Consider the following 142021-nt stretch of genomic DNA (forward strand, 5'->3'; position numbering starts at 1 on the left):
ATTTTAATTTGAAAGTAATATTTAGTGTTTTGATTCCATTAAAAACCTTTTGTTAAAGCAAAACTTACTGGTTGTATTAATAAAATTTTATCAAATAAAGAGGGATATCATTCGAAACAGATAGACGATCATACCTAATAGATTCTCTAGTCAAATTATAAGCAGTCAGAGTGGCAGAAATATCAGTTCTAGAGTCTAACAAAAATTTACAATAATTCAAAATCAAACTCAGTTCAGAAATATTTAAATGTGTAGACTAAAAAGCTTGAACCACTTGCAAATAGTCAATAAGAATGCAGCAATTAAAAAGCAAAAATTTTGTCACAAAGAGTAAACAGTGATGGAGAGTTAAAGTTTCAACAATTACTGGCGTACCATTACCTTCCGAGAAACCAGAAACACCACGTTAAAATATATACTCAGAGTTTTCCACAATAAAATCGTAGTTAATAAAATTTTGAGTTTGAAACAAAACTTCATCAACTTGACAAAATCAACTGAAATTGTCCAAACTTGAAGATGACGCACGAATTTGGAGATTCCATTAAAATCTTTAAAGATTGTTTATTATGCAAATAGATATAGAATTCTATTTGCTAAATGTAAAGCAAGTTTTAAGATTACTTTTATCGGTGTGGTTGGAAGATCATCGTCTCTCAAGGCAGAGATGAAATCCACTCTTAGATTCATTTCTCTTGCCAACTCCCTAAACTTGGAAAAGGCCAACTCCATCATACCGTGATAATATTGTTCAATAAATTCAATAAGAGGTTACGAAGAATTGGACATTTCAGATCACCTATGTTTATCGAAAAACTAATAGAGCAGTATTAAAAGTCTTATTTGGTTCAGAATGTCTATTCTGAAATTTTTATCGTGGAATATTATCTTAGAACTCTCAAAATTCGTATAACTTGTTTTTTCTTCACTTGAGATTTTGCACATCCTTTCTTACCAAAAAATATATAGAAAGATATAAAAGTTTAAGAAACAACTAAAATTATATATATATATATATTCGATTCGAAAAGAGATATTTATGGTAAGAAAAAAAAAGATTACTTTTATTATATATCATAAATAAATTTTAATGAATTAAAAATATTATTAAGTATCAATAATTTTTTTTAATATAAAAATGAAAAGACGATATACACGTTAAAATTTAAATCTCAATAAATAATTAATGAGAAACTTAAAAATTATCAAAATTATAAAAAAATATATATTTTTTGTGACTTAATTTACAAATTATTACTCAATATATTAGATCTAATTCAAATTATATAGAATATATGAGAAAATTATGCAAACAATTGTTGGAAACATATAAATACATATTTTAATTAATAAAAAAAAACACGTGACGTGTAGAGTATTTACACGATAAATTTTTGATTAGATAAAATTCATCCCAATTGACACACAAAGCGAATAGAGCTGCCCCAAATTTCGCAATGTCCCCCAATTTTCGCAATGTTCCAATTTCCAATATATATGCAATTGTTCGAAATGGCTCAAATGTTGATGCTTTTAATTAGTTCATCTTAAAATTTGCCTAACCAAGCATCAATCCTCCATACCTGATAATTGTTTTCTTAATTATGAACAATCGATTGCAAAATTAAAAGGAAAAAATGTAGAAAGAAGAATTTGCTAACAATTAAGTACTCTATTGAAATTGGGAAGTAGAAGCAATCACTAAACAATTCAAAAAAAAAAATGAAAATTTAAGGAAACAAAGAGAAAGCGAAAGGGAAAGTAAGAAGAAGTAAAATAGAAATTATAGGGAAAAAAAATCACCTGGTGATCCATTTCTTTAGAGAAAGATGAGCTCGCCATGTTGAGGCTTTTTGTTTGAAGAAGAGATAGTGAAATTTTATGCGTTTTTACCATATCGATAAAAGCTAAGTGCCAAAGCCAATAGAATTTAATTGGGAGGGTGGTGGGATGAACTTCCCTTTTCCCTTGATGACATTCGTCAAAAATTGCAGTAGAGTTTGTTCACTTTGACCACAAAAATACAAAATTTTTTTTAGAAAAATGTTATTTAATTGGTATTAGTTGTTGCCATTACTATCTTCCCATCACTCAAGATATCCTTCAATCTCTTGGGTTATATCTCATTTTCTTGTCTTTTTATTTTTATGTTTCAAATATGGTAAGTAGAAAATAATACAAGGTAATCAAATATAATTTAAGTTTTTTTTTACTCTCAACAAAACTAATTTTGACCATAATTAAAATTACCAACTGTGTTATATTTTATTTTATTAATTTTTTTAAAAAATATTAATATATAATATTTTTTTCGTCTCAAAATTTTTATACCTTTGTAATTATTTTAAAATTATTGTTCAGTAACATTGATACGAGAAAGTATATTATCTTGAATTATTTTTATTTCATGACTCAGAATAATGTTAGAGGAGACAATGGATATACTTGAGCAATCATCAAAATTCATAGATCTCATAAATCTTTACATGAAATAATGAAGTATATATGTACAATTCAATGAATTGAACTAATTTTCCTAATTTATCAGAAAAAATAAAAATCAGTAGGATTTCTTGAGATATCTGAAATCCATTGAGGAACCAATACAGTCTAACTTAGCTCTGCAAAGATTCAACATTTTCAACAACTCAGTAACCTTTTCTTTTGTGCTCTCATCACAACCAACCTGTAAGAGTATCAGTAGCTTCTGAAATGCACCCACTTTAAGTTGAAGTGCTTCAGCTACAACACCTTCTTCCTCTCTCTTCTCATTCTTGCAAAGCTTCCAGAGAATTGACACTGAAAATTTTGATGCCAATTCTGATGCTAAAATCTTTTGAAACAACACAGGAACAATTAGAGCATTCTCATACGCCTTCTCTCTCCCTTCTCTGGAGTCACAAACATGGTCCAAAACGCCCAAAGCCTTTTCACTTATGCTTTTATTTCCATCAATAAGAATCTCTATGATCAAAGAGACCAAACCCATTTCCACAAGTGTTGATGCAATCTTGTAGCTGATTGCTGAAGGAGATATCATGTAAAATATAACCATTAACGATGCTTTTGTGGAAGCAGGGCAAATTGGCTCCTTGATCAAATCCATTAGTGCTTCAGTAACTCCTTCTATCTCCACCAAGGCATTGACATGCTTTTGATCTAAAGAAAGAAGCTCTTTAAGTACCAAAACTGCGCTTTGTCGAGCTGAAAGGTCTCCGTTGCTCTTCAAAAGCCATAACATGCACCGTAAAGAACTCACTGATCCTAGCTTGGCTCGACTTTCTTCGCCAAGTGGAAACATCCATACCAAAACTGATAAGATCTCCACAAGCAAATCTGCATAGTTCTCCACTGTAGAAGAGCTTCCAAATGACTCAAAAGCAGCTGCTAATACACAACCAACTCCATTATCCACAATACACCGTTTATTTCGTTCGCTTTCCTTTCCCCAGTACTTGATCTTCAACACCAATTCTTTACACTTTTTGTGATCCCCTCGTTGGCTTGACGCTGCAATTCTCTTACAAATATCTGAAACCTCGTACGGCGTGACAGGAATACGAGGAGTAGGAATCCTTTCAATCCCATAAGATCGATTCTCAACACACCAATCTTGAATCATCTTGCGTATGAAATGGTTTGGTATTTGATCAAAGCTCAACAACACCTGATTAGTAACAGGACAAGTCTGGTTACCATCTGCTATCCACTTATCAATGCTCTCTCGATCATAAGTGATCCCTGTCGATAAAATAACCGGATCTTTCATCAAGTCAAGAGTAATCGGACACCGGAAATGACTTGGAACCAAGATTTCCATCTCCAAGTTATCACCGGAATCATCATTGTTAAGCTTGTTCTTCCTTGCAAGACGAGCCTCAGCTCTTCTTCTCCTCCAAGCTAACATCATGAACGATCAAAAGAAGGTATATTAGAGAAAAAAATAAAAGACTCTTTTTGTTTTCCTTTCTGGATTCTGAGGGGAGAATGAAAGAAAAGGGGTATTGCATATATACATATAGACGAGGACGAGGAGGGTGATGGGTATGTGTTTGGTCAAAAGCAAGGCAGGATAAACCGACGAGATAAGAGTTTAAAAATTGAATTTGGTTTGAAATGTTGACCGTTGAAAGTTTGACGGTTGACTTAGTCTATCTGAGTCGTATTCGGCTGGTGAACCGTGTGATCAGCGTCAAACTGTTCGCCACTGACTTTATTTGTTCACAGTTGGACTTTGATCGGAAATTAAAACTCGCTTTTGCTTATACAATCGGCGCCGCGTCTGGCCGGCAACATAGTTGAAGGAATAATATATCATTTAGCCATAACGCTTAACACGCTATCCTTGTGACAAGTAATATTATTTTTATTCACATTTTAATTAAAAAAAATAGAACTAAAGTTCTTTTCTTGGTATATAATCTATTCAGGTTGTTTTATTAAAAATTAAATAATTCATTTTATTTAATTATTTTTTAAAATAATAAATTTTATTTTATTATATTAAATAAGATGTATGAATAAAATAATAAACAAACCACATTCTTAAAAAGAAAAGTGATATATGTTTTGTAACGGATAAAAAATTAAATATTTTATCTTTATTGGTAGAGCGAGTATTTAATATATATAAGCAAAATATTTTTAAAATCATTATTTTATTAAGTAAAGATTTATATTATTCAAATGATTTTTAAAAATATTAAAACTATTACAATTTTACAATTAGAACACTAAATTTAATATCCTTTTTAGTTATTTGACAAATTAAAATACTTTTAAGAATTTTTTAGTCAAATTAGTTATAAAAAATATATTTTAAAATAAAAATTAAAAACAAGTAGACAAATAAATTAAATATCTCTAATTAAATCCAGAGGTAAACTTCTAATCACTAATCAGTGGCATGAGTTAAGCTCAAAATTGACTATAATTTAAGGGTATGAAGTAAAATCTAGATATTGTTGAAATAGGCATTATATTCCTAAATTGAACTGAATTAGAACACGTAGCTCAGCCGTGTGATCTAGTTAGTTCGATTCAAACCTTTTTTTTTTCTTAAAAAAAAAATTGAAGTATTAAGTCTATTTATTTTACTAGAAAACTCAAGAAAGTTGGTCAAACTAAAAACAAACCAAAATCATAACTTGCATGAACTGACGCCATACTGTTGGGTTCAGACACTTTAGAGCGGCGGCCCGAAATCACCAGCTCCAAAATAGCCCAAAATCAAACTGCTGCTGAGTTAGTTGGGTTGAATGATTAATTAGGGGGAGATTTAACATTTAATTTTTAAATATTATTATTATTAACACGTAAGTTTTTATATTTTAAAAAATTTATTAAAATATTTTTATTTTTTTAATCATAAAATATAAAAATTTTTAAAATTAAATTTTACCTTTAAATAAAATTTCGTACTTAATTTTTGAATATTACTATTATTAATAAATCAATTTTATATTTTTAAAAATCTATTAAAATATTTTTATCCTTTTTCATATCTATTAAAATATTTTTATTTTTTTTATATCTATTAAAATATTTTTATCGTTTCTTTTCGTCAATAAAATAATATTTTTTTTCTCTCTTGAAAAAAAAGAAAAAAAAATAAAACGATCCTTCTTAAAGAAAAAAATTAAATTAAAAAAAAATAAAAAAGAAAAGGAATAAAAAAAAAATAAAGAAGAAGAATAAAAAAAAGAAAGAATCAATAAAAAAAAAGAGGAGGAAGAGGAAAATAATGTGATAATTTAGTTTTTTATTATATTTTTAAGAAAGATTTATAATTTAGTCCTTGGGTATTGTTATTATTAATAAGTTAGTCCCTGTATATTTAGAAACCTATTAAAACGTCCTTATGTTTTATTTCCGTCAACGAAATAGTCATTCCGTCCTCTTTTCCGTTAAAATTAGATAAAGGAGGAGAGAGAAAATTTTTAAAATCCAATTTTATCCTCAAATAAAATCTTTTATTTAATCATTGGATATTGATATTATTAACAAATTAGTCCTTACATTTTCAAAAATCTATTAAAACGTTTTTATCTTTTTTCATATCTATTAAAACGTTTTTATCGTTTCTTTCCGTCAATAAAATAGTCCCTATCTTTTCTCATATATATCAAAACGTCCTTATCATTTATTTCCGTCAACGAAATAGTCATTTCTCATCGTTTATTTCCTTCAACGAAATCGTCCCTCCCTATATTTTTAGAAATCTATTAAAACGTCCTTATCGTTTCTTTCCGTCAACGAAATAGTCCTTGCTCATCGTTTCTTTCCTTCAACGAAATCGTCTCTCCCCTCCCTATATTTTTAAAAATCTATTAAAACGTCCTTATCATTTCTTTTTGTCAATAAAATAGTCCCTATCTTTTCTTACATCTATTAAAACGTCCTTATCGTTTTTTTTTAACGAAATAGTCCCTATTTTTTCTTTCCTCCTCCTCCTCCTCCTCCTCCTCCGAAAAAGAAGAAAAAGAAGAAGAAGAAGAAGAAGCAGAAGAAAAAGAAGGAGAAGAAGAAGAAGAAGAAGAAGAAGAAGAAGAAGGAGAAGAAGAGAAAGAAGAAAAAAAAAGAAGAAAAAGAAGAAGAAGAAGAAGAAGAAGAAGGAGAAGAAGAAGAAGAAGAAGAAGGAGAAGAAGAAGAAGAAGAGAAAGAAGAAGAAGAAGAAGAATGAGAAGAAGAAGAAGAAGGAGAAGAAGAAGAAGAAGAGAAAGAAGAAAAAGAAGAAAAAAAAGAAGAAAAAGAAGAAAAAGAAGAAGAAGAAGGAGAAGAAGAAGAAGAAAAAGAAGAAAAAGAAGCAAAAGAAGAAGGAGGGGAAGAAGCAGAAGAATAAGACGAAGTAGAAGAAGAAGAAGGAGAAGAAGAAGAAGAAAAAGAAGCAAAAGAAGAAGGAGGAGAAGAAGAAGAAGAAGAAGAAGAAGAAGAAGAAGAAGAAGAAAAAGAAGCAGAAGAAGAAGCAGAAGCAGGAGGAAGAATTGATGAAGAAGAAAAGGAAGGAGGAGGAAGAGGAGAAAGAGGAGGAGGAGGAGAAAAATAATGGAGGGTAATTTAGTCTTTTACTGTATTTGTAACATAAAAAATAGATGGAATGACTATTTTGTTGATGGAGAGAAAAGATAAGGACATTTTAATAGATTTTTAAAAATACAGGGACTGACTTGTTAATAATGACAATACTCAAAGACTAAATTATAAATTTTTTTATTTTTAATAAAAAAAATAAATAAAATAATTATTTTATTTAAAAAAATAAATTTTTAAAAATATAAAAATTAATTTATTAATAACTATAATATTTAAAAATAAAATTATAAATCTTTCTTAATAATACGAGGGCGCGAGGAAGTAGATAAAAGATGAAGGAGCAGCAAACGGCTACAGCCTAGCAGTCGCATCACATATTCGCCCGCACAACCCAACCACACTCTTCCTAACCCCATCTCTCCACTACCAACTCTCCATTTTTTCAGATGTGGATAATCTTTTCCTATTTTTCCGGCGAAAAATGCTCAATTTTGTTTTTATATTTATTAATAAAATTCATTTTAACATATTTAAAACTTTTTGTTTAAATTAATTTGAGCTTATTTAGCCTAAAAATAAATTCCTTGATTTGTTGAATTTAATAAAAAAAATTAAGAAACTCAATTATCCAAATGTTGTGATAAATAAATAAATAAAGCTCTTTACCCTTTACAGCTCATTTGATTGGAGACAGAACATTTTGTCGATCAATTATCATCCAGCCCCGCCGCCTAGTTTTTTTTCATTGGCCTTTTCTACTTTATGATTATCTTGTGAATGAAAATTGCTGCAAACAGAATTTGCTGTCAGAAGCTGTCTCCTTTTCTTGCTTGATGCATCCCACAAAGCTTAACGCCTATAAATTTAGGGTTAATTTCAATTTGATCTCTCATAATCAAAGATTTCTTCATTTCAGTTCCCATCTTTAACAAGTCCATCATATTTGCTAATATCAATATTACACCTAACCATCTTCCCATCCCCACCACTAATCATCAGAAGAAAACTATTTGTCATAAATCAAATTTAATGGAATCCAGAGAGATCATAAAATGTGATTCAGAAGTGAGAAGTTGATTGAGAACTCTTGAAAACCACATCTCAATGCATTTTCAAAACCTTTAAAATGTGAAGAACATTAATTCAAACTACAATTCTAAGAATGATAAATGGCCATAAGGGAAGATGGCTAAAACATGAAACAACTACAAGTCAGGGAAACTTTTCAAAATAAAACAGCAAAAAAAGAGCAAATAGAATGAACATAGAAACCCACAATCATTTACAACTACCACACTTATCTTCCATCTGCTGAAGTAAATGACTCAGCGAACCCGTAAGGACGTGTGGGTATACTGGTCTGAGTATTGTCTAAGCTGGGGAGAAGTGAAGAAGATGAAGACTCCAAGTTGCTCCTACCTTCAAAGGCTTGCCATTTCTGAAGTACTTGTGGCAAGGACATTTCAAGATCAATGCCATATATGTCTTCAGGATTTTGGTCAGTTGGTTTCCAGAGCTCCACAAGGGAAGACAATACATTCACAGCATGTCCCATATCAGGTCTTTGATATGGCTCCCTTGCACAGCAGTGGCCTGCCAACTCTGCCACAGTGCTGATGCTGGCAAGTGTTTCCTCATCTAGGTCGATCGTGGGGTCAATGGCCTTACGGAAGGAGTCCTTGTTGAGGTGCATTCTGCGGAACCAAGTTACAAGATGCATGCTCTCCTCAGGCTGGCTATCGTCGAGAGCTTTTCTACCTGTTATAATCTCCATCAATATCACCCCAAAACTGAAAACATCCACTTTAGTCGTCACCCGACCAGTAACTGCAATCAGTCAAATAGAGAGTTTAATGTTAGATTATCATATATGTAGATTGACAGAAAAACTAGAAAGACAAATGTGTTCCCACGTAAGTTATTGATTCAAATCATTTAGTAGATAAAATATGCCAAATTTTTTAGTTAAAAGAATCCAAATAATCAAGACTAAATTAGTTCAAGTGAAAACGAATTGGCATGCTTTGATTTAAAGAAAAAGACATTTAAAAAACAATAACCAGAATGATGACTCAGAACATTGTAGCTTCTGAATGTCTTTTGGGTAATTTGATAATTTGTTAGTATTGAATTTTGGACCTCAAAGTCCACTTCATGGTTTTAATAGAAAGATGAAACATCATGGGAAAACATTGTGCCACATGAATAAACAGTTAATTCCTTCATATTCATAGTAATGTTACGGATACCATTTACTTAGAGCATCAAACAAACTTACCATTAATGGCAATTTAACACTCCAGCATATAACAAAAACAAAGAAGAAACTGAGTTTTTCGACTAAAAATGGGATGAACCTATTTTCAGAAAAAATAGCACAGAATCTGCAGTTAGAACAAACTCGGAGAAAATTTCGCATCCATATATAAGAATTCTTGTGTCAGCTATCTAATCTAGACACGGCCACGGTCGGGTTCGGACCATAAACCAAACCGGTCAGACCCCGGACCAGACCGGAACCTTAAACTAAGGGGGCCGGTAATGGTTCTCCCTCCTGTGAACCGGAAATGGAACTGGCTGGTTCGAACCAGCAGTCAAGTTTGGTTCCGATTCAATTTTTCATTTATTAAATAAATCATTTTGAAAAATTGTATCAGTTGAAATTGATGCATAAACAAATTAAATTATCAAATAATTAAGTTTAAATCTATTTTTGACTTGTAAAAAATATTATTTACATTTAAATATAATATCATTTTATTTTATATTATATGTATATTATTTTATTTTTTATATAATGTAAATGAATACATTTTATAATTTACTTATTTAATAAAATATATATTCAATAATATTTAAGACTCATATTTATTTCTTTATATTTTATTTAAGTTTTTTACCTTTAATTTTTTTTTTTCAAATCAAAATTGGATTAACAGTTTATAATTTGAATTTAATTGAAATCGGAACAGAACTGCTTTAAAACCGCACTGAAACGGTTAAAAAATCAACACCGTCTGGAACTATTTTAAATCGGACCCATTCTGATTCAGTTCGAAAAATAAATAGAACTGCTGGTTCCGAACCAGCCCATGGCCATGTCTAATCTAATCACATCCAAATCAAACTAGAATTGTTCATGCAGATTTTAGATTTGAATTCTATCTCAGCAATAAAAAAAAAAATCATAAAGTAACCAAGTGGCAAAGCATCTTGAAGAAAATTACCTGCATATTCTGGGGCCAAGTATCCGAAAGTTCCAGCAATTCGTGTTTCAATTGAGCCTTTACCCTCCGGTGCAAGACGTACAAGACCAAAATCTGCAACCTTGGCCCTCATGTCATCCCCAAGAAGAATGTTTGAGGGTTTCAAGTCCCTATGTATAAAACTTTGATGTGCCAAACCATGAAGATACTCAACACCCCTAGCAACATCCAAAGCTATAGTCAACCTCTTCGTCCACGCCAGGGGTTTTAGTCCTTCATCTGCCCAGTTGAAAAGATGCCTACTGAGTGTCCCTTGTGGCATAAATTCATAAACAAGGAGCTTCTCATTACCATCCAAGCAGTAGCCAAGAAGAGCAACAAGATGCCGATGCCTAACCTTGGTCAGAACAGCAATCTCAGACTTGAACTCTGTTAGTCCCTTCCCACTTATGGCCCCAGATTCCATTCTCTTAACAGCTATCTTTGTACCATCGTGCAATTCACCTTTGTAGACCACTCCGAAACCGCCTTGGCCCAATATATTATCCTCACTGAAATTGTTGGTAACATTCCTTAACACTTGAATAGAAATGACCATGTTTCCTGCTTCAACCATTTGAATATCACCTTGCTCACTTGCAGGAATAGTATGCGTCTCGCTAAGTGCACCCACGCTAACACTTGAGCCGGCAACTGTAATCTTTACACTCTCATTATCAGATCCGGAATGTCGAGGATGGATCACCATTGCATTTGGGCTCTGTACTCTGCTAAACCGCTTCTGTTTCTTCTTGTATAGGCAGAGACTCAACAAGCCAATCAAGAGTATCAAAAGTACACCTCCAATAACAGAGAACACAATCACTCCAGTCATTTTAGAAGATTTCTTGCCGCTGTTTCCAGAGTCACCACCACTTCCAGAACCTGCATTTGCTGAGGGTACAGTTGATGGTGAACCTGGAGATGTAGAACTGCTAACTTCCTTCCCTATATCTGGATTACCTTTAGTATTCAACATCACATTACTCTTGAAAAGTGGAATTTTCCCAGAAAGTAAATTGTTTGACACGTCAAGTTCCTTAAGCGCAGGCAGAGTAGTAAGCTCCTCCGGAATGGAACCTGTAAGATTATTATCATCAAGAACCAATCTTTGCAAGGACTTAAGTGAAGAAAACTCCGGGGAAATGGTTCCTGTGAGGCCCATTTTCTGAAAGTTTACAACAGTAATGTTCCCTTGAATACAAGTAATTCCAATCCAATCTGCACAAGGATCATTCCCCTTCCAACTCTGAGCGAACCTTCGTGGGTAACCCATGGATTTCACAATCAGAAGCAACGTGTTAACCCTGGAATCGCAATCCCCAGGACTTGGCAAACAAAAACTGTTTGAATCCTTAGTCATATCAACAAAGACTGAGCTCTTGAACTCCGGCATAGGCCCTTGAAATAAATTATTCGTCAAATTCACTACACTTAAGGACTCGAGATTTATCAATGACATAGGAACTGGGCCCGTGAATGAATTATCCCTTACACTCAAGACCTGCAAATCTTTCAAACCCGTAAAGTCCGGTAAAGGACCCGTGAACGCGTTAGAATGTAACCAAACATCCTTCACCGAAGTCATGTTCTGTATAACATCAACTCTGCCAGTAAGCTTGGCTTCACTCATCTGTCCATTTAGCCACAAAGACTGGATTTGTGACCCCGCAAAGCTCGCAGGCAACTCGCCTTCAAGCTTATTGAAGGCCAAATGCAGAATGGTTAGACCCGGAAAAGCATCTGAGCCAAAAAAATCTGGTATTGACCCAGAGATGTTGGCCGAATTTGCGGAGAAATTCTGCAAAGCAGAAGCGTTTTTAATACTTTCAGGGATTACCCAGGAGGAAAATGGATTACTATCAATCTCCACAGCCTGAAGAGAGGATAAACCAGAGAAGAAATCACTAGGAATCGAAGTAAACCGATTCCCAGTTAGCATTATAACCTGCAGTGAGCTTAACCCGCTTAAACTAGGAAGAGGACCCGAGATGTTGTTCCATTGGAGCTCTAAACGCTCTAGTTGAGTAAGGTTTTGGAGATTTGAAGGAAGTGTACCTAGAAGATTTTGTCGACCAACTTGGATCCGGGTGATTCGTTTTTCATCAGAACAGCCAACATGGTTCCAGTTACAGGGATCCGGGTCAGACCATCCAAGAGAATCAGGTACATTGAGGCTTTTCTTGAGATCAAGCATAACTGCAACATCTTCACTTGGGGTAGCTTGAGAGTTGACAATGACAAAGATTGAAGAAAACCCAGAAAGTAAAACAAGTAAAAGCTTGCAACTGAGACAAGCTCTCTTCTCCATCTTCACACACACACGCACAGAGGGGGAGAGAGAGAGAGAGATGCAAGGTTCTATGAAATAGAGTTCTTCAACAGTTCAAGAAGCAATGCATAGGTAAGAGGAGAGAGAGAGAGAGGAGATGAAGGTGTAATTGATGGGAGAGCACATGGGCAATGTGGCCCAGAGAGGTGAGAATCAAAAGGTTGTCATAACAAGATCAGGGTTAAAGCTGTAAGGGAAAGGAAATTGGGTGGCTGTTCCCTTTTTCTTTTTTTTTTTTTAAATTTTTTTTCTAGATTCCTTCTCGACGATTAAAACCAACTTGGCATTGTCTTTGTCTGCATTATTTTTTTTTTTTTTTTTTTTTATAAATTGCATTTATATTTGTTTGCACTTACCTGTTTATCTTCCCTTCAAGCTTTCAAGGCTTCAACTGAAAGGAGCTTTAGGTGTGTTGATGACAGCTCTGGAAAGGGTGAGGTGGCAAATGGTAAGAGGGCAGAGTACGGGACACGAAATCTGCACATGGTTCTACAGTTTGAACCCCAAAAAAACATCACAGCATTGAATTAGGTTGTCTACATTTAATATTAAATGGCCTTGGATCGAAATTTCATCGAGATCAACTCGAATAATTTTATTTTTTTTTATAATTGTAGGTATTTTTAATTATTGAGCTGTGATTAAATTATCTTTACATTAAATTAATTTACTTAAAAATAAAATATTTTCAATAAATATTTAAATTATCTCATCATCATTAATAACTCAAATAAAATTAAAATTAACTAATTATTTTGACCCCTCAAAACCATCAATTCGTTAAAATTAATTAGTTGTGGTCTTCCTTTTTGAGGCATGGAACCAGGTTGGAACTTAACTGTTCGACTGTTTGATTCAATCTGATTTTTTTAAAAAATATATAAAAGAAAAGGAAAAACATGTGTTTTCTGTCGTGCAAAGGAAATTAGCAAGCGTATATAGAGCATCAAGTTCACTATTTCTTGCACAAATAAGAATATATATATCATGAAAAGTGAATTAAATGATGATTTTTCTTTCAAGAACTTTTTTATTTTGAAGTAGAGTCTTCTTCGTCTTGTCCTCTATTGGGTTTCTATTACCTATTCACTTTAAGAGCAATTTATCTCTTCTCACCTCCAAATAGTAGTTTGATTTTTTTTTCTTTCTAATTAATTTTTTTTCCTTATTAATTTGATGAGAAAATGAGAGAATTTTTATTCTTATATCTGTTTTTATTTTCTTTAGTATTCGTTCTCCTAATCGTGCATGCAGATTTTGATGATTTTTTAAATTCTGTTTTGAATTTATTTTTCAAGTTCAACAAGAGGCCGAAGTGGGTCGTCAAGAATGCACCCCTGCTTTCTTTGTTAATACCAATTAATTTATTAAACCGCTCTTAGCTTGGATGTGCATGGTTAATCATGATTCTATAAATGTATTGACATAATCCCTTTGATAGATACATATGCCTTACGTTGAACCAAATATGGACACAATTCAATTTTATATGGGTCGAGTAGTTTACAGGTCGGCCTCTAGGTTCCTAATTTGGGCCTTAATGGGTTGTCCTTTTTCTTTTGAGTCTAGGAGTTTTTGATTTTTCGTATTATGGCCTAAATTATAAGTTTAATGAAGTGCCTTTTTACCTTTAAAAAAATACTTATATAAATAAAGGAGCAAATACTATTAAAGAATGATGAAATTTTAAATTAAATTTCATATATTTTAAATTGTTATTAAGTTTAATTAAATACTTATTTTTGATATTCCACGTTCAATAATATTGAAAATTATGTACATAAATTTCAATAGCTAAAAACATATTTAAATATTGTTAAAATTAATTTAAAAATATTATTTTAATATGTGTCGATAATTATTGGATTTTGGATATTCCGCTTATAGCTAAATCCATATAGAAAGATCGTATCATAGTCTTATTAAAACTCGCTACGTAGGTGCTATTGGATCACAGTCTCATCAAAACTCGCTACGTAGGTCTATTTATTAGTGCGGCCCTAATTTCGTGCAAATAGATCGGACAGAGTAGGATTTGGACCCATCGTAGAGAGATCCAGCTCAACTGATTTAATGGGTTAGTAGGGCAACAGATCCCTATACATCCGGAGTCGTGTCTACATGGCACCGAAGAGAATTAAATGATCGCCTGACTATGGAAAAAGATATAGCAAATCCATACGTATGGTCCCACGTGATAATAACGAGATGTACAGGTGTAAGACGATGGTTATGAGTCGCTAAAGAATAAAAGGAAAAATAATTAAAAAATGAAGGTATGAGTCAATCAAGGCAAGTTTAAAAATATACACATTTAGCCTACCTCTAATGAATCTCAAGACATCAATTGGCGTTGTTTATGGAAAGCGAATGAAATCTTTTTCGTTATCAAAATTCTCATCCTCATCATACCCATTGAAATCCGCATGACCAATCACAGCAAAAATTATACTAGAAACACCTAAAACGATCTGAGATCTACTCAAGAAATACCACAGTTCTCATTTTCTAGCTCTATTACTCCACTGAATCAATCACCTGTGTTGTTTAACCCTTCGCCAAACTCAGCAGGGACCATGCCTCGAACCACTCTATCTGACCATGAGTTACAAAACATGGTTCTCCAATCCCAAAACACTGCTCATCAGCTAGGGCAGATGTTGCAACAAAGGGAACTTAATACCCCATTGAGCATACCACCAATAACCAAAGGGTTCAACATTAATGAGCCCCAACTCACACTAAACCACCAAGCCCCTCAGCAAAGCAGCAGGAGGACGGGTAATGGAGACGGAGAAACTAGCACAAGGAACAAGCATGTGGCCAAAGTGAGAGACCGAATAGTAAGGGAGCTTATTGAGAACGACAAGAATGAAAGCTATTCTTTTGAGCCAGCAGAATGACCGCCTGGAGAAAAGGCCAAGGAGAGAAGAGGTAGATGTAGATTAAAAGCTGGAGAGACTGAAGGAGCAACTATTAGCAGAGTAAGGGGCATGAGACAACAGCAGCCCTTGCTACCAACCTCATCCCCATTCGTGAGATGGGTATAGCAGGAAACCATTCCTAAAAAATTTATGATACCGACAATGGTCGTGTAAAGGATCACTTAATAACTATTAGGCCTCGGATACCCTGACCACAGTTAAGCTCATGTAGGAAGGCTGGACCGTATCCTCATCAAAGCCCGCTATGCGGGTCCATCCATTAGCACGCGACCTTGACTTCGTTCAAATAGGCCAGTCAGAACAAGACTCGACCCATCAAAGGAAGATCCAGCTCAATTGACTTGATAGGTCAATGGGGTAACATACCCCTATATATTCAAAATTGTGTCCATATGGCGCTGGAAAGAATTAAATGATCGTCTGCCGATGGAAAATGACAGAATATATTTATATATACGGCTCCACGTGATAATGACGAGGTGTATAGGTTCAGGATGACAATTATGTATCACTAGAGAACAAAAAGGAAAATGATAAAAAAAAAATATATGAGCCAATCAGGGCAAATTCAAAAATATAAACTTTAAGCATACACTCTATTGGATCTCAAGACATCACGTGTTAATGAAAAATTATAATATGTTAAACTAGTTTAATTTTCACAATTCTTTAATTATTGAGAAGAGAAAATAATATAACTAACAAAAGCAAAACAGTCTTAGAGTATGGCTTTATGTTGAAGAAATAAAATTTATAAATATAAATGTAATTTTTCATAAATGTTTTTTATTATTTCATCCTATATTCTTAAATTCTTTTAAATTTTAAGAACTTGCTAGAAAAAAAAAAGTTAGAATTAGTAAAATTTCAATTGATTTGGTTTGATTAAATTAAAAAAATTCACCGAAAATTATAAAGTAATAAATTAGACATACAAAATTGGGAACTTTCTATCATTTCAAAATTTGACGCTCTCAAGCGTCCCTTCTTAGTTTGGAATTTATGATGGGCTTTGGACTTTGAGCAGATCTACGAAACCAAAGATAGGGCGAAGAAGCAACTGTTTAGGTGACATGTCGTATTGATGAGTTACAAACTTGAGAGTTGATGCAAATTTCCCAGAAACAGCTTCTTTCTTTCTAGTTCCTACATCTAACCAACAAAATTGCATCTGAACCACTGCTAATTGCAAAAAAGCTCAAGGCCTTCTTTAATTAATTGACATTTTATTTTTACTTTTATTTAACCCGTTAATGTTTGAAAAAATAAAATGTAAAATGGTAAGAATTAGAACGGCTCTATATTTATAAGAAGGATGGTATATTAAGTGGGCTGATAAATGGGCCGAGATGAGTCCACTTGCTTTTGGGCCATGAAATTCGGATTTGGGCTTAAGCCTGATATTTTTCTTACGAGCTTGGGGCACTTGAGTGGCGGGTTATGATCGACGCGTGCTAACAGATATTAGGCCAATAGTGGGAAGGTTTACAAACGAAGTGCGATGGCACATCCTTGATTTTTCACGAAGCCACAAAAATTAAATATAATTAATAAATTATAAAATAAAAGATAATTATCAAATTTAAAATCTCACCCGCTCTTACAATTACACATGGAAAGACCAAACATCCTTGAATTGCAAATTCTACTTATCCAATATATGACTTGAAATATGGATTGGACCACTATTATATCCATGTTTCACTATCCTAAACAGTGTTCAACTTAGTTAATGCTGTTTCTAATTTTTCCTCATCAGATTCAATACTTTGCTGAATTTTTTTTTTTTCTTTAAGAAATAATATTGGTTTCAGCCAATGAATAGCAATAAATGTTAAAAGATGTAGAAGAGAGATGTGGATGTATTAGTGGGCATAGTGCAGAATTACAGGTCAAATATGTGGGTGTGGATCACTTTGTTTCAACCAATCAGCTTTAACCTTTTTCTTCCCTTGGGGTTTTTGGGGAATGAGGCAGACATCTCCCATCATTGCTTTACAGGTTAATATGTAGGGAAATTAGGGTTCATCTTTTCTAGGACACGCTTCATCAATTAAAAATTCTTGGGTTTTTCAGAAGCAGCATGTTCAGCTATATGATGTTAAGAAATGACCTATCCCTACTCTTAAAAAGCAACCGAAATAATGCAGACATGAGGATCCTCTTTTTTTTTTTTTTTTTTTTTTTTTCTACTTTAAAAACAAACTAGATTAAAGCAATAATAATGCAAGAGTAAAATAATAGGTAGAGCTAGAAGGGACATGTGCCTTTTTATTTTTATTTTTATTTTTTTAATTTTTTCCTTTTTGGGTTTTGTGGGAGAAGATTAACAAAGTAGAAATTAAAATACATATCTTTGTAGCTACCTAGCTAGCCAAGCATGGGATGATAATATATTTATAAATGCACGCCCATACATATGTGATCAGCTAGGGTTATTTTCAAGATTTTGAGTTTATAACTTTGAATTCCAATCCATCAAAGCAAACCTTGATTTTACTATAAATTTTTATTTATAAATAATTGATAATTTTATTATCGATAATTTAAATAGTCAAGAAATTATTGTTAATTTATTTTAGCAATAATTTTTTTATAATTTAGTCATAAATGTTATTGTTTTTTTTTTTTTTTTTATATTCTTATAGTCTCTTCAGAAAGATAAAACAAAACCCACAAAAAATATATAAAAGGTTGACAGGCAGATATTAAGTGTAAGGTGGAGTTGAATGGGAAAGGTGAATCTGATGAATGGAAGAAGAGCTGACCCCATGCACTGTGGAGTTATCTGCAAGAGAACTTTTAAGAGTGCTGAGAAAGAAAGAGAATCTTTTGCGGGACTAAGGACTAGCTAGTACTGTTTGCTTGTGCTGGATTTTGAGTAGGTGTGTGCGTAAGAGAGTGATGTCCTTATCCCAGTTGGTTGTAACTGAGAGTTAGTGTATGTTGTGGGGAAGTTGCCCCAAAAATCAAGAAAGCATTCAAAGTAAACTGTCCTAAAGGTGTTTGAGTTTGGGACTTTGAGAGGAGTATAAAGCATGTCATATGATATCTTTTTTTTTTTTCTTTCTTTTTTTTGTTGTTTTTGGTTAAAGTCTATCCTAAACACAACATCACCTTTTCTCTGACTTAGCTGACTCCCACCACTGTCCCCCCTCACTCTCCCCTAACCTTTGCTTTCCCATAATTAAACATCCATAGTTAAATTCTCACCCTCTCTCTCTCTCTCTCTCTCTCTCTCTCTCTCCATTTCCTTTTCTCCATTTGTTTTGGCAAAAACAAAAGAAACCCACAAGCTTGCTTGCCTTGCTTTGTCTTGTGATGATCTGCCATACAAGGAAAAGTACAACTTGGGCAGATGTCTCCAATTTGTATGCAGTTTTGTTTCTCGATACCTTCAAGATCAAGCTAAGCTAAATTGCCAGTCAGCTTCACTTGCTAGCTCTTGAGGATGGTATGTTGCTGCTCTGTGCTGTTCTTCTGCATTCAATTGTTTTCTTGATATCATGGTTTTTTTTTAATTGTTAACAGAAACTCTTTTGCTGATTAATACCCCTTGATGTTGCTGTAGTATTTGTGTATTCATGCTGCATCTATCTCTCTGCCTGTAAAATAATTTTAGCTTTCTATTTTCTTTCTGCTTGGTTTATTCTTTTCCGTTCTTTTTAACAGTGGTGGCTCAGTATCCATTCCAAATCAAAAGCATAAACTATTTACAGAAAGAGCCTTAAACATGCACTGTTTTGAACCATCTCTTATTCTTTACTTAATCCCCATGAGGTTTAAATATTCACAGATGTATCTGAATATTTTTCATTTACAGAGGATTGAAATAAAAAGGCCTTGATATGTGTACTGTAAAGCAGTTTTCTGGTCCCTTTGTTCCCCAAAAAATAAAAAGGGCCTTGATATGCTAAATTTCAGGAAAATTTTGGGTTTGGATATGCAGGACTCCTTTGCTGGTGTATTTATGCTGATTCATATCCATGATCTGCATAAATGCAAGTATGTATTTTATATAATTTAAAGTCTAGTATCTATGCTCCATGTTCTGTATCTGTTTCAGTTTTGCAAGTTTTCCATCTGACTCAAAGAAGTGCAGAGTTCGTCTTTGTTAGATGTGCGTGGTTAGTTGTTGATTTTCATCCTCTTTCAAGTTGATCCTCAAATCGTTATGCATAATTTGTTGTTTGAACTATCTAGCTCCCCCACGTTTTTACATTAAAATCCTGCTTTTCAAATTCCACTATGTTCTTTGTCCTACGAAATTTATATGCTATATTTCAACAGATGCTGCTGCCTGTTGTTCATGTGTGTTTGCGATTCTTGATGTGTTTATATCCTCTCAGTTTCTACCTTAGGATTAGATAAAGGATTGACAGCTAAGGAGCGTGAAAAGCAAAGAAATGGATTTATTCACAAATTTCTTAGTAGACATATTTGACTAGCAGTCCAGCAAGAAGGCTGAAAGGGACAGATTTCTTCACATACAATGCTGACAATTCTGTTAAAGCAATGAAAATCTTGATTATTCTGTGATGTGAAATGTATGGCTTCACTTTGGACATATGAACATTTCTTTTGTTTCTTTGTCCACCTCTCAGACGTGTATGTTTCCCCTGTGTGATTTCCTTAATTTCTTACCTCAAAGTTTAATCAACATAGTTCTCAAATAGATTTCAGTTCAGATGCTCTTGATACTTGCAACTTATCATATCATTTTGCCCTTTTCTGTGGTTAGTGTTACATAGCAAGTAGCCTGATTGTCCAATCTTGCAGGCAAAGATCATCTAGCATTCATGGATAGTAGTTCGAACAGGCTCGATCTGGTTATTGCTCAGACACTCTATAATGCAAAGTAGCTCTTCATTATACAATTCAACTTCAATATGAAACCTACCATTGATCTTGAAGTGGAGGCTGCCTCTGAAAATGATTCTGAGGTCAACAGCCAAGTAGCTTCCAACTTATCCGTCCATGAAACTTCTTCAGGTCCCTCCAATGACAGCCTCACTAACTTTTCCAATCTCACTAATGCTATAGCTGCACCTGCTGGTTCGGAACCAGTTTCCCTAGACTTAACCCTTTGCTTCAATAATGATAGAATAGAAGGAAGGGAGTCAACAGGACGCTCACTGTCAAGCACCAGCGAAAGTAGCAATGGACCTGTTCGAACTACTGCAGCGGCCATACCCCGAGTGTTTTCATGCAATTATTGTCAGCGGAAATTCTTCAGCTCACAGGCACTTGGTGGTCACCAGAATGCACATAAGAGGGAGAGAACACTAGCAAAGAGAGCAATGAGGATGGGCATTTTCTCTGAAAGGTATGTCAGCCTGGCATCTCTGCCGTTACATGGATCTTCATTTAGGTCCCTGGGAATCAAGGCACACTCTTCAGTGCATCAGAACTTTTCACCACCTGTAAGGCCACAAGATAACAGAAATACTGCAAGATTTGATCAGGGTTACCTTGGTTTGCCGATATTTGTGGATGATGATGAGGCAGAGCTGTTGTGGCCAGGTAGTTTCCGCCAGGTAGCTGAGGCAGACGATACACATCATAGTTTTGTACTCGCAGAAAATTCAAATATGAATATTTTAGAGGAAATTCCATCAGCAAGCTTAGACAATTCCATGCCAGACCTCACATTGAAACTTTGAGCCCTTCAGGACTAGCTTCAGTAAGTCAGCTTTAGTACTCTCTCTCTCTCTCTGTATAGCAAGATGTGCATGAGCCATGGCTCAGCATTGATTCTTACAAGTACTTATTTAAAATTTTCACTTCGTTGTATGTCAGTTCATAAGAGCTTCACAAGGATTATTTCGGAGCTTCGATGCTTGTTCCGATTTATATGATGCTTGTTTGATCACATTCCCTTCTCTTTTCCATTTCTGATCTTTTATAATCAAGTTCAATACTGAATTGATACAATATAAGCAGAAATTATCAATAGAAGGGTCTGCAAGCATGTTTTCCATAGGGACCTTAAGATCAGAGTCAGAAAGCTTATATTCTTGATAGTTGCATTCTTTGTTTCTTCTATTACATAATTTAAAGCTGCATCCTTGGGAACAAAATTATTGATTATTACATCAAATATCAAACACTCTCCATCAAGGAGAATAGATTTGTTGAACATATTTAAGACAAAACAAAACTCAAGAAGATTGCTGCTGCTGATTCTTTGCTTTCAGCTGGGGTTTGATCGTATCAAATTTTTTTAATTTCACTATTTGAGCAGAAATTGGAAGAAAATATCTTTTTTACTAAAGTTTTATCTATAGAAGCTAATTAACAATTATGACAGGAGTCAAGAATACAAGAACCAAACCTAAAGTGTCAAACATGGTTCTTAAAAAAAGAAAGAAAAAAAAAAACTGGATCCGTTGTTTTATTTTTATGGAGTTGTTCTTCTCTGAAAGATACAAGAGCAAATAAAAAGCAAAAGCCATAAGCAAAATATACAACATACACCCACAAACCACACTTCCTAGTACTAGTAAATTATCCTCATTAATAGCAATAAAGGTGTAGGGACATGGAAATAGTTGCTGCCGCTTGAGAAGGACAAAGATACAGAGGGACAATGGTCAAGGAAACAAAATCAAGTTTTGGTTTGGGGATGGAAGGTAAAGAAATCCCTACAATAAAAGGCAAAAAAACGCACGAAAGTAGAAACAGTGACAGCCATGAAATCTCTGGAAAACCAACAAATTACAAAGAAAGAAGTGTTGGAAGTTGAAATCTTGTTTGAATAGACCCGTCCTTAAACTACTGAACTTTGTGAAATTGACATGATTCTTTTTATGAACCATTGGTACATTCTAAGTGGAGTTCCAACATTTGCATATGAAATTTGAAGAAGTTGCAATGATGCTGCCATGATTGCTGTGATAATGTGAAATCTTGAAAATACTTGAGTCTTGAAGTGATGAATTTAGTTTTTGCAGCAAAAATCTCAAAGAAGAGCGTCGGAAATTGAAACGTTCTCGCTTTCTTTAATGTGATGTGTGTGGTGAAAAATTAGATTAAAAAAAATTCATGTACAAGAAAAAAAAAAGTAGCGATACCCAAAATATGGGCATAGGATCAAAAGCAAGCCAACTTCCTATAAAGCCAAAAATGAGAAAGAAAGTGTGGAAATCTAAGTTTTTATCAATGAAATTTATATTGACCTCTCCATTTTCTTTTTTTTGTCACGTTAATTTCTTTTTTTTTTTGTAACTTGCCTGTTAAAGTCAAGAATTTAGCTTATTTCGTCCTTGTTTTTACTGTTGCACATCGAGTATTTTCTGCCTAAACTACGATTTCTGTTTGTGAGCTTAAAGATTTGTTTTCTAGTAGATTTTTTTTCGACATCTTATTTTTAATTTCAGATAGCTATTTTATGTTTATGGAAAGTTCTCTTTTTTCTAAATCCAACAATCAGTTTTAAAAAAAAATTTCAAGCATACCAAACTCGGAAAATAACATCACTCTTTCATAAGTTGGAAGACGATGACTACATAATTCCAGAAGAAGTTAACAGAATAATTTCGAGAATTTCCATAACAAGAAAATATGATCTCCGCTCACTCAACTGTCGCTGAAGGTTTCTTGATCCTGGTAAATGCATCCATCAGATATTATGAAATACTCTATTCATTCTCTTCATCTGACATACATATTTTTATCTAATCAACACTCTCTTCATTTCTCCTAAGAAATTATTGAATGACTCCATTCATTTTATTTTGCCCGTAACAGAACAATTTCTGGGCTCTGCTCCCTAAAATTAAAATGGATTTTGAAGGGTACTCTAAGCTATACTCTTGGTTGTATCTGTTCATAAGCAACATTATGTAACAAAAAAATGTAAATCGTTCTGCAAGATCATGTGTTTGAGAGAATTCTTAACATAAATAAAAGGGAAAAAAAAAGGCATCACAAATAACACAACCGTTCAATTAAGGATCATTTCAAGCCAAAATTAAAATGAACTCACACTCATTCACTCATGTTGTAATCATCCCCATCTTCCATATCGCTTATATCAAGATCAGCAAGCAACTCTTCCAGTGGAACTGAAGGTACATCCTCCCCATCAGTCATGGATGCCATCTCTGAAGGCTGATATTCTTTATTGCGATACAATGACACATTGAACCTCAACTCTGGGTTCTCTTCCAGATCTCTCAAGAATTCTTCATATTCCTTATTCATCTTTTCCTGGTCGTTTCTACCTCTTGAGTCATCAACTTCCATGCTCAGCGACTTGAGCTTCCAGGAACGTGGCTTCCCGTGTTTTCTCTGGCGTTTCTCCTCATAACTCTTCTTTATTAAAATTGCTTCAGGGAGGACAAGACCTTTGTACTTGTCAAGCTCAATATCATTGCTGTTAGTGCCATATAGATCATAACCAAGGGCCTGATCACCAGGTTTCAAAATATGGCCTAGATGTGTTTTTATAAAGAAAATAGTATCATTCTTCCCAAAATCTGAAAGACGGGCAACTTGGGCCTCAGCTAAAGCATACCTTGAGCCACCAATATTAACATCAGGAGAAATGATTTCAACATCCAATACAATATACTCCACAAGCTGCCGGCTAGTAAGCAGAGACTTAAAGGATGCCCTCCAGTACTGGTCAGCGTCCAGGTAACATTGTCTAAGAGTAAGAGGATCCAGTAGGGCTATGCTGTTTGTCACTTTTGTGCAGATTACAAGGGGACCAAGATTCCCCAAACTAACTGCAACTTTCGGAGGCAGGCAGATCAAATCCTCACGGCAAATTGGGGAAATTTCAACAGAGAAAGTGTATTTGTAATTATAGTTGTTGCTCTTAGGATCATGAGAGACAAGTTGCTTGTCATGGCGACTCCTCACTGGAGCAACTTTACCCACAAATTCGACAAATTTCACCCCATGACTTCGGTTTGCAAAGAAAAAATCAATACCTTGATCCATCTGCTTGATCTTAATTGCGCGGACTGCAGCATCATGCTTCAAAATTAGCTGTTCCAAGTAAAAGAAAGTTCGTCTGTGAGAAACATGCTGCCGGACTTGGACAGAAGCAACCCACTGATCAGGGTTGGCCTGAATCCTTGAGCAAGATTCACACATGGATTCTTGCTGAACATATTCAACAACATATGTTTGTTCAAGTATTGCACCATGAAGAACCTCTTTTTGAACTCTCACCCTAATCTTGATCCTCTTAGAATGCGGTTCAGTCCAAACAAATTCTGCATGTACCATCCTAACTCCTCTAAAATGCAGTTTGCCTAAACAATAAGTCAACAGCTCCTTGGACTCCAATTGGGCCTTAATCCAAGTATTTGAGTGATGCAAGTAGCTATCACATTCAGGGCAATGTCTAATGATTACATGCTTCTGCAAACCTTCAGTGATGTCTACTTCTGAGCGCAAACACTTAACACACATATTGGCTGCATTTGGTTGCATTGGAACGCCACATTTACAACATAAAATACTTCCAACGGTTTGACGAATAACAAACATGCCTGCTTCTTCAGCCATGGCTGGTCAAAATAAAACAAACGAATAATGATAATATTTTTTAATGAACAAGAGGAATAGTAATCACTTAACAAGAAAAGGCCCAAACAAGAAACCAAACACAGAGCAAACAGATAGATAAATGAAAACATTAAGGTCTTTCTTCTTGAATATGCAAATTATATAGTATTTACGATATAGCAAGTTCTGATATAGGGAAATTGAATTGCAGAATTACAGCTGCAAAATATTTTGAAATTCATAACATACTTAAGTAAATTATTTATTACCACAGTATTTATCCTATATAATAATCATTCAACCATAGAGCAAGAAGTATTTTGCAGCAACTAAAAATAGGACCTCAACCCAAATCCGTTTACAAATAGACTACCCAAATCCAAATCAATAAATCTCACAAATCTGAGAAAGCACACATCTGAAACCACAATCTCAAAACTCATACAAACCTGCAGTGACCGAGGACGTAGCTGCGAGGAGCAGCACCGTACGGCAGAAGGAATGGACCAGCGGACGCGCGACGAGTACCAGAGGGAGCAGCGGAGGAGAGAGAAGAAGCAACCAGGACCAGCGGACGCAGCGACGATGACAGAGTGAAGGGATCGGAGGGAGGCACACGGCTGCACCAGAGGGAGAGGTGGAAGGGAGAAAGGAGAGAACACGCGGCGTAGTTGAGAGTCTATGTTAGGGATGGGAATTAAAGGTTTTTTTAGGAGCAAATTACTGAGTTTTTTTAAAAAAAATCGGAAACTCAGTCGGCTCTGTCAGCTAGACACCGACTTGCTTGGACCGCAGCCTCAAAGTCGAAGGTGGAGTTTCTACAACAAATTACTTTGGACCTTTTAGTTTGGGTTGGGCCAAACGAGGCCCAACCCAAGCTATTATTAGAATACCCAATGCCATTTAAAAGAAAATATAGACTTCAATGCTGAACATATTTTTTTAAACTATTCAAAACAAACTAATATATGAGAATACGTTAAAAAATTTTAACATTAATATACTTAAATTGACCAAAAAAACCTATTAATTACGTTAAAAAATATATAAATTATATTTCACGAATTAATAAAGCTGTAAAAAGTCCAAGCTAGTTGCATTGGAAATTACACCATTGACCCTAAAATATATATATATAAATAATTTGCAAAGGAGAAGCACTTTTGAATTGGGCTAAGCCTTGAATTCAATTTAGCCCAAGAAGAAAGGCCGAGAGGGTTAGTGGTGATGGGTTTGACTATGGTCCACAGTGGATGACTAGAGCACGGATTGGTTCTTTGCTAACGATCATATCGAACTGGATATATATCCTATAAGCGAGGCATGAAAAAGGAAATGTGGGCATGGGTAGGGGTGAGCAAACGGTCGGTTCGGTTCATAACCGAACCGAACCGAAATAACCGAAAACCGAATTGCATAATTTTACACAAACCGAACCGAACCGAATAAGAGGAATAACCGAATCGAACCGAACCGATTTGGTTCGGTTCGGTTCGGTCGGTTTGATCGGTTCGAACCGATTTTTAAACTTATCTTTTTTTTTTTTCACATTCATTCTAAAATACAGTTAAAATATTTTAATTTTAACTTTTACAAAAAAAAAATCAATAAAATATAAAATTTTACAAATAAAAAATCAATAAAATAATAAATCAATAAATCAATAAAAAATCAGAGGACTGAGGGCAACCGACGAGGGCTGAGGACGAGGACTGAGGACTGAGAACTGAGGAAGACAGAGGAGAGGACCGAGGGCAACCAAGTTGCTGACGGTGCGGAGAGCCGATAGACTGGAGAGCGATGGCCGACGATTGCGTGGAGAGCGATGGCCGACGATTGCGTGGAGAGCGACGATCGACGCCGACGATTGCGTGGAGAGCGACGATCGACGCCGACGATTGTGTGGAGAGAGAGAGACTAGAGAGCGACAATGGACCGGTGGACAGTTGGAGAGCGATGGCCGACGATTGCGTGGAGAGCGACGATCGACGCCGACGATTGTGTGGAGAGAGACTAGAGAGCGACAGTGGACCGGTGGACAGTGGACGGTGTGATAGTGGACCGATCGATGACAGTGGACCGGTGGAGCTCAATGCTCAGAGAAGAGGCACAGCACAGGCAGGTGTGATAGGGGTGAGAGGCGGCGTGGAATGGAGATAGCGTCATAGCGTGAACTCTCAGCTTTTAGATTTAGGGTAAATATAAGGGTACACTTCAAAACGACGTAGTTTAGGTGATTTCGGTTCGGTTCGGTTTAATCGAAATTTTTGAATCTAAAACCGAACCGAACCGAAATCACCGATTTTTCAAAAAATTGAACCCGAACCGAACCGAATTAAAAATAAAACCGAACCAAATTTTTAATTCGGTTCGGTTCGGTCGGTTATTTCGGTTTAAACCGAATAGTGCTCAGCCCTAGGCATGGGAGGTGAAAAAGACCATACAATACAAGCTTGATAAATATGGTAGAAAAAATTTGAAAGAGAAAATGGGTCCACAAAAGAGATGTAGAGATAACAATAACATGTAAGAGCTAGCTAGGATGTAAACGTGATAGAATATTCTCTAAAATTAAACTATCCAAATTCCAACAATATTTAAATTTTTTGAATATTTATTTTAAATCAGGTTAAAAATTAATTTAAATTATCCGAATATATTCTAAACTCGATTATTATTATTTCAATAAAACTCCAATCAATTTAATTTTATATATTTTAATTAATAACTTATATAAAAAATATTTTTCATTAATAATTTTTATTTAAAAAATTTAATATTTTTAAAAAATTTTAATTTTAATTTTTGATGAAAATATATAAAAAAAATATTATAAATATTATTATAAAATATATTTTTTATATTAAATTAATTATTTATATAAACGGATTTAAAAGATAAATATTTTATATATAAAATTTAAATTCAATTTGAAATGATAATAAATATTATTTTTTAAATTTAAATTTATTTTAAATTTAATTATAATTATTTAAATTTATTTTATTAAGATCGGATGGAATCCAATATCAAAAATACCTAATCCTTTGACATGTACGAGCAAAGGCGATAGGATGGTGTAAAATAAACAAAACATAACAGCTCCAGACTACTGACTACAGAGCCCCCGCTTTAAATGCCGAGCAGGCAACAGTTTCAGCGACTTTCGTGAAGGACAATGTCAGCCAACCCCCTCTCTCTCCTCAGCAAGGCTATGATGTGAAAGTTCAGTCACCACTCACACACACATACACTATTTTTCTCTTTTTACATTTTTTTTTTATTGGGATTTTTATCACCATTTTGACTGCCCATAACCAGAGGAAAACTCTGAAGAAAAGAAAAAATTTATTCTTTATTCTCTACTATAAGACATGCATGGGATGCACATTATCATATAGTCATCATAGCCTCATGATAGCTTCTTTTGTTTTTCTTGCCAGCAAAGAAGATGGGAAAAGTGAGAAAAAAGAGAAAGCTTTGAGATTTGAGACGAGGAAAGAAAGAAAAATTGAAAAGATATATAAAGAAAAGAAGAAAAAAGTACCTTTTTTTTAAGCTTGCTTTCTCTTTCTATCTTTCTTTCTTTCTTTATTTTTATTTAACATATATTTTCATCAATCATAAGTAATCGATTACAAAATCATTTCCTCACCTCTCACATCATACCATCTTTTCTGCTGTGGCATAGAAGTTCTGTATCCCTCTGCCCCGCTTGCATTTATTACGCTCTTTTCGAGGAATGGGCCTATCTAGGGTTTCCTCTCTCTAACATTTTCATCTTCATATGTCAACCTCAAAGCGTACAACTTTGTTCTCAGTGTCATTGTTTAATATTACAGAGTTTATCAGTGATCTTACCCGTTTCTTCTATTTAACTACTACTATTCCTTGCAAATCTCTCCTCTTTTTTTCTTCTTTCTTCATGTTTAAGCGTGCATTTCAGTTTAAACGAAACATAAAATAAAATACCCATTTGCTTTGTCTTTTTTAATAGTTCTGTCTTGAGAGTTAGTCTGCTGGACCAAAAAGAAAACTCTTTCTTTTGAATTTTGAAATCTCAACTAGAATTGCATGTTATATCTTTACTTTTAGCTAACATTAGCTTATATGGGTAGAGAGAGAGAAAGGCTAAGAGCCAACAAAACCACAAGAATTACAAAGCACAAACTCTGAGAAAAGGGACTCCAATAATGTCCATAAAGTTCACTTTCTTAAAGATCAAAGAACAATAGAAACTCATCTAAAATGAATAAACTATAATCTCTATATCAGTTTGCATACCTCAAATTAGATTTTCTTTTCAAAAAAATCATAAAAATGGTAGGAAAAAAAAAGAGATTCAATGCTGATGTTCCCATCACACTTTAATCATAATCTACATAAAAGAAAAATCAACAAAAAACATATAAAAATTAGAAAAGGGAAGCGATGCATGAGAGGGAGAGGACAAGGTTGATGAAAAAACTGTTATATGGGGCAGTCCTCGTTACATTCTTTAGGTGGTGGCCTTTCGCCCTCAACATATTCGCTTGTCAAAAAGGATATGAAATCACACTGTAGCCAACCCAGTTGATTTTCTTCCCATCACAATTCACAAAAGAGAAAAAAAAAGTCCACTTTGACGTCTCTCTCCAATAAATGAGTTAAATATTAGCCTACCCTTATCGCTTTGGAACTTGTTCATTGAATTTCTTTTATTAAAGAGCTACTACAGTAAGCATAGTACAATTACGCCAATTAGATTTCAAAAGCTACATTCTTCTTTCTTTATTCCATGTACGTACTTCAATTTTTTTTTTTTTTGGTTTCATGCGAACAATATCCATTCGCTAAACCATCCTCCCCTTTTTTTCTTTCAAAATTTTCTTCCTTAATTTTCGCCTTCTGCCTAGATTCATAATTATTAAATCCCACAAACCAATTGAGATTTTCAAAAAAAAAGGCAAATGAATGGCTAATTTAATGTCACATCGATTTTCCACTTTAGGATGGTTAAACGAATAGCTTAGGATATAATGCTTAATGAAATTGTGTTATAGCAAAGATTTTAAAAACTGCGCAATTAAAATTTTGATTTGCTATGCCTTTTGGCTAATAGAGAGTCGAGGGTTTCCTTCTGTTTATTTTTTACCTTCTGCTGGAAGAAATCACTTTTAGACAAACCAAAACACATAGGAAAAATAATAAAGGATTTTTAATTTGAAGGGACTCAATGTGGATTTTTGTAGTGCCCTCTAAGGAATGAAAATAATAAAAACAATATTAAATATTTGTGTTAGTGTCAAAATATAATTTAGTGCAATTATTAAAACAATTAAAAAGAAAAATAACTTTTTTAAGTATGGTTAAAATATGAATTAATATTAGTCGAATCAATGAATTTTAAATATAGTTAAAATTACGAGAGCTTCTACAGTGACACAAACCTTATAAAAAAATGAAGAAAAAAGCCCTGGAGAATATTTTTCTTTTGTTGAAAGATGAAAGCTAGCCCAGTAGTGGGCTATTTGGGCTGTCTGAGATCTTTCATGAATTCATACTCCATAAAAAATATTATATATAAAATTCTTTTACCAAGTATTGTTTTCTTGTTGGCTTTATTATTAATTAGCATATCCACGCATTTTTACATATGCATAATGTTAAAAGCATATATATTTTTAATAATCTTTAATAATTAACTCAATTAATTATCTTCTTCAATTACTTTATGTTTTCATTTTCATTTGTTTACTTTTTTTAATATTAAAATAATTACTGTTATCATTTAAAATATATTCAACTTTTCTGCTCAACTTATTTTAATTACTAAGATTAATGTCTAACCCGATTGTTGAATGAAAGATGGCAGGATATTAATTAATTTATAGTTAAAGGTAATTAGATCAATTTATTTTTCTTTTCTAAAATTAGGGATAAATAAGGGAAAATAGCATATTATATCACTGAAATTTGATGACATCTTATTCAGTAAGATAAACGGAGATGTTAAAAATGGTCCTCAATAATACTGTCCATTCTAATTTTTATTCACTTAATTTTTTATATATATTAAGAAATATAATTTATTTTATTAATTTTTTAATTATATTTATTTTAAATAGATTAAAATTTATTAAATATTAAAAATATTTTAGAAAATTTATTAAAAATTAAATTAAATAAGATTATAATAGTGATTTTATATATTATTATAATCTAAAAACGAAAATAAATAATAATTTTGAAACAATTAAAAAAATGAATAAAAATTATTAGATGAAAAGAGTATTTTTTAAAAAATTATTTTATTTAAATTATTTGTCACCTCAAAATATTACTTTTGCTAATAATTTTTAGCTTATTGATATTAAATTCGTTTTTTAAATTTAAAAGTCTCGAGTTTTAATTTAGTTATAGAAAAATTACAATAATTTTTTTTATAATATTTTAAAATTTATCGTATTATTTACTTATCTCTCTTTTAATTATTAAAATTTTCAATTGAAAAGACTAATACAGAAATAATTATTGAGAGTGAAATAATTTAAGTGAGATAAAATCAATTATAATAAACCAGCAATCAAATTTATTTATTGGCTAAAAATAATTATTAAAATAAATTATTAATTATTTAAAATATCAATAATAAAATTATAAATTATTTATCGACGAAAAATAATAAGTATATTTTTACTTTTATATAATATAATTTAATCAAATTAAGAGTTATTTTTGTGATTTAATATTTTTTTAATCACCATATAAAAAGTTTAGATAAATAAAAATAAAATTATATACAATACTTTAAATTTATTTATTTAAATGTATAGAATAAAATAAATAAATACTAAATCTAATTAATTTAAATATGCAATTTTTAATTTAAATATATTATAATTTTATTAACAATAGTTAAAAAAGATCTGAATGTTTAAAGAAAAAAAAAATGAAGATTGATTAAAAATAGAAGAACAACTATTAATTGAATAATCAGGGCAATTGAAAACGATGCAACTAATTAAAGTGTTCAATAAATGGCTGTCGTCTGATTGCAGACTGCAAATATGGAAAGGGTAAAAGAGTGAAGCAGCAGTGAGGCATTTGACTTTTGTTCACCACGTGTTCCATTTTTATTGGGTGAGCATCATCTTTCCTCCACATCAGTGCAGCAAATTATACACCGACACACTATGGGAAATCGGTGAATTCTATTATTTTAAGAGAAAATAGCACGTGAAAACAATATTAATGTTACGGGTTTTATATTTATTTAAATAATAAATTAATAATAATATATGTTTTCTCTGATTTATTTATTTATTTATTTTTTCTGATATATCCTTTCCAAATCTGTCTAAAACGAGACAGTTCAAATCTCCAAATTCCTCTATGACATTGGGCAGCTCAGCTATTGGTGTGGCAAGACAACCAGCTACCCTCCAAATCTCATATCTTCCTTTTTATTTTTATTTATTTATTTATTCCGTTCTCTCTATCTACACTTCTTCCTCAATTATACTTGTATGCTCTCTCATTTCCTTATATAAAATATTTTTTTATTATTATACGTATCTCTGTATGAAGTTGAATCTGGTCTTTTGACACCACCCATCATTGATATCAACACAAACTTAATTACTTATAAATAACTCTTTAACACTCTCCCATATTATAAAAAAATAGACTTATTATAAACCACCTTTGAAATTAAATTAGTGATATATTTCTAATTTTTTATTTTAAATAAAAAAATTTACTATTTAATTTTCGGATGATATTATTATTATTTATAATCATATTTTTAAAAATCAATTAAAATATTTTTATATTTTCATTTCGTCAACGAAATATCCTTCTATTTCCATTTAATTTAAATATCTTTTTCTATTGTGTTAAATGGAGAGAAATTTTTAAAATTCTAAACTACGCTTCCAATAAAAATCAAAATAGAATTGTAATGAAAACTCAAAAAACTTTCTTTTGTATCTAGAATACATACTAACCAACTCAAATCAATATTATTATTCTATCCAACTTCACTAACAATTTAATTAAAATTTATAAATCTAAAAGCAAAATCAGTTCCCAAAATCCAGAAACATCAACAATTCTATTAATTTTTTTTCATAAATTTTCTCTAGTAACACGATCATAGTCCTTCTTAATTTTTTCTTACAATTTAGCTTTAGTCCAACACAACTCATCCCTTCGGTCGCTAGTTCTTCTCTTCAACTTCCTGTCTCAAGATATCATTGTCTTCCTAGAGAGATATGGATCGAAATTAACATAGAAAAAGCCTGTGAAATTTCAATACAAAACAAGGTTTGTGAAGGTTAAGAACAGAACCTCACTTACTTGAATAAATGGATACATGATGGCACCTCGAGTTTTGATGATGATGTGATGGAGAAAGAGTCATATTTGTATAAGAAAGAGCCATATTTGCATCACGAGTTTGTAGGTATATTTCAAAATCAGAGTGCTAAAGGCATGGCAAGACTAGTGGACTCGTGGTGAGTGATGTTGATGAGGAGGTATGGAAAGGCTATTTTGTTTTCTAAAATTAGGGTAAAGCAACAAAGGTTTGATGTGGTTTGGAGAAATTTAATAGGCAATGAAATGAACCAATAATAAGAGGATAAGAATGTTGAAAAAAAAGAAGAAGAGAAAGATATGATGAATCAATTTATCTCTGTCATACTCTTAGCGCCTCCAACTTTTGGCCACCAAAACCTTAATCGAAAGCCTGAAATGTTGTGAACTTCCACGGGTGAGAAGGCTCTAACAGGCTTTACTTTGGTGACTCTCTAACTGATTCAAGTGGGATGAATCTATTGATAGAGATGGAGAAGATGGGAAGAGAGGTTTCTTAATGTAGGTAAAAGAGTAGAGTTAGGGATTTGGAAAGAGAAGTTTATCCATTTAAGGACTCCGTCCACATAGAAACTAAGGGCAATTTGGTCTTTCCATATATGTCTAACGAAAAAAGGAGTTTCTGATGGATGAAAAACTTATTTGTTAATGAATTAATTATGAAAGGCATTTTAATAAATTTTTAAAAATATAGAAATCGACTTATAAATAATGGCAATACTCGAAAACTAAATAGTAAATCTCTTTTTAAATAATATATATTGAAAAGGTAAAATTTATTAATCTTTAAAAATAATTTAGTAATAGAATAATATGAATGGAGGTATATCAGTAAACGCGATATAAAATTTATTATTTTTAACTATATTGATAAATTTTTTAAATTAATATGACAAAATAAATAGGTTTTTTTTTATAAGGAGATTATTTTGTCATTTAAATTATTTTGATAAACTATAAAATAAAACTCAATTAATTGAATAATGTCATAATGATGTCCACAATCATTAATTATACATGAAAGTAACCTTGAGCATTAGTAGTTAATTAATTAATTACAAGAAAACCCTAAATTAATTAAAGCTCAAGAGATGCTGAGAGTAGGACTACATGGTAGTACTACCTGCATGATTAATTTTACACTTTCAAAGTTCTTGTTAAGACTAATTTAGTTAGATAACTTAAATTTTATAAAAAAAATTTAAATTTGTATTTATTTAATTGATATTTTTTATAAATTTATTGAGAAGTCAGAAATTTTTACAAAGAAAAGTAACTTAACCTAGTTAAGCAAATCCATAGATCCTAACACACAAAGTAGCAAAAACTTACTGCTAACACACATCAATTTACCCTCAGCTTAAAATTTTTTAAATTACCTAAAAATATTTGAGTAATTTTTATTTTAACTATAAACATATTAGAAGAAAATTACTATCAATTTCCTGAATTTTTAAAAAATTAATCTGTTTGTTTCTATTTTAAAATTATACAATTAAAATTTTTAATCTTTTTGAGAAAAATTCCTCTAATCTTTTTTTAGCATTTATATTATTTACTCTATATAATTTTAATTATACGTATTGTATAGTATATGTAATTCAAATATTTATGTTATTTATTCTTTCTAAATAAATGTAAGATAAGTTATTTACCTAATAATTTTTTTAATAAATTACTAAATAAATTAATTTTATAAGATACAAGAATGCTTTATTTGAGTGTTTTTTATATAGAAAAATAAATTAATAAATTTTCTAAAAATTTGATAATAATTTTATTATAAATAAATTGCAATCTCAATTTTTAAAAAAATAATCTCTGCTATTCTCCAATCTAAAAAAGTTTATTGTAATTTTTAAGATTTTAATTTCAAATATTTTACTTAATTTTTATATTATTTTGAATCTCATTGACAAACACAAATATTTATATCGACAAAACTTTTTTTTTAATAAATTTAATTGAAAATATTTTTCAAATAAAAGGGAGCCCAAATTTTAGATGATATCATTTAACTGTTTTACCCATAGCTTCCACACTGCTTCTGTCATCTTTCTTCTTCTTCTATTCTTTTCCCCGTTGACCACTCTCTCTCTCTTTTGTTAATTATTTATAACTACGGAAAGACAGAGCTCGTACAAAACTCAAAAAGATTACGGCCAGAATCAACGGAGACTTTCATTCTCCAATATATTCTTTTGACGAACTATATATATATATAACCAACGAAAACTTGCTAGTTAGTGAGTTGGGAAAATATCCATTTATCTTTATTTACTATAATCTCCTCAAATTTAAAAAGAAATAGAGAGAAAAGAAGATTAAAAATATTTTAAAAAAAATAAATATGTATATTCAAATTTAAATTTATAAAAGTAAAGAAATAAATTAATAATTTAAGTCATAATACTTTCTTTCGTCTCATATGTTTAGCTTCCCAAACAAGGGAAAATAAAATTATTTTTGCTTTTTTTTATTTTCTTTTCATTTAAATTAGACAATAGAAAATAAGTAAAGAATTTCTCCATATTTTCCTCTTTTATTCTCTTTCTTACTTTGAAATTTTGCAAAACATAATTTTACTTATTGAAATATTATTTTTATTTATTAATTAATTTTTATATTTTTATAATTATATTAACTTTATCAACTAAATAGTTCTTTTTCAATGTATTTTGTACTTACGAAGTTAGTTAAGTAATTGTCCCTCTTTTCTTCTCCCTCTTGATCTCCCCGGCCGGCCGGCTCCCACCCCATTCCATCTGTCGCTCCTTTATTTCTCTCTCTTGGTCTCTTTATTTTTCCCTTCCAAAAGCAAATCTAAAATCACTGAAAAAATCTAATAAAATAAATGCAAAGTTGAGTATATGGATCATGCTATCATTAGATATGTTTTATTTTTCTTTTCTGATCTCATTTAACTTAACATTATCAACACGACAAAGAATAAGGTTTGACAGTATTACATACATCAATGTCTGGCCGTACCTCTTGTATAATCTATATCACTCTTGCATGCCCACTCAGTGGCTGACAACAACAAGCTTTATTTGAAATTCAACTCTTCAAAAGCCTTATTCAAAGAAAAAGAAAAAGTCATGCAGCCCATGAGTCAAAATCTCATTGTAATTGGATATTTCCAGGATCACAAGGTATCAGGTTTAAACTTGAGTAGCAAAAAAATAAAATAAAAGTATTGCATGGGCAGTGAGGTTGTAGCTTTTATGGGATGGACGTAACATAAAAAAAGGTTAAAAGCTTAACTAACTTGTTTCCAAAGTTGAAAAGCTTTGTTTATTTAGAGAGCCCCACCATCTCATCACATTGTAAAAGATTTCGTGAAATTAATTTATCAACTTTCTTTCTGTCCCTTACAGAGAAGATCATATACTAGATATTTATTGATGGTTTGAGATCAGAAAAAAAGGTAGAATTTTGGTGTGCATGAGTAAATTTAGTCTGAATCAGTTTCGCTTTTTCTCTTTTTATCCTTTTTTTCTTATTGTCTAATGACGCATAACCGCTACTCTATTATAGTGTCACCTATCCCTATTATATAAAACCGTATGAATGGGTATACCTGTCTGCCCCATAATCAGACAGCCATTTAATTCCCTTCTGGTGCTTGTGCTGATAGGGTTGTGACTTAACTGGGCCTGCGCTCCTACTCTTCATCATGTCAGATAAGCTGAGTTGGGTTCTTCCCTGATGAGTCCGGACTCCAGTCAGAGAAACTGGGTTCTTCCCTAATGAATCCGGATTTCGGTTAGTCCGATCTATTTTAACCATAGACTGAATTGTGTACTAATGGACCCGTTTGCATAGTGCACTCTGATGAATTTTGGGTCTGCCTTCCTACAAAGACTTGATTACGGCCCGAGTACCCATTGCTAGCTATCATTATTTATAAATAAAGCCTTAATTATTCTTCATTAATAATTTATTATATACTATGGAATAATTGCCAAAACTTCAAATTAAAATTTGTCCTTAGAATTAGAATAAGAATTCCAATTTTGTTTATAATTTGAGGTATTTTGTTTATATGCCTCAAGGGGTGAGAATAATAATATTATATAATTAATAATTGCAATGTACATGATGATGACAATCCAACAGCACACACTCACCTTTTTTATATTTAATTACGTGTTAATTAGAAATCAATATGTGAAAATTTTAAAGTAATTTTGGAATTTCATTTCATAGTTGTAGTTGATCAACCTTAGGTCTTTGTCACCTGTTGGCTTTGCCTCTTTATGATTCCATGTCTTTTCTTGATTATGAAATTCAATTTGGGAATCCTGCAATTGAATCAAATCGCTCTACCAATAAGAATTAAAAAATTTACAATAATTCAATTTAATTATTTTTAAAATTTTTTTTATTTAAATAAAGAAAATTTTTTTTCTCAATTAAAAAAAATCTTACTTTCAAATGAGTAAAAAGTTTGCAACGATCTTACAAGAATTTATTTAAATTCTTTTATTATAAAATGAATTTTAACAAATGAGAGGCTAATGTATATTAAACCAATCCTCGATAACTACTTATGTTATATGAGGTTTTTTTTAATTGATATATATATATTTTAATTATTTAAATAGATTAAATATTTTTTTTAACATTTTAAGAATATATCAAATCAATGCTTAAGCATAGGGGTGAGTAGTATTCGATTTAAATCGAAAAAATTGATCGAATCGAATTAATTTCAAAATTTGGTTCAATTTTTTATTCAATTCGGTTTGGTTCAATTTTTAATTTCAAAAATTTTAATTATTTCGGTTTAGTTTAATTTTGATAAAAAAAATCAAAAAAATCAAAACGAACCGATCAGTGATAATAATATGTTATTTTTAATAATATAGAAAAATTAAATTATATTAAAATTAAAATATTTTAATTAAATTTTAAAATATTAAAAATAAAGTGTAAAAATTAAAAAATTTATTAAAAATCAAAACCGATCAAACTGAATCGAATCAAATTGAATCAGATTGGTTCGGTTCGATTCGATTTCTGATCAAAATCGATTCGGTTTGATTTTTATAAATACTAAAATTTCAGTTTTCAATTTATTCGATTCGGTTTGATTTTAAACCTAACCGACCGAATGGTCACCCCTAATTAAGCATATATAGTTAATGAAAATTCTGCTTACAGTGTGGTTTTATTTTGATTTAAATTAAAAAGCAAGTTATATATTTGTATTTATTTTTTAAAAGATTTATATATTATAAAGTTTTATTTTTTTATTTTTAAAATTTTAAATATAAAGTGGGATGGTTAGCATTTACCACTATCAGGTTATTTCAACGTTCAAGTTAATAAACTGAATAAAAAAGTAAGTGTACTGAGTCATTTAGAATTCAAGAACAGCCGTGTAAAAATGTGTAGTTTAATATCTACATTCATTAATTTTTATACTTAAAATGGTAGAATTAGTTATAAATTTATTGAAAATTCGACTAAAATCAATTAATGAATATGAAATTCCGCAATTATAAATATTAATGGGATTTGCTTGATTCTATTCTCCAACGATAAAAGGTGAATTTTAGTGAAAAATAAAAAATTACGGTATTTAAAATTTTCTTATCATGGATGTAACTATATATTATTTAATCAGAAACTTTATGCTCATAAATTATTTTAAATGATTATTATATTATATAAAAAAATTTTATATATACAGGATTATATACTATTAATAAATAAATAATATACTATCGAGAATCATAATATTTAAATTTAAATTAATAACAATTTTTTTAAAGCAAATTAATAACTATTTTTATCGACAGAATATATGCACATATAAGAAATTTCTTAAAGGTATAGCCAAGTCAGTAAAGTTGGGTACAACTTTAAAAGCATTAGAGAAATTATAGTGAATGTGAAATAACAAATAAAGTAATTAATTATATAGCACATGAAAACCCTGTAGCCCCAACCACACGTGTAGTCTCCTATATGGATAATACTGTGAAGAGACAAGAAAAGGGCATTGCTTAAGAGGTTGAAACGCTAAAGACAATAGACATGCCTTCAAACCATACATAACACTGTCCGATTAAACACTAAGACAAGCTAATTTGGTGGTTGGGAGTTGAGACGTGTCACTCTCAAATTTTAAACAAACACTACGTTCCTTTCTGAATTTAACCTACAATATCTAGACTTAGGTCTGTATTTAATTGTAGTAAAAAAAAATTAATTATTTATTCAGTATTTATGGTAAAGGTATTAAATTTTTGGGTGGGAATTCAACATCGAGATTATATTTCCTTTCTCGAACAATTTTTAAAAGCATATTTTCTTATGTCCACCTAATAAATGTGGCGATTGATGTTTACTTTAGACTTGCGATCGATGTGGGTTCTTATATATTTTATAAACATAGATTTTTTAAAAAAAAAAAAAAAATCACATTCTCATATGCATGTTTGACGACAATTAAGTAATAGACACGTGAAAAAATAAGTAAATAGCCAAAGCCGATCGTGAACAATTTAACGTTAAAAAAAATAACCACTTGTCACTCTGAGAAACACTTGAGCTAAAATGATGGAATTATTTATAAATAAATAAATCCTATTAGTAATTAATTAATTCCATGATTCACCAATTGCCAGTCGATTTATATATATTGGTGGGGACAAAATAAAGTCTCTCTACACGACAAGACGTTTTTTGGTCTACCAAATTTATTTCTTCTGCTTTGTGGGTTCAGCTTAACTTGCCCTACCCAAAATTTTCTATTATTATTTTCCATCCATCATTCAAACCCGTTTGGTTTTATAAAAAAAAAAAAATTCTTCCAAAATCATTTATTATTTTATTTATATATAATAATTTTTTTAATTTAAATTTGTGAAGGAGGAATTATAAGAGATTGATGTAATTGTTTAGCAACGATAGAGATATTTCACAAAAAAAAGAGGTTAATAAAGACTAGGATAGAACTTTTTGGTTTGGTTTTATGAAGCTTAGTATGATGCATGTGCTTCCTTTCACATTTTTATTAATCTTCAAAAGAAGCTTTTATCTTTCCTCATTCTTATATTTATTACATCTCTCAAGTTTGTGTCCTAACATTAATTACCATTCTTCAATTATGTTCAATTTACTTGGAAAGTGTGCCAATTTTCTTGTTAATTTTCTTTTTGAGTTGTCAAATATCAACCCAACTATGTATATCTTATGTTTCAAGTCAAGAAAAAAAAAAAACTGATTTTTTGTGGATACAAACATAAAATTGTAGTAAAATTCATAATTTTTTTAATGAAATTATAATAATTTTATATCTATAAATTTATTTTTTATTGTTTAATTTTAATTTAAAAAATAAAATTTATTAATAAATTTATATATTAAAATTTTAATAAAAAATTTTAGGGTGGGAATATATATATAATTATTTTTAATAATGTTAAATGTGGAAGCACTTGAGAATTAATTTAATATTGAGACTTTAACTAATAATTAAATAAATAAATAAAAGAAAAGAAAAATTTTACAATCCAAGAATGTTCTTGGCTATGGACAATAAGAATATAAAGGTGACGGTCAAAGTTCTTTCAACAATCTGAAACAATTCTTTTAATTTTTAATTTATAATTAAAATTCCTTTATTATATATATATATACATAATAAGCAGATAAGATGCTGATATCTGTCGACCCTAGTTTAGATTAAATATTACAGCAATATCCAGCTTGATAGTTCATTAAATTGCTTTATTTATATAAAAATCACAAAATTTTATTATTATTTTATTTTTTAAACTACAGAAGAAACATTGATATACAGTTATTATTCAAGCTTATGGTATGTAACAGGCTGGGTAGAGTGAAATTAATAGGTGTTGCCTTTATTTAGGAAAGAGAGTGGAAGAAGTGGGACCCAATTCATCAAATGGTGGTGATTGATGGGTGAAGAGAATGAGCATAATTTTGTATGGTATAGAGTTGTACAAAAGTATTAAAGTTGAAACAGTGTTTTCCATATTCTCCGCCATACATTATTGTCAAAATGGAGCACCAATCAATGAGGTACATGTGGCATAATAGTATTGCTTCTGATCATTAATAGACGTAGTTACAAACCCTACGATCATCATACTATATGTTGGTCAACTTTAAGTCTTTTAAGCATTATCCAATAGGCCTCGTGGTCCTTTACTAGCCATGTGTTGCCCTGTCGTGCAGGGCATGGGATTCAATTAAGTTAGATTTTTTTTAACCTTTTTTTTTAATATATGTACTCTAAATAATAAAATCACTTGTAAAATTGTAGGATTCTAATGGTCACTAAAATAAACATTTAAAAAATAATAAAAATGTAATTTTGAAAAATATAATTCTTTATATACTTCAAAAATAATAATAAAGGAAAAATAAATGAAATCTCACGGTTTAAATTAGGATTGGAGCGATTTTTTCTACTATTCTCTAAATATTCTATAATTTTTTTTTAAAAGTCTAACACAGATTATCTGAATGATCTATTGATATTATTGCCGCTTTTTACAATATTTCCTTTGATTTTTTTTATTTTAAAAGATAACATATTAGCATTCCAAGAATAAAACAGTTAAAAATATTAAATTTTACTGATATAACAGGATGTCATCAATTCTATTTGATAATGTGAAACTGATGTGGCAACATACATGAGATTTTATAAATTTTGTGGTATGTTACATCAATTTAATGGATGATGTGGCGCCACATCATATAGTGTTAATTATCTTGAAAAATGATGTGCCATTTTATATAGGTCTCAAGTTATATATTATGATACTAATTGTCATGTAATTGTTAAATATATACAAAAATTTAAAAATATCTTTCTTAAATTTTTTATAATATAAAATTTAAATATTGAATGCTAAAAATATTAAAATTTCAAAATACATATAAAAAAAATTAGGAAAATAAAAGAGAGGGAGACATAATGAAAAATATAAGCAAACAGAGAGAAAGAAGAATAAGATAAAGATAAAAGAGGGAAAGTATATGATTAAAAAAAAAGGAGGGTGAGAAATTGAAGGAGATGGGTTGATAAACAAACTCATCCTAAATTAGAAAAATTGATTAGAATCAGTGAGTAACGGTTTATAAAATAAAATAGAGCCGTTCAAAACATTAACTAACCACAATATTTGATGGTCTGATATGATTTAATAATTAATTATATCCAATTTAACATGTGACAAGCACGTCGCAAATTATGGTGAAAAAAATTATAATGATCGTATATCATTAAAAAATAAAAATTAAAAAATATTTATATAGCTAGTTTAATAACTATTAAATAATTTAAATTAATATTTTTTTATCAAATAAAAAGATGGTTTAAAAATTATTCGGATTCATTTTAACTGAATTATTATATAAAGGTATTAACTTATATATTATTATTATTATTATTATCAATTGAAATTTAAAATTTGGAACTTAAGATTTTGTAATTTTAAAAATAATTTTTTTCATTTAAAATATCATTACAGTTAAAATCAATTTGTAATGTTAACTGTTTCAATTAATTAGGTACTAACATTAAAACACTTCATTTTAAGATTAAAATAAAAAAATATAAATTAAATAATGGCAAAAACTTTATTATATACTAAAGCTCACTATTTTTTTAGAGTAAGAATACTTTTATCTAATTTGTTCAAGGTGTAAATTATTTTTTAAAAGTAATATAAGATATATCATTGAATTAATTTATACTTTTATTTTACAACTATTATCTTTTTTTTTTTTTGAAAGGAAAATAACATACCAGAAAATGAACAAAAAAAAAGAAATAGGCACAATAATTTTAAAAAGTGGTTTTAGAAAAAAGTAAGATGAAAAAATAAAAAACATGTTAAATGTGAATATAAGATGAAAAAATAAAAAACATGTTAAATGTGAATATAAAATATAAGAAATGTAAAAATGAAAAGGAGAAGAAAAAATGAAAAATGAAAGCAAAAAAATAGAGGAAATTAAATAAACGAAAAAAATAAAAAAAAGAGAAAAAATAAAAGCATAGAATAAAAAGAAGGGAGCATATATAATATTTAATAATTTAGTCTTAATTTAAGAATTGTATTAAATTCAATATAATATAATTGTGATGGGAAAGTAAAAAAAACATAAACGGGAAAGAATTATTGTATTTTACATCAATTAATTATAAATGAAATTATATATAATAATTAGTATAATATAATAAATTAATAATTTTAAATTAAATAAAAAATTAGACTAAAATTTATTTGATCAAATTTAAACTGGTGCAAAATTTTAAAATATCCAATAACTGATTATAAAAATAATTCATTTTGGCTATTAATTGATAAATGATTAAATTTAGCCCTTACCTCCTAGTATATATTATAAAAACGATGTCTATGACTGGGCTTTTAGCCCAATACACACAATTCATTGTAGTTTTATTTGTAATTATTTTCCTATATTATATGTATATAAATTTGCAAATCTCTAGAGACAGCATTTAAAGAAAGGCGTTAGTTCCCAATGTAAAGAGTAAGAGATCCCATATGGTTAATAAAATAAAGAAACATAGTCTTTAATTAACCCTAGGGTTTTGAAAACGCTAATCAACAGTAGCAGAGAGTCAACAAGCTCTGTGTAGTATATAAAAAAGAAATGTCCATGGTTATGGAAGACAAGGCTGTTGAAAGATTAGCTATGAGGGAATATTTGGGAAATAGAAGAAAAAGGAATTAGAAGGTAATGTGGAATTAGGGTTTACTTCTATATAGTCACTTGAATGCAAACAAAACCCCCCTTTGTGGGCCTCCCCTCCCAAAGGTCAATGCCTCTTCATACATGAAAATTCAATTTCTTTTTATTTAAATAAAATTATCTAATGTGAAAAATAAATTAATAAATAAAAAAATATTGTAGCAGGTGGAGGCGAAGAGGATGGGGGGAAAAGAATCCCTCTGGATGGAGTCTTTCTCTCTCTAACTTATGACATCCCGTCCTCTCCGGGGCAGGAAAACCAAAGTCTTCACTTTCTTTTTTGGTGCTTTTTTTATTTTTTTTTCTCTCTCTTATGTTTTATATAATTTAAATTAATTATTATTATTGGTTTAAAGTTTTGACCACATAGAGAAAGACCTTGTGTTCTTCTTCCCTAGTGTCATTTTCCAAGATATACTCTCGAGGTGCACCACACCCAAATCCTTCATCTCTCTTCTATTTCCTTTCCATGCACTTTCTGGGTTTTTTTTTCTTCTTCTAATTATTCTTTAAATTTAATTTCATGAATCCTTTTTTTTTTCTATTAGCTTGACAACACACATGCTTCTTTTTTTTCTCTCTCTCTATCTAACTTTCACTTACTCTTTCTTGAGGCATGTTTGTTTGTTGAAGAAGATTTATGAGTCTTTAGTTCTTTAGCCTCTCCTTCCTTTAAGCTCTTGTCCTTCCCTTCCTCCTTCCTTCTTCCCCCTTTAGGCTTTAAAGCATAAATCAACAACTCCTCTTTCAAAGCTTTTTATCTATTCTTGTACCAAAACCAAATCTCTCCCTCACATATATTCTTTCTCAAGAAGAACACAAAAGATTGTAGATCACCCACTTGACTGCAAACTTTACTTTTTTTTCCTTCTCATTTGCTTGCTCCCAATTGTTAAATTAGCCAAGAAAAAGGAAAAAGAAGAAGAAGAAGAAGAAGAAGAAGAAGAAGCAATTATCTGGTAAAGAAACCAAGCGAAAATGCCATTAGAAGAGGTTTTCGTTGAATCCTCTTCAAACCCACTTCCTGATCTTTCTTTACATATTAGTCCTCCCAATACCTCGCCTTCTTCAGTATCCTACACCGTCAACAGTATTAATAAATCAGATACAAGCTTCAATCTTTTGATGAGCAGACAAGTAGGCATCCATAAATCCAACAATATTAGCTCCATGAGTACTAGTGATTCTCATGCTTACAGTACTGAGCTATCACTAGCACACCCAGCAAGTGCCCTCGACGAAGAAACCAGAAACAGAAGGAATTTCACTGGTGCTGGAACTGAAGAACCACCGCACAATCCTTATCAACAAAGTCACCACCACCACCACCATCATCTTCACCATTCTAGCGCTAACCTAAGTAATATAAATCATGGGGTTTCTCGACTTGATGTGTCTGATGGTTTGAGGCCTATTAAAGGTATTCCAGTTTATCACAACCGTTCATTTCCTTTTCTTCCTTCAGAACAGTCAAGAGAGAATAAAGATCCCAAGATGTGCTTCTACCAAATGCCCTATCCTTCTTCCTCTTTGTGCTCTCCTTCTGTTTCTCCTCACACTTCTTCACCTTATTATATTGGAGGAGCAGGAGGTTTAGATCCTATGTCCATGCTTAATTCATCTGGACCTAATCAATCTGCTTCTGCTTACAATCGTTTAGCACCGATTACAAGGTTTAATGGGCTTTCAATGGATTCTTTCAAATCCCACCAACTGCACCACCAGGTTCACCACCACAATCAGTATGGAGTTGGATCCGGCGAGGCTTCTCATGGGTTGCTCAGATCAAGATTCTTGCCTAAACTTCCCACAAAGAGGAGCATGAGAGCACCGAGAATGAGATGGACTAGCACTCTTCATGCTCGATTTGTACACGCCGTTGAGCTTCTTGGGGGCCATGAAAGTACATAGCTTTCACCTTTGTGTTTCTTTTACCTCTATTTATCTCTACTTAGTTAATTTTAGTGTTTGGGTTTGGAGTTCCAAATTTCTTAATACTTAAAGATGGATGTTTTATTATGTTTTGATCCTCACTTTTCCTTTAATGGGTTTGTTTAGGAGCTACTCCAAAGTCAGTTCTTGAGCTCATGGATGTGAAGGATCTAACATTAGCTCATGTGAAGAGCCATTTACAGGTAGAGCACAAAAGAAGCAATCTCTCTCTCTCTCTCTCTCTCTCTAAAATGTGAGGCAGCCGGTGTTGATAGTGAATAACACGGCCAGCACAGTAGCCAAAGAAGGCAGTGAGTGAATGAACGGATGAATTTAATCGAAAGAATAGTAGAGAAAATGAGCCTGAAAGTTCTGAGACGTCTCAGGCAGACAAGCTTCTGCTTTTGAAAAGAAGAGAGAGAAGAATGATAACAGACAAAAGTAGTCATCATTTCTCAATAATAAACATCTCATTACTACCTTATCAAACATCAACCTCGTGATTAATAATGAATCCGAGACAAGCCCAGAAGCCCACCAGAGAGAGAAGGATCTGAAATGGGATTCAATTTACAAATAATATATTTAATTTTTATCTATTTATTTCCCATTTTCCTCACTTCTCATCTTCTCTATTATATTGAATAAGGAATAATGATCTTTGCTAAATGCTTCCCAATGACTTCGCAGATGTATAGAACTGTTAAGACCACTGACAAGCCTGCAGCCTCCTCAGGTAATTCGTATTGCTTAGTCTTCATTTTAACCATGTTCTTTTTCTTTCTTTCTTTTTTTAATCTTCGCTTTCCCCTCTCTGTACATTTCTTTTTATCTATATTAGTATATCGGTTTCAGTTTTTTACAGCTCCCATTTGGAAAATTCTGCCTCTAAATCCATTTACTTAAACTAAACCCTACTATGGATAGAAGACACACACATTATCCATATGCACATCCATCCATACATATGCATGCATGCATGGATACATTACATAATATCTGTGCATGCATTGCTTAGGTACATTCATTTCATTTGACTATTTTGCTGGTGTTTTCGAGAAGGCCAATCAGATGGATCTGGAGAAGAAGACATATCACCAATGGGCAATGGTTCCGGTGACCGAGGCCTACGACAATTTAGTGATCAGAGAGGACCTACAGATGGGGCAGCAGTGCAACAAGAAATGGACTACCCTTCTGCTGCTACTACTCTCTGGAGTAATTCTTCAAGGTACCATCCATTTTCTTCTCTCTCTGGATGTGAAACAAACGGACAAATACTGTCGTTTCTTTTTGCTTCTGCATGGTACCTTGTAGCTTAAAAATTCAAACCCACGTCCACCATTTTTGAAGAATAAAAGAGTTCTTGTGGCAGCTTTTGCTTTCTTTATTTTCTTTTAAGCTTTTCTTTATTTTTGTGGAAGATTTTCGTCCTGAGATGTGATTTGCTGGTAGCTTTGATGCTATACGAGCTAGTATTAATAATTGTTAAAGAAAAGCTTCTTAGTGCAATCAAATATACGCTAATTAGGACAAGAGAAAGCAACCATAGCTTCATGCACTTTTTCTTTTTCAAGCTTTAGAACTATTATCACATTACTGTTCTTATCATTATTAAACTCTACCTGGTTCTTATTCCCACCACGAGGGACATTTTGCATATATATCATGACCAAAAAAGGCTACTTCCTTAGACTAAGTGCTCTACTTTTTCCAAAGTTCAAACTAAATATGCTTGTGTAACCCATTACCCCATTTTTAATTCCATATATATATATAGCTTCTTCTAGTATTCTTGATATTCCCTTCTCTTGGTTCTTCTTTCCCAGTTTGCCACAGAATCATTTATTTATTTATTTACTTCATTGGATAAATAGAGTATCTCTGCCTTTTCTATAGGCTAAGTTCCAATAAAATTGTTGGTGAACTTATTACAAGCTATGAGAAAGCAATAGAAGGAGATAGGTATTTAATTAGTTATATCTGGTGAAACTGCAAATTTGAGGTGGAATTTCTGTACTCTTGTGACAAGGCTTCAGGGATTTTAGGGGTGTGTGCTATCATTTTCTAGTTACTTACTACCATGGACTGATGCCAAATTCCTGTGTTTTTGGTTTAATTTCTTAATTGTTGTTTGTTTCCCTCTTATATGAATTAATATGCTAGTTTTGGGTGATCTAGCGAGCTCTATTCACAGGCTTGATTAGTTAATTATTAAGTTTTTTCTGGATTTTATAATAAATAGATCACGTGAATGAAAATCATTTATCTTAAAATTTGACATGATGGGCTTGTTTGATCTTTTAGCTGAGGTTGAGGAGGTTAATGTTATTTTTTCTTTTTATGCTCCACGAACAAATCCAATAGATTATGTATTCCATATGAAGAGAAGGAGATTGTTGAACTTTAAAATCTATATGGGTCAAGAATTCTTCTTCTCTCAGGTTATCTTATTTGTTCATTTATGTTCAATTATTTCTTTGTCTAAATGCCAAATGGGGATTATTTGATAAAATTATTTCAAAATGAGTAACGTTTTCTAATTATATATATATATATATATATACGAGTTCTTCTTTCAATCTGAATCTGTGTTGATGAAGAAGAGAGACCTCTTAGAGGACAAAAGCCAAATCTTAAAGGTTATACAAAGTTCTGACAGAATCACAGATAACATCTGAAAAATCATCTCAATCCCAAAACAAAGCCTTCTACATTATGAGACAAGTTTATAAGTGAATGAAAACTGAGGATTCTCTCACATTTATGTAAATATAATTTATTACATTTGTGATATCTTAATCCTTGAATTGATTGAAATTTTTATTTTTAAGAAATAGAGTGATTATATATATGAGAAAAAAAAAATCTCAACCATTTATCTTGAATCCAAGAGCTGAATTGCAGGATAGTTTTATCAATAAGAAACAAATGCCCAAGAGTAGATTATTACATTTTGCTGTGATTGAAATGTAAAAGCTAAAGTTAATTACAGCTTCCCTGCTATTAGCTTCAACTTTACTAGCTTCCTCCCTGGATTTATGTTTATTTCATTTTATTAAAAAAGGAATTGTCTAAATGGGTCATGAGCTAAATATTCCTTTTTATAATTCTCACAGCAGTGTATTAATAGATTAGTTTAAAAAGTATAAGGGGACTAACTAAGCTATAGGCTTGATTAGCTAATCAGTTTTTTAGTAAGTTGCTGTTGCAAACGAATATTCTGTCGTAATTATAATTAATCAGTGATTAATATTAATATAGTTAGTATAATTTTAACATGATTATAAGCGATAATTGATAGTATAATCATAGGTATAATTGATCATACTATATAATTTTTATATTTTATTATACAGAAAACAAAAAAATAAAAAATACTGTTTTTTTCTATAATTTTAGACGTGCATGTCCTTGAAAGATTATAATTACAAATTCTTTTTATTTGCTTCCCCATGATTGTTGTTTTGATGTGAGGTTTCTTTCTTGGTTGGAGTTGAAAGCCTAACCCCATCGGAGAAGTGAAGCCGTATTTTATATTGCTTGTGTGGCTCTTGCTAACGTTTTTAGATAGATTACATGTTGATCTTTCAATTATATTAGGATTAATATATATCCTTTTATTATTAAAATTCAATAGTATAATGGTTATTTTTTAACTTAATTAAATTGAAGCTCTCTCTATCCATATTTGAAATTAGTTTTTTTAGTTTGAGTAAAGTTAAATGTAGATATTAAATCATTTAATTTGAAAAATCAAGAGAAATAGGTGTTAATTTGGATATTAATGTTTTTAAAAATATTTTGATCATTTCTCATACAATTAATAAAAAAATTGAATGGAAAGACTTTATTTGATGAAATCAAATTACATATTTAATATTTTTTTTGAGTTTTAAAAATAGATAAATGTTATTTAAAAAATATATATAAATGTTAGTATTAATTTTGATGTAAGTTAGGGATGAAAGAGTAATTTAATTTTTTTTTATCCTTGCTGCCTTCCATTGCATTCCAAAGCTTTTCTTTCTAGGTATAAGATTACTAGAATAAAAAATGATTAACGAAGCAATTGTAAGATATAATGCATGCTATCTTGACAGCAATAGAGAAATTTGGCCACTGACAAACTCCAATGACATGGATGGATACAGAGAATCAACATTACAGTCACAGTCATTAGATGGATATAGAGAAGCAGCATTACAGTCACAACAAAGGTCTGGACACACAATTGAGGTACATCTATAAATTTAAGTCTAAATTACATGTTAAAATTGGAGCAATTATGGCACATACATGCACATAAAAACCAGCAAAAAAGCAATACTTGTTACATGTTAAAATCGGAGCAATTATGGCACATACATGCACATAAAAACCAGCAAAAGAGCAATACTTGTTCTCTAATTATATGTAAACTGCAGGAATGCAATTCAACTCGGCTGAAAGGCTACTTAGGAATGAATTTGGATTGCAAGAATCCAAGCTTGGAGTTCACATTAGGCAGACCAGACTGGCAAGGAAATGAACATAATTAATATAATTCTATTAAATATATTTCTTCTATAGTTCTTTTTATTTGAATCTTCTTGGCTATTTCATTAGTATTTTTGCAAGAATGAGAAGGCATAGAGTTATATATATAAATATGTGCTTGTTATCAAGCAAGAAAGGAGAGGAGAGGAGGAATGAAGAGGGTGGGTTGATTTCTTTCGAGTTCAATGCATTCAAGTTTTTTTTTTTTTTTTTTTTTTTTTTTTTGTATTGAAACATGTTTCTTCAAAGTTTTGTATGTGGCTAGTTGACTAGCTGGCTAGAGTTATAATGGAAAACAAATCAGAAAAAGGAAGAAACCCTGAAGAATGGTGTCCTAGTAATTGTTCAGCTATAGCTACATCAAAAGACAAACTGCATCTTAACTAGGTTTCTTTTATATACAATTTTTTTTCTGTGTTTGTCTATTTCTTTTGTAATTTACTTGTAAAGCTTAAATTTGCTAATGAAGCTGGATCTCATTTTGATTTAGATAAAAATCTCCTTTTTAGATAAGAATCGATTATACTTAACAGCAATTATGATCACAGAAAATCATAATTTCAATGGCTTTAGTCCAAAATCATTGTGGTCCTCACAATATCTGAATTGGGTAACGAGTTGCAGTAGTTCTAATCACTACTTGAAAGAGTAAATTGTCATTTTCATGTATGCTTAATAAAAATGAGACCAGAACAAATGAATGACAGATACTTTGCAGAGAGAGTATGGTTTGGCTTGGTAGATTTTGTGAGTAATGACATAATAGAGTAGGCATATGTCAAGTCAATTGAAAGAAACTTTTGGGTTCATTAAATTTGAAAGATGATGATGATTCTTAATCAGCCAAAGGGAATCATCCATTCACTTCTCCTTTAGCTGCAAATGTCTATTCTGCCTAATTCTTCTGTGTTTCCCATTTTTTTTTCTTAGTATAATTGTGGAATGCCATGTGAAAAGGCTCAGTACAACGTGTCGTTTACATAATATTTGACGTCCAACTTTTCAACTAATTAATTATATCTTTTTTTAGGTTGCATATCTATTCATCTGTCAAACAAGTTGTATAGACTAAAGTATGCTATATATCAAGCCATCTTTTATTTTCACAAAGTTGTGGCTCCAGATGCTTAATTAATCAATTATATTAATTTTAATTTAATGATAATAATAATTGAATATTTGTATTTACGTTTTGATGGAATTGGTTGGTAGTGGGAATTTTTAAGCATTTATGAACTTTGAAAGTTTATTTTCGCACTGGGTATATATATTTAATAGTATTTTAAAATTATGGTAGATTCTATTTATGTTATATTAATAATTTATTATTGATTATATATTTATACACTGTGGTGTAATAAAAATTTTACAGTGGAATTTAATTAGGATTTTAGGTCTGGAGATCACATTTTCTATTTATTTTAACGGCACTACTAGGATTATGAGCTCTGGTTTCCAGTTAGATGATCCTCTACGTTGTGTTCTCAAAATGACTTGAATAGTTTTGTTTATTTTCCTAGTTTTTTTTTTCTGTTTAAAGAATTTTTTTTTCCAAGTCTTTGCTCTGGGTCACAGTGCTTTTATTTAAAAATTAGTCTCCTTAAGTCATAGTTAAATTTTAAAAAAAAAAATCACTTCATTTAGGAATGAACAAAAATTAGTCAAATCGATTGAATCAATGTAATCCCATCACAAATAAAAAAATTAAAATAAATTTATTTATAATTATAAAATATAAAAGCTCTATACTACCTAACAATCTAATAAATATGTTAATCTATCTCAGCTTTTCATTCTCTTATACATATGTATGGATGAATTAATATTTGGCAAACTCTGATATTAGCCTTTATCTTATTAATCTGTATTCTACTACCTAATCTAACACCTGTCACTTTATTATTGTTTTTTTTTTTTAATTTTTATGGAGCAAGCTGAAATGGGCCCCGGCTTAAAGTAGCCTAGAGTAGGCCCAGCCCCTATTTTCATAAGGCCCTGAATTACTTTACGCCACTCCACGGGACACTTACCATGGCAATCCCTGTGGATAAATATATGCACAATCAGCATAAAAAAGCATGAACAATTAATTAAAGATGGAAGAACTATTTCAGATGCACCACAATTTAATGCAAACATCATCTTAGATCTTATATTGTTCAATTCTCAATAATCTAAATGCATATTCGGTTGAATTAATTAAACTAATGCAATGTAACTGAAGAAAAAATTTAATAGAAAATAAAACAAAAATTCATTTAGTTAGTTTAACCTGCATTCAACTACATCAAACCATTTAGATTAACCAGCTTTATTTTATACCGATCTTTAAACGCACATTAAATACATAAAATTAAAATCCAGTAATACCTGAAATGCATCTCCATGCAACAGCTCATTACACAATTTGAACAATATATCCAACACCACAGTGCTTATCACATATGCTTTAAAACTGTAGCTGTAGATTTCACCAAAAGTTCCCGAATGACAGCAACAATGACCAGCAACAAATACTAGCATAGCAGTCATCAACCTTGAGAATGGTGAGAGAAGTAAAGCTGTATAGATATCCAGGGCATGCAATGACATTCACATGAATGGACTTCAGTGTATCATGGCTCAATTCGACAGCTTATCTAGTTCTTGATAGTGTGGCACATGTCGACCAAAAGAGTATGCTGAAATTGCTGATCCAGTCACGCTCAACGATTGCTTGGCTACTTCGAAACTTTTCTTTGTCACCAACCAGACAGTCCAGAAAAATCCAATCCAACCTGATTCACAATATCCCATATTGTAACCATTAGATCACATTAGGCTAGATCAATATGACAGGATTCAGATAATCTTATGCCATGATATGAAGATGATTTTAGATCACATACGCCAAGACTGCAAAAGCTTTGCAAGTGCCAATTCACCATTACTTAAAATTTTTAACAGTATCACGGTACGTTCAGTTCAGACACAAGTAAGCATTCAAGTCATCAAGTCACCCCAGGCAAATGTTCAAACATGCATACCAAGAAGAAACAACAAACAGCCCCAAGAATCCCGCTGGAGTACGACAATTAACAGGCTTGAAGAAAACATATTAAATATTTCCTCCTCCTCAATTGGACAAAAACATCATCTTTATTTTTTTTGGATGGAATCAAACATAATTATTTTCACACTGAAACAATGTCCAAATATTCACTATACAGAATACATTATTAACTGGCTTCCTGATATTGCAATTTATGCACTATAATCAGCATAATTCTAGTATATTCTCTCTCTTTCACTTAGGATGACCAGCATAATAAAAGTCAGGCTGTCATAAACATAACTGGAAACTCCCAAGAGTTAAATTTCTAAGATTACCCATGGCTGTCTTTAGTATAAATTCTCACCTCAACTAGATCCAGTTACATCCCCCATAGGAAAAAGGATAGGAAAACTGCAATTTATGGGATATATAGAAGGTAAAGAAGTAGGAAAAAGTTTATTTTGCTCTACCTATAGCTATAGAAACAGCTATAATTGCCGAAATTGTTGCCATGGAAATCACAAATGTGGCGACTGATAATGCCCCTATATATATAGCTGTTACACAAGCAAAGAAGAGAGCCGTGAAGCCTCCTATAGCTGCCAAAAAAATGAGAAGAGAGACAATAATGGCATTGACAGTGGCTGCCAGAAAGAAAAGCATAAAGACAAGCAATCCTGTCAATGTAAGAAGAGTAATAGTCCCAACCTGCAGAAGTTTTCAAAATATAACTATGGTGAAATTTTGTGAGGTTATGTACAAACAGGATCTATTCATATTTGATACAATATAGTGCAAACAAGAACTTAAACTTTGACATGATTTTCCTTTTTAACTTGCTTGAAGCTATCCTATTGTTTGATTATATATCCATGAATGAAGTTTGCATTCATAAATGTGGAGAGAACTAATTTATGTGTAATTACACCTATATAAATATTTAAAGTCCACATTGAAATACATTTTTATTCACATTCATGAACCTAACTAGATTCAAGAGTCCGATTGATTAGATAAAATTAAAGTGTTCTTGAATTCAAATCTCTAAATTTCAGATCATTCCAGAGGAAAGTTAATAAAATTCTACAAATACACACTTACTATGCTCATAATCAATAATTAATTCACTTTCAATTCCCCATTTTTGAATGAACAGTTACTGCTTCACTTATGCTTTATTTGGATGAAGGAATAGGAAGGGATAAAAAAGGAAAAAATTGCTACAAGATAAAGGAATATTATTAAGTTCAATGAAGTTGGAAAAAAAAAAAGACAAGGAAGAATTTAATTGTCCTCCAAACTCCACTTTGTTATCCCATTAAAGTGACACGAGGAGTGCTAGGGGATAATATAAGGTATAGTAAACTATTCACTTAAAAATGACAGTAACAGTACTTACAGAGATTACGAGAAGTGCCCGCAGAGGACTGCCTCTGCGAGTCCAGAGGAGAATTTTCCGGCCAGTATTACTAGTAGCATCCTTAAGAAGAGGACCGTTATCCGATAAAGAGTTTTTGATTCGCTGGAGCAGCGGTTCTGATCCATCGGAATCAGAAAAGAAGATCGTTGAAAGCATACGATGTAACACGTCGTAAAGAGTCTCCTTCCGACGAGAAGCTTTCGTCCCTTCCGTTTCAAGCGGTCCCTCCATGGTAAGAAAAAAATTCGGGCGGAAGAGAAAAGGAGAGAGCAATTGAAGTTGGAGTAAGTAGATTTATCGGTAGTTGAGAATCAAGAGATCTGTGCTTCTAAATAATTCGGAACTGAGGATAAAATCAGTAGTAGCAGTAATGGTCCAGCCATAGCCTATTTTAGCTCAACACATGGGGGGCTTTAATAGCCATCTTCTTTCCTTCATTTAGAATCTCGCCCACTTCTCACTTTTCCCTTTTGTTTATTTTAAAATTTTTAAAGCCTTATATATATATATTTGTCATAAATGCGATCAAATTATATCGTTTCTTCTTTTTTTTTTTTTTTTTTTCCCTTAATAGGAGGTTTAATTTGCCTTTTCAGATGGAGGAAGTTCTGGCGGCTAAAATTAGTTTAAATTAACTCAAATTATATATATCATTCCTAACTTATCAATGTGGAATCTCTATTTTAAGTGAACTTAGCTGTGAGGCCTTACAAAAGAAGCTTGTGTTTGTTTTAGCCATCGACCTCACCTTCCTTGTAATCTACAAGTTGAGTTTTGATTCACTTGATTTTCTTCCTCTCCCCTATTTCTCAGCTTGTTATTGCATGGCTTTTTTGGTAACTATAATGGGAGATGGTTTTATCTTGGTTTTGCCAGAAATGTTGAGTAGTTCTTCCTGCATCAAGGGGCATCGATGGTGCTATCTTCATTGGGTCAGGTGGTCAAAATTTGATGAGTTGATGGACCGAGCTATTAATAGATTTGGTTCCGATTCCCATACCCACAACTCCTGTTTGTGTTTGACGGATGTTTGAAATTTATATTTATTTTATAGTGGCTTAGGCTGGGCTTCCTCGATTGCTTTAAATTTTAAGTGCTCACCATTCTCAAGTTAATGTGCCACAAGGCCAAGGAGAAGCGGATCACTCTTCGGCCTGCTTGGACTTGGATAAAAAGAAAAATGGTTTTGTCACTAAATACATTGAAAGCCTATTATCTACATGTAAATATATACATCTAATAAATATAACTAATAATGTCATGTAGCCTATCTATTCGATTCAAACCGAAAAAATTGACCGAATCGAATTAATTTAAAATTTTAATTTAATTTTTTATTCAATTCGGTTCTATTTAATTTTTAATTTTAAAAATTTTAGTTATTTCGATTCTGTTCGATTTTTATAAAAAAATCAAAAAAACTGAAGTGAACCGATTAGTAATAATAATATGTTACTTTCAATAATATAGAAAAATTAAATCATATTAGAATTAAATTTTAAAATACTAAAAATAAAGTGTAAAAAATAAAAAATTTATTAAAAATGAAACCAACCAAATCAAATCAAATCGAACTGAATCAAACCAATTCAGTTTGATTCGGTTTCTGACCAAAATCGATTCAGTTTGGTTTTCATAAATACTAAAATTTTGATTTTCGATTTATTCAGTTCGGTTCGATTTTGAACCGAATTGACCGAATGCTCACCCCTAATGTCACATTTAATTACAAAGCAATTTTTTTCCTTTTAAATCATATAAATTTTCAAAAGCAAGACATTTTTTCAAAAGCCTATTATCTACATGTATATAAAGGATAGTTATAAAGTTTTCGTCCTCGATACTCTCGTCTTTTTCTCTTTTTTAAAACGAACTTCTCTTTCCTCTTCCTCATAAAAGACGATCTGCGTCAATTGACTATCGATAAAAAAGAAGATGTTGATGTCCCTATTAAGAACTGCAGAGATATTTCGATCGCCACTTATGATTTCTGTATGGTTGAGATGTTTCTCGCATAAAATCTAATCAATTTTCAGAATATGCAGACATTTTTTTACAGATTTATGGCATCTTTTATAGGGGTATTTATTATGGAATTAGAGTCAAAAAGATATCTATTTCGATTTTTTAATAATGTTGATTTTGAAAATATAGGGAATAGAGACTCTTGGCTTTACAATCGATTCTTGCTTATTTGGAAGAAGATACAAGGTAATAAAAATTCTCTCAATATCCCTCTAACTCATTCTGATTTTTGGATTCTGATTAAAGACCTCCCTTCTATTTATTATATCGAGACATTGGCTAAATTGGTCGAAAATTTTGTTGGCCACTATAAAGAGTATGATATGAAAAATGCTTCAGCTATATCGCCGGAAATCTTTAATGATTTATGCTCGAGAGATGAGAAGGAAGGAGGAGCATTTTTGCCAGATTATCTTATGCAGGGGTTTAGACAGACACTTTATCTTATGTAGGAATTTAATTTTGAATGATTGTAAATATTTGTTAGATTTTAGAACTGATATTTCTGTTAGATGAGTTTGTCGTAATACTATTCTAACTGCTCATACTTTGACTAGAGAATCTATTAGGTATAATCGTCTCTCTATTTGATATGATATCCCTCTTTATTTGATAAATTTTATTAATACAATCCGTAATTTTATTTTTTAAAAAAATAGTTATATCTGTATATAATATTAATTTGTTTATAATTAATTTATTTATATTAATTATAAACGAATAATTATATCCCATAACAGTTAATGATCTATTTATTTTTATAAATGAATAAATGAAATTAATGAATAATGGAAATTTATTGGAGTAGCGTATTTTTAATTTGTAATCAATTTATTAAATTAAAAATTTTCCCCATGTGGAAGCAATCTATGAATGTCCAACAAATTACACTGAAAAACTTATTAGCATTAACATCAAGCACCAAGAGCTTCTTCAAAAGCAAGACAACTTTTGTCCCTCAAAGCACATCCCCTTTATGTTTAGGTGAAAATAAAGCTCCAATTTGATTGGTCAAAATGGAAGATAATTAAAAGTAGGGTGCTATTGGTTTTTGTAATCCCTAAAACTTGTATTAAAAGCATTTAACTTTTGCATAATTAGTAGGTTAATTTTCTATTCGTCATGAATCATCACCTAACTAAAACCATATGACATGCCTCTTGCCCTTTAATTAATAAGCCCCCCTCCCTCCCAAAACAAAGATTAATGCCTTGGCTAGATAACGGCTTTAACAAGAAACAATTGAAAGTGGGTGGTTAACTACCTTGTTCTCATTTAGACAGTCATTACCTGTAGGGAAAGTGACATAAAGCTATGCTGATTTATTTTCACTCTAGTAGACAACTCAACCGAGTTGCTTGAATCCTTGGTTTCTCACTAAGCTTGCACCAGATGAAATACAGCTCTATACTCGTTGTTCCCTCCCAATGATAGCAATAAAACAAACAAACAAAAAAATTGCTAATTAGGGAAATCCTATGGTGTCATAGAAGTCCATGCTTTTTATTATAGGAAAATCTTAAAATCCTATCAATTATTTATGTTTTTGAATTGAATCGGGTGTTTTTCATAGTATCAATTGAGTTATATAGGAAGAAATTATATTAAAAAAAGTCTATGGTGGAATCATGAACTGATTTTATATGATAGGATTATAATAATAATGAAATAAATAGAAGAAATTAATGATGATAAGCAATAAGTCAGCGTTTGGATTAGTTAAAAGAAAAGATGAGATAATTTATATTATTGATAGAATGATAGAGCAAGAGGAGAATTGAAGGAACATATGGTCGGGTATGAAAAATAAATGTGCATGAGAGGGAGATTTAATCAGAAAGTTTGGTACAAGACAGCATGCAAATGTCTGAGAATGTTTGTGATGTAGCAACAGAAGGCCACTCATCAGACAATTACAAATCTCCAAACTTTGATTTTTCTCACTCTCTATAAATTCAATTCAATCTCATCTAATGCTTCAATCCCATCTCATAATTATTATACATGGAGACAGCACACACAAAATCTGCTCTCAAGGTGCATGGCTTCTCTTTTTTTTTTTTTTCCTTTTATATGTATGCCTTTTTTATGTATATATTGTTTATTCTAATCTTTTTTAATCCTTTTGCGAAGCTTGTTAAGGCTAACTCACAAGCTGTTTCATGGAGCAAAAATTCTAGAGGAATGGTATGAGAACAATGACACAGTCACTTAGTTACTAAGAATCAGTTATAATATAATTTGACATGGCAGAATTTGATTGGAATTCTTATTTAGCAACTTTATCTATTATTGAAAGCTGCCTATTCCTCTTGGGTCATGACTTTATGGTTGTTGCACTTTCCCATCTTATTACTTTTCTTTTTTATGTTGGTCAACTTTACTTTGAAAAATTATATTAATATCGTCTGATTATATATTCTCAATCGATTAAAATATATCATATATGATAAACTTTATTTATAAAAATTATACACTCTATTAAATTATAATAGACTTTATTTATAAAAATATATTGGGGATTTATTATTAGTTTTATGTATATACACTTTATTGTCTGTAAAAATTTTTTAATATAAATACGAAAAAATTTATAAAAATATAAATAGAGGATATAGAATTGTTGTTACTAAAAAGTGTAAATTATCTTATTTACCTTCCGTTTTACTTACTAGAAATAAATTAAGAATTTAGTCACAAAATTATCCTTGGCTTATTGTTTTAAATTGCTAATAATGTAGCCGGCAATACTTTGTCACAGGCAAAAGATGAAGCCAAGGAGAGACTTTATGACAAATCCAAGGTAGAAATTTCTACTAGACCTTAACTATCTCTCTCTCTCTCTCTTCTCTCTCAATTGAGAGTCTTTGTGATCACAGGCAACCCCAAAGAATCAAGCCAAGGAAAATACTAAGCCCCAAGAATTCAAACTTCGCACAGAACAAAGAGCCTACAAACGGGCAATGTTCAATTACTCTGTGAGTAGAATGAGCTACTGAATTTTTCATCCCATTCAAAGATTCAAATCTTGATAATCTCTTCTTCTTCTTCATTTGTTTTTGAAAATTAATAGTTACTCTAAACTTTCAAGTAATGGATATGCAGGTTGCAACTAAGCTATACCTCATTGAGCTACAAAAGAAGCAAATAGAGAAGGCTCAAAAGGTATTTAAATATAGCCATAATGAGTTGAGGACATTTATATGTGATTTTGGATTTTGCTGTAGCTTTAGCAAAAATGATATATATGAACTTCTTGGAGCAGATCATAGAAGAAGAGGAGATTCGCATGCTAAGAAAAGAAATGATTCCAAGAGCCCAGTTGATGCCTTTCTTTGATAGACCTTTCTTTCCACAAAGGTAAAAATAATTAACTAGTCAGTATTTTGAAGGCTAGCTCATAATTGCAAAGCAAAAACAAATCATATTTGCAATGTTTACAACCTGCAGATCAAACAGACCTTTGACAATACCAAGAGAGCCAAGTTTCAGAATGTTGAACAGCAAGTGTTGGAGCTGCAACTCAGGAAATGAACTCTACCATTTTGAACATGCCCCAGCTTGGAACTACTAGATCAACCACTACCCTTCCTAGACGTAGGCAAAACTTGTAAAATGTAATCTTGGCGGTGGCGTTGGTGGTTCTAGTCATAGATAACTTTCACTTTCTTGTTTGATTATGAGTCATGAGTGTGTTGATAGTAGTGCAGTTACAGTGTTTAGGAGGTGTGAGTGATGTGATTACATAGCCATAGCTCCTCCTTTCAATGGGTTTGATAATCAGTGTCCCTTTCATGTGAATGCTTTTTGTTTCTTCAATGAGTAAGCACTACTGCCTTTTCTTAACACTTGAATAATTAGCTTCACTAATGTTGGATTATCCTCCATTTGATTTTCTATGTTTTTAATTAAAATTTATGTAACTTTTATATACTCAAAAATGCTAAAAAAATAAAATTTCAATCTCCAAATTAGCAAGACTAGTTTATTTGAGAGGAAAAATGTACAAAAAAGAAAAAAAAATCTCCCTATTTGATTACTTTCAATTTTAAGGTCTTTTTTTTTTAAATTAATGATTCAAAATTAGATCTATCTTATTAAAATTTAAAATTATTAATGATCCTTAGAGGCTGTTATTAAAAGGGACAATCACGAGAAATTAATTTTCTATAAACTTGATACTAGAGATGGTTAGATATTCAACGTGAAGGTTAAGATGGAAAATTTTATAGTACTTTTTTCTCTTACTTTAAAGAAAATTATTTTATAAAAAAATGGGAAACGTAAAATTTATATATTTTTTAATAGAAATAAATATATATTGAATACTAATAGTATTAATTTTTAAAATTTAATTTAATATTTTAATTATAATCATGACAAATTAAAAATATTTAATTTTATTATTTAAAATTTAAAATTTTGAATAGAAATATAAATTAAGATAAAATTTTAAAATTTTCATTCAATAGACCATTAAATGAGTTTCTATGTGTTTTTAAGTAATGCTAATTGGCTTTTGGATAGGTGCAGTAAGTTTTAATCCGAATTAATATGGGTTAAAAATAAATTTGAATATTGAAAATAATAATAGACTTTATATTCAGCGCAACTATCACAGCTTTGTTTGTGAGATGTTTTGTGTTATAAGTTATGCTACTAATATTTTGCTCTGCTATTCCGTCTAAATCTGGCTGAGAAAAAATTAGGATCAGGGGGCGTTTCTCCTACAGTATTTATCATATTTATTCTAATGATAAAAAATCATAATTTTTTTTTAAACTGAAAATTAGAGATTGAAAAAATAAAATATGAGATTTTTTTAATTTATTCAAATATATTTATTATCAAATTAAATTTATAAGTATAATAAAAAATTATATTTATTTATCAGAATTAATGCATTAATATTAAAAAGTTTATAATAATTTATTTAAAATATTTTTTCACCTATTAATATTAAATATTTTAAAAATTTCTCGATAATTATTGTGGTACCGGGTAGCATACCTCTCAGTTTCTATTGCACAATTTATTTTCTTTATGTCTCGCACCGTTTCCCCGCGATTTCTTGCCTGCCAAACACTCTCCAAAATCAGTTTGCTTTTGTTTTATTCGAGTTTGCTTTCGGTTCGTTTCCGATTTGTGGTTTTATGAATCTTAAATTTTTGTTTTTGCTTTTCGGTTTGATTCGATTCAAAAACAAAACTGACCGTTTGAATACGGGCCTTGTTATTTGTTTTAGAAGAAAGAAATACGAAAGTTCTAGCGGTCTCTCAACTATCAAAGAATACATTCTCTTCCCGTTTAGTTTTGCCGCCGCCCGAAAGAGTTCACAAAACCGCCAACCGACTTGAACTGAAAACGCAAGAAAGAAAGTTGAAAAATGGAAAGCGGCAGCAATAAGGAGCAAGTAGTGGACGTGCGATCGGTGGTGGAAGCTATTTCCGGCGAAGATGATAACAACGATGCTCCTCTTTACCAGGTCGAAAGCCTTTGTATGCGTTGCGGCGAAAATGTAATCTCTCTCTCTCTCTCTCTCTCTCACATATGCGTGGTTGTGCATCTCTGTAATTATGAGGTTTGAAAGAGAAATTTGATTTTATGTGCTGCCTAAGTTGCTGCATTTGTACTTTGATATTTAGCTTTATTCTGGGGGACTGGCTTCTGCTTCTTCTTCTTCTTCAGATTTTGTAAATAGTTATATATGAGAGACGACTCTATTTTTTTTTCATATTTTTTACTTTTCTGCAGGGAATAACAAGGCTTTTACTGACACTAATCCCGCATTTCAGAAAGGTACTTCTCATATGCTTTTGCTACTTAGTCATGCACATATTTGCCAAGTCTCTGCTTCTAGGGTTTTATTTGTTTATATTGTAATTTGTGCTTTGGCAACCAGAAAATGGTAGATTGGTAAATTTATCCCTCCTTATCCACCTTCTGCCGTAATTCCTGTTAATTAAATGAATTTTCAGTGTTGAGCTACCGTAATTAGGACACCCAGATCCAGCAAGCGCTGTCTGTCTGCATTATAGAAACATTTGTGCTAAATATACTTTGCCTGCAGATCTTGTTATCAGCCTTCGAATGTCCACACTGTGGTGAGAGGTAACCTTTTGTTCTTCTTTTAAGATGTGAGTATTTATAATGATATTTAGTTAAAAGTGATTTTCTGTGTAAACCTTTTTGCCCCTCTATTTCTTGCTAGGAACAATGAGGTTCAGTTTGCAGGTGAAATCCAGCCAAGGGGCTGTTGTTATTGCTTGGAGGTGTCATCAGGCGATCAGAAGGTTGTCACAGCCATAACAAAATGCTTATAATTTCTAATGTATTTTCTTTTGCATCTATGCATACTTATTATGATAATGTTGCCTCTACCTGCTATTAGCTCTCAAGCGCAATTCACGATTAAGTCTGATAGACATAATTTTTCAAATAAGGATGTGATTCTGAGTATCTTGTTTTTCTGTTATTCTAATGGCTTCCTGCTTCCTACTTCAAAGTTGTTATTGTGGATGTCAATTTGTCAAATATTGATGCAATTGTGTGTTTCTTATTTTCTGTTTGCACTTCCTACGTTATAGTCATTACTTCATGTATACTCATTGACTGAAGAATGTTGTTTGAAAGCGTGTAGTCATTCTCAGGAAGTACTTTATTGTATCATGTGGTTGTCTGTAGATCATCTGTTAGTTGACCTTGCTTGTGTCAAAACCGTTTGTAACTTTATTGCATCATTATAAAAATTATATTGTGCAGATTCGCTTTTGCTTTGTTGTTTTTGTTCGCTTCTCTCTTCTTTTTTAACTTTTGTTTCTGCAGATTAGCATGTGCTACTCTGCGTTTTTCTGACTTTGTTTTCCATTGCTTTGGTGTGCATATACAATAAGTAAATATGTTTTCTTTTCACCAAAATTTAAGGAAACTGTGCCACAGGCTAATGTCACTGTGTTTGAAATACAGGTGCTTAATCGACAAGTAGTAAAATCGGAATCTGCCACCATAAAGGTAAGTTCACTTTATCTTGGACTTGTTCCATTCAATGCAATGAATATGTGTTCACTTGTGATTTTTACCTCATTATGTTCTTTTTATGTTATAACTCTTGTTGTCTGTTTATATGGTATAAGTTTTATGGGCTAGAATTAGATCGACTTTCTGTAAGCTAAACTGGATTGCTCCTTTGCACTTAATCCCTAATCATTGCAAATTTTTTTTTTAACATTCTGCCTGCTGTTCCCTCCTTCCTGTTTTGCTAGCATCCTTAGAAATGTAAGTTGTCTCCTTGTGCCACTGAAGGTTTAAGCTTTAGGCCTTCTATCTATAAGTTGTTACTCTATTGTTTCATACAAGCATTACCTATATGTAAGCATACTGAACTCACACAGTGAACATTCATGAATGCATGAGTGTCTGTTCATGATAAATCCACCTTTGGCCCTTGGTTTAGGGGTGAGATTTTTTTTTTTGACTGGAAAATTTGAATTGAGCTGATGAAATTAAGCTTTTTCAGTAAAGGAATTATGGTTTCTGGTTCAGGTTGGTCAATGTTTTGATGATTTTTTGGGTTTTGATCATTGGTCTAGTTACCTCAAGTATTATAAACAAAATATCCAATTTTGTTGATAATGTTTTAATTATGATTTTATTAGTGGTATATTAACTTTATTTGTTAATGTGAATTGATCATAAAAGTAATAATTTTTTTTTATTTGTACGCTTAATATTTAGAGTTCTCAAGAGTTTGAGAATTTTGTATATTTACTTTATCAGAGGTCGTGATTTCTTTCCATTTTGATATCTCTCCATGCAGATTCCTGAATTGGATTTTGAGATTCCTCCAGAGGCACAACGTGGCAGTTTGTCAACAGTATCCCCTGCAACTCTGTTTTAAGCTGCTTACTTTTTTCTGGCTGCATTCTAAGTGCCTTTTGTTTTCTAATGACCAATGATTGTCTTTCAAATTTGCCTTTGTTTTGTCATGACTAATGATTGTCTTTCAATTTCCCCTTGGCCCATTCATCTATTGTGGAAATACTTCCAGTGTTTCTGCTATGTTTCTAGATTTGCATGTCAATTTTCAGATATAACTCATAACGCATATTATCTTATATCGACAAGCATAAAAGACAGTTATTCCAATGTGTGTTTGTATATATAAGCACAAATAGAAAAAAAAATGCATGAGTGAATAAGTTGCTCTTCCAGTAAGTTTAGTGGTGGCTAGAATATGGGGCAGGGTATTAGCAATACTGAGAAAAATAACCAGTGCCTGATTTCCTCTTGTCTTTTTGAGCAACAAACTTAGTGAAAGGGGTAAAATGATCTTTAACCTTTTGCAGTACTGATTGAAGTCATTCAGAATTACTTTGTCAAAAAATGCAAAACCTGAGTTACTGATCTTCCCTTTAAACATAAGTCAGACTGGAGAATCTTGTTTGGATTTTCTATTTGTTGTCCTTTTGTTTTTCAAATGACATCTGTGGTCATGTTAACTTTGTGAGCAATCAACTTGAGGAGAGAATGTGGTGACTAAAATTATTAGTTGCTTTGAACATAAACTTTAGGAGAGGGACTGTCTGAATTCAAGAACTAGTGTTTGATATATTAGTTAGGTTTTGGATCATTGCTCATTCAGCCTTGAGTTTCAGTGTCTTTTGCTGTATGAGTTGCTCTATGTTTTAGATACCTGTTCCGATTTTTGTCATATGTTCCTAGAGTATTCTTTCTGGTCCTTTCAATTTTTCAACCATCTCATACCTGGAGTAACCTTCTTAGGTGGAAGGGATTTTGACTCGAGCTGCAGATGAACTAGAGGCACTTCAAGAAGAGCGGAAGGTGCATATTAAGTTTGATATCCTCATGGTTTAATGCCTTCCTCTTCTCCTTCCCCGTTTCTTTGCATTGTCTTAATGGTGTTTTCTGGTTTTCCAGAAAGTTGATCCTCTGACTGCTGAAGCAATAGACCGGTTTTTAATGAAATTGAGAACTTGTGCAACTGGAGATTCATCTTTCACCTTCATCCTAGATGATCCTGCTGGAAACAGTTTCATTGAGAATCCGTAAGAGAGTTTAATTGAGAGAAAAAATTTTTCTGCCTCCTGGTGTTGAAGCTGCAGTTACTTTTATCTGTGATCTTTTATTTTAAATTTTTTACTTGTGTGTGCCAGTCAGCTTCCTAGTGCACATGCACTGGCACCTACAAGTTTTGAGGATCTGAACCTTAGGTTTTTGTTCTATATTACATCTCCTATGATATTCTGGATAAATTTGTGCATTTGGGACAAACTTGTATTGTTTTCTTGTTATATTTGATTATATTGGACCTCCTGTTACTCTTCATTATTCTTTTGAAGGAAAATAAATGAGGAAATAATATGTTATAGGTTTGCGCCATCCCCGGATCCATTGTTGACTATTAAGTTCTATGAGCGAACTCCAGAGCAACAGGCGTCATTGGGATATTTAGTCGACCCATCACAGTTGGGAGAATCTGGCAACAGATCACCATCAGAGGTGACAGGCAGTGTTCCTGATCAAAGAAGAGGAGAACCTCATGGATCTGTTGGAGCAGTGGCTGGTCATCGTGCCATTGCTCAGAGTAACAGTGCAGAAATTGCAGATGCTATCTTTCGCTACTCTGCACCAGAAGAGGTTATGAAATCATAATTGTTGAATACTCCATGTTAAATTGACCATTTTTTTTATAAATATTACTTGAAATGTGCTTTCTTTAACAGGTGATGACTTTCCCATCTACCTGTGGAGCTTGTGCCAGCAGGTGTGAGACTCGAATGTTTGTCACCAGTATCCTTAACCTCTGTGGACGGATTTCATCTTTGGGATGATACAATTTCTTATCGCTTCATTCTGATACTGGCTAAGAATCTTTGTAAATTCCTATGATGGACTAGTTGTCTCATTTGTGGTAATCAGCTGGTTGTGTTCATTCAAATTTCCTTCTTTTTTAATACTTGTTGGTCTGTTACATTTCTTTTACACCTTATTACTTTGGCTTCAATTTCATTCTCATGCGTATTGTTCCTCTCAAACTTACAGATTTTATATGAGCAGATCTTTTCCATGTTAGTCTTTGATTTATTATTATATAGAAGTGAGGTTGCATGGTATTTTCTTATCCCAAGTATTTCCAGAAGATTCTCATTTTTTATTGGATTGCTGACCCTAAGATTTCTCTCTGCATAAGAAATATCACATTTAGGCTCCAGTTATTTTGTGGAAACATGTTTTGAGAAAATATTTGTGCTGTTTGATTGCAATTGAATTTTGGAGATTATTTTATGACATTTGGGGTATATCTGAACATATTCATTTCTACAGTAGGACTGAATGTTTGAACCTGTAAGGACTTTTCTTTGTTTCCTATTTATAGTTTAATATGGCGGAAATTACACAAAAGACAGTTATTGTTATTGCTGGAGAAACAAAAATTTCTATTTGTACTCTGAACCAAGTTAAGAATAGTGCTTCATGAAAATTCCTTAATACTACCTTCAAATGAACTGCCGTTGTTCATCCCTATTTTCATTTCTCCCTTTCTCCCTTCTGTTATCTCAATCTTTCAAAATTCTATTTGTATTTCAAATCCAGTCCTCTTTAAATATTTTTTTCTGATAAATTAAAGAGAATAATTGTCAAGAAGTTCTGGGAAAAGATTCTCTGTTTATAGCTCTCCTATGGACGTCCTTTCATGTTTTAACTTGTAGAGAATAACTGTTAGGGCCTCGAAACAAATGGACACTCGGGTTGTTTGAATGGTTCAATTTATGAGGCTGTACTCATTTAAAATCCTACAAATTGCTCTTTTAATTCATGCATGAGAGCACTGTTTGCCTTAACAGTATGCAGAAATTCCATACTTCCAAGAAGTAATTGTCATGGCATCCACTTGTGATTCCTGTGGTTACCGCAATTCTGAGGTTTGTGGTCATTTGATTACAATTTCTGTGCATGTTTCCATTGTTTGATTTCAATTATTATCATTATTATTGTTATTATCATTATTATCATTATTATTATTCATGCAGTTGAAACCTGGTGGAGCAATTCCTGAGAAAGGAAAGAGAATCACTCTACATGTGAAGAATGTTAATGACCTAAGCCGAGATGTAATAAAGGTCTGCTCTATTTTTTTAATGTAATTTTACTTTTTATTTGGGTTGCAACAGAAATTTCTTTACCAGTAATCATACAATTATATAGGAAATATACGCAAAAATACAACAAAGTAGTGGGCATCCCTTAATTGTTATTTGTGTCATAGGAATTCTTTTTTTTTCTTTTCAATGTGACACATTTCAACAAATCCATTGAAAAGAGCATGTGAAACAGTCAAAGGAACTGGGAAGGAGCTGCTAATGATGATCATATAGAGTTGGAAAATTGGATGTGCCTATTACCTTTCTTCTGCTCACTTGCAGAGTTCATTGCAACAATTAAATCCACAATCTTTTCATTGCAAACAAAATTTGCAACTTAGCTGAAGCTAAAATGGGACTAGTTGCACAAATTGATGGGTGAGAAATAAGAATCGTATATAAATTGTTTTTAATCTTTTTCTCTTCTAGTGTGTTTGGGAATTTGAAAGGGAAGGGAAGGAACTGATTATCCTTCCTGTGTTTGATGGAATTGTGACTGCTAGAGAACTATAGTTTGGTTGGGTGGATGAGGGTGGGGAACTTGGTAGATTTAAGAAATAAAGTTCACTTTGAGATTAAGAAAGAAAAGGTTAAAAAATGAAAAGTCAAGAGACTACTATAAATTCTCATCCTTTTTTACCCTTTGATCAGAAGGTTAATATGTTGGGGCATAATGGAGGTCCATGAGCATGCTCCGATTGCTATCCCTTTAAAGGGGGTGAAAATCTTCTTAAATAGGGATTATTTATTCCCCCATCTTCAGGGCTACGTACGTTATGCGTAAATATGCTTTTGTTCTGCTGCATGATTTAAGGAGGTTGACTCATTATGATGTCTGAGTGGAGCTGTATAATTGTTTGGCTTAGGTGCATTTGGGCTGCTAATCGACAGTGTTCTTAATGTATTTATATGGTTATCTAAGTGAGTTTAATGAAGACACTAGACAGGTTAAACAATCAGCCTACAAATGCTTTTATGTTGGCAAATTTTGAGCAATTAATGATATTTAGGTTAAGTTTTACATGAACATGTTTTGAGAAATTGGTGTATTTTTGGAGTGATGATGAGTGTCTAGGTTCTGATGCTGTGCAGACTGCAGAGAGAGGGAGGGAGAAGGAGAAAAAAGATGAGGGGGAAAAACTATGCTTCCATGCCTTCCAAATCATAAACTTGCAATTCGATTAATTAAAGCATAAGAAAATAAGTAGTTTACATGGATACTTGGTCACTTATATAACTCCTTTTTTCAACAAGGACTAAAACTTCTGAATAGCAACATATCTAATGATCTCTAAATCGGAAACATCCAACTCTCTAGGTCCTCAAATTCCTGAATAGAATATCCTTACTAGAGAGTTGCATTATTTTATAGAAGGCTTTTGCAAGGAAAAACTGAATTTTCGTAATTAAACATTAAACTAAATAAAGCCTATATTTGTGTTTCCTTTATTGCATGAATTTGTTGACTAGAGATATTTTTGTTATTCTCCTTATTAGCCATTCACCACTAATTTGCATATGATTCCTAATCATTGAACTTTATTGGCTTTATCAGTCGGATACTGCAAGTGTGAAAGTCCCAGAGCTTGAGTTGGAGCTGGCTAGTGGTACACTGGGGGGAGTTGTTACAACTGTTGAAGGATTAATTACAAAAATTAGTGAAAGTGAGTGTAATTTCCCACATCTGCTTCCTCACATTATTATATTATTGTTATTATTTTTACATTACCCTTACCATTATGATTTTGTTTTGTACTTTGCAATCTATTGGTGAAATTGGGACAATTGTTGTGACCATGCCATAATTTTGCGCCCAAAATTAATTGAATATTTTACCTTCAGAATGGCCGAGAAGATTCATGTTAATTAGGTAGATCTTATCAAGAAAAGTAGAATCCATCACTTTCTGCCAATGAAAAGGGTTTTTAATCAAAATTTGAACACACTCAGATTCTGTTTGTGTTATATATATAAAAAAATGTCTTATTTTATCATAAATTAATTTTTTTTAATTTGATTTAATAATTAATGCAAATTAAGTAATTAAATAATAAGAAATTTAAAAGTAATAAAATAAGCAAATTGAATAAAATAATAAATGATAATTTTGAAATTCTTATATAAACTCTTAAATTATTTAAAATTAAAATAAGTTACAGCTATAATATCTATTTAGATTTATGAATTTGTTAAATGTGCGTATTTGGTTTATAATAGCAAATAATTAAATTAGCTTTACTCTTAAATTCTAATATAAAGTTTAGTATGTTTTATGTATTTTTTGTAATTGAAAATATTTTAAAGGCAAAATAGATATTTGCACCCATGAACTTTACTAGAAAAGCCTTATGGCACCTTGAAATCTAAAAAATGACCCATGGCACACCTGAACTATTTGAAAGTGAAATTAAGATGACCTTGCTATCACAATCAGTATGTCAAGTGAATATTTTATTGCATTTCTAGACCAATTTGAATTTAAAGAGAACACTCTTTGAGTGTAAAAAATCTAGGGTGAGTTTGAATTCAAAACTTATACATTATATATAATAATAATTAGTATTAGGTCATTGACTATTGATGGCGAATTACGTCACTATTTGAATGTTGTGGATGTATGTCAGCTGTTGTTAGTGTTTCACATGCTGAATGTGAGAAGTTTATTGTTTAAACCTTATAGGAAAATATTTATAAATGAAACAAACTGATATTGAGGAATGACATGTAATGATAGAATAAATCTATGATGATATGATGAATTTATCATTTTTACAACTACTTAATGTTCTAGTGGGATATATTGCATTTGAGATGCAAAAATTGCGGAAAAACTGATGTCAATGCTTCCTAATATATTTGATGTGTGTGCATGTGGAATATGTTATTATTATTGACATAATTTTATCAAATATAACTAAACAAATGCTTTATACTTTGAGGTGGAACTTCCGCAAAATTTTTACATGATTTGCACACATTCATATAGGAATTCTACAGTTCTAGACTACTCTAGAATACTGGATAAGTGCAGTGTTTTCTCATTGTTCAATTGCTGCACTAATTGGTATATTATAGCTGCATATGATTTGTCTAATAGATTTTCTGTGTAGCTTAAATTGGTTATGCATTCAGTGAATCTCTGGTTGATTGTACAGGCCTTGAGAGAGTGCATGGATTTACATTTGGAGATAGTCTCGATGAACATAAAAAAAGCAAGTGGCAAGACTTTAAAGCAAGGCTGAACAAGGTAACATATTACACTCACGATGCATTCTTTTTCTTCTCGTCTTTTAACCAGTATTGAGATATTGGATAATCTTACTTTTTGGTCTGTGGGGTAGTTGATGGTTGTTTGTCAACCATTGGTTTGTGAGTGCTCTTAACCTTTCATTTAGCTTTAACTGCAACGTAAGCAAAGGTGTTGGTCTTTTTCTTTCCCACTTGTCTGGTGTTTTGAGTTATGCCTGGTCATGGAGGGATATTATGAAGGATGCTTACTTGATTTCTAGTTTGCATTTTGTAGCTTTGTGGGAGAGTAACATGGCATAGCTTGTTGTAGGTTATAGGAGTAAATATGTTTATATAGAAAAGTAAATATTGATAGATGTGTGAGTTGCTTAATCTTAGGAATTGCATGGTCATAAGTTTGATTTCTTTTCCTTTCTAGATACGGTTTCTCATGTATAAATATGTTGTAATCTTTATTATAATAGATAACAAATATTATTGTAATCTCTATTGTAATAGATAACAAATATTACCTTCCTACGTAGCTTTTGGTATAATTATGATTAATTATGATTAATGTGTTGGTGCCTAATTCATTCTTTATCTGTCAAACTGTCGTTGATGATGACGTAATTAGTTCTTATTTTATTTTGATTTTTGCATCTCTAAAACAGAGTCACTTGAGAACAGACTTAAAAGATATTTACTTTCCAGTTCACCAGCAAAGAACTTCACATGTCATTTGTGAAAAAAATGTGCCGATATATTTAAGAGACATTTTTGTGGATACAAGGACTTCTGAGTCTTGATGCATTAAGTTGATACTGAATGCCAAGGCACCGTATACTGGTGTTTTTGAAGGGTTTAGAAATTGATGGTTACTCTTGTATACATTAAAGTCTTTCATTTATCCTCCATTCTTCAGCTTTTGAATGTGGAAGATCCCTGGACCTTAATTCTTGATGATGGATTAGCAAATTCTTTTATTGCACCGGCAACTGATGATATCAAGGATGACCATCAATTGCTATGTAAGTTGTTCTTCTTTTCTATCATGGCTGTTTTATTGCAGTAAATGAGAAGAGAGTTTTAGGTTTTTCATTGCGATTTATAGAAGACTAGATTATATTTTGGAATGTATTCTAAAGTCGTCATGTTGCAGCAAATGTATAACTGTTGCTTCTGCCACTACATCTTCAATCTGCTTTTCCTCTGAATTATATTTCTATGGTTACTGGTTTTCAGTTGAGGAATATGAGAGGTCTTGGGAGCAAAATGAGGAGTTGGGACTAAATGATATTGACACTTCTTCAGCTGATGCTGCTTATAACTTGACGGACACTACCCTAAATCAGAAAGAAGAATAAGTTATTTTTCTTACATTAAAATGTACAACTATTAATTAGTCATGTTCAAAATTTGTGTAATAGCCTGATGCTGTGTTAGTTCCACTGCTGGCTACATTGGACCTTTTTGGTGCATGGAGTTGCAATCTATGTCCATGTTTTTTCAATTTACTTTGGAATTTGGTAAATTAAATGCTGGATTTACCGATTTATTTATGTAGACTATGCATGCTATGATACAATCCAGTTGGCAGTGAATTATGTTGAATATTCATTATATTTGCTTAGTTTATATGAAAACATAAGTGAAACTTTTTCTTGGAAAAAAAGAGAATTTATTTATTAGTTTATTAACATATCTATTTTAATAAATATATTTCATTAATTATTAGAGTAATTTAATAATTACTTTAAGATATACTAAAGAGATTAAATAAATTTATTATTTAAAGATACTAGTTCTATTTATTAAAATATATAAATATAAAAATAAATTTATCTTTACAGATAAAGATATATACTATTATTTAATAAATATTATGTTTTTATTTTAATAAAATATTAAATATAGTTTTACAGTTCTATTATCTATTTTATATATAAATTTTATATATATATATATATATATATATATATATAATATTTTAAAATTGCGGTTTGTTAATTTATTAATATATTATTATTAATTTTTAAGAAATTTACTATTTAGTTATCAGTATTATTATTATTAATAAATTAATTTTATATTTTTAAAATTTTATTAAAATATTTTTATTTTTTGCTGAAATAATTTTTCTGTTTCTTTTTATTAGAAATAAAATAAAAAATAAAAAATAAATTAAAATTTAATTTTATCGTTAATAATTCCTTTTTGTTTTTTCATTCTTCGATCATTCAATTTCTTCTTCTTTAATAATTTAATTTTTAAAATTTAATTTTTTTCACTTCTTTAATAATTTAATTTTTAAAATTTAATTTTTTTATTTTTTTATTAATAATTTAATTTTTAAAACTATTTTTTTCATTATAACTCATTAATGTGGAGAAAAGATGAGAATGTTTTAATAAGTTTTTGAAATTGATTTGTTAATAATAATAATAATATTGTTGATATAGAAAAAAATAAAAATATTTTAATAGATTTTTAAAATTTTTCTGTGTTAATAATAATAATTAAATAGTAAATTTTTTTAATTATTTATTTGTTAACTTATTTTTTAATTATGTGGAAAATAACGTGAATCTTATTTTAAGCAAAGATAATATCGTTAGTGATGTTAAATTAATATTTAATGAATTTTTAATTATGTTTTTATAATGTTTGTTATTTATATTATATATAAAATATGATCTATTATTTAAATTTTAGTATTTAGTTAATGAGAAAACAAGAAAAGTCTGAATTCTTTTAATATTTGAAAAATTCCATACAATTTTTAATAATTTTTAATTTAGACATTTATGATATTTTAATAAAATTTTATAGATTTTATATTTTTTTTATCTATTCAATAGCAACAAAGAATTAGTACAATTATTTATAAATTGTGTTATTAAATTTTTAAAATTTAAATTTATTAAGTAGTTTTATTTTAAAGTTTAAATGAATATTTTAGTTTGATTTAAAAAGTAGATTTTTTTAATAAAAAAAATACTTAAATTTTTACAACTTTAAAAAAATTCAAGGGTTTAAAAAAATAAACAGGACAAATTTTTAATCCATTTTTCAATAGTTTTTCTTCAAATAAAATAAAATAAAATAATGCTCATCCTTTCTTTCCCTTTCATTTCCGTTCCTTTTTCCCGTTTTCCCTTCACTTCCAAACAAACAAGCCGTAAAATTAAGTTCTTCCCATCGATTTCCTCTCTCATCACAGCTCTAAACCACTTCGGAGCCCTAGCCCCGGAATTCCAAACGCCGGTCGGCATAAATGAAATTACCACCTACGGCCAACGGACTGTTGCCAGCTACCACCTTCCAAAATCGCGATCAACGCTGACGATTTGGCCGTCACTTCACATGAATTTCTTCTCCTTCCTTATTCGCAACCATCATCTACCTCCTACATATCATCGCTGGTGACGGTACCCATCACCGTCGGTGATTTCCCCGCCTCTTTCTCCATTTTCAATTGCCTCCTCTTTCTCATGAGCAAATTTGTTCATTCTAATTTTCCTCTCTTTTAGCGGTTGGTTGGTGTGATCGAATCACTCGTTATTTCCTCCGCGACGCCCGTCAGTAGTAAGCTTCCCGACCTTTCAGTTGTTAATTCTCTTCCTATTGTTGTAGTTTATTTGTGGTTGTAATTTTATGGCGACCAGATAAACTAAATTTCTCTGCTTTTGGTTCTTATGGCTGTTATAGAGGAATTCTGTTTTGGGTCACTTTCGTCGTTTAATGCTAGTATATTTGAAAAAGAAAAAGGCTTGGGAGTAGTAGCATGCTAATTTGAGGAAATTGTAGAATTTTCTCTTCCAATATTTAATTTTGTATTCATCAGAAACACTTAAATTATGAGTCGAAACCAGTTCCAATTTTATCAGAATTAGAGTTTTGTTGTTCCGAGCTTCAATTCCAAATCCAATACCATTCCAATAAAAAACTATTTGCCACTGAATTCTACTGCCAATTCATTTGTAATTTGTTTGTGTCCTCAAATTTCGGAATTGTGATTGAGGACTGCGGTACCTGTAATCCTGTAGATAATTATTAACCTCCTTTGTGCTTGTTGGGGCAAAGGATGAATATTTGAATTCGTTTTCTTGGCTTATGGTTTAAAAGTTTGGGTCTTCCTGCCTGCCCGATGATGGATTGGAAGAAGATAAAATTAAAACTGAAACAAAATTGAAACCTTTCAGTTCTATTTTGTTTAAGCGAAAAAAAAAATCAACTAAACTTGCTGTTCAATTATTTGGCTGCACAGTTTCTTGTTCCCCAGTTTCCTTCTGGTTGTGAGATAACGTCAGTAGCCTTGTCTTTTGGTTAATTTGCCATGGATATGTTCCATTGAAATAATTGCTTATTCTTGCAGTGGAGTTTGGGGTAAATGGTGATGCCAATGGTGTGATGGTGGGAACTGTTGAGTTGGAAGATAGCAGAGCCAGTGATGAAAATGAGATTGGTGTGAATTCTGCTGAAGAGGATTTTCAACAGGATCATGATCATAAAGTGCATGAAGAGTCTCTGGATAAGGATGCAATCATGGATGGAGTTCCATCTGTTGCAATGGTTCCAGCAGATGAGCCCTATGTGGGACAGGAATTTGAATCTGAAGCAGCTGCACATGCATTTTACAATGCTTATGCTACACACCTAGGATTCATCATCCGTGTAAGCAAACTCTCTCGATCAAGGCGTGATGGGTCTGCCATTGGTCGGGCACTTGTTTGTAATAAAGAGGGCTATAGAATGGCTGATAAACGTGAAAAAATTGTAAGACAAAGAGCAGAGACAAGAGTTGGTTGCAGAGCAATGATTTTGGTGAGGAAAGTAAGTTCAGGTAAATGGGTTGTTACAAAGTTTGTCAAGGAGCACACTCATCCTCTAACACCTGGTAAAGGCCGAAGGGATTGCATTTACAATCAGTATCCGGTTAGTTGTTACTTTCTTGCCAGACTGATTTAGTAGCATGGTTATTGAACTTTATAGTGTATAATATTTTGTTTGGAGAGCTCCTTGAAAGAAAGAAAAGGAAACAAACTTAAGTTATCTGGAAAAATATGAACTTGATCCACCTGAAAAAAAGATTTATGTTAACTTTAATGGTTTCAGAAACCAAGTTAAAAGTACGTATGATCAGATTATTTCTCCCATAGTGATAGTGTTTGTCAGGAATTAATTAATCTAAAGAACCTGTTGAGCTGCTGTAAGCTGTCCCGCCCACCCCCCTGTTTGCATTCTGTTTTATGTGGGTTAAACACTTGATTAACCAGAGCGTTTTTTTTTTTTTTTTCAGAAGCTTCCAGTGTTTGCTTTTACCTCTTCTTTTATATACTTTTTAAATCCTTTATGAGATAGAATTCAGTTTAAGAAAAAAAGGATGTTGGCTTAATTGTGTGCAATTTTCTGTAGCTGTGAAGGCATCCTTAATGGTTCACTTATATCTCTGTTCTAGCATGTGTGCAGAATTGTGATTTAATTAACTCTATGTTTGACATTAGCTCTCTAGTTTCCAGTAACTAAAAAGTGCTTTGCAGGACTTAATGTCCTAGTGTTTGAGTGTATGATTTATAAGGTTATATTTTCTAGAGGTTATCTGGAAACATGGTTGATTGAAAACACTTATTATCGAGATATTATGGACCAGGTTCTTGCCAGAAAAAGAAATGGGTTAAGCTGAATTGTAATTAGCTTGTTGAATTAACTTGAGTTATCTTTATATTTTGGATAGTCCCTTTGTAAAAAAAGGAATAAGCTGAATTTGTAGTAGATTGTTGAATTTATTAGAATCGGGATGGTGAGGACATTATTGAATATTGTGTGGGATGAGGGGAATTCCCTCGTTTGTTTTCTGTAGCATGGTTATCGGATGGGATCATCAGGAGGTGGCTGTGGATAATCACTTACATATTTCGTGTTTTCTTGTATGTGAAAAACTTCTAAATTTTCTTTCTCGTAACACGTCAGACTAGGGGTGTAAATCATGCAGAAAACAAGACAGACTAGAAAAAGCAAGATGGAGGATCAAATAAAACTTTATTTGGGTCTAGATTCAGTTTTGGGAACTTACAGAGTCTTGTATAACCGTATTATTGTATTTATTGAACTCAATTAGCCGCAATTAAGCATTTGTCCTTGGTTTTTGGACCATTTGGTATTTTAGTCATTTTAGCTTTGCTGGAATGGACTGTGTTTGACATATTTTGGGCTTAGATTTTGATGCTTTTTCGGGTTTATTAGAAGTCCAACTTAGAGGATTATTGTTTTATTCGGGATTTCAAATCCCGTATGTATTTGAACTATTAATAAACTCTTATTGATCAAGCCATTATGTGAATAATGCAATTTGTGCGGCTGCCTTTTAAAGAGGAGCTTATTCGGCTTTGTACTTTCTCTAATGCTTGTATTTCAAGTTTCTATGCCTCCTTTTCCTATATATAATGACATGTTGCACCTTTTTCTTTTCATTATAAAAACCCATATAAAGAAGATGTCCATGAGAAAAAAACTCATGCATTATATTGTAAGCTTCATTAAGTAATGAATTATTTGTATTTTCTCATACCATAGGTTCAGTTAATACTTTGCTCGATGGTATTGTGGTTTTAGGAATGTTCTCCTGTCGAAATGCTAGTGAATTTGCTTTAATAGTTTCACGAGGGCTTGAGTTCCCCCAATCCCCATTTGCAACTTCGTAAGTGTAAAAAATGGAAAATGGTATGAGTATATATATATTGCAACTAACCTTTTGGCGTACCTGATTGGCAGAATGAACATGATAAGATCCGTGAACTATCTCAGCAGCTGGCGATAGAGAGAAAGAGAGCAGCAACTTACAAAAGGCATCTGGAATTGATATTTGAGCAGATTGAGGAGCATAATGAGAGTCTGTCAAAGAAGATTCAACATATAGTAGACGATGTGAGAGAGATGGAAAACAAAGAGCAGCAAAATCGTGTATAGGGTTCAGTAATTTTTGTTGTTTTTGTTTTTTCTAGAATACAAAATCAAGAATTGGTATACAGAATGATGTTGGGTAGCAACAGATTGTCATGGGGTTAGATTTTACATGCTGACTTCCTCTTCTTAGGTGCCTTGTTGGTTGCACACTGAAAATGTTGAGTTGGCAGCATTCATTTGGGTTATTAGGTATAATTATGCTCCTATTTTTGGAGTGCGATGTGTAGGCGAAATAGATCGTTAATCTGTAGTTATCCTGCAAGGTTTTGCCAAAAATGTGAATTTGGTTTCACCAAAAAGGCATCATTGTGTCCCGAGGAAGGAAGCTCCGTATTGCAGTCGGTTGTCATTTATGTAGAATTTCCTTTCATTTTTCTTGTTTTGTATAGCATGGAATTGTATTCTTTTCTTAGTTAATAATATATTTTATTGGATTATACCCTTACTATTTAGAATGTGCAGCTTTCTTTTTAAACTAGAAATCAAACTGAACCTGTTTAGTAATAATTTTTGTGGTTTTCTTATAAATCAAATTAAATTCCTATATTAAACCGTCTTGGCATAACATATTCTAACACCTAGTCTCTATTATCTGAACCTCTTATTTTCATCAAGACCAGGTTAGCATCTCTCTTCTTTCCTACTTCTTCCCCACAGACACAGAAACCTTCTTTTCTCTGTTAATTTTCATCATTTTCTTCTTCTTTCCCGTATAACAACTGATCCACTGAACTCATAGATCACAAATAGGGTCTCCTAACTCGTATGTAATGACACTTTTATAGTATGAATGCCAGTAGGTTGAAGAACAAATCAAATTTCAAATCAGTTGACATATATTCAACACAAATATTTGAATCAATTTACTAAGTTATTTAAATGATAAACTTTTAAATATTTGATTGACCTTAGCAATTATTCTATATTAGCTAAGCAATGAATTCAATCATAATTTCTCCAAAATGTGAAGCATATAGTCCAGGCTTAAACAAGTATGGAGATTCACAAAGCAGGCCTAAAGCCCGTAGACAAATCAAGCCCAATATCCATTAGGAACTGATTGGGAACTTAGTCAGAAACCTGCTATACTTGAGGAAGTAGGAAAAAGAGCCGAGCCCTAGAAAAGAACAAAGAGGTCGTGGGGTTTTGTGCTTTTGTTTGATGTGATCATCTCTAAAAGATGTACGTAGATATGATGAAATTTGGTTCCATACATGAAATATGATGAGAGCTAGATTTCAGGAGTAGGAATGCTAAAAATATGAAACCTTCTTATAAAGATATTCTTCATCAAACAAAAAATGCATTATAATTATTCAACTTGATGCACATACAGTATTATAAGCATTAAACCATCAACCGAACAAAGGAGAAAAGAAAAAAACAAAGAAATCAAAATTTTCTTTCCAAGTTTGTTAAAGGAAGGGTCATGAACTCCATCAGCAATTGTCTTCATAGTACTGAAGAACAGGCCAGAGAATTGATCTTAGATTTTGATGAAATCTTTTAACAAACAACATTCATCTTCTTCCTTTCCATCACAAACTTCCTCCAAACAGAGGTGACCTCCCTTTGAGTCTCTAAAGCAGTTTTCTTCACAACTACTTTACCATCTCCACTGATTGAAACCTTTTTCGAAGGTAGGGACTCAAGCTCATGCAAAACCTTCTGGATATCATTCACAAGACGCTCTGCCAGAGTACGAGAGAAGTCTTCCCTTATCACAACTCGTAGCACGGTGACATGTTGAGCATCCGGCGGCATTGTATACGCCGGAACGATCCAGCCGTACCTCCTTAACATATCTGAAATCTCAAATTCATTGTGTTTGCTATTGTCCTTCAAAGAAAATGCCACTAATGGAACTCCAATGTCCTTTGAAATTATGTTGAACATCCCTGTCTTCCCCAGTGCTTCTTTAAGTACCACCATGTTGTCTCTACAATTCTCCATTACGTTTTTGTATCCCTAGTAAACCAACCACACACATGTTTTCTCAATTCAGAAATCTTATATATATTATACATACATATATATATATATATATATATATTAGACCTACCTGGAAACCCATGCGAATCAACTGATAATATTGAGCAATGACTTGACTAGAACCTGCAATATGCTTATACAAGTGAATTTTCAAAGGGATTCTCAATAGCAATAGCTACTAATATAACATGTTAATGGGAGTTTTATAGAGAGTACCTTTGGAGAAATTGAGGGTGAAGGTGGGCTGATCGGCTCCAAGGTAGTTAATATGGAAGATGAGTTCGTCAGGCAAGTCCTCTTTGCTCCTCCAGATGACCCAACCAATTCCAGCATAAACAAGTCCATATTTGTGGCCGCTAACATTGATACTCTTCACCAATGGCAATCGGAAATCCCATTCAAGTTCTGGGTAAATAAATGGGGCAATGAACCCACCACTTGCCGCATCAACATGGATAGGAGTTTCCCATCTGCCAAACAGAAAGATTGTGTCTACTAATTTTGAAGTTATCAAATATGATATAACAGATTGGCTTATATTGAGAGCAAGAGTGAGAGAGAGAGTACCCAGTTTCCTTATTCTTCGCAACCAAAAGATCATTCAAGCGCTTCACATCTTCAAATTCTCCATTGAGAGTGGAGCCAAGAATAGCAGCAATACAGATAGTGTTTTCATCCACCATCTCCACTGCCTTGTCAGGGTCCATCACATAGTAGTCCTCCCTTAGCCTCACTTCTTTCAGCTCCACCTCGAAGTACCTCGCAAATTTCTCCCAGCAGACCTTCACATGCATGTTATAAATTAATCTTCTACTACATTAAAACAACTACCCGATTCATCAGTTCGAAGTTTGATAAATGCATTTTCCTATGAATGTTTATGGTACCTGAACATTGGCTCCAGTGACAATGTTAGGCTTATCGTAGGGTTTTCCCTCAGCCTTTCTCCTGTTCTGCCACTTTCTCTTGAATGCTAACCCAGCCAGCATTATAGCCTCTGAGGATCCCACAGTCCCAACTCCAACTGCAGCCTCTGATTCTCCAAGAGGTGCATTGAAGAGATGGGCTATCATATTAACACATCGATTCTGCATGCATATAGAGTAAATACTTATCATATCAGGCAGCTGTGTGTGTATACATATACATATATAGTGGTAGAAATGAGTAAGCGATTGCCTGCAACTCGGTGGTGACAGGATACTCATCCATGTCAACGTAGTTCTTGTTGATAGAATCCATGATAAGCTTATCGCACTCAGGTTCCATCCATGTGGTCACAAAGGATGCAAGATTAAGCCTAGGGTTCCCATCCAACATCAGTTCATCTGTTATGATCTGGAAAGCTGCCTCCTTAGGGATAGAATTCTCCGGGATCCTGAACCTGAAACATTCACATAATAATAATACGAGTGAGCCTTCAAGTCCGAACATCCAACCTTGAATCTTCCGCCATAATAATTTGGTGATTCATAGTACGTTAGTTGATCATTTGAGTTAGAGCTAATCATAATCCCATCTACATATTGCAATGATAGATGAAATGATCACCTGGGAAGTGAAGCTCGAACATATCGAGAGGCGAAGGTTGAATGAACAGAGAGATCTGTGTTTAATGCAGTCTCAGTGAGAGCCATTGTTGTGTGTGAGTGTGTGTGTGGAAGAGAGAGGGAGGGTGGGGAGAAACAGAAGCCAGAAGGCTTATATAAGCCAACTTTGATAGATACCTAAAATATATTTTACTGATAGCTTCCTAATTAATCGGGAAATTATTTTACATTTTTGCAAAATCTGGAATTAATAAACCCCTGAAATCGGTCTAAGGATCAGTTCTTAAGAACGCTTTGCTTGCAAGAATTCACGGTGAGCAATGAGAATGGGTATCGAGTCCTTCATTTTGATAAAATTAGTTAATTAGTTTTTATATTTTTTAAAACTTAATTAATTATTTTTTTTACATTTTATAAAATCAAACAATTTGATCTTAGTGTCAAAGAAAATTAAATAAAAATAATAATTAAACAAAATATATGAATATTTCAAACAAAAACTTGATAGTTAATTTTATCTAAGTGTAGGGACTGATAGTTATTTACCCATAAGTTTATCATATTATTTGTTTCAATTAATTTTAAATCAATCTATGGCTAATTTTTACCTCCCCTTCACTCTTTCAAATCAAAATTTTCTATTAGGGTTTAAAAAAGAGAGAAGAAAATTAATTTTAAAAAAATCGAATTAATTTCATCAAACTAATTTGTTATTTCTATTTTTCAATTCGCATTTTGCAGTTTAGTAAATCAAACTAGATATAAGAATTTATATTTTGAAAAATTATTAATTATAAAATTATAGTATATAAATTTAGAAATCATTAATATATAAGAATTTAAATTTAAGAATATATCTCAATAAATTTTTATGAGAATTCTAGTTCATCATTTCCAAATGCATTTTTAGGTGGATGTTTATGACTCTAATTATTTAGATTCTTTTTTGCTATTAAAAAATTTGTACATCCATTTTTTAATAGTAAGTGTTGCTTTTTATGTGACTATTATGTTTATTAATTATTTTTATATTTCTCATTAGCTTGTTTATATTCATATTACAACTCAATTATATATTGTGACCTTACTTAATAATTTAATTTTTAATATTTATATTGATATAAATTTATATAGATATTACATTAAAACAATTTAAAAAATATACTAATAAATAGTGATCAGAAAAAACTCATTAATTAATTTTTTGATTTTAAAAAATACATTAAAATATCTCTTACGTTTTAAAAAGTCTATTAATTAATCTCTCTGTTAAGTATTACTAAAAAATCTAAAATATCTCTAATACAAATGGACCAATTAGTAAATTTTTTAAAAATTTGATATACCAACTAATAAATTTTTTAAAATTGAGGAATTAAATAATAAAATATTTATCAGTAAAATTAACAGGAATATTAATTAATTAACTTTTTAAAACATTAAAGATATTATAATATATTTTTTAAAATTGATAAATTAATTAGTAAATTTTCCTTTATTATAGAGTAATAATTTTTTCAAAATATTAAGTAATAAAACATAAATTGTTATTAAGAAATATTATATATATGTAGAAGAAAAATTAATTTTATTACAAACATCATCATTATTATTATTATTATTATTATTATTATTATTAAGGAGTATATATATTTTTACCATTACAATTCATAAATTATAAATGTATATTAATTTAAGTATTAAAAAACTAAAAAAGTCACATATTAATTAATATTTAATAGTACTATAATTAAAAATCCAAAGGAAAAATAAGGAGCTATGGACATAGTTACCACTTGATGGAAAACCATTAACCTATTTGTAAGATATAGATATGCTAGGAAGAGTCTTAAGATATACACATTGCCTTAGAATCAGATATTCCGACCCGTTAAGATATTGAATACGCGTTGCCTTAGAAAAGGTTGTAAAAAAAAAAAAAATCCATTCCCATGTCGATAAACCAAAAACCTGGATTCAACTTAAATATGCTTAAATCATAACACAGCAAAAACAAAACATCAAATTTCAGATTCATGACTCTAGGTTGTAGGAATAAGTCTTGTACTGTAGTGCCTCAAAAGGCTACAGTGGGCCAGTTCTTAGAGCATGGTCTAAATCAGCAATCAGATCATTGACATCCTCTATCCCAACAGAGATGCGAATAAGATCTTCAGTAAGGCCTCTGGCTTCTCGAACTTCTGCTGGTATACTTGCATGCGACATAAAGCATGGCAGACTTATAAGTGACTTCACACTCCCTGCCAATCAACAATTACACGGTAAGTAAGCAGCTGATGGGTTTGCAGGGGCACTGAATTCATTATTGGTAAACTCTGTTTATACGAAAACAGCATATTATCATAAAGGAAACATAAATTGGGCTTGAATACAGAAAATGCTTCAGTCACACATAAGCTTTGAACAGGACGATTACCAAAACTGACAGTGATACTGAAATACTTGGTAGTCTCAACAATGTGCTTTGAGAGTTCTATTGATCCTGTTAAAAAGCTTAGCACAGAACCTGCACCCTTTGCCTACAAGAGAAACAAAGCTTTATTATCTAAGTTCTCTCAAACTGTTTATTGATCTCAAAAATTCATCCAATGGAAGCACCTGAGAATAGTGCAAATCACGTCCAGGATGACCAGGAAGACCCGCATAGTTCACTTTCTTCACTCGCGGATGTGAAGCAAGAAACTCAGCAATTTTCTGTGCATTGTCCTGCCAACACAAAAGTATAAATTTTTTAAATTTGAAATCCCCGTCACCAACTCCCAAGTATTGCAAAAAACAAATTTCAAGAAATGATTGGAAACTAGCAATATAAAATAATTAATGGTTAATTTATATGAAAAAAAAAAGCCTGAGGTTAATCCCAAAATATACTAATGGTCCCTGCTGATCTAGAGTTAACACTTTTACTCCCCATGTTATCAATATAAATTTGAGGGACTAAAATGCAACTAAATTAAAAATTTTATGAAGTAAAGTGCAACCCAGTTAACAAGAATTAAAAACTAAGAATTTATGTAAAATTTATAATTTTACAATAATTACAGAAGTATTGCATCATAAAAAAATGCATGATATATATTTATAATATTTTTAAAATCTTCAATCAGGTTAATCATTAGTTCCTCGCGAAAAGGAAACTGGAAAAATATATTGAAAAGATCTAAAAGCCCATAAGAAAATCAGCAGAGAACCACAGTTTTCAAATTAAGTATAGTTCCTACAGTTTCAGTCAACAGCTATTTTCAAGATCTGCATCATAGCAACATCAGCAAACAGCATCAGACAGAGCAAACAGTTTATAAAATCTCAAGACAATCACAGAGAGAGAGAGAGAGTCAATTTGATATCAGCTCTTATTAGTCTTTTGCTAAATGGAACAAACTGTGGGTAGATCCATCAATGTTAGAAGTCTTGAACGTATCTATATCAACTCTTGAAGCTATTTTTTTTCCTTTTACTACATGTATACTAATTTCAAATGGTCTTTCCGCTTCTGCTTTTGTATTGAATACAATTTTAGCAATTTAGAATAGTAAAACGATGTGATCAATTATTAAAATGTCATAAGTAAAAAAGAAAAAATCTACTCTAATTAATTTAATGATGACTAGCAATTAAAATCAGTTCAAATCCCATTATTCCTACATCAAGCGGTTCCCACTTCCCACTTAATTTTTTGACTTAATTAACCAACCTCAGATTTCAGTTTAATCATGAATAAAACTAAACTAGGTATATTATAGTTAGTAAAGTCTCAATATACACCAAGACGCAAAGGGTTCTTAGGGCCTACGCGCAAGGTTTAGGCACATGCATGGATGAGGTGAGATGCAAAAAATAAATTTCGTAAAATAAAAATAATAATAATAGGTGTCCTTTTCTTAACTAGACTTATCAAAATTACCAGTCTATAAAGCATATATAGATATAAACAAGTATAAAATAAACATTACCATTAATATCATTTTTTTAAAACTTGTTAGAAAATGAAATAAACACAAAATTTCAGACATTTAAAAACACCTTGTTTTTTTTATTCACAAACAAATCCAAATATCACTATTAGTGCTAGAAAAAAAAAATGAGAAAAGAACCATTTTCGATAACCTAGAAATAGAAGACCTAAATACATGTTAATATTACTTCAAAAGCAAGTACATATGAGGGCCGGTTAAATTATGGTGACTAGGCCAGTAACATTTTACCATACGTTGGCCTCAATTATTTGTTGCCCTTTATGTCAACAAGGATCGCACAAACACGAAAGGTGAGAAATAGAAGCAAAACACATTAGATGCAATAACAAAGGGGAAAAAAGAATAAAATTGTCTACTTCAGTGGTTTTGAGTTAGCACCTGTTGTTTCTCTACACGCAAAGCCATGGTCTTAATACCTCGTAAACAAATCCAACAGTCAAATGGTGCTAATCCAGAGCCTTCTGCATTTTGTAGGAAATACAAATCTCTCGCCAAGCTAGCAAACCCACCCATGTGTAGCAGGGGAGAGACACACAGAAAGAGACACATAAAACCATAGTAAAGTTACAAAGTCTGTAGATTGTTCATTCAAATAGATTTATGAAGCCAAACTACCGTAAACAAATAACAAAGATACAGAAGACAGGTTTCCTCATTTAGAGATGCATGTGAAACAATTCCAAGAACTATGAAAGCGATGGTAAGAAGCTCATAAATGTGAATTTTTAATCACCCAGAATCAGAAATAAACTTAATAAAAGAAGTATACAATGAGAAATAATAGTATATGATGAATCAATACAGATACAAAATGATTAGCTAAAACCTGAAAGATTATGAAAGGATATAACAAGGGCAATGGAACACATCCATTATATCTGCAGTACAAAGTACATACATAGAGCTACAAACCTTTCCCCTTTTACTGCAAGCACACCTGCCATGACATCACTGTGGCCAGCTATAAATTTAGTAGCAGAGTGCATCACTATGTCTGCGAGGAGCGTGAATCAATAAAAAACCAGCACTACCTAAATAGTATTACAGTTCTTAAATAAGGGTACAACCATTGCATATTGTTTACCTGCCCCAAGTTCCAATGGCTGTGATAATACAGGTGACATAATACTATTGTCTACCAAGACGAGAGCACCATGTGTGTGAGCCATCTTTGCAATTTTCTGAAAATTTTTTATAAAAATCAGCAAGCTGGTAAAAAAAATAAAGTAAAATAAAAACAACAAAAAAAGGAAAATAGCTATCAACTACTGATACTGTTCATACATACACATCATTCTACAAAATCTATTGAAAAAAAAAACATATATAAAAGTATGAATAGAGGGGGGAACATTAGAGAAGACAAAAATATACTATTAAATACTGTAACATGGCAAAAAGTGACATTTTCAATATTTTAATCCTAAAGACAAAAACAATACACACCTCCTTCCCATCTCTCCCTCCTCCCTTTACAGAGCCTCCTAATTGATTCGACAGAATATTAAACCTATTCTCCATCTCTTTTTTTTTTCTTTTGGTACACAACCTTTCTTCCTGGGTTGATTTTTCAAGCAGTCCGCTACCATTTGGGCCCATTGCCAAAAATAAAGATGAAGACTGTCACTAAATTCTTACCCCCTGGTCTTCATCTTCATTTGGATTGTCCTCTTTGATTTTATTTAATTTGCTGTCAACAAACTTTTATAGCCCAATCCAAGCAAAAGATGCACAAAAAGAAAGGATTTGAAGAAAGTATTCATCATTTAGGTCACTGATCAAAAAGGCATTATATAGAAGCATGAAATACTGAAGCCAAAATCAAAAAAGGATTTTGCTTATTTGCTTCAATTTAAAAACAAATTCTCCGTCGACTTACATTTTTTTAATAAGGCAACAATGAACATCTGAAGTCAACCAAATTAATTTTGACGGTCCATTTTAATACAATTTGTTTCTCAAATTTGGTTTGATTCAGTTCTAGAATCTAATATTTGGTTTTTGGTTTTAGTTTCTTCCAACCAATCTGACCATTGCACAAGCATAAAAATAATCGTTAACCAAAAAGTTTCATAAGTTAAGAAAGCAAGACATGTTACCCGAATATCAGAAATTTGTTGACGTGGGTTAGTTGGGCTCTCTAGCCACACAAGTTTTGTCCAGGAGCCAATTGCAGATGCAACCTCATCCAGATTGCTAGTATTTACTCGTCTTCACATTGTTGAGCACAAATATTTCAGAATTTAACTGCACAAAAATATAAGATGACAAAGACTGGAGGAAAGCATACTAACTTGATCACAACTCCAGATTTTGGGGTTACTTGAGACAACAATCTATCAGAACCACCATACAGATCATCTCCAGCAACAATTTCCTGACCTAAGATATAAATTGCACCAGTTACAAGAAATTTCAGAAAAAATCAAGGGTTATCATTGAAACCAGATAATGAATGGAAATTTTTAAAAAAACAGTATGAATTTGTACAAACACCTATAAACATGTAGATGGTGTGGACTTCATCATAATGACTAAGGCAAAGTCAAGGGAGCTGATAAGTTATAACTCAAAACCACTAAGGCTTTGCTATCTAGACTCTTACTTCACCTTGAAGTACACATATCTGACATGTTTACACACAAATATAGGAGATGAACACTCTAAAATATGGCAAATCTTCTCAACGTTGACAAGTTAAGCACTTGGGCTAATTTACCCGAACTAGTGCAAGATGCACCTTAGACACCTTGGAAATATGCCAGAATAAAACTTGGGAATACACCTGTGGTAATATCATATATAGTTTTCTATTTTCAAAATCCAATAAGCAATTATTGCTGTAAGTTTGAGGGCAAAACAAAATGCAAATATATATGCATTAATCTTTCTGTCATCCATCGAAATAGAATTGTTTCTACTTCTCCATCCACTAGTTTTACAATCTCATAAATATAGAAAGGTGTGCTTACATATTCACTATATATTATAGAAAATTTTATTTTTATTATATATCTTTCGAAGACCAATAAAAATTTCAATAATGACACTTCTAGTTCTGATTAAAAGAAAATATTAAATTCAAATCCTTGTAGTGTCAAATTATAACTTCTCTAAACATCACTCCATCAATTTATTCCTAGTCATATTGCACTGGTACTCATAATTCATATCCATCTTCAGAACTTTGATTTCATTGACTAATAAAGTGAGGCTATCTCAAGGAGATTACTGCTATAATACAGTCCAAAATATAGTTGAGCCCAAGTTCCAGAATGTTTATGGTACCTAAGGACCTAGTCTTACACTAAAATTTCAAAAATGCAGATACGCAGTATTTAAAAGATAAATAAAAATGCGTGTGTGTGTGTGCAGAATAGACAAAAAAAGAGAGGGGAAAGCACCATTTCCAACAAGATGAGTGACTGCAGCCAAAGCAGCCATTCCACTTGTGAAGCAAAATGCCCGATCTGCTTTATCTAGCTTTGCCAAGAGGCTAAGAGATGATAATAAAAATGATATTAGGCTTCCAAGAAAAAAAATGCTGAGTAAAAATAACAAATAGAACCACTTGCAAATTGCAAAAACTGCTTTAACAGCATGTGCTGAACAAGCAAACACACCTTTCCAAAGCATCCCTGGTGGGATTTCCACTTCTGGTGTAATCATATTTGCCATTTTCTATTGCTGACGGCTATAAAATATAAATGAATAAAATAGATTGTGAGGGACGAACTCAGCTAAAAACCAAAAATGGGAACTATTTTGCTATGCATGTGCAATGGCTAGTAAGAGTAACAGAAAATAGATACAGCCATCAGTGTCCTACTATAACAAGAAGCAGATATAGTCGCATTTACAAGAAAATAATGGTGAATCACATCCACATGAATGCACGTTAACTTCTCCAAACTTAGAACAATAAGTCCAAATTTCCAATAGTTTTTCTCTTCTTCTTCTTCTTCTTCGTCTCCATTTATAGGTGGCCATATGCTAAATGTAAAGTGAATTTCACATGCTTGTATCTCTGTCTAATCTATGCAACATAAGAAAAGAGATGTTATTCCACATAAGTCTAACATCCTTACATTTCTTTACCTTTTTCAATCTCTTTACAGAAACGACTAAAGGATAGATTTAATCCAATTTGAGTCCTCAACAATTCAGGCAAGCCTCAATCCCAAGGACAGCATTATTTGAAATCCAAGAAGCCTATGTTGCTGCTAACCTATTTCTGTTTGTAGTTTAACTGTGAATTTTCAAACTCAACACAATTTTGGAGCACACAATTTGTAAAATACTCGATCAGCTGTACCTGCTTAAAAGTAGCTGTTTGATAAAGTGGTGTGCTCATTGCATCATGAGGATCAAACTTATTCTCAAAGTTCATCAATATTGTTGAAATACTTGGCTCTCTAATGTCAAATTCTGAAAAATAGAAATAATATTGGTAGTTATAAGCCCCAAATGAAACATTGATTCAAATAGCATGAACAACACAATCATACCACTTGAGCCATCCGCTACACCATCAACTAAAGCTGAAGTTTTCACATCCATTGCTTTGTCTGCCAAGCAATTCAACTTAATTTTTTTTGCTAAAGTTAAGCACTTCCCTCTTAAATTACATTCCTTTCTAACCCAAAAACTCTTTGGAGATTCCCCCAATGTGGGTACCTGCATATGCACCAAATTTAGAGAAAAAATAAATGTCAAATCCTTCATTTGTTGACAAGAAAAGAAAGCACATGAAATAACAAAAAAAAACACGAATAAAATTTGTGGCATACATTTGTAATTCTCCTTAATATTTGAAATTAAGTTTAGCTAAATGCCTCAATTTAACAGTTATCATTTGTCTCTTCTTAGTTCTTACTTGTTTAATATTCCAAAAGAAATGAAAATCTAATACTCCTTTGTTTCTCATTCATTTTACATATGTGCCTAAGGCCCCAAACAAAATTATTAGCTAGTTACCCTAATTACATTGTAATCTCTCATCAATAGCTAAACTTTCTATTTGGTAAAGCCACTCATCTTCATTTCTACTATAAGAGTTTTTTTATTCTCAAGTCTCAACTTATTAGTATTATTATTAATCATCACCAACTTGCAAAACATACAAAGAAAAAATCAATTGAAGTGGTGTACCTTTTTCATGAGAACATCAAAACTAAGAGAATGGAGAGTGGTTGGTACAAGAAAAACCCAAAAATAGAGAATGAGTGAATGAGAGTGCGAGACCTGAAGCTCTCTGAGTAAAGGATTGCATCTAGTGCCCGCATGCAAACTGGAAGTAGAGTTGCCAATTGCCAACATTTCTACAAATATCTGTCTTTCTGTATTGATTCTCTCTCACTTTTTCTCTAAAATTCACGTATGAATGAAAAATGAAATGTATAAATCTCAAAAATTTTGTGAATTTTCAACATTACATTCCCTCGAGGAAATCAATAAAATCTCATCCCTTACAAATATCACATTCTTGGATAAATGGCTCAATAATTAAATCACTCTAAAAAGTTGTACTATGCTGCATTTCTGCTTTGCAAATGACGTGACAGTTTCCCAAGATAAAAGCAAATAGAAGGTGAAGATTTTGACAACCCAAATCAATCTTATAGTCATTCGTTTCATACAGCAAATGAACAATAAAGAAGTTGCCAAGATTCACTGAAAATAATCTAGTGAAACATAAAAATAAAAGTAAAGGCTCATCTTCATCAATCATACAGCAAATGAGCAATAATGAACTTACCAAGATTCACTGAAAAGAATCTAGTGAAGCATAAAAGTAAAGGTTCACATTCATCAATCAGATAAAAAAGTAAGGGAAAGCTAAAACGCTTCAGTTATACAAGGATAAGTAGCTAAAACATAACCAGCTTCAACCCAAATTTGGATCATTCTTGTTAAATTTGGGCCAAGCCTAACTCACCCCAAAAGCCAGCTCCAGTGGGAGGATTGCCTATGGCTCATATAAGGGGGCACATTACCCCTTTCCACAACCGATGTGGGATTCAACAATTCTCAAGATTGCATCAGACAGGTTTGTACTTATAGAAAAGAGCAATTCTATTTCCAGACAAAGGGACTAAATTTGGGTATACAACAAATAAACCAAAATTCAGTCTTTCAAGGTAAGCAGACTATGACTCCATATGCACATATACTGCCAACCACAGAAAGTTAAGTGCTCCTTTAATAAGCATTTCATCTTCACCTAAAAAAAAATGTTAAGATACAGTTGACAGACCCCAATAGTTAACATTCCAAGTTCCAAACAATAAGCTTAATGACGTAAAATTAACAAACAACAAGTAATCTCATAAAATTTTCATTATCAGCATGCCAATAAATTCACAGGGGAAAAAATCACAGCAATAACATTTCAGCATAATGTAATAAAACCAGTAACTTCAGACAAGACAATTAATGAATCAGATAATCTCAAAATAGGCTTTAAAACAAACTTTTATTTTCTGAATCAATTCTACATGGAGTGCCTTACTTCCCCCTTACCCTATTAAGCGCCCGGAAGCTCGATTTTTGAACGAAATCAGGAAAGAAATGTCGAGGTTTTAAGTTTTGAATTTGTGGGACAAAAACAGCACCCAGACTCTGAGTAGGCTATGTGATGAGTTTCCGATTGTATTATATTCCAAGATGACCGAAAGAAGGAGGCACTGCAGCTGCTTCGGTCCTATACTCTGCTGTGAAAGAATGAACGGATCGCCGGCGGTGGTAGGTTGTGAACAACCGGAAACGGACCTGCTGGAGGTTCTCACTCTCACTCTCACTCTCACTCTCACTCTCACTCGTTTGTTTGATTGTTCCGCCGTCTCAGTTCTTTCTTTCGATTGTGTTATTTCCCTTTTCCGGGAAATGTCAATGCCATGTCGTTTTCGTAAAACGGTATGTCGTTTACTCAACTCTGCAGTCTCTGCTACTTGCTGGCTGCTCAGCTGCGTATCTGAGCACTATTCGGTTTAAACCGAAATAACCGACCGAACCGAACCGAATTAAAAATTTGGTTCGGTTTTATTTTTAATTCGGTTCGGTTCGGGTTTAATTTTTTGAAAAATCGGTGATTTTGATTCGGTTCGATTTTAGATTCAAAAATTTCGATCAGACCGAACCGAACCGAAATCACTAAACTACGTCGGTTTTAGCTCTTCCCCGCTCTCCCCGCTCCCCGCTCCCCGCTCCCCGCCCCCGCCCCCGCCCCCGCCCCCGTCCCCGTCCCTGTCCCCGTCCCCGTCCCCCGTCCCCAGTCCCCAGTCCCCAGTCCCCAGTCCCCGTCCCCAGTCCCCGCTCCCCGCCCCCGCTCCCCGCCCCCGTCCCCGTCCCCATCCCCGTCCCCAGTCCCAGGTCCCCAGTCCCCAGTCCCCGTCCCCGTCCCCAGTCCCCGCTCCCCGTCCCCGTTCCCGTCCCCAGTCCCCGCTCCCCGTCCCCGTCCCCGTCCCCAGTCCCCGCTCCCCGTCCCCGTCCCCGTCCCCAGTCCCAGTATTGATTTTTTATTTATAAAAATTAAAATTAAAATATTTTAATTGGATTTTAGAATGAATGTGAAAAAAAAAAAATTTAAAAATCGAATCGAACCGACCGAACCGAACCGAATCAAATCGGTTCGGTTCGATTCGGTTATTCCTCTTATTCGGTTCGGTTTGTGTAAAATTCTGCAATTCGGTTTTCGGTTATTTCGGTTCGGTTCGGTTTTGAACCGAACCGACCGAATGCTAACCCCGCCTGCGTTCCGACCCCCGGTTCGAGCAAATGAAATCTCAAGAAAATGTATTTGGACTATATATGGGCCACTTACATTTACCATTAATATTTTTTATCTGACATTTACCATTAATATTATGCATTTAATATTAGAATTTTAATATTAATGGGTGTTTTTACCTAATAAAAACAAATAATTATACTCTAATGATAAAAACAAATGCAAAATGTCTGCCAAAAATCATTTAACGGTAGTTCGAATTCAAGAAAATCGAATTTAAATGTTTAATAATTTTGTAGTTTTTGTTATTTATTTAAACTCATATATTTTTTAAAAACATACTTTAAAAATTGTTAAAGCATATTTCCATATTAAAATTAAGTGTTTGATTAATAAGAAAATAAAGAAAACTTTTAAATTCTTTTTAATGCTTGATTTAAGTAAAAGATTTTTTTAAATATTTGTTAAGAAATTTATATTATGTATTAATAAAGTTTTAAATATATTTATTTTAGAATATTAAATTATTTTATTTATTAATTAATTATGTAAATTAACATAATTTGTTCATATAAAGTTTTCAAATTAAATTTATTTATTTAAAGATATAAATGTCCGATTTTGTAATTTTTAGAGAAGGATTTAACAAAATTAGGGTTTCGAAATTTTTTGAGTTATTTTCAAAATTTAAAGGCTTAAATGGATTTTTTATTTTTTTTTGAAATGGAGGCTTAAATGGATATTAAATAATATAAATACGTATAGAATTATTTGACCTAAATCATTAAGAAAAAAATTCAAACTCATGACAAGCAATAATAACTTTTCAGGTGTTGCATATTAAGGATCAAGCTTATTATTTCAGTTTTAAGAAAAATACACTTGTTATTAAATAATATTTTTAATTATATTCCAATATGAAAACAACATTAGGTCATAATGTTATGAGGAAAAGCCTGCAGAGTAGAATTACAATGGAACATTTTTTATACAAATCAAGATCACTTAAATTAAAGGGTTTGTTTTCGTATGGAAAACAATTCAATTATTAACTAAAATACATCATATATACAAATAAATTTTATAATTATTAAATCAAATGCTTATATCAAAATCTAAAAGATTTTGTAACATTAAAGATATAAAAAAATCTTTAATTCTGTATCATTATTAAAAACCAAAACAACATTATTGAAATTATTTTTTATTTATTCGTAAATCAGATTAAAAAATAAGAATATAAGTACATTTAGTTAACTTTTTAATCATTTCAAACAGTAAAATTAAAAGAGTTTATATTATTTTAAAATTTATTTCAAGCTTATACTACAAAATTAAATGAAAGTATATCACAATAACAATAATTAAAATTTTCTAATCCAGCATAAAATAAAAGTTCCATTATCCAAGTTGAGAAATGTGATAGATCGTTCATTTTATAATTATCTCTAGAATTTCGAAAAAAAAAAAAAGGGAAACATACGTGTAATAGATTCATATAGCGAATAAAAGTTTTACAGTGAAATAGTCGTACCAAATAATAACTTAGTTTATCTTCTTAGAAAACGACATGCACCAGGCACAGCAAAGCAAGTACTAAAACAAACAACAGACGGCAAAGAGACGGCAAAACAATCTACCAATATAAATTTTAACTCTTATGCATACAATGGTTGCATTGAATAGTTTTTTCTAACAAACGCCATTCGTCTTCTTCCTTTCTCGAACGAACTTCCTCCAAATTGTAGTAATCTCCCTCTGCGTCTCCAAATCACTCTTCTTCTTGACTAAAGTGGTGCCATCCTTTTGAATCTCTTCAGCGGCTGAAATCTTGGCTGCAACCCTGGATGGAAGAGTGTCAAGTTCATGTAGAACTTTTTCTATGTCAAGAACAAGGCGTTCTGCAAGTGTGCGAGAAAAGTCCTCTCTGATCACAACTCGAAGAACAGTCACATGTTGTGCATCAGGTGGCATTGTGTATGCTGGCACAATCCAACCGAATTTCCTTAGCATTTCTGAGATTTCAAACTCATTGTGACAGCTATTATCCTTCAAGGAAAAGGCTACCAGTGGCACTCCGTTGTCCTTTGAAACAATGTTAAAACGCCCTGTTTTCTCTAGTCCTTCCTTCAAAACCAGCATGTTGTCTCTACAATTTTCCATAATGTTTTTGTAACCCTAAAAACATTGAAAAATGTCTATCATAAGTGGACAACATAATGCTAGTAGTATATGTCAGGTCTAACTAACTGAAAATTATTCACATCTAACAAAATATGCCATGTCTTTATATTGATAGAAGCTCACCTCATAACCCAAGCGAATGAGTTGATAGTATTGAGCAATAACTTGACTAGAACCTACAAGAGTAAAAGACGCAAACCTAATTAGCTTTTGATCATAGAGAGTAAATGGGAGACGGTGAATTAGTCCATATATACATTTACATATACGTACCTTTGGAGAAATTGAGGGTGAAGGTAGGCTGATCAGCCCCAAGGTAGTTGATATGAAAGATGAGTTCATCAGGCAAATCATCTTTGGTCTTCCAAATGACCCACCCAATTCCAGCATAAACAAGTCCATATTTGTGGCCACTTACATTGATACTCTTCACCAATGGCAATCGGAAATCCCATTCAAGTTCTGGGTAAATAAATGGGGCAATAAACCCACCACTTGCCGCATCAACATGGATAGGAGTGTCCCATCTGCCCAGCAGAAAGACGTTAGGTTAACATAATACATCAAAATATCTGCAGGTTCACTCATTAAAATGCATAGTTAAAGAGAAGAAGTAATAGTTACTGGACTAATAATTAACTCAGTGCTCGACTTTAGATAAGGATTGATGAATACCCAGTTTGCTTGTTCTTGTCTAACAAGAGATCATTCAAGAGCTTTACATCTTCAAATTCTCCATTGAGAGTGGAGCCAAGAATCGCAGCAACACAAATTGTGTTCTCATCAACCATCTCCACAGCTTTCGCTGGATCCATCACATAATACCCCTCTCGAAGTTTCACTTCCTTTAACTCCACTTCAAAATACCTCGCGAATTTCTCCCAGCAAACCTGCACAAAGCATCAAATTGTCCATAAACAATGACCGTAATTAATTGAAAAGGCCCTGTGTTCCACATTTGCAATATTGATCATATACCTGAACATTGGCTCCGGTGACAATGTTAGGCTTATCGTAGGGCTTCCCTTCAGCTTTTCTCTTGTTCTGCCACTTCCTCTTGAATGCTAATCCAGCCAACATTATTGCCTCTGAAGATCCCACAGTTCCTACTCCAACTGCAGTCTCTGAATCTCCAAGTGGTGCGTTAAATAGATGAGCTATCATGTTAACGCATCGGTTCTGTACGCATAAACGAATCAAAAAACATGACTTGATCCATGTATTGCATTCTCTCATTTTAATTCCCCCCTCTCCTCCTATTAATTAAAGCGTAATTAAGATGCTCCCTTCCAAGTAATCAGTCATGAATTAAGGCAACATTCAGAATTAGATCAAAGCTATTAAGCTAATGTATAGTTACTAGCTAGCTTAGTAGTTAGTTATGTGTGTTTATCTCATATTCATATTGTAAGAAGTCATGGATTCATATACACATTGGTTATTACCCAAAAAAAAAAAGCATTGGCCCAAATTAAGTTTTCTTTTAAGACTTAAAAAAAATCATTACCTTGATGAGGTGTTTTAGAAAAAGGAAATTTACGATATTGTAATTGAGGATATGTAAAAACTATAAATTACCCTTTGAATTTTAAATAAAAATAATTTATTTAGTGAGTATTTATTTTGTTAGCGTTTGAGTTAATTATATAAGAAAAATATTGTAATAGTAAAACTGAATTGGGACCAAAGTTGACTTCGAGTCTAAAATGGAAAATAATAATAATAATAGCTTCAATTTATATTCATAGTTGGAATTATATGATTACTGCACCCGAAAATAGACGCCCTTCTCGCGGGTGTCGCTCAGTTACTAGCAATTATCATATTACTGCGAGTATATCCAGAATCATATGGTCCCGTCATCGTAATGTCTAGCAATTCATCTTATATCTTCCATTTCACTCTCATGGACAAGTGGATCTGCGGGAAAGAAGAAACTTCTCTCTCCAAGGTTTTTTTATTTTGAGAATTCTCTCTCGACTTTATTTATTCCTTGAGTTTAAGATTTTTATCTATCACACTATCAACTCTGTGCCTCTAAGCAAACAATACCTCTCCTTCAAGTTGGTTGTGGGTTTCATCGTCGGATGGGATATAGTTAGTCTTGTTGTCTAGTTTGTTCTGATGCAGCGGTTGTTTTAGGCGAGGGTTTTCTACTAGCTACTTGTCTTTGATTTTTTGATTGTATGTTTGTTGTTTTTTTACAAGTCTGAAAACTCCTCAGGTCTGAGCTTTCTGAGATTGAAATCGCAGTAATAAGATGGTGATAATGGCTCCTGAAGCAGAGGCTCAAAAGACACAAACAGGTCGCCAAGGGCATACCTCCCTCTTTTCCTGGTATATTTTGTTATGGGGCAGTTCTTCTTTAATCCAAGCGATGGTGAACTTGACATGGCTAAGGAAGTTTCTGTCTTCTCTTTTCCCGCCCATTTATTTTGTTGCATGTGCTGGGTCAACCACTAGCTCCGTTCTCGTGCTTTCTAGATGGCTTTTGCTTGGCTCCGTCTCTTTTCTCCCTTAGTATCCAATGTGTTTGTATGCCTTTTTGGGGTTGTTGTAGCAAAAAGTAATATTCCCATTTATTGTCCGCTAACATTCACAATTGATTTCTCCAAAAAGAAGGACAAACACTGCTGGACTTGTACTTTGAAGTCGGGTCAAACCGAAATGGGTCTCTAGCGTGTTTTTTGGGCTGTTTTATGTGTTGGGCCTATGAGTAAGTTGACTTTTGTCCTATATTTTATTGTTTAAGTTCCAAATGTCTGGTTTATTTACTTTTGTTGTGCAGGGTTGGGCTTGTTTATCTTCCATGAATTCAAATTACCGTCCCCAAAAAGAATATCCGTGGAAAAGATAATTTGTGCCACACATTTACAATGTAAAAAAATACGAAATATATATAAATTTGAACTCTTCAATTTGTGCCACACATTTAAAATGTAAAATTTAGTTTATGATTCTCCTAAATTTGTTTCAGCATGATTAATCCGATCAGGCAACGCGAACGCTGTCTTATGGAATTTTCATTAAAAAAAAGCCTGGGATTTTCGTGTTTGCGTAAAGCAACTCTGTTTTTTAATTTGTTTTCAAAATTTTAAAGATCATTTCTGTACTTTATAAATATTAAAAGATGCCATAATTTAACTTTTTTTTTTGTCAAATGTCATAATTTACTTTAATTAATCGCACTAACACAAAAATTTAATTAAAGCTGTGATTACTATAAGTTTCATTTCATATAAAATAAGTTTAATAAATTATATATTTTATACTTAAATTATGTAGTTATTATGTATTTTTAATATAAATATTTAATACAATAACTATTAAATTGATTTATATATATTTAATCGATGTTGCTTTCTAAAAAAGGAAAAAAGAAAAAGAGGTTGTGAAGGATCCAGATTGACTGATTCAGGAAACGCGCATCTGAAGTCAAAACATCTACCTAAACAATTAAATAAATAAAAGACTAACCTGCAACTCAGTGGTGACAGGGTACTCATCCATGTCAACATAGTTCTTGTTAATGGCAGCCATCATAAGCTTATCGCACTCAGGTTCCATCCATGTGGTCACAAAGGAAGCCAGATTCAGCCTAGGATTCCCATCCAGCATCAGCTCATCGTTGATGATCTGGTAGGCTGCTTCCTTCGGGATCGAGTTCTCTGGCATCTTGAACCTGCGGAGGAAATTAAATCCATGTTCATTGACCAATATGATCCGATGATAAAATTCTCAATATTTATAATATTATATGATTGGATTATAATTAATTACCGTGGAAGTGAAGCTCGCACATAGCGGGAAGCGAAGGTGGAGTGGACGGAGACGTCGGATTCCGACGCTGTCTTGGAGAGAACCATGGCGAGAGAGAGAGAGAGAGAGAGAGAGAAAGAGAGAGTGAGTGAGTGAGAGAGAATGAGAGGTATGATCTAACTTCTAAGAGAGGTAGGCCTAGGCCATAAATATCGCGTGAAAAACTTGTTTGTGGATTTTGGAGTTTATATACTTAATTATTTTAAGGTATTCTACAAATAAAATTTTAATATTTGGTCCCTAAAATTTTGCTATTAATCATTCTGTATCAGTTTATTTGTAATAAAATAAAGAGAAAATATTATTATACCCAAACTACCCTCACCTGTTTAATACTCCTTACCACCGACGCCATCTTGAAACAGACCCTCGATATGAAAGAACATCAAACTTATCCTAACATTGCAAGAATATCTTTAACATTGCTTTCAATTTGGACGAGGTCAAGGATAGAGGAATATATGGGTGAAGTTAGCAATTGTGAGCAGAACAATGGAGAGGAGGATTTGAAGGGATTGCAGGACTTGAGTTAATTATTTTAATTAAATAAAGGGTATTTTTGTACTTTAAATTAAATTAGTGTTAATTACTTTTTCTAAATAAAGAATTTAAATCTATGTTACATATGCTTTTAATTACTGAATTAAATCAAACTTAACAACGTTAATTACTTTATGTAAAGACTTAACATAACTAAAATTATATTATGTAATTATAAAAATAAATGAACCAAATATCAATTAGGGACCAAATCTAACCTTTAAATGAGAAAATTTTCCTTTATAAATTACAAAAATGGTTTTTTATAAAATTAAAAATAGTAAAAGCCGTAAACGCGTAAATCGAGATTTCTCTTTTGGGTAACGTTTTCTATTTTTGGTTTGTATTTCTCAAAAACTAAATCATTTATCCTCTTCGTGTTCGAATTCTGGAGGACCAATTGGTGAAGTTGGTTTGCCTTCTCTCTTACTTTTTTTTTTTTTTTTTTTTTATTTTTCAGAGTTAAAACTACGGATAAAAAAAATACATCTTATTAATATTATTCGTATAATAGTTGCGATGTAATTAATATAACCATTATTAATAATATGAATTAGACATATTTGATTAATATAATTATTATTAAACATGAAATTCTATAAATTTAAAACAAAAATATATAATAAAGAAATTAATTTTCAGTTGAATAACAATGTTTCATTTAGTATATCTGGCCCCTTCATGTGGTCCAAAAATTAAAGGTCGTTGTGGCTGTGGGCTGTCTTTCGTAGGAAGGAAAAGGTCATCCAATCAACAATTAAATGTGTTTCGTAAGATACCACATACGCTTCTGTAAAAAATCATGCAAGTGGGCACTCTGCCTGCCGCGTTACCATCATATTTACTTGCGCGCAACCGACATTCTTTATATTTTTTTTTTCTATTTAAAAAAATCAAGATAACAATTTGAGTGGATGATATTAGTAATATCGTTTACGAACGTGTTGAATTAAGTAAAAATTGTAAAATGTAAATATTCGTATCATATTTCAAGTTGGTACCAGCAGTTTTAAAGAAGAATTGTTAGACGAATTAATGGAATTTAAAAAGGCACAATAATATCTAAATTTTTTTATTATTTAAAGTTAATTTATTCAATGTTTGAATTATTTTTTATTTATTAGATATATAAAGATATATGAAATATAATAATTAAATATAAAAGTGGAAACTCATCATGATTAAATATAAATAATTAAATACTGAAACAGATGATATTCATTACAAAAGACTTAAATTGCGAGTGGGCCGACTCTTCTATCGTAGGTTGGAGAGGAGGAAAAAGCATTGATTACTTCTTCTACCGGGTGAGCATGCTTGGAAAGGAGACCAGTTGTTCCAGCAACAATTTTGCCTTTACGAGTAGCACCCGCCGCTTCAACAAATTTACTTCTTGATCCGACCATATTTGCATAAATTGAAAAGTAAGTAATGTAGTTTAAAAACTAAAAGAAGACAGAAAGAAAAATACTCTAATCTCTAACTAGGAAAGTGCTCTCCTCAAGACTATGAAGCTATGCGAGTGAGGACCCTGAGTCTGGATCGCCTGGAGATGATTCTGTCAAGACAAAACAGTGATTCTCACTACTTTGGTAATGTCTATTTTTTGGGACGTGGCTATGGTCTGAAGGAAGGCTAAAGCTACATCTTCATCCCTTGTGGCTGGACCTCATCCCTTTGCAGCTCTACCCATATATTCCAGCTCGTGTGAAGATGACTAAAATCCTAAGACACCCGATGGTGGAGAATGAAAAATTTATTCTTCAGTGTTTCAAAGATGAGGGGATTCGGTCAAAGAGCGTTTGACACTTTCTCTCACTAAAGTAGCATAATTTTTCATTCTTTTGGTACTTAGCTAGTACAATTGGGAAAACAGCGCAACACTCGGCCCAATATTGTTGTTAAAACAAACAAAATGGAAAGCCATTAAAATTCTCCAATCGTTGGGATACAGTTGAGTGACTGAAAGCTTATGAAACCGAAAGATATCAATAAAAAATGAGTCCATGGGGAACCAAAGACCCGCCTTCAGTTGTTTTTTCATAGACTATGATGGTATCATCTGCAGGGATAAGTCATTCACCCAAACGTTCGAGGTTGGAGCAAAAATGCGAAAAGTTTCTCGAGAAATTTGGTATTTATCATGAAAACGATCCACATCTTGCTCTGATATGATGGACAGAATGTCACTAATTAAGCTACCTTAGCTTTCTTGATCCGCTTTCAGCGGAACGATAGGAGCTAGGATACGGATAAGGTCGTTGGAGGAGGAGCTTCGGGCAGAGCTTTCACCGGAGGCAAGAGAATAAGAGGAAGTATCCCTACTCTTCTTAAAAGGAATAAGCAAATAGAAATTACCGTTAAGACAAGGAAGTATGAGTAAACAAAAGAGGAGTAACCGAGTCTTTTCCAAAAGCAAAGACAATAATTGTAAGCAAAAGTGATATTTGAGAAAGAAGAAGTGTTCTTATATGACAATTTCGACAGTAGGCTTAAAAGCTGCTTGAGAAACCGAGCAGTTATCATCAATGTGTAGAAGCAGGAGAAGCGACATGAGTAGGGAAAGGCCAATCCAAGTTAGCCACATGCCCCAAATCGTGAAAAAAAATTGTCATCTTCAAATTTGAGGAATCAAAGACCAGCAGGGGGATCTCTGATACTACACAAAAATTGCCCAAAGTGAGCCATGAGCTATCTGTGGCAAGGGTCTGATAAACGGATATGTGATTCCACTCGAGAAAAGAAAAATCCAGATTATACGTTAACATCCAGTTTATCGTTAGGACTCGCCCTCTCCTGGATAGGTGGAGTTTCGGCTTAAAGTTACCGTTATCAGGCACAGTCTAATATATCTCTACTACGCTTGTAATCACGGGATCACTAACCTATTAGCTGACGAGATCCCTTATCAAGCAGTCGGTCATATCATCACCGGATTATTATAAAATGTTATATTTATCTCTATTTTTTCATAATGTAAAAACAAAATAATCATAAAGGTAAAGGTATGCCATTCTTACATAACTATACTTGAGTTCTAAACAATTTCTTATATTCGCTCTATTTTTCAGTTTACTGATTTGAGCATTGAACGTTTTCTTTTTTGCAGGATTGACCAATTACAACATATCGAGTGAGCATTTGATCAGTTTGATTCAAAATCGAACTGAATCGAATAAACTGAAAACTGAAATTTTAGTATTTATAAAAATCAAATTGATTTAATTTTGGATAGAAAACGAATCGAATCAATTTGATTCAAATCGGTTTGGACTTTTTACTTTTACACTTTATTTTTAATATTTTAAAATTTAATTAAAATATTTTAACCTTAATTATGATCTAATCTTTTTATATTATAAAAAATAATATAATATTATCACTAATCAATTCGATTTGATTTTTTAATTTTTTTATCAAAATTGAACTGAAATAAAATAATCAGAATACTGATAATTCTAACTATGCAACTCTCTTTCTGACCGCATTAGATAGAAATCAAGCTTTGATTGCAGAAGCTCTCTCTTCTTATTCGGTAGAGTCTGACTGGCTCCGTGTTCAACGTAATTAAAAATATTAAATAAAATATAAAATAATTTAATTTAATAAATAGCCTTTTATATACACTTCTTTAGTCCTATGATTTTTTATCTCCCAATATTATTATTATTTATTTATTTTTATACTATAATAATATATAAATTAATTATTATAACTTTTTTAATCAATTCTAAAATGAATAAAAATTATAAAATAAAGAGAGTAATTAAAAAAAACTGTGTAAATAATTTTAAATATTAATTAAATAATATTAATCTAATTGTTGAAGAGGCTAATATTTCCGAAGAAAAATCCAACGTCGATTAATCCTGACAAATACAATGCCGCACGAACAAGAATAGAGAAAAAGAAAAATCAAGAAATAGCCCAAAGAGTTGAGAACTAGAGATGAATGAGATTGCACTAATGCACACAAGTAGGCCTTGAAATTGCAAGACAATGTAGCCAATATTGCTTGTCTAATGATTCTCTCATGCAGTATCTCTCGTTTGGCTGTTGTCTCTGTGTTGAAGATGAAAGGGCGAGAGAGGGTTTCAAAACGAACTGTGTTGTGGCAGCAAAGACAATCCATGGTGGAAGGAAATATGATAAGGGTGAAGAAGCTAGGAAGAGAAATGATGAAATAGAGAAAAAAGGATGGCTTATTCATTCTGAAGGACATTAGAGTTTTTCTTTTTTTTTTCATTTTTTTTTTAGTGCAGTGAGATTTTTTATGAAAACAAACACTTGTTTGTCCCATCCCATCCCATCCCATCCCATCCCATCCGTAAATTGAATTCTCCTTTTTTTCACAATTGCATATACGAAACACCATCATCAAGAAAAAGAACTTTTTCCCTAAATAATTTAGGCATTTGGGGTCCATCCATAAAATTCTCACTTTTGATGATCCTCCCTTCATATAATAAAAATAAAATCATCTCTCCTTGCAAATCACGCCCAAGGCACAGAAATGACATTCACCGTTTTCTCCATTTTATTGGTTTCTTTGCTTTTTGCTAGCAAATTTCATATCAACTCCATTGCTTACGGATAAACATATTTTATTATTTAAAAATTTGACTTTATATTATTGAATATTCTTTAGGCTTTGACATAGAAATAAATAAATAAAGACAAAATGTCATAACAACTCTAGTTGTCTTCCAGAAAATACTTCATATGTAGAGAATATATAATTTATTTTTAGTATTTAATTAATTTGCATGTTAATTAAAAGTTAAAAATAATAAACAGTTAGTGTGTTAACAAAATTATCAAGATAAAATATTTCTCATTGATAATTTTTTTAGTGTTTCAAATAAGTTTTATAAATATTTTTTTATAAAATAAATGAATTAAAATATTTAGTATAAAAAAAATAATCAAAATATATTAAAATTTTATATTGATTTGAAATAATCGTCTAATTTTATAAACTCATGGATATTAATTATATTTTGTCAGATATCTCAAAATATAAATAAGAAATATAAATGGAACAATTGTTTTACTAAATTCATAAATTCAGTTTGAACTATGATATTAAAAAAAATTAATAATTTGATTTAAAATATATATATATATTACAACTGCAATATATTTACGGACAACTGATTTTTTTTATTATGCAAACTAAATTATATTTAAAATTCTAGCAGATAACAATATAAAGCCCATTAAGGAACAAGATTATAAAGAGTAATCAACTCAAACTCATCAACCAATCCAACCAACCCAGAGAAACAGGCCAACAACCAATTAAAATGTCATACCCAAACTCTAGCCAAAAAAAGTTCTGCTCCAGAACTGCCATGGCCAAAATGTTTTCTAGTGATCAGCATCATATAAAACAAAAAATCAAAACACCACAAGAAAAAATACGCAAACACAAAAAGAAACATTCCAAAGTGGTTAGGAGTGTGTATCGACAACAAAATAAAGGAAAAGCAAAGAAAGGATCACAACAGTCTCAATCTCTTCATAGCCGTGGATGGTCTGTATGTTGCCATCTTTGTCATCGGTGCCATTACCTTCAATGAAGAAGCTCTTCCTTACCCACTATTAGGAAGAGGCCGAGGAGCCAACTTCTAATAATGCATATCAAAAAAATTCCTCACAATGTAAATGAAATATGCAAAACCAAAACTGCACCGACCTATGGATATCTATCTAGGTGAAAGAGAAAAAAGCACCGGAAAAACCTAATAAACTTTCCAATTCCTATCCAAAAGCAAAGTGACACGAAATCTGATAGAGATAAAATAGTTTCAAAAATCAATAATAAATTAAACCAAATCCATAATAAAGATACGTACATAATATAAATAATTTTAATTTTTGATAAAAAAAATTTATTTACTTAAAGGACGGTTTGAATTTATATAGAAAAAACTAAATTTAACCATAATTGAATTTAATAGCCCATCGCAAGAAGATGACACACTAAGACTAAGGTCCAAACTAGATACAAAATACTAAACTATCTAGTTAAATAAAACTAAACACAAATAAGTTAATCTATGAAGTATGATTCATCAATTAAATAGCACGTACCTCTTACACAACAATAAATTCTACACGCACCTCAAGTAATAAGAGTGTTGAAAGTAAGTTTACGTTTTGTGAAATCTTTCATTAAACTATTGTGTAATTTGTTATTGAATTAATAAGGATACGACTGCTCCAAACTTTTTACTAGCTCCTTGTGATAAATCCACTAGGACACCAATAGATTTTTCATGTTCTCTTGAACTCCATAAATGAGTTCGTGGCTGATTTGTATCAAATGGACTTGAATATTTACAAAAGATTTTTTTAATCTTCACTTCAATTTTTTTTTTTCTAATTTTGGTTCATAGACTTAATTATACCCTTTAAATTCATAATTACAAGTGTTGTAATAAATTTGATACCATATAAATTAAAGCATGCACCAAATATATTTAAATCATATAAATATAATTTTAAACTCTTTTTAAATTAATTTAAATGATATAAGATTGTTTCGTATCATTATTACAAATACGTTAAATTATACCTATATCACAGCAAGCAAACACAGCAACAAAACTGACTCAACCAAGATAAGATTTGCACCAAATCCTCCGTCGGCGCTAAACCCAGATGACAAATGATATTTCCAGCCAATAACTCGTCTACTGAATCATGAGAGATAAATAATGAAGGATGGTGAATGTTATTGCAGAAAAGGACGCTCACCAATTCACTGTCAAGGCAACTGTGCAGTTTCAATCAATACTCAGCCTATTAACTTTCAATTGGCTAATCATTGCCCACCTGATATGAGTGTTAAATACAAGAAGAGAAAATTAAGGCAAGATGAATATTAGTTAAATTCTTGAAGCACATATAAATTCTTTAATTCCACAAAAAAAATAAACAAATCTTTTAAAATTTAAAATTTAATCATATATCTATAGAGCAGTAAATTAATAGCCTCATTTGAAAAAAACTGCTCATCATAAAATTGTAAAAAAAAAAAAAATTGCACTAGTCTACTTAACTATTTATTTTTCAACAGAAAAAAAATATATTAAAAATTAACGTTGAACGATGAATTATAACAATGTTAAAAATCCCTTCTCTAAAAATTAACGACAGGAAGAAAAAATTAAAAAAAACAGGAAGGAACAAAACCATCATTAAAAATCTCAATTAAAGATTTCATGAAAATTTAATTTAAATATTTTTATTTATAATAATTTTTTTTAATTCTAAAAAATAATTATTTAGAAAAAATAAAAATTATATTCATAATTTCATAATAATATATTTAAATTTTTTAAAAATAAATGATAGAGCCAAATTTAGATCCATTTTTCATATTGTTATTTATGTTAATTTATACTTTTTCTATCTAATTTTGTGTTTTTTATCTTATTTTGCAGAAAATGGTGTAAAAAGATAATTTGATAAAAATGACCTTAAATATGTCCAAAAAATGACAAAAGAGAACAAATCTGTTTTGTCCAAGTCCGCAAGTTGAAGTTGAAATGAGAGAGGAATGAGGAAATTTCAAACTTGCTGTTTGACCAGACTGTTTGTCCAAATAGACTGGGCAAACAAACTAGCATGACAGAAGCAGTGCACAGACAGCAGGGAAAACAGACTGTATGCCTGAATTGTTTGCCCAAACAACCCAAACAAACAACACTTGCACCACCAGACAGCAGAATGCGGGAAATTTGAATTTCAAACTTTCGAGACAACTTTCCCCTCTCAAACACGTGAGGACAGCTCAGCAAATCCTCAAGACACATAAGCACTCAATCTCACATATTTAGGAAGCCAAATCTCATCAAGATACAATTGTCTTTCAAGGATTCAACTCCAATTGAGAAAAGAAGTTCAATCCAAACAAGGAAACTAGGGTTGCTCAAATCAATTATAAATAGACAGCAAACCAGCAATCAAAGGGACCTCTCATCTTCGGGAAAGAGCTACAGCAGCCTCGCTCGTCTCCAGTCGCACCAGCCGGCCCTTCCTCTTCCTTTTTCTTGCTTTCTTTCTTTTCTTTTATGTTTGTTTCAGCTATGAGTGGCTGAAACCCTTATTTCTAGTTAAAGATTAAGTGAAACTTTAGTTGTTCATGGATTGGGAGATCTGAACATATTATGTTTATCTTTTATTTATTAATATTCATGCAATTTCATATTTAATTTCATTGTTGTTTTGTTGTTTAGATCAATAGGACCCATTGATTTTTTATTGCAAAGTAATAATTTATTAGTTTGGATAGTTTTAAATCCGTAATTGCTTGAATTATTTGAATACAAGTAACTCTTGGTGTAAAAACTAAGAAAATTGCATGATATAGCAATATCACCATACGTTTGGATAGCTAGAATTAGGTTTCTCTATCTCTTAATGCAATTAACAGTTGTTAGATGCCAAAGGTCCAAGGACGTTCCTTGGCAACTTGTTGATTAGTGATTAATTAGAGGACGTTCCCTAATTAATCTATGTTTAAGGAGGGATATGGAGGTGAGAAGTGTCTTACACCTCTATAACTAATTTATTGAGTCAAATAAAATAATATAAATGTCGATGATCAATCTTAAAAACTAAAGTGGATCCAACTCTTCAACTAGACATCTCTCGTTATTGAATCTCCTTTATTTTATCATTTGCTTTACTCTGTTGCTAATTTAGTCATCAATCTTCAAAACCCCCCAATTTACTTTTATTGCCTATTTATTTACTGGGTCTTGATTAGAAAAATAAGTAAGTATCAATTTCCTATGGATTCAATCATTTTACCACTATTTACAATTATAAAATTGTTAATAACTAAAAATGTTATTTTTAACCGGTTTCGACAACCGCACAGTAAATAAACTATTCCAAACGAAATTTTAATGTTAAAGAATATATGAAACTTGCACTCACACTTAATTTGATGATAAATACATCTGAGTAAATTCGAGAGATTTCAAATTTTATTTCTTCAATCTCCAATTTTCAATTTAAAAAAAAAAAATATGAAGGTTGTTATAAGTTTTTCATAATGTTAAATTTGTGTGGTTACTTTTTTTCCTCCATCAAACATAAATTATATCACGCTTTTTTTTTTAATTATTATGTTAACTTCATGATATAATCTTATTTAGTATTAAATTGAAAAATAATTTAATAATAAAATAATATGAATAAATAATATATTAGGAAATATAATATAAATTTTATTACTTTAATTGTATTACATTTTTGTTAGTCAATTTTATAAACTTATATATATTTTTTCAGAACGAAGGGAGCATTTATTTTTTTGAGAACACATGTACTTGTGGATAATTATTAATGTGTATTTAATTGACACCATTACATGAGGAATTACAATTTAATAAAAATATATTTTTCTCCATGTAGATATAGTATATTATTTAATGAGTGTGTATTTGAGCAATTATTTCTGTTCCTTTTACAGAATTTTCCTTTTGTATTATTATACCGTTACTCATTAATACGATATGAATATTAATTAATTTTAAAATTATTGCATGGTTATTCATTTTAACATCAAATGTTATTATAAGATTTAAAATTTAGAGTATTTAATTTTAGATTTAACTTTTCCTTTTATTATAGATGCATTTAAAATTTATAAAAGTGAAACAATATTAATATAATTTACACTTGTAAAAAAAAACACTTTGTATCATATATTGAATTCAAAATCACTTTCTAATGCATCTTCATGGAGTTAAAAGAAAAAATCTACTTTCAATAGGGAATATTTATTGAAATTGGGATGCTTTGAAATTATAACGCTGTGAAAATCACACTGTTATTAACGTTAATATTCAGATCGATTTAAGATTATTGGAATTCGTAACAAATATATTACGCATCGTATTATATATGATATAATTCTCAACATGATTTTAAAGGCTTATATAAATATTTTATAATATATTCGAGAGTTAATAGGTTATTTAACATCTATTCACAATAATAATTAATTATGCAATGCATTATATTTATGTATTACAATACAAAACAATCTAATTATATATATTTGACATTCGTATTTTATGGACATATTTAAAACGTTTGATTTCCTTTAAAATAATAGTTTAATTTAGTTATACTCGCCTCTATTTGACATAAGTCTAATTTTGAAACAATTATTTTATTGATAGCCTCTACGGTCTTCTTAATTCAATCCTACATAGATGAACTCAACTGAAAAACTAAATATAATTTTTATAACTCTTAAAATTATTTTTAAAAACTCCTAAAAACATATAATAAAACACGTAGAAAATAAATAAAAAATAGCTGGTCGAGAATTTTCGACAACAGATTCGTAAAGTACTGAAAATCAAACTTTTAGAAGTGAATTAGGTGGTCTAAAAGCAATATTCATAGACAGGTTCAGAGTCCGAACTTGGCTTCGATAGCCAAAATTAGTCCGAACTTGGCTTCGATAGCCAAAATTAGTCCGAACCTGGCTTCGATAGCCAAATTTAGATTTTTCTACGATGTATAATTCGATTTCACCTTTTATCAACATTTTTTAAAATGTAATCAAACTCAAATCTAACAATGAAGCTAACAACTAACAACTTTATAAGCCCTCAAATATATTCTCTAACATATGATACGCCACATACAACTTAAAAAAATTAAAACACAAATTATATATTCTATTAATATATTTATTTTAACTTTAAATATCAAAACTTGGATGCTATAAAAGATGGTCTAACAACGTCTATTTTAGGATAAAATTAAAAGAGAAGATTAAAATTTTAGAGGAATACAAACTTTATCACTCGAGGATCAAACGGTAAAGAAAATGAGAGAAAAAAAATTATTGAGAGAAATTTAAACTTCATGCTTTTAAACTCAAAACGTTGATCTTCACATAAATGCTATTAATTTTATGTCATTAAAAATAAAAATGATATAATAAGATATACAAATAGAAATTAATTTCTTTCTGCCCTTATATGTAAATAAAGTACCCATATATATTGTTATATACAAATTGTTGTATATGTAGGGTAGAGAATAATTTATAATTAAGAAATATTATTATAAGATTAATATTATTCTTATATGTTATGTATATTAAAATAATTAAATTTATTTATCCAGTAATTAATACAAAATTTTTATGTTTAAAGATTTCCATAATTTTAAAATAAGGATAAAAGATACTGCATCAAGCTGAACTGAATCTCGATTTTCAGTTTAGTTTAGTGCATCGATTTTAATTTGATCTTAATTTTTGTATCTAAAATCATAAAATTTTATAATATTTTAAAAAGAGTATCGTTATTTAAATTTCTAATATCATATTAAAATAATAATATTAAACATTAAAATGAGATAAAAATATTTTTTTTGGAAAATAGATAAGAGATAATATTTTGTTCCTTAATATTATTTATAATTAAATAAACACATCTAATTAATATATATACTAAACACATATTATTATGAATAATTTCCCGCCGGTTACAATGCACAACAGAAAACCCAGACCGATCCATCTAAATTGACCCGCACCGTATTATGAACTTCTGCCGCCTCCTCACCGCCAGAAGAAAGTGGCTGCAGCTGCCAACACCTCCGCCAAATGAGTGAATGACTACGTCTAAGCAAAATTTCAAGTTTCCTGCGAAGGTCAGAACAACGTTTTACGTAATAACGGCCACCGGCCTCACCCTCCGTGCAGCCGACTACCTCAATTTCCCTCCATTTTGTTCTCTCAATTCGTCTTCCTTCTTTCCCGAGAAAATTAGGGCTGCAATCCACGCCGTTTTTCGCTCCTCTCGCGCAATCTCCACAGTCCGATTCTTATCTCACTTTCGCTTGTCTCTTTTAACTTATTTTTAGTTTCTTTCTAAGTTTTTTCTTTTTCCTCCCTTCTCGTGGCAGATTGGTTTCACCATTGCAGACTACAAGTATTCATTGCGGGGGCTTCCGGTGGACTCCGAGGACTATCGTGGCAAACTATCTGAGGTTTGTCGTTTCCTTCTTTTTGGAGTCTATGCATTTTAAGTAATCTAATTTGCACGAATTTCATTTGAAATGTATAAATAAGCTCAAAGTTCGGCTAAATTTATTGAAATATTATGGTTCACTGCTTCATTTGCGGTTGGTTGTTACTTTCAGTATAGGAATCGAAAACTGATTCTCGAGGAAGAAATTTTTTCAAACAAAGCCTAAGTTTATGATGATAATTCGTTATCTCTTGATTAAATTCTACATCGTAATGTAATGCTTTGTGTCTTTCATTTTTCAATAAACAAGAGAATTTTTAACGGATCTTTATTTTCTTTCTTTCTTTTTTTATTTTTTTAAAAATTTTTTTTAATCCCAATCTGCTAGTTGGAGATTGTTTCTTTAGTAAGTTGGCGATTGTTAGAAGACGCCGTTATGCCGCAGTCATCCTATCTTATTTGGGTCCGGTAGGAGTGATCTAGCCATATAGCTACGGTCTCTTGGGCTACAATTTTGGATTAGTTTGCTATCTGGTCTATGTAATGTCCTAGTGATTTAGTAAATCGTTACAAACAAGGTCCTAGAGAAGCTACATTTATTGTGATTAAGGTTGAAAATATTAACAGAAATTGGCTGTTATCTGTAAAAATGTAGTGTTACCTTGGGAGAATCAAATAAAAAGAAGCATCTGTTCAATTAAAACACCTTCTGGCTTCAGTAAGGTGAATATGTTATTTTTTGGTGGCTTCCAGGTTCATTTACGTTCAGCCAACAGAATGCTGAAATTATGTGAAACCAATAAAGGTTTCTATGTGAAAGCTGGCCAGTTTGTTGCTGCGCTGCGGCAAGTTCCAAAAGAATACTCTTCAACCCTTTCCTCACTACAGGATCAGGTCTGTATATATATATATAAATATATATTTACACATATATATATGAATGGTTACATTTACTCATGCATTTTTTCTATTCAGTTGAAATATATTGATGCAGGTGTGCTTTGTACACTAATTTTCTGGTTAATGATTGTGTAGGCCATTCCTTGTCATTTCAAAGCAATAAAAGAAGTACTAGTCAGCAATCTGGGTCAGGATTTGTCGAAGATGTAAGTTTATTTTTCCCCTTCCTATTACCAGTATCCCTTTATAATTTTTCTTGTCAGAAATTGAAGCAAGCATATTGTGGTAGATATGAAATTCACCAAGGATAAATGTAACAAAGGGTGTTCGGCTTTTCGACAAGTTCGTTCATGATGCTTTGTGCAGTGATAGATTTGTAATTGGTATAGTTTTGCTTTTCATGAACTTCTAGGAGTAATTAGTATTGGAAGAAGGGATTTTTCCTTGTTTTCCCCCATTTTCTCCTTCTTAGTCACACATATTATGTGCGTCCTCTATGTACTAAGTACCCCACCCTTAACACAATAATACTGTACTCTGAAATTCAAAGACTAGATTGTTCTGCTAATTTCAATCTCTTTACCCACTTTGTCAGATATTTGTCATTTGATGAACAACCAATAGCTGCTGCATCTATTGCTCAAGTCCATCGTGCCATTCTGAAAGATGGTCAAGAAGTAGCAATTAAGGTTTGTAGCATTTTAAGTCAGTCCGGTTAATCTTACCATGTCTCCACCACCTTTTTACTGTGGAATCACGCAACAATGGTGAGGTAGCAGCAGTCGCATTGGTAATGGTGTTAACAATGGTGAGTAGTGATAGGGGCAAGTTAACTATGGTGCTTTCGGATCTAGTGATGCCAGCACATTAGTTGTTTCACGCTAGTAGTGAGAATCATGTGACGATGGTGGTAGTACTGTGGTAGCAGCAGTGGCAGGCAGTGGTAGTTGTGTCCAATGAAAAATGTTTTCAGCAATTTTAAGAAAAAAAGACTCCTTCTATGGTTTCTTCATTGTTTTTCTGCATTTAAAACAAAATATTGGTAAATCCATTTGGAAAGCAAATTTTTAACCAATATGTTACTTAGACAATGTAAAAACTTTAAACCGTGTAACCAGTGCTATTGTAATTAAGTTCTTCCATTATAATTGATATTGCAATGTAAGATTGACCTTTGTGGGAATGGTAGACAATGCTAGATACTTACTGCATTTGACATTAATTTATGGTGAAATCTATTTAATTGCTCATGCTTCACATGGCTTCCAAGTTAGATAGTCTGCATTTGGTAGTATTTCCAATTGCTAGCATCATTAGACATGGTCTATAATGATTTTTCGCCTTAATGAGTCTTTCTTGGGAAATATTTCTCTGTATCTTGTAATAAATTTTTTTTGCTCACTTTTAATTTCAAAACTTAATATTTGTGAACTGCACAAATTTCCTTATTTCGCATTATTAGAAAAAAGTGTGTTTTTGGAAAGTTATGGGAATCATCATGGTATCTCCAACTATTCTGAACCTGTGAATGTTTGTACTTGTCAGTGGGACAGGCAGATAGTCATTAAGTAATGGCTCAAAGTTGCATTTATGTACTTTAACTTGTTATTTTCTTTTCCAGTTCGATATGTAGTTGTCATTGGTTTCTCCCACTCCACTACCACATATCCTTCTTGTTCCTTAATTTTGAATGCTTGTGAATGAGTACTTAGTTGTGAGTGCTTTTGTTTTCTGCACACAGGTGCAATACCCTGGGCTGGAACTCCAGATGAAAATTGACATAACCACTATGTCGTTCCTTTCAAAATCTGTTGCACTGGTGCGTGAGGAATTTTTTTTTTTTACAAGTATATGTTTGTTGCACAATGTTGTTGTCATCTTATCATGTAATTGGATTGTGGCGGGTAGTTCTCATGATTATAGAAAAAGTTTTAGTGCCTGCTCGTTGAAAAATAGGAAAAATGGGAAACGTAGTTTCACGTTAACATATCTTTGTTTTCAAATCAAGAAATGAAAAACTAGTTTTTCGAAATTTAGAACAGATTTAAAAACAATTTTAAGTTTCCACTATCTTCTTTTTTAACGAAAGTATTGTTTTCTAAATGAAAACAACAATTTTTATTAATCAAAATTGTCTCATAACTGTTTTATGATGAAAATTATTTGAGAAAATATTTATTTACAACCACAAAATATTAACTGTATTATTTTGAAGCAAAAGATTAATACATATTAAAAGAATTCAAAAAGTAACATATATTTCTAAAAATATATATATATTGAAAATATGAACAATATAAATAATTATTTCAATTATTTGAATTAGAAAATTGTTCTGTGTTATTGATAGGTTAACACGTTTTCATGTTTCCCCTTATTTTTCATGAAAAATGAAAACTGAAAGTTCCTTAAAAAATAGAAAATGGGGATCTATTCTCCACACTCTAGCTTTCTGACGAAGAAAATTCTGCATAGATGCTCTTCTAACAGGGTTTTTTTTTTGGGGTGGGATAATGATTAAGGGATAATAAATATATGAATTTGGTCTAGAGTTTATAAGTTTGCCTTTTTTTTTAATTTATCTTTTATGAAATGGAAGAAGCAAGAAAATCAAGCATCCTTGGGAACTGTAGCTGTCCAGGGAAGTGCTGTAAGCAGTTAATGTAATGTTAAGTCTGGGGTTTGATGTTAATTGGTGTTGGAACGGAATTGGCCTTAATTTGATTGGTGATACTGGTCATTATTTTATTTCACATTAAGAATGATGGTGGTGTATGAGACAACATAATAGAGCTCACACTGTCTTAATCATGGTGATCGTGGTGGTGCTGGTGTTGGCAATGGTAGTTGTAATGGTGATCAAAATCATCTTTTTCAAGAGAACTGGTGAACAACCCTCACCATAATCCAACTAGTTCATCATGATTCATTCCTGAGTTGCTAGCTGCTATTAAAGGATTGTTTGCCAATGGACAAACACAGATCAATATGTTTTGCTTGGTGGTGAAATGGTCTTGGGAAATTTAAATTTGTAAGACCTTTCCAGTGGTAACTAATATTTTGTTGCAAATAGTTTTGACAACTTCAAGAGAGAGAGAGAGAGAGAGAGAGAGAGAGAGAGAGAGAGGCATTTACAATGATATGATTGGTTCTTGGGGTTGGGGTTGTTTATTTTTGGGGATGGTAGTCTTGTTTGTGATAGAATGCTGATGCGCCTGTTCGCTTGGTGTTTTTGCCATGGGAAATGAAATATCATTTTGGAGGCGGACTGTCGGCTGTGGTGAGGGGCTATTTAGCAGTTAGGAGATTGGCTTGGAACTCTTTTTTTATTCAATTTAAATTCAATTGGATCTGTATAATTAATTTGTTATTTTCATTTTATTTAACAAAGATATAGTAGAATGTGTATGCACATATTTTTAGTGGTCTCAGATTTGTTGACTGCACATCCAAATTGGATTCACTCGTGCTCAGTTAATGGTAGAAAAAATATTTTAATCCACATGGTTCTATAAGTGTGAACTCGATATGAGTTACATGTGTTTTTTTTTTATGTGTTGACACATATGTGCTACTGCTAATAGGTGGCACATGCTAGGTAGTGATACCAAAAAAGATCTTGATGCATCAGTTTGCTAAACTATAAGGTGTATTTTAAATTTATTCAAAGATTTGAAATCTTAATCCCATCTGTGTATTGTTTGAGAAAGAAAACTACAAGTGCAGTGGGAGTGTTAGTTAGTTATTGAGTAATAATGCCTTTTGATTACTTAAAAGTGAATGAATAAAATGAAAAGGGGGTATAGCTAGGTCATGTTTTACAGCAGCTAGTGATTGGTGTGGAGTGTTAATTTCAGCCAGTGGCACCAGTAACATTTCTCCAATTTATTCATTGATGCAAGAGTCATTGCAAGAAGTTGTATTCTGAACTATTGCAAAACATTCAAGTTGAGGCACTATCATGATAGGAATCAATTGTTCACAACCCATTGCTTTTTTATTTTTCTCATTTTCCTTATTGTGCTATATTATATTTTTATTATTATTTCCACTCTAATTAGTTACCTTTTCCCCCTTTTAATCTTCTTGCTACAGTTGTTCCCTGATTATAGGTTTGACTGGTTGGTATCAGAATTCACGAAGGCCATCTCTTCGGAACTTGGTGAGTAGTATAAATTTACAATGTCTGGTTAAGCGTGTTATCTTGTTTACTGCATGCATAGAAAACATGTATAATTCTGTCATTTTTTAGATTCTTTTTACTCTAGAAAGTCGCAGAAAGAGAACTAATGGATTGATTGCATATGATCAAGGTCAGTTGGACAAGTGAAGTATGTCTGGAATTCTAGAATACTTTTTCACAAATCATCCTTTAATCTTCTAACTTTAGTCCAAAAGCCATTCCTTTGTTTTGAAATAAAAAACATGTGAAGTTCTTTAAATTAAGGGCATTTATTTGTTCTGTGATACTCTAAAGAGCCAATGTGAATGTTGCAGAAGAGCCTTAATGAAGTGTTATCCCTTGATACGCCTATTATGTCTCTTATTAGGAGAATGAGGCTCCTCCTATTTCATGGCCTATAAGGAATGCAACTTTTGGCAGTTCTGAAAAAAGTTGGGTTTTTTTGAGGTGTGAGGGGATTTTATGGAAACAAAATATAGAACATCACTGTTTTTTGAGCCAATTAAATGCTGCTTCAAATTATCAATATGGCGCCTGATACTGAACTACTGATGCTTATAACCATGATTGGCATGACTTTAGGAGATCTTGACTTCTGCTTCTTGCTCACGTTCCAACTTGTAAAAAAAAAAATCTTGGTGTTGAAAATAGTCTTTTGAGTTGTTTTTGAAGATAAATTAATAAACAAAAGTAATGCTTTTCATTTATTCATGGTTCCGCAGATTTCATGCAGGAGGCAAGAAATTCTGAGAGAACAGCCAAAAATTTTAAAAACAAGAAGATAGTCAGGGTTCCTCGTATATTTTGGGTAAGACAATTGAGGCTTTCCCTTCCATTATTATTTCAAATTTTATCATTTCCTTTCTTACTGAAAGATATTACCATACTTGAACTCATATACCTGTCATGCCAAGCTGACCACCATTTTAATTTGATTACAGGAGTTCACTACAAGTCAGGTTCTGACAATGCAATTTTGTCGGGGTCACAAGGTATGTGAGCATGTTGGGTATGGCATATGACATATGATACACGATCCCACCAATGTAGACACTTCCGGAATGAATTGTTGATATATAAAATGCTCAAGTGTGTGGAAGATGAACTGAGTCAGTATTGTAGCTTGGATGATTATGAAATAGATGCAAGGAGGTGGCCTAGTCTTCATTTCAACTTTATTCTATATGTTATTCTTATAATTATAGTACAACTTAGAGGTTTTGCAACCTATTATAATTGTAATAAAATATAAATGAATAAATAAATAAGCACACACATGCATGCATGTAAAAGTTTTGACCAAATGTGGTTTTAGATTGGTGAAAAGATGCCAAGTTTATCCATTGAATGGCTGTAGGCAAAATGGTAAAATTACAGCATTTTATCTTTTCCAAATTTCACTGCCACTTTTGAACTTAAAAATTTTTTTGAACTTGCCTCCCTGCTATGCGCTTTTTGACATGTAAACCACTAAAATGATTTGTTTAAGCTTGCTCTAATTTTGCTAAATGGACTCATACATTTTTTTTTTCTTTTAGATGCTATCTTCTTTTAAATAATTCTATAGGAAGATTGTAGAAGTCCTTGCTTTCATGAATTGTTGGAAGCCCCCAAGCAAAAGCTCCCATTACCATTTATTGTAGATTATTCTACCAGACTGTCATGTGCCATTAACAGGCTGTTCCTTTAGATTTCAGGTTGATGATATGGGATTTTTTAAGGAAATGGGAATAAGTCCTATAAAGGTTTGTTTCCTGAGCTCATTGTAGTTCTGATTCTGCAAATTTATGAATAGTACTAAGTTCCTTGAAATTGAGATTGCGCCCAAATGTGTACCAGATTGTGATATGATCTTTACTATAATGTGTACCACTAAAACTTGTTGGAACATAATGCTGAATAATTTAATTGCATCTTGTTGAATCAATAAATTGATTCTGCTCTCAACATGTTTGACTTGTCTTTAATTATTAGCTAAAGTTTGAATGTCTCTCAAACATTTCTCATGATACAGTGAAGAAATTTCTTTTGCTTGACCTGTTGCCTTGGTTTGGATTGTAGGTAGCAAAAACACTGGTAGAAGTCTTTGCTGAAATGATATTTATCCATGGTTTTGTACATGGGGATCCACATCCTGGTAACATATTAGTTTCTCCAGAAGGTCCAAATGGCTTTTCTTTGGGTATGTGTTGATCATTCTATTGTTGTGAGATTCTCATTTAAGAGAAACAGCTATGGTATGAGTCCTAAAGCCTGTTCCTGTTTTGAATGAACAATGAAGTGCTTCTGGATCATGGAATCTACAAGCAATTGGATGAAGGATTTAGAATAGACTATTGTCAGCTCTGGAAGGCATTGATTCTTCAGGACTCGCTTCAAGTACAGCAACTTGGTGAACGATTTAATGTTGGGAAGTACTCTAGATACTTCCCTGTCATATTTATTGGAAGAACTATTGACAGGTATTTTCTTAATTTTACCTTTACTTGTGAAGGAGCATCAAGATCTTGGAACCGGATTTAGACTTTTATGGATTTCTTTTTTGTGCTTATAGCTCTTGATAATTTTTTTTTCTTGTGAAAATATGTGATGTTGTCGCTTATAATAGAAAAAAAAAAAAAAATTTACCGCATGCCTTCAGGCTATTTCCTCCCCAACCCGCCCCACCCCCACCCCCTTTCGTTTTCTTTTTAAATTCCTATTAGTGATTGATATATATAGTACCTGCGGTTTAGGTGCATATGCAATGTGCCTGTTATTTATCAATTAGTCATCAAGTTAGTGGAAATTTTGTAGCGCAAGAATTCTCTTTGCACTTGCACGATGATTCTTTGGCTGTCCCATCAGTGAAGGTTATTTTAATTCATGTGTTTGTTGATGGAAAATAGCCGCTTCTACATTCACTTTTGCATGTAATATATTTGCTTATAGAGCTTGGAATTTTTGTAGGCCCAAATAATTAGAATTCACGTTCGATACTATACAATGCATCTCCTTCAATAAGAAACATCTTTGTAGAACATGAGGGAGTGGACTAGACAGTGTTGTTTGAGCTCATCAATTGTCGAACACCTAACGAGAGAATTTTTGGTTCAACTTCTTTAAAAGATTCTTCAGTTTGCAGCAGTTTTCTGGGAAAACAACCGTTGTCTCTCTATCTCTCTTTCTCTTATATATATAAAATTTTTCAACCTCTTGAGAAGAGAGGTGGTTTCTACACAGTTTAGCAGATTGGTTTGCTCCTCCGATCCCAGCAAAAGCTATACCATCTTAAATCAAATATTTCGGTTTAGAGCCAGGAAAATGAGTTACAGGAGAGAGAGAGAGAGAGAGAGGGAGAGAGAGGGGGGGGGGGAGGATAAGAAAGTGTTCTGGGCGTTCCTCAATTAATAATTATGTGTATACTTTTAGTTGCAGCTTGTTAATAACTATGTTAGAGATCTAATCTAACAGCTCTTGTATCGTGACGTTGACAGTAAATCAGCTCTTGGGAGCGGAATGTCCGCAGAAGAGAAGAGGATTTTGAAACAGGAGCTGAAGTCCTTAAAGATGGAGGACATATCTTCATTTATGGAATCTTTACCACCTGATTTTCTCACAATATTGCGTACAGAGTGAGGAATAAGTTAAATTCTCTTGATCATTGAATATTGAATGAAACAAGTTTCTGAAGGATTCACTATCTTATTGCAGTGGGCTTCTGAGGTCACTCGTTAGCAAGTTGGGTGCTCCACAGCGAATCAGGCTCTTAACCTACGCCAAATATGCAGTATATGGTCTTTCTCTGAAGTCTGATCCTAATTCTGGTAAAAATAACTAGGTGGACTTGGGCCATTTGTGCCAATTTATGAGTTCTTATTTGGTTTTTTGGTTGTGTGATCTTATGTTCATTGAAACTTCAGGCAGTATTCATTTTATTGCTAATTTTGTGCTTTCAGGTTATGCGGGGAAAGCTGCATTTTCCAGATTGAAGACAAATGTTAGTTACCTTCAGTCACGACTTATTATTGGTAAGAATACATTTGATTTTATTGTCAGCCAATGACCTGTAGTTTATAGAGCTTGAGCAATCTGTGTATTTTAACATTCTAGAGGGGCTGGAGCTGCTATCTTGGATGGAGAGGGTCAAGCAATTTTTGCGTACCTTATGTAGAAAGATTTTGAGTGCGGCATTGGTGTAGTGAAGGGGTTCTGACTGGTGCTAGGCAGAAATGAACTTGCATCCTTTCATTTGCCCAAGTGGAGGTATTGTAATGCCTCGAGAAACTATTACTTGCGATGGTGGAGCTCCTCTGCCACTCCCGTGACATATGGCCCAACCTTGTGGGAACCGTATAGAACTCCCATATCAACTGTCATAGAAGGAGAATACATAGGTTTTATCAAATACTTGTATGAGATAGTTTACGTTTTTAATATATCTTCCTTTTCTTGCTCCCCTCGAGTCCTAATCCTTTTGCAAATTCATAAACGTTATTCTCCTGGTCCGCACCAGAAACTGCAACTAATGGCAAGAAATTATGGGGAAGGCAGAACTGGGCTGATCTGATGGCATCTTTGCTAGAGATTCATCTCATGATATAGGAGTGGGGTTCTAGATTGATAATTTGAACATGCATGTAACATTAACAATGACATAGGAATTAGATGTTTTGAGGCCTGAAATTATTTGTTATAATAGCTAATTGTTTGGTCTCGCCTTGCTAATTTTTAGAAAAAAAAAGAGAGAAATTGGCATCGTAGGAATATCATTTTCGAAGTAAATAAATTGTGCACAAGCAAAAATTACAGTGAAGTTGATAATGAACCGAATCAAACAGGAGAGGGAAACTAAAACTGAGCCTTAAACATTTCCTTTCCCTTTCTCCTCTGTTTTATTTCTTCCCAATAACATTCTTTCTTCCTTCGGGCTGTGTCCACCAAAGCCTGCAACCAAAATAACTTGGGACTTGATTAGCACTTTATCAATTTCAAGTACCTAAGGATTAAGCTTCACAACAAATGAATCAGAGCTAAATCATCACATCCGAAAACAAGGATCCATTTGAGAGCACAGGCAAGACAACATAAGAATGAAAAGCTACTTTCCCAGTCCAGCAAAATGTGTGCTCCTAATAATTTATTTAGCAAGTAAATAGCCGCTGAACAGTCAAATTTCTTAATACACGGCTTTTCTCTTAAAAACTGCCTAATGATCTAGCCATCCATCTAGAATATTTTCTAACGGCTAGCAATTTGGCAATTCGGGGAGACCTGGAGGTATAATGTAAAAAATCAATTATCCATGAAAGCTTTGTAGCTAAAACTATTTTGCAAGGAAAGAAATAAGAGTTTGGGAGGAAAATCATTGGCCAAACTTTGTGGACATCAAAACAATGCAGAAATTGCATTTTCCAGTGCTAGAAAGTGGATACATACAATTATGGGCTGATTCCAAGTTTTGCCTTAAGTTCAGCTGCCACGGCATCAATGAATTCTTCAGTATTGAGATACTGATCCCGAGTAAGCCTGCACCACAATAAGAAGCATATTACGCTCGTGAAGTATAACACAAAACTGGGAAAGAAGACAAAGCTCAATATAGAGACATAACTACATTTAGAAAATATTTTATAGCATTCTAGCATGCACATACTTAGATCCATGGATAATCAATGCAAGATCCTTTGTCATCTTGCCAGACTCCACTGTTTCAATACAAGCTGCTTCAAGCTTCTGGGTAAAATCCAAGAGTCTTTCATTGTCATCCAACTTAGCCCTGTCAATGAGGAATTTCTTATTCACCACTAAAGATGAAGATTTACATACATATATACACAAACTCGAAGACAATATAGGCAACATAAATGTAACAACTTACCTATGTGCGAGACCTCGTGACCAAGCAAAGATAGAGGCTATACTGTTTGTGCTGGTTTCACCTCCTTTCTGATGAACCCTGTAATGTCGAGTTACTGTACCATGAGCAGCTTCTGCTTCAATAGTCTTTCCATCTGGGCACACCTGAACCCATACAATAGTTGGGAAGTTACGAAAATAACAGTAGGGTGGTGGGCTGAAGCCAGTTTAACCATTTGATCAAAACTGAAACCCCTCGCAATTGTGCTTTTCCATTGTAAATCCTCTGACCAACAACTAAGTTCCCCCTGAACTATTCTAGTTCTTGTTTCAGCACCCTTATAATAAAACATTAAACACCTTACCACCTTTTCATTAAAAATAGTTCAAACATACATTTTAGGGTGCTATAAACTGTAATGTACTAAGTGGTGATGATTCAGTAATAAGATCAATGTTTTATGGTTCAACAAAATGAAAATTCCTACTACTTGAGTGTAGACCTGGCTAAGAGCTGGTTTTGAATCGGAACTGGAACTGTACCGGTCCAACTTGGAACCTAAACCAGTCAATACCATTTTGACCAAAACAGCTTTGAATCAAAACCAGACTTTTTCTATTTTAAAAATTAATAAATAGAAAAAAGAAATTCAACCATTGAATTTGATCAATCCAAAATTAAAGCGGAACTAGAACTGAGGAGCACCTTGCAGTTCTGGTCCCTTTGAACTGGAACTGCCAGTTCCGCTTAATGGCCACTCCTACTGGAGTGCACCTGCGAGAGTTTATAGAAGAAAAAGAGCAGAACCAGCTATGCTAAAACAAAGGCCAGCTGTAAATGCTGACATAGGGATGCACAACTTAAGAGACTTGATCTAAAATTTACCAGTACAGATGTCATCAATCCAAGCGATCCAAAACCTATAAAATAGTAATCAGAAGTTAATCATAACTTGCACAAGGGAAAACAAATAGAACAGTAAAACAAATGAAGCATCCATCTCAAGATTCAACTTTCCAATAAGCTAAAAACAAAATACAAAAGTTTCCATATGATCCATCAGGATTTCACAGTTTATGACACACACCTTGGGCTAAGAAATCACTCTGCACATCTCCATCGTAGTTCTTGCATGCCCATACATAACCTCCTTCACTCTTGAGAGCATAGGCCACCATATCATCAATGAGCCGATGTTCATACCTTCCAGTTCAATCATACAAGTTAATATAAATGGTAACACAACCAACATATTCCATCATCTTAAATTAGATATCCTTGGCCGCTCACCATATCCCAGCAGCCTCATACTTTGATTTCCAGTTTGCCTCATAGACTTCTTGAAAAATGTCCTTGAATCTTCATTGAATGGAAATTATAAAATATTAGTTAAATATATGAGGTAAAGAGCATAGGAACAAGAAAATTACAATAAGCTTAAGGTTAAGGTTTTAAAAACTATTGGTGATTGGAGTGTTATACCTTCCATCATACTTCTTAAGGATGGTATTTTTTGTGCTAAGATAAAGTGGCCATTTCTTCTGGTAAGCCGTGTTCATAGACGCCTCAGCAAAAGCACGGATTGACTGCATTTCAAGAAAACATAACAGATAAAATTATTAGCCTGCAACTTCGCTATGCAAACTATGGAGAAATTTGCAGAATCATACCTCATCAGTGTTATACATGGACAATGCCACTCCCCCAGCACCTGTAAAGTTGAAAACCTCTAACTCTGTCTTCTCATCCTGTCCTTCAGGTACTGCAGCAGGTTACAGACTTATTATAATAAACCAGAAAATTATTTACACATTTGTAATCAAAGCCAAAAAGCAATTGAAAAAAGTTTACCAAAAACCAACTTAAGTTTGCCAGCTCCTTTGATAACTGCATCAGTTGCTCGATATTGATCACCAAAGGCATGCCTTCCAATGCAAATTGGCTTCGACCAACCTGAAAAAACCACAACAACCAGTTAGCTCCAGTTCACTATTGAAAGTAGAGACTGCAATGACAGCGAAACTGAAAAAATACCTGGGACAAGCCGTGGGACATTCTTGCAAATAATTGGTTCTCTGAAAACAGTGCCTGCAGAGAAAACAAACCACATTAACAAATGATGGACCAATTTCCAAGTAATAGTAAGTGCAAGTTCACTGACCATTTAAAATATTCCGAATTGTCCCGTTTGGACTTTTCCACATCTGCTTCAAGTTAAACTCCTTCACACGAGCTTCATCTGTAACAACAAATCAGATTGGTGTTTGTTTTCATATGCTTTTGGAAAAGTATATTACCATGCACATAAAATCCAATGATTCAGGCATCTTGATAAAATAAATGCATACCTGGGGTTATCGTTGCACACTTGATTGCAACATTGTACCTGAAATTAAAGCCAAAATAACAGATTTTATCAGCATAAAAAATGCTTGAAAAGAATGAATTACACTGTAGAATGAACAATAAATATGCATCATTCATTTAGCAAAGATGCCATGAAAAATGGCAGGACTTCCAAAATTAGTGACAGTAGGAAGATAGGTTTAGAGAAAGCTAACTTGTAAGAAATGTCAACAATGGCTTCAAATGTATAGTCTTTTGCATTAAAAAGAACGAAGAAAAGCCAAATTCTTTCTGAGTAATAATTCTTATTGTGAAGGAATTTATAGCTAATATATATATATATATATATATATATATATAAAACCTTACTTAAGGGCAGCCTCTGCACTTTCAACTGTAACTTTATCATCAGTCTCATCGCGATAAGGAAGGCCAAGGTCAAAGTATTTTATGTCCAACTCCACAAAGGGGAAGATAAGCTGCAGATATGTTTAAAAAATATATGAAAGGTAAGATATTTGAGAAAATCTTAGACCAGAAAGCTAGATTTAGAAGAAGAAATGTAATAGCAATACTATATCACCTTATCCTTGATTGATTTCCAGAAAACACGAGTCATTTCATCTCCTGTTATGGTAACAAAAGATAGATGTAAAAAAAGAAGAAAAAAAAAGGAAATAAGGAAAAAAAGAAAGAAAGAAAAAAAAATGTTAGCTAACAACATCAAATTCAAAGAAAAGTCCAATTATCTTTGTACAATGCACATGGCAGTATGGTTGCCCAATAGTTAAGCCAAGTGTCTCCCAGTTACTAGAATACGCCTGACAAGTACAGTTTATTTCCGATCTTACACTTATGGCCAAAATTACTTTTGGCATGTTTGGAAATACATTCTTGTGTTTAGGTTCATGTATCCAGAGGCTCAGAGCTACATATTGGATTATGCTCCTAATCCAACTTATAGTCCACGAAGGATGACGAAGCCAAGAATGAAATAGAACACAAAAGCAGCATCCAAAATGATGTGATTTTGCATGGTTTCAAATACCCATATAATAAATTCTCAACTTTTTCCATCCGCTAGGTGATGTATTTTACATCATGAAAAATAAAGAAAATGTGAAATTCATGACAGATCCTTCCTGGGCCATCTCCTCAAGTCAAAATGTTACACAAAAACAATATATAAACTGCAGGTCATACAAAATGCTGCAATTAATCCTTAACCAACCCTTGACCACTACATGTGCAGTCATAGATCATCTTGAGGATCTGAAGAGTAAATGTTGACTCCAGAACCAGATCTAAAATAAAAACTTCACATTTACAGATCCAAATTCTATTTGCATATACAAGTAAAAAGTTTAAAGCAGTAAATAAACATTTCTGCTTGAAGCTTATATGTTTTAACCGAAGAAAATATCTATTTTCAGAGCAGATCTTAAAGCAAGAGGACCCACCAACTTTTTTGGAAGAAAAAAAAAAGATTCACGAACATATAAATCTAACCAATGTTAGAGATATAAAACCCTATCTATCCATTTGACTCTAAGAAAACCCATCAAGAATGTAAGGAGATGATCCATGGGAACTAACAACAGCAATATAAACAACACTTAGAACAAATAACAAGAAGAAGCAGAAAGATCAAAGATCAAAGCCTACAATAATGAACAGAGGGAAATCTTACCATCCATCTCAACGATGGGGTTGGTGACTTTGATCTTCTCAAAAGCCATGATCGATATTTTTCCTTAATTTTTTTTCTTGTTTTCTGTTATTACAAGAAAATGGGCTTTAAGCGTGAAGATGAAAAAGGAAGAGCTTCTGGTGATAGGGTTTGGAAGGACAGATGAAAGCGGTGTGCGGAGGAGTTTGGTGAGGGAATAAGCAGAGAGTTGCAGTTTGTTATATATTAACACGCTCGGATGAATATCAAAAATGGAGATTCTTTCTATTTCCAAGTCATTTTTTTTCTGGCAAAGTTTAAAAAAAAAAAAAAAACTAATAATGTCAAATAATATTATTGTGGCCATGCACCAACTTTTTAAAAATATGAATTAATTTTTATTTTAATTAAAACATATTTTTTATTAATTAAATTTTTTTAGTGTCTAAAATACCTTAGAATACATTTTTTTTTTAAAAAATATTTTTGGTGAATATTTGGAATTAAAATAATACTTGATTATCAATTAGTAATATCATTGTTTAAAAAATATTTGCTTAAAATAAATTATAAAAAATGTTAGCAAATTATTATTCTAATTTTAATTAATATATATGAAATAAATATTTATATTTTTCAAATACTTTTGAAAATGCATTTGAATAAACTTATGAAAATTTTTACTAGATTTAAAGAGTGTTTGATTTGGTTATTTTATGATTTAAAATATATTCTTTAACTTATAATCAATTTTAAAAAAATAAGTAACTAATTGTTTAATGTAATTATTTTAAAATAACTTGTAAATAATCAAAAGCTTAAACTCTAATATTATCGTAAAACATAAAACTAAAAATTCACAAATAAAAAATCCATATAAATAATAATAATAATAATAATAATAATATTGAAAAAAATAAAAAAGAAAAATGGTCAATGTAAATATAGGATAAATATTTGTTGTTTTTGTCAAAATTGGTGGTGATATCTTCCAAGCTTCACCTAACCCATAAAATAAAATAAAATAAAAATAAAAATTTCCTAATCAAATATGGTCCAATAAATACAAATATCTTTTCTGTCCTTTTCTTTTTCCTTTAATAATTATCTTTTTCCTTAGTGGAGGCTGACTTGGAACGAACACCTCATCTCTATTTTTCTTTTTTCTTTTTTTTTAGTATTTTTCATATTATAGTATAATAGCTTAATAATAATTATTATTATTATTATAATAGAGAAATGACTGTTTTTTACTTAATTTGGACAAATGAAGAAGAAGTCAATCACATTAGTTTTTTTAAAAGGAAAAAAAAAAAAACATTCATTCATAGAGGCAAGGCTAGACTAATCATTTAAGTTTGACCTAATATTTTATTGACTCAGCAATTGATTATATATTAATAAATAAAAATAATTATAATTCTATTTATTATTAATAAATTCACTACAATTTACATTTTAATTAATTTAATTAATATAATGATTCTATTAATTGTTTCATATAAGTATTTGATTAATACAATTCGTAAAAGTATATATTATTTATAATTAATAAATAATAATTGGATTGTCAAAAATATCCTTAATTATTTAATTAGAAAGTAAATAATATTATAGAAAATTAATAATTCAATATATTTTTAAATATAAATTTATAGGCTTTATTTAACCTATTTTTTGTGACCTATAATTTAGGTGAAAGGACAATAAAGAGACTATTTAAGATACTATTATTATATATTTTATATTATTAAAATAAAGACTAAATTTAATTAATTGATTTTAAATATTTATTATTTAAATTATTTATAAAATTTACAAAAATTTAAAATTCTTAATAGTGTTGTACTTAAAAGTTTTTATTTTAGTATAACACAATTAAATAATATTCTATTTTTACCTTATAAAACAGAAAAAATAAAATTTTAAAGATTACATTAATATGACAATAGGAATAATTAAGGTTCTAAAAATTAAAATATTATTAAATCCTCCAATAAGGCAAGTAGTTCATATCACATATTAATATATTAGTTAGGATGATTTTTAAACAATTTTTTTTTTCAAAAAAAATAAGAAATATAAGTAAAAAAAAGTTGGTGGCTTAGATATATTTATGAGGTTTTTAATTTTTTATATATTTATTTTATTTGTCATAAATAAAATTATATTATATTTTTAATTTATCTTTTTATAGACAAAAATTTATATAAATTATATAAAGGAATTATAATGCATAAAGCATATTTAATGAAAGCTAGTTATTTATAAATATGAATTAAAATCAATTCAAACTACAAGAGTTATGATACAAGCTCCTACAAATTTTCATTTTATATACGAGAAATTGTATTTTAAATACTAAATTATTTAGTATTTTTATATATTTTTTTATATGAATTAAATATTAAATTTTAATATTTTAAATTAACAAAATAATATTTTATTACTAAAAATATTATATTAAGTCAATTTTTTTAATTTTTAATAAAAATATATGAATTAAATTGAAAAAATTATATTTATTTGACACAATAATACAAATATTTAATTAAATTTATTTTCGAAACATAGTATCATTACAAATGTGAATTAAATTTGATTTTAAATGTATAATTATAAATAAAATATTATAATTATTTATGATTTGATCGAATTACCATTTTTAATTAGTACTATTGGAACATATTGGAAGATTTTTCGAGTCACTTAAGAAAATGTATTTCTTACTCAGAAATATCATTTTTTTTAAAAAATAAAAATGCGAACATAACGAAAGAAAAAAGAGAAATTTCTATAATCTTATTTCACTTAAAAAGCGGGTAATTATTTTTTAAATCTATAATAAACCCTTTAAATACCTTTTAAATTAACAGTGTAAATTTTTAACCGTTTTTAAACATATAATGATAATTGTATTCACGGGTTTAATTGGGTGGTGAGTGCATTTGAATAAATTTAAAAAATCTCATACTTTATTTTTTCAATTTCTAATTTCAATTCAAAAAATATGAATAATTACATTTTAAATTTATAATAAGCATTTTAACAGCTTTTTAAATTAACCATGTAAATTTTAACTATTTTTTAAACAAAAAATGAGCATTTTAAATATTTTTTTTAATTAACAACGGATGTTTTAATTATTTTCTAAATCTGTAATAAATGACTACTTTAATTATTTTTCAATTTTACAACAAGCAATTTAACTATTTAATAATTAATAAATCTATAATGAGCGCCTATGTTTTTAAAGAAAAGCTCCAAACAAAAAGTACAAAAACAAAATCAAGAAGATGAGGCACTACCACTTTGTCATGGAGGAGCCAGGGTGCTCTGGCAGAAAAAATTAGCCTCCTTGTACATTGCTCGAACACCAAACATAAGAGCAATTCAATTCAAAATATATAATTACAATTAAAGAATTATAATATAAATCTTAACAATTCATGATTTAATCAATATAATCTTATTTAATCTTAGCACTATTCAATAAATTCGAAAAGATTTTGTAAGGTTTGGAGAATCTTATTTTACTTCAAATATTAGTAACTTCTTTTCAAATTTATAACGGTACTTTAACTATTTTTCAAATTAACAACGACTATTTTACTTCTTTCTTTTATATTTATAACATCGGTACTTTAACTACTTTTTAAATCTATAACGGTTATTTTATTTATTTTTTATATCTATAGTGTCCTACATTTTATTTTGAATATAGATAATTATTTTTTAAATTTAAAAATATGCTTTAAATATAAATAATTATTTTTTAAATTTAAACGCGCGCTTTAATTTACAATACGCGCTTTAACTGTCCACAAAACAAAGAATATGAAAACAAGATACACGAATGCGACTCCCACTTTGTGAAAGAGGAGCCAAGGGAGCAGTTCGGATGGAAAAACTAGTAAAACTAACAAGACAATCGGCTGAAAAATTAGCCTCCGATAATTTTGATTGCTTGAACACAAAACATACTATGTTTTGCCGACATCGAAGGATAAAAAGCAATGTTGCTATGAATACTTGGCTGCCATAAGCCAGTTATCCTTATGGTAACTTTTCTGACACCTCTACCTTCAAGTTTTGAAGGTCTAAAGAATCAATAAGCTACGCTTTTATAGGTCCGTCTCGGTGTGCACCTGTCGGATTGTCTTTTCTGCCGGCGATGCACTCTTAGCCTTAACTGGATGGATCGTGCCTCCGGCACTTTTTTATGAAGTATTTGTAGTGTGCATTTAAATACAAATCAAATTTTAAAAGAATTACAACATGCTCTCAACACATTTAATTTTTAATGCATCTCATATTTATAAATTTAGTTATTATTTGAAATAAGGAAAATAAATTTAATGTGTATAGCCATATATTAAATTTATTACTAAATATTATTTATTTATTTCAGTTAAATATCAATTCAAGTTTAGTTTGGCAATTGTTATCATAATTCAGTCAATCCCATTGGTGAAATTCTAGGAAAATCAGATGTGGAGCAAGATTAAAAATGGAAATTGGAAGAGGAAATTCTAAAAATTAAGGCGGGCCACCCTTGCTTTTGATTCCCTACTGCAACCAGTAAGCAGTGTGCACTTCTACTTCAAATCCATTTGCCAATATCATCAAACAAAAGAAGAGTAGATAAGAAAGCCATTTTAATGTTTTATTTTTTGCCATATATGGTAGCTTTTCATGCAAAGCAGATCTCAGTGAGCATGATTGCCGCTGAGTTGCACTGTGTTTTAGGTGTTTACGTGTAGTGCAGTCGATAGGATAATGTCCAAAACAAAATTATTTATTTTTTTCTGGAGAAACCTAAAAAGAATCCAAGGTCTACACCTAAAACTGGAAAATCCCAGATTCAGATATCGCTCTTTATTGGGTTTGATTTGGTGTTCATTTTCTGTCCTTTTTTGGAATTTTCCTGAGGCCATATATGTTAATAAACTCATACTGTCATAGGTGTTCATCACTAGCATATTTACACAAGCCTGTCATATACATATATATTTCATATCTGCCAGAAGAGAGTTTTAGGTTGTATTGGACTCTGAAAATGGATTTTTCCATGTCTGCTGCTTCTTCTGCTGCTGGTGGTGCTTCAGGCGATGAACAAGAACCTTCCAACACCAGCAGGGGAAAGAAGTCTTACCATCGGCATACTGCTCGCCAGATACAGCAACTTGAATCGTGTAATACCATTCTTTTTTTCTGTATTTGAATTACATTTCATGTTTATATATCTTCTCATATTTTCTCCTAGATGTTTTGTTTTTCGTTTCTGCTTTTTCTATCAAGGATTTGTGGGTTATGTTAATTTCCCCCTTCTAATTCTTTCTCAGTGTTTTTGTGCATCTTCTTCAAAGGGGGATTTGGATATCAAATCTATAATCTCAGCCCTATGGTTATTTACAGGTTTATCAACTGAACTAACCCGATTCGGCGGCTCAGATAGTATGGCAAGCCAAAATGATCAGTTCTTCTGATATACATTGCATTACTTTACATATATATATATATCTGCGAATATCAGAGTCCTCTCCTTTTGTTTCTTTCTCATTTGTGATTCTGCTGATGTTTATGGTGATCGAACTTTGCTTCTTCTTCTTTAAGTGCATTAATAATTTCTTGTACAGATAAGCCTCCTTGTGCCTTGAATGCCTTACCTTAAATTGGTCCTCAATTGTTAAAAGTTTAGTTAGCTTTTAATAGTTTTTTATTTGAACGAAATTTTTTATATTTGTACATTCATCTCGATCCCCTTCATAATTTTCTCTCTTTTATTTTATTTTTCCTTTTTGTGTGTGTGGATGATGATGGAAATTGCTGTTTCCATGCGATAGATTTTTCAAGGAATGCCCACATCCAGATGACAACCAGAGGCGCCAATTGAGCAGGGAATTAGGCCTCGAGCCTAAACAGATCAAGTTCTGGTTTCAAAACAAAAGAACTCAAGCCAAGGTGTGTTCTTTGCTTCATGTACAAAATCTTGTAATTACTGAAAATCAATTAAATAAACAATGATATTTTTACTTCTGCCATTTATTCTCAGGCTCAAAACGAGAGAGCAGATAATTCGGTCCTTCGAGCTGAAAACGAAAGGATTCAATGTGAAAACCTTGCAATCAGAGAGGCACTGAAGAATGTGATCTGCCCATCTTGTGGAGGTCCTCCCTTTGGAGAAGAAGAACGTCAACGTAGTTTACAGAAACTTCAGCAGGAAAATGCTCAGCTAAAAGAAGAGGCTAGTTTGGACTGTTACAACTCAATTCTCTTTCTATATATCACCATTTCTTTGATCTTTTTCTTTCTTGAATTAATCCTCACGTTTCAGGATTGTAAGGATCTTGTTACACTGATGTTGTCATGAAAATTTTTGCAGCATGAAAAGGTATCTGCCCTTCTTACCAAGTACATTGGAAAACCACTTTCTCAGATAGATTCACTTATGCCTATCCGTGGGTCTTCATTAGAATTTTCAATGGCAGGCTTCCCTATTCAAAGATTGGGAAGCCCTGCCCTTGATCTTGAACTAAATCCAGGAATTGCAGACCACATGTCAATGCCTTTCCAACAATTTAAAGGAATCCCAGACATGGAGAAGGCACTAATGTCTGAGACTGCTGCAAGTTCCATGGAGGAGTTGATAAGACTTTTACGAATCAATGAACCATTGTGGATCAGGACTCAGCCTGATGGAAAATACACCATTCATCGTGACAGCTATGACAAAATATTCCCCAGGACTAATCACTTCAAAGGTTCAAATGCACGCACTGAATCATCTAAGGACTCAGGAATGGTGACAGTCACTGGGATGAACTTGGTGGAAATGTTCTTAGATACGGTCAGTGCTCTGATTGTGATAGCATTACATTAGACTATATTGCTGAAAAGGAATGCATAAGTTGAAATAACTTCTTTGATTCTGCAGAATAAATGGGTTGATCTTTTTCCAACAATTGTTACAAAAGCAAGCATAATCCAAGTACTTGAAACTGGAATGGTCGGAAACCGAAATGGTGCCTTGCAGCTGGTATATATCAGTAGAGTGGTTTCATTAAGTTTATTATTTTCCTGAATTATGTAATAGCATCAGTTTTATATTGAAATAAAGTGGTCAAATTGCAGATGTACGAACAGATGCATATACTTTCTCCTTTGGTTCCACCTAGGGAATTCTGCTTCCTTCGTCAATGTCAGCAAATTGAGGCCGACACATGGGTGATTGCAGATGTATCCTATGACTGCTTAAAAGAAAATGGCTCCCCGTCCCGCTCCTGGAGGCTTCCTTCTGGATGCATGATCCAGGACATGGCTAATGGATGTTGCAAGGTGAGCAACTCCCATTTCTGCAATAGATAGGTTCAATTAGTTCAGCAAGTGGTGCTGCTGAGAATTATTAATATGATAAAGCAATCATACCTGCTGTTCTCTAAATGGGATCTAATTCTGGCTGAACTTCCACACATAATTCTGATAAAATCATGACACAAATTGATTAACGACGACAAATTGATAAGAAATTGTCATTTTGATATTGGAAAAAAAAAAATGATATCTGCGGAAACCTCGTTTATATCACATCCCATTATTGTATCGCTGATAAATAAAACATTTCTGTTCTTTGCTGCATAACCATAAATGCCTGATGTAACTGAAGACATTTATATGCATTTCAATAAGTTTCTATACAAATGCAGCTCGAGTACAATTTGATTTATAACAAATTATGATCTCCTGAGCTCATATGCATTTCAATGAGTTCCTAAAAAATGCAGCTTGAAAATTGCATCAAACATTTGCATGTTATGATCAAGGTGATGCTGTTGAGTACATTGATGGATAACAAACTATGATCTCCTGAGCTTACATTATAGAAGTTATTTGTGTCACTTTTGATTTGATCTCAATGTCCCATTAAAATATTTGACAGGTTACCTGGGTAGAACATGTGGAAGTAGATGATAAAACTCAAACTCATCGGCTTTACAGAGATCTCATCTGTGGCAGTCCTGCATATGGAGCTGAAAGGTGGATTGTTACTCTCCAGAGGATGTGTGAAAGGTTTGCTTTCTCCTCAGAAGAAACTATACCTTCTTGGGAACTTGGAGGAGGTAATTAATCTAGGCTTATGTCCTTCAATTTCATCTCTTTTTCCCTTTTGATTCCTCTTAGTCCATTCATATGTTGCCCATTGCTCAGCGATTACTTCATCTGAAGGTAGAAAAAGCATAATGAAGCTAGGTCACAGGATAGTGAAGAACTTCTGTTCAACGTTAAGCATGTCAGATAAGCTGGATTTTCCTCAGTTGTCTGAAGTGAACAACAGTGGAGTTAGAATTTCTGTTCGGAAAAGCATGGAACTAGGCCAGCCCAGTGGCATGATTGTCAGCGCAGCTACTTCCCTTTGGCTTCCTCTCCTTCCTCAGGATGTTTTTAGTTTCTTCAGAGATGAAAAATCTCGACCTCAGGTATTTTAACAAAAAAATTCTTCATGGATATATTATTGTATTCAAACTCAAAAGATAGCCAAATTCATATATAAGTTTTACCTAACATCTGGTGATCGTCTTAACAGTGGGACATTCTCTCAAGTGGAAACCCGGTGCATGAGCTTACACAAATCTCCAATGGCGTTCATCCAGGCAACTGCATATCAATCATTCGGGTAACTCCATATTTTTCTCTCCTGCTTTGATGTGCATAAACTGAGCTGGTCAGCTAATAAAGTTCCATTGAATCATTGCTGTGAAGCAGCCTTTTGCACCCAGTGAGAACAACATGGTGATACTTCAAGAGAGCTGCACAGACCCATTAGGATCACTCTTAGTATATGCTCCCATCGACATTCCAACCATGAACATGGCGATAAACGGCGAAGATTCATCAATGATACCTGTTCTTCCATCTGGTTTTGTTATATCTGGAGATGGGCGTCCAGACACAGGGAACGGTGCTTCGACTAGTGCAAATGCTGGAAGGTCATCAGGTGGCTCACTGCTTACGGTGGCCTTTCAAATATTAGTTTCTACACCTTGCTCCACCTCCTCAAAAGAGCTGAACATGGAATCAGTTGCAACTGTTAATACCCTTATCAGCTCCACAGTTCAGAAAATAAGGGCTGCTTTGAATTGCTCTGGTTTGGACTGATCAGCTAAAATTTTGGTTCCTAAGCATAGTTGTTTCAAAACCCTCATCTCTATTGCTTGAAGTTGAAGACATATGCTTTGATTAAACATATATAACTGTATCCTGGATATTTGGGCTGTTTCATCAATTAATTTTTGTTTTTTCTTTGTGCTTTTTTGGATTGGAGATCTGGAGATACAGCAATCCCAGCAGCCTTTAAATTATATGCAACTTTATTTCGATAATTATATTTAACCAGCCGTTTATCTGCATGCACATGTTGGGCAAACAATTTATTGACCTAAAATAAAGCAAATAATTATGGAAAAAGATTAGAAATCCAACTAATATGTTTAATTTTTAATTTTAGAATAAAAAATTTAAAAATTTCAAATATTAATGAGTACAAAATCATAGATCTAACAAATTTAATTGTATTAAAAAAATTAAAAATTTTAATAGTTATTATCATATATTATTAATATTTAATAATAAATTTTATTCGACCAATTATATTTATAAAAAAATAAAATTTATTAAATTTTAATAATGGTGTACAGTGGTAATAAGAGTGGTGGAGGCAACAAAAGAGTAGAATCATGTGAAACATATTATGTTAGTAAGTTTTATATAAAACAGACATATAGAAATTAGATTTTTGTAGAAGGGAAAGAAACTGAAATTATTAAAATCATTAATATAATAAATTATAATAATTTAAATTTAATACTTGATTGTTTAAAATTTATAATGCTTAATTTAGAGTATTATAAACACTATTTTATTTTTATTATATTTTGATTATTTATATCTATTTATTTTTTTATAAATTATTTGAATTGAATAAAATTTTAATTAAATAATATTTTATGTAATTAATTTTATTAATTCTTTAATTCTTTAATTGTTTATTTTTTTTTGAATCAAATTCTTTAATTGTTTATGCTTTATCCCAATTAATATTTTTTATAAAACTATATATTTATTTTATATAATTATTCATATCATATGAATAAAAATATATAATATTTATTATTAAATTATATTAAATATAATTTTAAAAAATTATCAAATTAATAAATTAATATTTTGTTATGGACTTTTATTTATATATATATATATATATATATATATATATATATATATATATATATATTTATATTGATTTATTTTTATTATTTAAACATTTTTTATATGGTAATTATATAATTTTTATAAATATATTTTTAACATTATATTATTATTAAAATAAAAATATAATTTTTTTAATAATAAAATTTTATTACGATATCAATAATATATTATAGTAAAAGTGGTAGGAAATCAAAAGATTAATAGCCATCAATATAGTAAATTATACTTATTATATAAAAAAATAGAAAATTAAAAAGTCATATATGAATAGTAATAAAAATAATAAATTGTATTTAATATATATATATATATTAATTATTATTTTAAATAAATAGAAAATTATAAATATATTAAAAAATTATAAATTCATGCCATCACATATAATTACGTTGAATTAATTGTGCAATATTTAATATATTTATTATTATTCATATTAGAGATAGAATATATATACTATCAATTAATTAATATTGTTGATTATAATTTTTTCTACAGTTTATTTATTATTAAAAATAGAAATAAAATATATGTATTAAAGTTTTTATTTTATTTTAATTAATATATTATATTAAAAATTAAAAAAAAATAAAAAATCATGTACTAATAATAATAATAATAATTTAAAAAGTCATAATATAAATAATAATAATAAAAATAATAAATTTCATTTATTACAGACATATTAATTAATAATATTATTAAATATAAAAATATAATTTAAAAATAAAAATAAAAATAAAACATATTAAGTGTCGCTTAACACAATAATACAATTACATTAATTTAAACATACTACTTATCAACCTCTCCATATATATAATAATTTGTTTTTATTATTTAAATATTTTTATACAATAATTATCTAATTTTTATAAATATATCAGAATCAAAAAGTTAATAACAATCAATATAAATTGCACTTATTAAATTAAAAAATAAAAAATAAAAAAATAATTATCTAATTTTTATAAATATATCAGAATCAAAAAATTAATAACAATCAATATAAATTGCACCTATTAAATTAAAAAATAAAAAATAAAAAAACATACACTAATAATGATAATAAAAGTAATAAATTATTAATATATATATATATATATATATATATATATATTAATTATTATTTTATAAAAAAAATAAAATTAAAAATATATAAAAAATTATAAATTTATACTATATAACATAATTATATAGGATTAATCGCGAATTTGACAATCTCTCATATATTTATTATTATTTATAAAAAAAAAGTAGAAATATGTTGTATCAATTAATTAATAATATTAGTTATAATTTTTTAAATTTATTTATAATTAAAAATAAAAATAAAATATATATTAAAATTTTTATTTGTTAAAATTAATATATAATATTAAAAAAATTTTAAAAAAATTAAAAAGTTATGTACTAATAGTAATAATAGAAAAATAAAAAATTTCATACTAATAGTAATGATAAGAAATTAAAAAATTATATATAAATGATAACACTAAAGATAATAAATAAATTTATGAATATATTGATTAATCAATATTATTAAATATGAAAATATAATTTAAAAATAAAAATAAAAACATAATTTAACCTAAATATACAATTTTAATAATGTTTCTAAATAGATCACTTTCATCCTCTCCATAATTTATTTTAAAACTCAATTTACGAATTAATTTTTGTATTAAGTGGAGCAAATAAGTTTTACCCTTTCTAAATACAATTTTAATCAAGTCCGTTTCTTCGCTAATTATATGTTTTTTCTATATTTTTTATATTTAAAATATTAAAAAAATTGATTGATTAAAATATTTTATTTTAAAAAATACTTCTTTTAATTCATTTCTGAATTTTAAAATTTTTTTGATACTATCATATATACATTTATTAATCATTTGTCTGTTTAAACTACAATCAAATAATAAAAATTAGTTTTTTTAAATATTTTATATAGTAAATGTTTTTCATGAAAAAAAAATTATATACAACCCCTCTATTTTCTTTTAATTAAATCACAATCTAAAGCAAGAATAAATATATATTTGTAATATAAGAAAATCAAGGTATAATGTTTTAAGAGTGGGAATATTTTAACCTCCTAAGCTTAAGCATTCAGTCTGTCTTAATGGAATGCTAGAACTGATAAAAAGAACACCATCAAGCATCAGCAACAATAGTATAGTATTGTAATCAAATCCCTCATAAAGTTTTACTCACATCCCTCCACAGGCTCATTGAAGGTTTAATATGAACTCAATTGAATTTTGTAATATGAACTCTAACCACCAAAGAAATTCTTACGTTGGAAACTACTTCAATGGAATTCAAGCAATAAATTCAAAAGTCATCATTCTCGCCAATCTTGGCACATTTTGAGAAAACTGAAGGATAGCTGTGCCGGAGATTGGGGCTCAACTTTCCAAATTATACTCTAAAAGTAGTAGCTTTATACCCTTTTATCAAGGAATTTTATGAACAAAAAGAGGTCCACAATAGCCAGACATATTCCAAATTCAGACGCACAGCAAAATATGCAACTCCCTTATTCACCTATCCAAATACATGGGGCATTCTAAGATGGAGAAAGGGCTCCTCAAAGAGCCTCCAATTCTCCAACGCTCTGAGCCAAGTCACTTTCTTAGAGGTCTTCAGGGCCATTAATATCCTGGACATAAAAGAGAAAAAAAAAAAAAAGAATGAACCAAATTAAAATAAATGATTTTTTTTTCTTTGGGATATTTTTTTTAGGAGGGGGTGCCAATGCAAAGCAATTTATATATGCATGTTCTACCTTGTTCTCAATTACAGCTTTATCAGGTATTTCCAATTTCACACCAGCTTTTGCTGTGATGTTGACTTTGCCCTGCAAAGGTTGGAAAACATCCTCTTATAAACATCTATATAGAGAGGAGTAATTCAGTAGTATAATTGGTACATCTAATATGAGGTGTCAAAACGAATGTCAGACTAGGCATATCTTGTTGTGGAGCAATGCTAGGACACCTAGATATGGTACATAGCAGTCATCTGCATGCATGGGAAGATTCATCCAAACCCAACTAGGGGAACACTGATACCATATATGGTCACTACCTAATAAGATGCGGTTGAAAATCTGCAACTGGTTAGCAGGTCATAACATCTGACATGCATATATCACATGATGCCATACACAAAAAGAAATGAACACATGAAGAGCAAAAGGAAGGAAAAGAAGGACTAGGAATGCAGGTTTCCAAGTTTCTAGTACCTGACCTCATGTGGAAATGAAAATTTTTCTATTCTTGATTTCTCTTTCTCATTCCTCTCATACCAGGTAGCAAACTCCCATTTCTTTTCCATTCATTAATTTAATTTTCATTGCATATATAGCAAGTCATTGCATGAAACAACTACATATATATGTAGTGTTGTCCACAGTGGGCACTAAAGAAATGAAAAATTTTCTAATTACAGCAAAAGAGACAAATGCCGTACCTTGAGAGTGACGCCAATACCAAACCATACATCACCAGTCACCTTAAGGGTATCGAGCTCAATGATACTAGGGATTGACTTAAATCGGCCCAAGAAGTTGGCAACCTGTCAAGAACAATAAAGAAGACCAATCAGCATCAAACATGGAAGTTGTGAGAGAGCATCCAACCTTGAGGAAAAGCATCACCTTCTTAAATTCTGGACCCAGTTCAATGGAAGGATTTGCAGGATTTTGTCTAGCTTTATTTCTGATAACGTAGCCATCCTCCAATGTGTAAAGATCAGACTGCATGAAATAGACAATAAGATGAGGTTGACATGTCTCAATACAGGCAAAATATTAAATACAACCACATAAAACAAGACAAAACCTGGACAAGAAGCAAATCTGAAGTTGCTTTCACTGGCAGGAATCGAGATCGAGGAACATTTATACCAATTGCATGGTCAAAGAACTGGTTGACAGGAGATAAAAACAACCATATCAAGAATAAAAGGGAAAAAATATCCAGCTTCAAAGCTTAAATTTCCATATAAAAATGTGATATGAATACCCTAATAGCTGCACCAGCAGCAGTTTCTAGCTGGAGAACCTTGACTCCATCTACTTCCTGAAAACAAAATCTATTTGATCAACAATTTGGCATTTAAAAAATGAACTAATCATCAAATCGTATGAAAAAATAAGGGCATGGAAAGTAGAGAGAGAGATACCTTTGGGTTAGGAATTATTTCCATCTTCAATGCATCAGCCTCTACAAGCCTTTTAATAGCTGACAAGCTCACCCACCTGTTATAGTATATAGTTTTAGTACCCCATCAACCATCAAAGTTTTATAACAAAATTTATGGCAAAACTGACTTACAGATTGTTTGTATTGAAAATTTTGAACTTCTCTATTGACTTGAATTCACTGACCTGTTTCAAACAAAATTCAATCATAAACTTGGAGAACATACTCTACTAAAGCATAATGAAGGTGTGAAATCAAAGGACAT

General features: G+C 31.6%; 16 protein-coding genes across 25 annotated transcripts in view; 7 read left to right on the forward strand and 9 right to left on the reverse strand.

The window, feature by feature from the left end:
- Positions 1 to 2442: 2442 nt before the first annotated feature.
- Positions 2443 to 4269, reverse strand: LOC110620202 (U-box domain-containing protein 21). Its single transcript, XM_021763836.2, has one exon. It carries the CDS (start codon positions 3908 to 3910, stop codon positions 2561 to 2563), a length of 1350 nt encoding a protein of 449 aa, XP_021619528.1. The 5' UTR covers positions 3911 to 4269; the 3' UTR covers positions 2443 to 2560.
- Positions 4270 to 8109: 3840 nt separating this feature from the next.
- On the reverse strand, positions 8110 to 12826 carry LOC110599963 (receptor protein kinase TMK1). The gene is made up of 2 exons (XM_021736615.2): positions 10260 to 12826; positions 8110 to 8859 (listed from the first exon to the last, which is right to left on the reverse strand). The coding sequence occupies exons 1-2, from the start codon at positions 12586 to 12588 to the stop codon at positions 8330 to 8332; spliced, it is 2859 nt and encodes a 952-aa protein (XP_021592307.1). The 5' UTR covers positions 12589 to 12826; the 3' UTR covers positions 8110 to 8329.
- A 5819-nt stretch (positions 12827 to 18645) lies between these two features.
- On the forward strand, positions 18646 to 21426 carry LOC110599982 (zinc finger protein 4). Of its 4 annotated transcripts, XM_021736671.2 has the most exons (3): positions 18646 to 19008; positions 19504 to 19559; positions 20334 to 21426. In XM_021736671.2, exon 3 carries the CDS (start codon positions 20444 to 20446, stop codon positions 21215 to 21217), a length of 774 nt encoding a protein of 257 aa, XP_021592363.1. In that variant the 5' UTR covers positions 18646 to 19008; positions 19504 to 19559; positions 20334 to 20443; the 3' UTR covers positions 21218 to 21426. The 4 variants fall into 4 exon arrangements, with proteins under 4 accessions (XP_021592363.1, XP_021592346.1, XP_021592355.1 ...); XM_021736654.2 differs by lacking the exon at positions 19504 to 19559 and having other exon boundaries at positions 18646 to 19012; positions 20313 to 21426; XM_021736663.2 differs by lacking the exon at positions 19504 to 19559 and having other exon boundaries at positions 20306 to 21426.
- A 1973-nt stretch (positions 21427 to 23399) lies between these two features.
- Positions 23400 to 25798, reverse strand: LOC110599972 (60S ribosomal export protein NMD3). Its single transcript, XM_021736627.2, has 2 exons — positions 25526 to 25798; positions 23400 to 25078 (listed from the first exon to the last, which is right to left on the reverse strand). The coding sequence occupies exon 2, from the start codon at positions 25074 to 25076 to the stop codon at positions 23544 to 23546; it is 1533 nt and encodes a 510-aa protein (XP_021592319.1). The 5' UTR covers positions 25077 to 25078; positions 25526 to 25798; the 3' UTR covers positions 23400 to 23543.
- An 18792-nt stretch (positions 25799 to 44590) lies between these two features.
- On the forward strand, positions 44591 to 50969 carry LOC110621091 (transcription repressor KAN1). 2 transcript variants are annotated; one of them, XM_021765160.2, is made up of 6 exons: positions 44591 to 46110; positions 46266 to 46342; positions 46830 to 46875; positions 47202 to 47370; positions 50294 to 50378; positions 50567 to 50969. In XM_021765160.2, exons 1-6 carry the CDS (start codon positions 45186 to 45188, stop codon positions 50678 to 50680), a joined length of 1416 nt encoding a protein of 471 aa, XP_021620852.1. In that variant the 5' UTR covers positions 44591 to 45185; the 3' UTR covers positions 50681 to 50969. The 2 variants fall into 2 exon arrangements, with proteins under 2 accessions (XP_021620852.1, XP_021620843.1); XM_021765151.2 differs by having other exon boundaries at positions 44592 to 46110; positions 50243 to 50378.
- Positions 50970 to 52973: 2004 nt separating this feature from the next.
- Positions 52974 to 55610, reverse strand: LOC110620257. Its single transcript, XM_021763914.2, has 3 exons — positions 55112 to 55610; positions 54183 to 54420; positions 52974 to 53455 (listed from the first exon to the last, which is right to left on the reverse strand). The coding sequence occupies exons 1-3, from the start codon at positions 55361 to 55363 to the stop codon at positions 53301 to 53303; spliced, it is 645 nt and encodes a 214-aa protein (XP_021619606.1). The 5' UTR covers positions 55364 to 55610; the 3' UTR covers positions 52974 to 53300.
- A 3471-nt stretch (positions 55611 to 59081) lies between these two features.
- LOC110628265 (protein TPX2) lies at positions 59082 to 61011 on the forward strand. 2 transcript variants are annotated; one of them, XR_002490032.2, is made up of 8 exons: positions 59082 to 59194; positions 59291 to 59344; positions 59919 to 59960; positions 60037 to 60135; positions 60263 to 60322; positions 60423 to 60517; positions 60608 to 60786; positions 60819 to 61011. XR_002490032.2 is itself a non-coding variant. In XM_021774844.2 (7 exons), exons 1-7 carry the CDS (start codon positions 59162 to 59164, stop codon positions 60729 to 60731), a joined length of 507 nt encoding a protein of 168 aa, XP_021630536.1. In that variant the 5' UTR covers positions 59082 to 59161; the 3' UTR covers positions 60732 to 61011. The 2 variants fall into 2 exon arrangements, 1 of the variants encoding a protein (XP_021630536.1); XM_021774844.2 differs by having other exon boundaries at positions 60608 to 61011.
- Positions 61012 to 62272: 1261 nt separating this feature from the next.
- LOC110600018 (zinc finger protein ZPR1) lies at positions 62273 to 73161 on the forward strand. 2 transcript variants are annotated; one of them, XR_006351056.1, is made up of 17 exons: positions 62273 to 62287; positions 62403 to 62675; positions 62912 to 62956; positions 63228 to 63268; positions 63369 to 63450; positions 64124 to 64168; positions 64974 to 65030; positions 65939 to 65998; positions 66095 to 66222; positions 66547 to 66814; positions 66901 to 66967; positions 68030 to 68100; positions 68209 to 68298; positions 69875 to 69983; positions 71475 to 71566; positions 72222 to 72578; positions 72793 to 72905. XR_006351056.1 is itself a non-coding variant. In XM_021736696.1 (16 exons), the coding sequence occupies exons 1-16, from the start codon at positions 62544 to 62546 to the stop codon at positions 72912 to 72914; spliced, it is 1515 nt and encodes a 504-aa protein (XP_021592388.1). In that variant the 5' UTR covers positions 62403 to 62543; the 3' UTR covers positions 72915 to 73161. The 2 variants fall into 2 exon arrangements, 1 of the variants encoding a protein (XP_021592388.1); XM_021736696.1 differs by lacking the exon at positions 62273 to 62287 and having other exon boundaries at positions 72473 to 72578; positions 72793 to 73161.
- Positions 73162 to 74677: 1516 nt separating this feature from the next.
- Positions 74678 to 78950, forward strand: LOC110600022 (protein FAR1-RELATED SEQUENCE 6). Its single transcript, XM_021736708.2, has 4 exons — positions 74678 to 74994; positions 75081 to 75135; positions 75926 to 76485; positions 78322 to 78950. Coding segments are annotated over exons 2-4 (756 nt in total). The 5' UTR covers positions 74678 to 74994; positions 75081 to 75134; the 3' UTR covers positions 78517 to 78950.
- Positions 78951 to 79741: 791 nt separating this feature from the next.
- Positions 79742 to 82186, reverse strand: LOC110627790 (glutamate decarboxylase). Its single transcript, XM_021774156.2, has 7 exons — positions 82057 to 82186; positions 81685 to 81889; positions 81393 to 81593; positions 81073 to 81287; positions 80722 to 80975; positions 80576 to 80628; positions 79742 to 80481 (listed from the first exon to the last, which is right to left on the reverse strand). The coding sequence occupies exons 1-7, from the start codon at positions 82140 to 82142 to the stop codon at positions 80020 to 80022; spliced, it is 1476 nt and encodes a 491-aa protein (XP_021629848.1). The 5' UTR covers positions 82143 to 82186; the 3' UTR covers positions 79742 to 80019.
- A 1824-nt stretch (positions 82187 to 84010) lies between these two features.
- Positions 84011 to 93032, reverse strand: LOC110600032 (cystathionine beta-lyase, chloroplastic). 2 transcript variants are annotated; one of them, XM_021736720.2, is made up of 14 exons: positions 92576 to 93032; positions 91298 to 91419; positions 90562 to 90730; positions 90369 to 90481; positions 89677 to 89747; positions 89458 to 89549; positions 88348 to 88435; positions 88153 to 88264; positions 87138 to 87234; positions 86966 to 87047; positions 86432 to 86549; positions 84675 to 84782; positions 84493 to 84595; positions 84011 to 84316 (listed from the first exon to the last, which is right to left on the reverse strand). In XM_021736720.2, the coding sequence occupies exons 2-14, from the start codon at positions 91370 to 91372 to the stop codon at positions 84141 to 84143; spliced, it is 1404 nt and encodes a 467-aa protein (XP_021592412.1). In that variant the 5' UTR covers positions 91373 to 91419; positions 92576 to 93032; the 3' UTR covers positions 84011 to 84140. The 2 variants fall into 2 exon arrangements, with proteins under 2 accessions (XP_021592412.1, XP_021592420.1); XM_021736728.2 differs by lacking the exon at positions 91298 to 91419 and having other exon boundaries at positions 92576 to 93031.
- Positions 93033 to 95250: 2218 nt separating this feature from the next.
- On the reverse strand, positions 95251 to 99940 carry LOC110600044 (glutamate decarboxylase 1). Its single transcript, XM_021736740.2, has 7 exons — positions 99747 to 99940; positions 99444 to 99648; positions 96945 to 97145; positions 96642 to 96856; positions 96240 to 96493; positions 96090 to 96142; positions 95251 to 95960 (listed from the first exon to the last, which is right to left on the reverse strand). The coding sequence occupies exons 1-7, from the start codon at positions 99830 to 99832 to the stop codon at positions 95475 to 95477; spliced, it is 1500 nt and encodes a 499-aa protein (XP_021592432.1). The 5' UTR covers positions 99833 to 99940; the 3' UTR covers positions 95251 to 95474.
- An 11918-nt stretch (positions 99941 to 111858) lies between these two features.
- Positions 111859 to 121863, forward strand: LOC110600054 (aarF domain-containing protein kinase 1). 2 transcript variants are annotated; one of them, XM_021736753.1, is made up of 17 exons: positions 111859 to 112187; positions 112278 to 112361; positions 113096 to 113236; positions 113378 to 113448; positions 113838 to 113931; positions 114984 to 115061; positions 117338 to 117404; positions 117511 to 117555; positions 118148 to 118233; positions 118367 to 118417; positions 119123 to 119170; positions 119487 to 119607; positions 119707 to 119887; positions 120902 to 121039; positions 121119 to 121231; positions 121364 to 121435; positions 121518 to 121863. In XM_021736753.1, exons 1-17 carry the CDS (start codon positions 111984 to 111986, stop codon positions 121604 to 121606), a joined length of 1683 nt encoding a protein of 560 aa, XP_021592445.1. In that variant the 5' UTR covers positions 111859 to 111983; the 3' UTR covers positions 121607 to 121863. The 2 variants fall into 2 exon arrangements, with proteins under 2 accessions (XP_021592445.1, XP_021592453.1); XM_021736761.1 differs by lacking the exon at positions 117511 to 117555.
- Positions 121864 to 122148: 285 nt separating this feature from the next.
- LOC110600065 (isocitrate dehydrogenase [NADP]) lies at positions 122149 to 127521 on the reverse strand. Of its 2 annotated transcripts, XM_021736774.2 has the most exons (16): positions 127301 to 127515; positions 126194 to 126237; positions 125980 to 126089; positions 125613 to 125650; positions 125426 to 125503; positions 125299 to 125352; positions 125116 to 125217; positions 124935 to 125026; positions 124747 to 124850; positions 124555 to 124623; positions 124352 to 124467; positions 124150 to 124184; positions 123286 to 123428; positions 123061 to 123183; positions 122844 to 122933; positions 122149 to 122351 (listed from the first exon to the last, which is right to left on the reverse strand). In XM_021736774.2, exons 1-15 carry the CDS (start codon positions 127347 to 127349, stop codon positions 122846 to 122848), a joined length of 1245 nt encoding a protein of 414 aa, XP_021592466.1. In that variant the 5' UTR covers positions 127350 to 127515; the 3' UTR covers positions 122149 to 122351; positions 122844 to 122845. The 2 variants fall into 2 exon arrangements, 1 of the variants encoding a protein (XP_021592466.1); XR_006351057.1 differs by lacking the exons at positions 122149 to 122351; positions 122844 to 122933 and having other exon boundaries at positions 123970 to 124184; positions 127301 to 127521.
- Positions 127522 to 132328: 4807 nt separating this feature from the next.
- LOC110609903 (homeobox-leucine zipper protein ROC8) lies at positions 132329 to 136544 on the forward strand. The gene is made up of 10 exons (XM_021749741.2): positions 132329 to 132472; positions 133126 to 133243; positions 133335 to 133526; positions 133665 to 134129; positions 134217 to 134318; positions 134414 to 134617; positions 135219 to 135399; positions 135488 to 135756; positions 135864 to 135953; positions 136043 to 136544. The coding sequence occupies exons 1-10, from the start codon at positions 132339 to 132341 to the stop codon at positions 136433 to 136435; spliced, it is 2148 nt and encodes a 715-aa protein (XP_021605433.1). The 5' UTR covers positions 132329 to 132338; the 3' UTR covers positions 136436 to 136544.
- A 3298-nt stretch (positions 136545 to 139842) lies between these two features.
- LOC110617100 (UTP--glucose-1-phosphate uridylyltransferase) overlaps positions 139843 to 142021 on the reverse strand; it is a 6079-nt gene continuing 3900 nt past the window's right edge. Inside the window, exons 14-21 of the mRNA XM_021759711.2 lie at positions 141889 to 141941; positions 141737 to 141812; positions 141577 to 141633; positions 141394 to 141477; positions 141210 to 141308; positions 141023 to 141127; positions 140337 to 140408; positions 139843 to 140210 (exon numbers count right to left, since the gene is read on the reverse strand). Of these exons, the coding sequence (XP_021615403.1) occupies positions 140184 to 140210; positions 140337 to 140408; positions 141023 to 141127; positions 141210 to 141308; positions 141394 to 141477; positions 141577 to 141633; positions 141737 to 141812; positions 141889 to 141941 (573 nt within the window). The 3' untranslated portion in view covers positions 139843 to 140183. The remainder of the gene's footprint in view (positions 140211 to 140336; positions 140409 to 141022; positions 141128 to 141209; positions 141309 to 141393; positions 141478 to 141576; positions 141634 to 141736; positions 141813 to 141888; positions 141942 to 142021) is intronic.

Source organism: Manihot esculenta, chromosome 1 (assembly GCF_001659605.2).
Source record: "Manihot esculenta cultivar AM560-2 chromosome 1, M.esculenta_v8, whole genome shotgun sequence".
Lineage (NCBI taxonomy): Eukaryota > Viridiplantae > Streptophyta > Magnoliopsida > Malpighiales > Euphorbiaceae > Manihot > Manihot esculenta.

Coding starts and splice junctions, on each gene's coding strand:
- LOC110621091 (XM_021765151.2), top strand. CDS start 45,186: ATGCCATTAGAAGAGGTTTTCGTTGAATCCTCTTCAAACCCACTTCCT. Junction 47,371..50,242: donor CTCTGGAGTAATTCTTCAAG/GTACCATCCATT, acceptor CTATCTTGACAG/CAATAGAGAAATTTGGCCAC. Junction 50,379..50,566: donor GGTCTGGACACACAATTGAG/GTACATCTATAA, acceptor TGTAAACTGCAG/GAATGCAATTCAACTCGGCT.
- LOC110600054 (XM_021736753.1), top strand. CDS start 111,984: ATGACTACGTCTAAGCAAAATTTCAAGTTTCCTGCGAAGGTCAGAACA. Junction 115,062..117,337: donor TTTCAAAATCTGTTGCACTG/GTGCGTGAGGAA, acceptor TTCTTGCTACAG/TTGTTCCCTGATTATAGGTT. Junction 117,405..117,510: donor GGCCATCTCTTCGGAACTTG/GTGAGTAGTATA, acceptor TTTTTACTCTAG/AAAGTCGCAGAAAGAGAACT.
- LOC110599963 (XM_021736615.2), bottom strand. CDS start 12,588: ATGGAGAAGAGAGCTTGTCTCAGTTGCAAGCTTTTACTTGTTTTACTT. Junction 8,860..10,259: donor CTTGGCCCCAGAATATGCAG/GTAATTTTCTTC, acceptor GACTGATTGCAG/TTACTGGTCGGGTGACGACT.
- LOC110600022 (XM_021736708.2), top strand. Junction 76,486..78,321: donor GCATTTACAATCAGTATCCG/GTTAGTTGTTAC, acceptor CCTGATTGGCAG/AATGAACATGATAAGATCCG.
- LOC110620202 (XM_021763836.2), bottom strand. CDS start 3,910: ATGATGTTAGCTTGGAGGAGAAGAAGAGCTGAGGCTCGTCTTGCAAGG.
- LOC110599982 (XM_021736654.2), top strand. CDS start 20,444: ATGAAACCTACCATTGATCTTGAAGTGGAGGCTGCCTCTGAAAATGAT.
- LOC110600032 (XM_021736720.2), bottom strand. CDS start 91,372: ATGTTGGCAATTGGCAACTCTACTTCCAGTTTGCATGCGGGCACTAGA. Junction 90,731..91,297: donor CTTTACTCAGAGAGCTTCAG/GTCTCGCACTCT, acceptor GTGCATATGCAG/GTACCCACATTGGGGGAATC. Junction 84,596..84,674: donor GTGATTTGCACTATTCTCAG/GTGCTTCCATTG, acceptor TTTCTCTTGTAG/GCAAAGGGTGCAGGTTCTGT.
- LOC110599972 (XM_021736627.2), bottom strand. CDS start 25,076: ATGGCTGAAGAAGCAGGCATGTTTGTTATTCGTCAAACCGTTGGAAGT.
- LOC110600018 (XM_021736696.1), top strand. CDS start 62,544: ATGGAAAGCGGCAGCAATAAGGAGCAAGTAGTGGACGTGCGATCGGTG. Junction 66,223..66,546: donor AACAGTTTCATTGAGAATCC/GTAAGAGAGTTT, acceptor AATATGTTATAG/GTTTGCGCCATCCCCGGATC. Junction 71,567..72,472: donor TTAAAGCAAGGCTGAACAAG/GTAACATATTAC, acceptor TCCATTCTTCAG/CTTTTGAATGTGGAAGATCC.
- LOC110600065 (XM_021736774.2), bottom strand. CDS start 127,349: ATGGCTTTTGAGAAGATCAAAGTCACCAACCCCATCGTTGAGATGGAT. Junction 126,090..126,193: donor GGAAATCAATCAAGGATAAG/GTGATATAGTAT, acceptor ACATATCTGCAG/CTTATCTTCCCCTTTGTGGA. Junction 124,468..124,554: donor TATGAGGCTGCTGGGATATG/GTGAGCGGCCAA, acceptor TTGAACTGGAAG/GTATGAACATCGGCTCATTG.
- LOC110620257 (XM_021763914.2), bottom strand. CDS start 55,363: ATGGAGGGACCGCTTGAAACGGAAGGGACGAAAGCTTCTCGTCGGAAG. Junction 54,421..55,111: donor GGGCACTTCTCGTAATCTCT/GTAAGTACTGTT, acceptor AAACTTCTGCAG/GTTGGGACTATTACTCTTCT. Junction 53,456..54,182: donor AGCTGTTTCTATAGCTATAG/GTAGAGCAAAAT, acceptor ATTGTGAATCAG/GTTGGATTGGATTTTTCTGG.
- LOC110627790 (XM_021774156.2), bottom strand. CDS start 82,142: ATGGCTCTCACTGAGACTGCATTAAACACAGATCTCTCTGTTCATTCA. Junction 81,594..81,684: donor CTGTCACCACCGAGTTGCAG/GCAATCGCTTAC, acceptor ATATGCATGCAG/AATCGATGTGTTAATATGAT. Junction 80,482..80,575: donor TGATTCGCATGGGTTTCCAG/GTAGGTCTAATA, acceptor TTGGTTTACTAG/GGATACAAAAACGTAATGGA.
- LOC110609903 (XM_021749741.2), top strand. CDS start 132,339: ATGGATTTTTCCATGTCTGCTGCTTCTTCTGCTGCTGGTGGTGCTTCA. Junction 133,244..133,334: donor ACAAAAGAACTCAAGCCAAG/GTGTGTTCTTTG, acceptor ATTTATTCTCAG/GCTCAAAACGAGAGAGCAGA. Junction 135,757..135,863: donor ATGAAAAATCTCGACCTCAG/GTATTTTAACAA, acceptor TCGTCTTAACAG/TGGGACATTCTCTCAAGTGG.
- LOC110600044 (XM_021736740.2), bottom strand. CDS start 99,832: ATGGTTCTCTCCAAGACAGCGTCGGAATCCGACGTCTCCGTCCACTCC. Junction 99,649..99,746: donor GTGCGAGCTTCACTTCCACG/GTAATTAATTAT, acceptor TTTCCTCCGCAG/GTTCAAGATGCCAGAGAACT. Junction 96,857..96,944: donor TCACCGGAGCCAATGTTCAG/GTATATGATCAA, acceptor TGCTTTGTGCAG/GTTTGCTGGGAGAAATTCGC.
- LOC110628265 (XM_021774844.2), top strand. CDS start 59,162: ATGGAGACAGCACACACAAAATCTGCTCTCAAG. Junction 59,195..59,290: donor ACACAAAATCTGCTCTCAAG/GTGCATGGCTTC, acceptor CCTTTTGCGAAG/CTTGTTAAGGCTAACTCACA. Junction 59,345..59,918: donor GCAAAAATTCTAGAGGAATG/GTATGAGAACAA, acceptor ACTTTGTCACAG/GCAAAAGATGAAGCCAAGGA.